This window comes from Salmo trutta, chromosome 5, assembly GCF_901001165.1.
Source record: "Salmo trutta chromosome 5, fSalTru1.1, whole genome shotgun sequence".
NCBI classification, from domain to species: Eukaryota; Metazoa; Chordata; class Actinopteri; order Salmoniformes; family Salmonidae; genus Salmo; species Salmo trutta.
Window position 1 is genome coordinate 22,067,682 of NC_042961.1, and position 101,548 is coordinate 22,169,229.

The following is a 101,548-nucleotide window of genomic DNA, read 5'->3' on the forward strand; positions in this document are numbered from 1 at the left end:
GGAATTACCTTATTTTCTGTTGTCCTTTCAGAAAGAAAGAAAGCAAATCCTATAAGAAAATAAATTGTAGAAATGGGTGGGGTTTAGCCATAATTTGGACTTTGTGGCTGTGTTAACTAGTGATGACCGTAGTGACCAGCTGACATCACATGGGTTGTCAGAGGTTTGTTAAAGGTCATGACCTCTGTCATTATTCTAACTGTGAAAGCAGAATGGCCTGAGTTGACCCCAAATGGGCATCTCTCCAATTTGAACTGAACTGACTTTGATTGTGCATGCCATGAAGGCTTTTATTTATGTAATTTATTTAAATTGGGCTCCCGAGTGGCGCAGCGGTCTAAGGCACTGTATCTCAGAGCTAGAGGCGTCACTACAGTCCCTGGTTTGAATCCAGGCTGTATCACATCCGGCCGTGATTGGGAGGCCCATAGGGCGGCGCACAATTGGCCCAGCGTCGCCTGGGTTTGGCCGGGGTAGGCCGTCATTGTAAATAAGAATTTGTTCTTAAAGGACTTGCCTATTTAAATAAAGGTTAAATAAAAATCTAGGGCAGGGCTCATTCCATGACTGCATCCATCTCAATATTCATTGGCTTCCTTTTCTTGTCTCCTTTCCCTGCACTGAAGGTGAAAGAACTGGGACAGGTGAAATCAGATTCACAGTGAGGAACACCATTTTGTATTCAACACCTATCCTGTGTGGGTCTTCAGGTCAGCTCACGAGAAGGAAAGGAGACGAGGTGAGGAAGCCATTTTAGTCTATTGAGAGACACCCCAGAGACCTGGTTTCTAGGCTGCTCTCTTCATGGGGGTGAAAGCTGAACTCTTAGGGTCATACAAGTGCAGTCTTATCTGTTTTAGGTGGGGGATATGGTTTGATATGAAAATGTATGCCCAATGTATATCTGTGCTTCATTTTATATTATAACGACATAGTAATATCATAATAAAGTTGGATTTAACCAATTGAACCCTCATTGACACATAAAAAATGTATAAAAGGAAGTGATGATGATGGTTGGACCAGACAATGAATAAAGAAAACTGATTAAGTAGAGGAATAGCAGGGAAGACAAATGCCAGGGTCGTCTGTAGGAACACACTGAGACTCCATTGCCGACTAGTGATTTTGGCCCAACTGTGTGTTACATATTGTTACTGGAGCGACGAAGGAGATGAGAAGCAGGTACACGGAGTGAAGGTTTATTAGCTGACGGACATGAAATGGAACAGGAACAGTGTCTGGACAGGAACACATAACAAACACAATACGGAATAATGCGGACACAGGGAACACAACCAAGGAACAGACAGATATACAGGAGGTAATCAACAACGTGAAGGAGTCCAGGTGAGTCCAATGAGCGCAGCTGCGGATAATGTTGGTAACAGGTGTGTATGATGACGGGTAGCCTGGCGCCCCCGAGCGCAAGGGAGGAGGAGCGGGAGCAGGCGTGAAACTGTGCTCAGTGAATAAACTCCATCCAAGAGTTATTTATTCCCTCTAAATGTGACAGCCAGGCTCCTATTGCGAAATAGCAAAGGCTTCAATTACAAAACAGGAATATATAAGAGCATGTGATAAATCTAGGTCACCGCCTCGTTCACAACAAGCTTATACCAATTTTGCAAAGAAACATCAACACTGATCATCTCGCATTATCTAACTTGGCACACACTCACTTATGAACCACCTTTTCTTCTCTTCAGCAGGTTAAGTCCATTGCACATATGTCACGGTTGTCGTCGGGAAAGGAGGACCAAAACGCAGCAGGGATGTGGATGCTCATCTTGATATTTATTTATAAAATAAAGTGAACACCAAAATAATAAACACGGAAAAACGCACGAACAACCAAACAGTCTTGTAAGGCTCACACACGCAAAACAAGAGACAATCTCCCACAAACACTAAACCAAACACATACCCATATATAGGACTCTCAATCAGAGGCAACGAGAAAGCACCTGCCTCCAATTGAGAGTCCAACCCCCCATTAACCTAAACATAGAAATAAAACTAACTAGACTAAACATAGAAATACATAAACAAGGAACAGTGCCCAAAAACCCCGTAATACATAAATCAAATACCCTTCTACCAAGAACACCACCCCGAACCACATAAAACAAATACCCTCTGCCACGTCGTGACCAAACTACAATAACAAATAACCCTTATACTGGTCAGGACGTGACAACATATTTGTTGAGGCCACTGAAGTATATCGTTAAAGTTGAGGCCCCTGGGCTATTCTTCGGGGAAGTGGGTGTCTTACAAGTTTTGGGGAGTGATCAACATGTTCTTTCATAATCTGTATTTAGTATGAATAGTTTCTCTGCAAGCGTTTCTCTCAGAGTGGATGCATCTGGAGTGAGCTGGTATAAAAGACACACGTTCAGCATAATGTAAGTAGAAATGATAGGCTCTCATTGCTTTGATAAGGTTTGTTTGATTTGTGATGTGTTAAGTTTTTAAAATGAGATTTTTATAGAAATAGACATGTGTAATAACATCGTTTACAAACTGTCTTTTAAAGTATTACAATTTATTGCAAGAGTGATGTGTGCTTTAGGTTTTTAATGTGATGGCGCTAACTATTTGTGTGTCTTGCTGGGTTGGTTGGCTTGCTGCTCAACTTGACTGCAGAAGCTAGAGTTGGTTAAGGAAGGTACACTTCTGCTATTTCCTCTCACATCATAACCACACAACTCAGAAATCATACGCTGTTTATATATTGAGTGAATGCCCGGCCGTGCGAAATCAAATGCTGTTGTTCCTTATTGATTTGTTTCCCACTGATCCCTGTATAGGAACTCCTCTGAGTCTAGCTTTTGTTTCCGAGACAAAGGAATGTCTGCTCTATGATCTGGTTCGCAAGAATGATGATTATGAGGTGAGTCGATTGTAAAGCACCAAATTAACCGAACATAGCAGCTAAAACTAAGTCAGGAGTTTGTTTCCCCGCCTTTTTTTTACACGTTTAGTTTTAGGTCAGTGTTGCAGATACAATACAATGGCAGGAGCTTCCCCCTACCCAGCTACCAAGCTTCCATCCACCCGACAACCCCAGCCCCAGAAACCAGGATTCCCACCCCTTCCCACCCACCGAGTCTAGGAACCAAAGTTGCTTGTACACCCCCCCCACCCCACCCTCACCCACTTGGCAGCTCCTGAACCCACACACCCTCCACCCATTGACTACCCCTTCCCTCACACCCACAATGTCAATTGTTTCACCACACTGGGGTATCGTATTGAGTTGTAGATCAGTTATGCAGGGTTGTTTCACTTTTGCACAGTCCCAACCCAAACCTACATCATCTGTAATGCACTCTACAGCACAGGATTCTGGGTGAATGTTTGTGTCTGTGGCTGTGTTGCAGGTGCGCCACTATGACTCAGTGAAATGGGTGTCGACAGACGAGGAAGCCCACTTCATGGATAAGGCCATAGTCACCTCATTCATGAGACTCTTCAAATACATCACCGGATCCAACAAGGCTGGTGTGTGTGTGTGTGTATTTTTTTGTGTGTACATCTATTTGTGTGCGTGTGCGTGCATATGCATGAGTCTGTTTCCATGCTTGTGTGTCTACCTGGCAAGATGTGTTTACCCATACATTTTTTCTATAGGCATCAACATTGACATGTGTCACGTCCTGACCAGTAAGGGGTCATTTTGTTATGAACGTTTGTCAGGGCGTGGCAGGGGGTGTTTGTTTTGTGTGTTTTGGGATTTTTGGGTTGATTTATGTTATTTTATTTCTATGTTTAAATATCTAGTTTTTCTGTTTGTATGTTGCAATTGTTTGGGGTTGGTCTCTAATTGGAGGCAGCTGGATCTCATTGCCTCTGATTAGAGACCATATTTATGTAGGGGTTTTCTCATTGCATTTTGTGGGTGGTTAATTTCTGTTTTGTATTCCATACCTGACAGAACTGTTTGGCTGTCGTTATTGGTTTTCGGATCACAATAAATACATGATGAGCACTAACCACGCTGCGCCTTGGTCTACTCCTTCAGACGGCCGTTACAACATGACAGTCCCAGTGATTGTCGTGGAGACTAAGAGGATTTCACAGTCATTTGTCTACACCCTCAGCTTCGTCCTGCCATCTGCTCATCACATGACTCCTGCCCAACCCATTGATGACAAGGTAAGGCCCAATAGACCCCTACACCCTATGCACTTGTTAAGATCTGAGAGGATTTGATTGGTTTAAGCAACATGGTGAACTTCCACTTAGTCTATCAGAGGGTAAGGTGGAGCTATTACCATATTGCTGACTGTCAAAAATGTGTCAACCTGACAAGTGCATAGGGTGTAGGGTCAAGGGGTCCATTTGGGATTGGCCTAACACTCTATATAACTGATTTTAACCTGGATGCCTCAGATCTGTACATTCTGTATAGCCAACTCTTACATGGTCATTGTCATTGCATGTTTACTCTGTGTCATCAAATACAGTCTTTCCGCGCATGTATAGAATATGATTGTCTATCAGACCTGGGTTCATGAAGTCTATCTTTAAAATACTTTGATTCAGATTTTCTAGAGTGCCAGCTGGGCGGGGTTTGCACTTTTAGGACTATTCAATTGTTGCCATTGTGCAAGACAAGCTCATTCGAGCGCAGCTTAAGTATTTTAAATAACACAAAGACTTTTTCAACTAGGGACGCACAATATATCGGTAAGCATATCGGATTTGGTCGATATTAGCTAAAAATGCCAACAACGGCATCGGTCCGATGTCTAATTTAACGCCGATGTGCAAAACCAATGTCAAAGCTGACGTGCATACATTTCATTTTACATTTCAGTCATTTAGCAGACGCTCTTAACCAGAGCGACTTACAGTAGTGAATGCATACATTTCATACATCATTTTCTTCCCCCCCATACTGGCCCCCCGTGGGAATCAAACCCACAACCCTAGTGGTGCAAACACCATGCTCTACCAACTGAGCCACAGGGAAGACACAAATCTTATTACAGAGACATTAGTATACATCCAACATGACAAATTAGTGTCTCAGGTCTTCTAGTCAGATTGTTGTAGATGGAGACTACGTCAAACTGTGCCAAAGTCCTGGGTTATTCTCCCAAGGAAAAGAGATCACCAACGAGGAAGTAGCCTCTGCCATGATTATGAGTACAGCTTGGGCATACCTATATAACGTAGGTAGATGACGTAATGACGCCACAAAAAATGTTGCGCTACACTTGTAACACAGCATTCCTAACCTAGCCCACAATGTCTGCTGTGTAGATCGAGCAGTCAACAAGTCGAGCAGTCATTTGAAAGAGTAAGAACATTTCAGCGAAACAGCTCAAAAGTGAAATCTATTAACGCCAAGATAATGGAATTCATTACCCTTGACAATCAACCGTTCTCTGTCGTGGAGGATGTTGGCTTTTGCCGACTGGTTGTGCATTGGTACACACTACCGAGTAGGCACTATTTTTCAGATGTTGCCGTACCGGAGTTACACAGTATTGCTATTACCGTAACTGCTATTAGCTTCACGACTGACATTTGGACCAGCGATGTCAGCCCCATAAGCATGCGGAGTCTGACAGCACAGTGGGTTGTCGAGGATTTAGTACTGAGGAAAGTCGTTTTGCGTGCTCAAGAATGTGCTAGTTCTCATACCGCTGCTGCCATTAACAAGGCGCTTGAGAACGTGTTTGAAACTTGGAAACATGAACAACTGACCCGAGAAATAAGCTCATCAACTGCGCCTGCAGCAGAAATTATACCCTCTGTCATGGCATTGAAACGCCTGCTCAACAAAACTGCTGACACAGGCTGTGAACAAGCGATTCAGTGGCATTCTCTCTGAGCCTCTTTACGGTCTCGCCACCATGCTCGATGCTAGGTACAAGGACCGCTACTTCGATGCAGACAAGAAACAGGGTTTACGTGAAATGTAAACGGACACAGTGACAGTGCGCACCGAGGAAGCGGACCCACGACAGAAGAGGTGTAACGGCTGTCTTCAGAAATGAACCAAGGCGCAGCAGGTATGTGAATACTCATATTTAATTACCCAAAAAAGGAGTAAAGCATCCACAGGAAACAATAAACAAGACAGCAGCAACAGTTTGCAGGCTAACAAACGCAGTGCAAAACAACCACCCACAACCCCAAAGAAAAACACACACACCTATATAGGACTTCCAATCAAAGGCAACTCAACACACCTGCCTTCAATTGGAAGTCCCAATCAACAATACAAACATTCCCATACACACAACTGCCACGTCCTGACCCCAAAACTAAAACAATAGCTCCATCTGCTGGTCAGGACGTGACAGTACCCCCCCCCCCCCCCCCTTCAAGGTGCAGACTCCGGAATGCACCTACCAACAGAAAACACCAACAAAAAAACCATAAACAATAACCCCTAAACAATAAGGGAGGGAAGGGAGGGTGGCTGCCGTCACCGACGGCACTGTGCTACACCCTCCCTCCCCAACCCACCTATCCTGGAGGTGGCTCAGGTGCAGGACGTGGACCTCGCTCCACCTTCGGCGTCGCCCACTTTGGTGGCGCCGATAGCTGCGCCGGGCAGACGGGCCACTCGGGCTGACCCTGGCAGACGGACCACTCGGGCTGGGTCGGAAGACATGCGGGCCACTCGGGCTGGGCCGGAGGGCAGGAGGGCCACTCGGGCTGGGCCGGAGGGCAGGAGGGCCACTCGGGCTGGGCCGGAGGGCAGGAGGGCCACTCGGGCTGGGCCGGAGGGCAGGAGGGCCACTCGGGCTGGACCGGAGGACAGGAGGACCACTCTGGCAGATCCTGACAGGCAGGGCACCCTGGCAGATCAGGGCAGGCGGGCACCTCTGGCAGAACCGGGCAGTCGGCCACTCTGGCAGAACTGGGCAGTCTGGCCACTCTGGCAGAACCGGGCAGTCTGGCCACCCTGGCAGAACCGGGCAGTCTGGCCACCCTGGCAGAACCGGGCAGTCTGGCCACTCTGGCAGAACAGGGCAGTCTGGCCACCCTGGCAGAACCGGGCAGTCTGGACACCCTGGCAGAACCGGGCAGTCTGGCCACCCTGGCAGAACCGGACAGACTGGCCACCCTGGCAGAACCGGGAAGTCTGGCCACCCTGGCAGAACCGGGCAGTCGGGCCACCCTGGCAGAACCGGGCAGTCGGGCCACCCTGGCAGAACCGGGCAGTCGGGCCACTCTGGCAGAACCGGGAAGTCGGGCCACTCTGGCGGCTTCTGACTAGCGGGCGGCTCTGGCGGCTCCTGACTGGCGGGCGACTCTGGCGACTCCTGACTGGCGGGCGGCTCTGGCGACTCCTGACTGGCGGGCGGCTCTGGCGACTCCTGACTGGCGGGCGGCTCTGGCGACTCCTGACTGGCGGGCGGCTCTGGCGACTGTTGACTGGCGGGCAGCTCTGGTGACTGTTGACTGGCGGGCAGCTCTGGTGACTGTTGACTGGCGGGCAGCTCTGGTGACTGTTGACTGGCGAGGCTGGGTTTACGCACTTGAAGCCTGGTGCGGGGTGCTGGTACTGGGCATACCAGATTGGGAACACGCACCTCCAGGCTAGTGCGGGGAGCGGGAACAGGACGAGTCGGACTGGGCTGACGCACTTCCGGGTCTGCACGAGAGACAGGAGCTGGAAACCCAGGGCTATGGAGGCGCACAGGCGGTCTTGATCTTACCTCCTGTACAACCCGTCCTGGCTGGATGGAACTAGTAGCCCTGCACGAGCGGGGTGCTTGTACAGGGCGGACTGGGTTGTGCAGGGGCCTGATGGTAGCCATGCGTAGAGCGGGAGTTGGGTAGCTTGGTCCTCGGAGGCGTACCGGCGACCAGATGCGCTGCGCAGGCATCCTCCTACCAGGCTGGATGCCCGCTCTAGCACGACACCTGCGAGGGGCTGGAATAACGCGCACCGGCCTGTGCGTTCATATGGGTGAGATAGTGCGCTCCTCAGCGAAACATGGCGCTCTCCACCTCATACGCTCCTCCATATAACCACGGGTAGCTGGCTTCCGGCACTTCCTAGGCCTAGCCAAACTACCTGTGTGCCCCCCCAAAAAAAATTCTTGGGGGTGCCTCTCGTGCTTCAACGCCAGTCGTGTCCCTCGGAAACGTTCCCGGTCCATACCAGCCTTACTCCATGGGCCTTCTCCGGCCATAACCTGCTCCCATGTCCATCTCTCCCCATAGTCCGTATCCTGAGCGTGCTGCTCCTCTCTCCGCTGCTTGGTCTTGGTTTGGTGGGAGATTCTGTCACGCTTGTCGTTAGAAATGGAGGACCAAAACGCAGCAGGGACATGTATACTCATCTTCTTTATTTACGGGAAAAGAAGGAAAAAAACAAACAAACACGTACACAAAAATAACAAAACGATGAACGACAAAATAACAGTCTTGAAGGCAACACAGCAATCCAAGAACAATCTCCCACAAATACACAGAAAAATTGTTTGGAAAACAAATGGCTATTGCTGTAAAGAGATGACAATGAAAATACTCTAATTTGTCTTTTAGTTGTTAAAAATCTTAACTTAATTGAGCTAACAGTAGCCTGCCTTAATGGCACCAGCGGAGAACATCGGCCTTATCCCCAGAGTAGTCTACCTGTCATTTTTTTGGTGTATTATTAAAAAAAATGCGCGCGGGCACTTGCGTGTCCAGCAGTGGTAAGAAATTAAATCTACTTTCAGCCCAGGTTACGTGATGCATCCAGCGTCACAGGTACTGTAAAAGATTGAAGGTAGCCTTTTCTCATTGAACTTAGCATTGTTTTTGAAACTGAAGATGTTCTAATAAATATAACATTGCCTCTTGTCACAGGTAGGCTGCAGTAGATACTTCCCATTCTCAAAATGCAATGACGCACGTAATGTATGTCTGCAGGCAATAATTGTGTATGCAAAGATGCAGTAACAGTGATATGGCAGGATTGATAGAATCCTGATTGAACAGGACTCAATGGGTCTTATTTTAGCTGTATAAAAGCTTTGTGAATGTACAGTGCATTCGGAAAGTATTCAGACCCCTTGACTTTTTCCAGATTTTGTTACATTACAGCTTTGTTACGTTACAGCAAATTTTAGATTTTTGGTCCCAACCGCCATGTCTTTGTGAGACGCAGAGCAGGTGAAAGGATGATCTCCGCATGTGTGGTTCCCACCATAAAGCATGGAGGAGGAGGTGTGGGGGTGCTTTGCCAGTGAATGTGATTTATTTAGAATTCAAGGCACACTTAACCAGCATAGCTACCACAGCATTCTGCAGAGATACTCCATCCCATCTGGTTTGCGCTTAGTGAGACTATCATTTGTTTTTCAACAGGACAATGACCCAACACACCTCCAAGCTGTGTAAGGGCTATTTGACCAAGAAGGAGAAGGCTAGAGTGATGTATCAGATGACCTGGCATATGTGGGAACTCCTTCAAGACTGTTGGAAAAGCATTAAAGGTGAAGCTTGTTGAGAGAATGCCAAGAGTGTGCAAGGCTGTCGTCAAGGCAGCATAGGTTTGATGTCTTCACTATTATTGTACAATGCAGAAAATAGTAAAAATAAAGAAAATATCTTGAATGAGTAGGTGTGTCCAAACTTTTGACTGGTACTGTATATGCAGTGCATTCAGAAAGATTTTTGTCCCCTTGACTTTTTCCACATTTTGTTACATTTCAGCCTTATTTTATAATTTATTTAAAAAAAAATTCCCCTCATCAATCTACACACAACACCCCATAATGACAAAGCGAAAACAGGTTTTTAGAGATATTTGCAAATGTGTAAAAAATGTAAAAACAGAAATACCTTATTTACATAAGTATTCAGACCCTTTGTTATGAGACTCGAAATTAAGCTTACAGTGCCTTGCAAAAGTTTTCATCACCCTTAGCGTTTTTACTATTTTGTTGCATTAAAACCTGTAATTTAAATGGATTTTTATTTGGATATCATGTAATGGACATACACAAAACAGTCCAAATTGGTGAAATGAAAATAATAACTTGTTTCATAAAATTCTAAAAAGTAAAAAACGGAAAAGTGGTGCGTGCATATGTATTCACCCCCTTTGCTATGAAGCTCCTAAATAAGATCTGGTGTAACCAATTACCTTCAGAAATCACATCATTAGTTAAATAAAGTCCACCTGTGTGCAATCTAAGTGTCACATGATCTGTACCATGATCTCAGCATATATACACCTGTTCTGAAAGGCCCCAGAGTCTGCAACACCACTAAGCAAGGGGCACCACCAACAAGCGACACCATGAAGACCAAGGATCTCACCAAACAGGTCAGGGACAAAGTTGTGGAGAAGTACAGATCAGGGTTGGGTTATAAAAAAATATCCGAAACTTTGAACATCCCACGGAGCACCATTAAATCCATTATTAAAAAATTGAAAGAATATGGCACCACAACAAACCTGCTAAGTATTTAATAATACGCCGCCCACCAAATCTCACAGACCAGGCAAGGAGGGCATTAATCAGAGAGGCAACAAAGAGACCAAAGATAACCCTGAAGGAGCTGCAAAGCTCCACAGCGGAGATTGGAGTATCTGTCCATAGGACCAACTTAAGCCATACACTCCACAGAGCTGGGCTTTTGGGAAGAGTGGCCAGAAAACAGCCATTGCTAAAAGAAAACATTAAACAAACACGTTTGGTGTAAGCCAAATGGCATGTGGGAGACTCCCCAATCATATGGAAGAAGGTACTCTGGTCAGATGAGACTAAAATGTTGCTTTTTGGGCATCAAGGATAATGTTATGTCTGGTGCAAACCCAACACCTCAAATCACCCCGAGAACAACATCCCCACAGTGAAGCATGGTGGTGGCAGCATCATGCTGTGGGGATGTTTTTCGTCAGCAGGGATTGGGAAACTGGTCAGAATTGAAGGAATGATGGAAGGCGCTAAATACAGGGAAATCCTTGAGGGAAAGCTGTTTCAGTCTTCCAGAGGTTTGAGACTGGGACGGAGGTTCACCTTCCAGCAGGACTATGACCCTAAGGGATACTGCTAAAGCACCACTTGAGTGGTTTAAGGGGAAACATTTAAATGTCTTGGAATGGCCTAGTCAAAGCCCAGACCTCAATCCAATTGAGAATCTGTGGTATGACTTAAAGATCGCTGTACACCAGCGGCACCCATCCAACTTGAAGGAGCTGGAGCAGTTTTTCCTTCAAGAATGGGCAAAAATCCCAGTGGCTAGATGTGCCAAGCTTATAGACACATACCCCAAGAGACTTGCAGCTGTAATTGCTGCAAAAGGTGGCTCTACAAAGAATTGACTTTGGGGGGGAGGTGATTAGTAATGCACGCTCATGTTTTCCGGGGTTTTTTTGTCTTATTTCTTTGTTTCTTTGTTTGTTTCACAATAAAAAATATTTTGCATCTTCAAATTGGTAGGCATGTTGTGTAAATCAAATGATACAACCCCCCAAAAAATCAATTTTAATTCCAGGTTGTAAGGCAAAAAAATAGGAAAAATGCCAAGGAGTGAATGCTTTCGCAAGCCACTGTAGGTCCATCCTGTTTACATTGATCATCCTTGAGATGTTTCTACAAATTGATTGGAGTCCACCTGTGGTAAATTCAATTGATTTAGAAAGGCACACACCTGTTTATATAAGGTCCCACAGTTGACAATGCATGTCAGAGCAAAAACTAAGCCATGAGGTCGAAGGATTGTGTCGAAGCACAGAACTGGGGAAGGGTAAACTGAGCAATCGGGGGAGAAGGACCTTGGTCAGGGAGGTGACCAAGAACCCGATGGTCAGTCTAATAGAGCTCCAGAGTTCCTCTGTGGAGATGGAAGAACCTTCCAGTAGGACAACCATCTCTGCAGCACTCCATCAATCAGGCCTTTATGGCTAAACGGAAGCCACTCCTAAGTAAAAGGCACATGACAGCCCACTTGGAGTTTGCCAAAAGGCACCTAAAGACTCTCAGACTATGAGAAACAAGATTCTCTGGTCTGATGAAACTAAGACTGAACTCTTTGGCCTGAATGCCAAGCGTCACGTCTTGAGGAAACCTTGCACCATTCCTACGGTGAAGAATGGTGGTGGCAGCATCATGCTGTGGGGATGTTTTTCAGCGGAAGGGACTGGGAGACTAGCCAGAATCGAGGGAAAGATGAAAGGAGCAAAGTACAGAGAGATCCTTGATGAAAACCTGCTCCAGAGCGCTCAGGACCTCAGTGGGGCGAAGTTTCACCTTCCAACAAGACAACGACCCTAAGCACACAGCCAAGACAATGCAGAAGAGGCTTTGGGACAAGTGTCTGAATGTCCTTGAGTGGCCCAGCCAGAGCCCGTCTCTGGAGAGACCTGAAAATAGCTATGCAGCGACGCTCCCCATCCAACCTGACAGAGCGTGAGAGGATCTGCAGAGATGAATGGGAGAAGCTCTCCAAATACTTGAGGCTGTAATCACTGCTACAGGTGCTTCAACAAAGTACTGTGTAAAGGGTCTGAATACTTACGGAAATGTGATATTTCAGTTGTTCATTTTTAATACATTTGCAAAAAAAATAAGAATTGCTTTGTCCTTATAGGGTATTGTGTGTAGATTGATGAGGGATTTAAAAAAAAAAATACTGTTACATAACAGAAATGTGGAAAAAGTCAAAGGGTCTGAATACTTTCTGAATGCACTGTTGCTCCATTCTCCTGTTTTTTATTTTATTCCTCTTGTTTTATGTGTATTATTATTTTTAATTGCTGCATCGTTGGGAAGGCCTCATAAGCAAGCATTTCACGGTAACACCAATTGTATTTGGCTCCTGTGACAAATCAAATGTGATTTGATTTGATTCATGTAGAACTATGAGTCTGTACTTTATGGCTAAAAATGATACATGACCCTGAAGAACTCCTTTAGGGTCAGCTGGATGATAGAGAGGGTTGGGTTCCCCAGGCAGAACTGCAATCTTCTTAAGAGAAGTTCTCCACAGCTGATCAGCCACTGTCTAAGTTGAGGCAAGGTGATAGTTGATGCAAGGTCATAGTTGAGGCAAGGTGATAGTTGAGGCAAAGTGATAGATGAGGCAGGGTGTTAGATGAAAAAAAGAGAAACACACTCAAGGTCCATAATTTTTATTTTCATTGTATTTTTCTGTAAATAGCCCTATAAATACAGGTAAAAGGAAAAAATGTATATCGCCCATTGGCTTTTAAAAATGTGGAAAAATCAGGTTACTCTAGGGATACAGAATGTTCCCCTCTTCCAGTGAGGATTATGGGCCAATAGAGATGTGGACCAACAGTTCTGGGTCTGGTGGGTCAGGACACAGTCAGCACCCCAGGTGGTGTTTGCGTCAGGTGCCAGTCATGCTGAAGTCCTGAGTCCATTGGGGTGGAGGGGCTCCCATTGAGAGGGAGGATCAGTACCACCTGATAATGCTGTTATTATATCATGATGATGATGCTGTAATTAGTGCATGATGTGCAGCACTTATTCTTTGATGTGGCATGACATGGGCTGACAATAGTCGTGGCTACACATTACAGAATACCCCATTACACCATATCATTAAATATATAATGGTAAGCACATCCTGTCTGTGACCACAACAACCAATAGCGTTGAAGCGTGAGGATCAACTTCTCCACTGTTTTGGTGCCCTGGCTACCACACTGTGAACAGCGTGAAGCGAACCCGTGCACACGCGCCGATACTGTGTGTGACTGCGTGAGAGCAAAGTCTTGCATCTCGCTCATCTCAATATCTGCGGTGCTGTTGGTGGCAACGTCATTTAGCTGAGTCCACCTTTTTAAAACATGTCTTAAGACCTCTCTAGACGTGATGGCTGGGTATGTTATACTTTTTCTTCTTCTTCACTGTTTCTGTTTACTCGCCAACTCTTTATGAAATTGTTATGTCAAACTGTAGTGAATTCCCACTCCCAGTGGTGCTGTCCCTCTGATATTACATCTCAGACCTCACGCTACCCGTCCCCGACAGTGCCAGAGTGAAAACAAAATAAAAAAATCCCAGTGACCTCTGTGACCAGGCCACTGATAGGTTGCTAAGGGGGCGGACACCTGACAGCACTTCTGCCTGCTCAGATCCGAGACTCCTCAGTCTCTCTCCAGGTGGACATGTGTGATGGTGTGCGTGGACAGAAGTGGGTGTGACTATTGTAGCTTGTTGTGTACTTAAACTTGTTATTGGTTGTAGTTATTACGGCTAGTTGTCATGATGGTTTTGTTGTAAACATGCTCAGGAAGCATTCTCATATTCATACAGTCCTTGGATATAAGAGCAACGTCAACTTACCAACATTACGACCAGGAATACGACTTTCCCGAAGCGGATCCTCTGTTTGGACCACCCCCCAGGACAATGGATCGGATCCCAGTAGGCATCCCAAAACAACGGCGCCGCAGAAGGTGCAGACGGAGCGGTCTTCTGGTCAGGCTCCGTAGACGGGCACATCGCTCACCGCTGGAAATAAAGATCATTCTTGTGTGTAACTTCGGTGTAATTCCTCTGATCAGTAAAGGTCGCACCGGATTTGTGACCACTATTGGCACCACTATGGCAGCCTAAATAGAGTTCATAGTGGACTTGCCATCCAGACCCTTGGATTACGTCCCCTTTTCCTCACCAGCATACGGAGTAAATGCAGCTTCCGGTTGTGAGGAGTTAGACACACGGCTTCTCCAGAAATGTATGAAGTCCTGCTGCCTGTTTAGGCAGCAACGCCGTAGACTCAAAGCCTCATGCCGTCGGGATGGATTGACAATGATGGAGCAATGGAGTTGGAAAGAGCATAAGCGGATTTGGGACCAGGCTACAGAATACTGGAATTTGGGGGGGAATATTTACACAGTGCTTGTGCATCTTTCAACTAGAAACTGACAGACCTCAGATTTAGTCCGCAGATTGTCTAACACTGTGTGTGTGTGTGTGTGTGTGTGTGCGTAACAAATCTACAATAAATAATTTTTCATATTTCCAACCATATAGTCCTTTTCTGTAAGATAGATGCCTTTCAATAATACAAATACACATAAACAAATTAAACACCTGTATTTAAGTTAAACACTATTATACTACAGAACAACAAAATAGATTACAACTTAGCATTTGATAAGACTGAATAACATTTCTTTTGAAAACATTCGGCAAATGAATCCATTTTAGCAACACTTTCTCCTCTGAGAGCGGAGGGGAATAAAGTTATCTTTCATTGTTAGGAATCTTTTTAAATAAACCTTTCAATCCCAGTCCATCTAGAATGATGCTGAATTGACCAATTGGCTAGGTACTGCTCTGTTTCAGCTGTCGTAGGCAGCCAAGCTGTTTAGAGAAGGAGGTGCTTTCTGCACCCTTGAGTGCCATGCATTCAGGGACCTTTGGAATGTTTGGGTCCTTTTTTTGTACATTTGATTGGTGGATTCAAATAAAGTATTTAAAATGTGTGTGAGAGAGAGAGACTGTGTATGACTGTGTGTGTCTTCAGTGCACTCTGCACCTTTCTGTCTAGATCTGACACACTTTGTGTTTTTTGGAGCAGTGGACCAGGGGTAAGGACTCGGCCTGTAGAATTATGAATCTGGCTTTTCCACCACAATGGCTGTGAGATGCATTAAACTGATGGAGTTGCTTATTTCTATCAAGTGGTTTGCCTCCCTGCTCCACTCTGCTGACCCTATTCTAGATAATTCTAGAATAGAATGTGGTACAGCTGTCTCATCTGGGCCGCTGGCCATTTTTCTCATACTTAATTACATTACAGGGCTGCATATTTTAAGACACGGCTTGTCAGCTGAAGCTTAAAATTAGGCAAGTGACTTCCCTATCATTATACTGTATTATAAGATATATTTGTTTGTTTGTCATGGATTCAACAGGTATGTGTGCGATAACATAGACACAATCCTGTGTGTGAACAACACATGGGATGGGAAAAATGTGTTGCGCTAGCTGTTGCAGTGTAAAAGGTAACAGTTGTTGACATGGGATGTGTGTGTGTGTGAGTGTCTCTGGCCAGGTTCCTGGGCTGCAGCTATCAAGGAGGACAAACTTTCTCCCCAGGCAGGAGAAGAACTCACACTCAGTCCCTCTTCCTTCCTTCTCTCTTCTTTTGAGGGTTTTCCCTGCACTCCGTGGGTCTGTTCATTCTACAGAATTATTCATGCTGTAACCCTTGTCATCAACAAAGGGAGACTGCAAAAATGAAGAATGCAGGTGTGAATACTCTCCGTACTCTCCCATGTGTATTAACTCTCCCATTTGGTCTGGGACCCAAGGAACACCAAGCACACAACGCTTTGACCTAAGGGTCAAAGCGTTGTTATAATAAAATCACTTGGAAGCATGAGCAGCAGTGTGCAGCGTTTTCCTTTTTGTTTTCCATGAATTCACCTACAAAAAGTACCTGGATGTGCATATGTTTTTCAGCTTTTATACAGAAATAAAAGATCCCCGAAAATGTCCATACGCACAAAAAGCTGATTTCTCTCCATTTTAGTGCCCACAATTGTTGACATCCCTGTTATTGAGCATTTCTCCTTTGTCAAGATAACCCATCCACCTGACAGGTGTGGCATATTAAGAAGCTGATTAAACAGCATGATCATTGCACAGGTGCACCTTGTGCTGGTGACAATAAAAGGCCACTCTAAAATGTGCAGTTTTGTCACACAACACATTGCCACAGATGTCTCATGCTTTAAGGGAGTGTGCTATTGGCATGCTGACTGCAGGAATATCCACCAGAGCTGTTACCAGAAAATGTTGTGTTCATTTCTCTACAACAAGCCACCTCCATCGTCGTTTCAGAGAATTGGACAGTACATCCAACAGGCCTCACAACCCAGACCATGTGTAACCACACCACCCCAGGACCTCCACATCTGGCTTCTTCACCTGCAGGATTGTCTGAGACCATCCACCCAGACAGCTGATGAAACTGTGAGTTTGTTTGCATAACCAAAGAAGTTCTGCAGAAACTGTCAGAACCTGTCTCAGGGATGCTCATCTTCGTGTTCATCGTCCTCACCAGAGTATTGACCTGACCGCAGTTCGGCGTCGTAACTGACTTCGGTGGGCAAATGCTCACCTTCGATGGCCACTGGCATGTTGGAGAAGTGTGCTCTTCATGGATGAATGCCGGTTTCAACTATACTGGGCAGACAGCGTGTTTGGGATCATGTGGACAAGCGGTTTGCTGATGTCAACATTGTGAACAGAGTGCCCCATGATGGCGGTGGGGTTATGGTATGGGCAGGCATAAGATACGGACAACGAACACAATTGCATTTTATCGATGGCAATTTTCATGCACAGAGATGTTTTTTTGGGGGGGGGGGGGGGGGATTTAACCTTTATTTAAACTAGGCAAGTCAGTTAAGAACAAATTCTTATTTACAATACCCTGACGAGATCTGGAGGCCCATGTGCCATTCATCCTCCGCCATCACCTCACGTTTTAGCATGATAATGCACAGCCCCATGTCGCAAGGATCTGTACACAATTCCTGAAAGCTAAAAATGTCCCAGTTCTTCCATAGCCTGCATACTCACCAGATATGTCACCCATTGAGCCTGTATGGGATACTATGTATGACATGTACGACAGCGTATTCCAGTTCCCGCCAATATCCAGCAACTTCGCGCAACCATTGAAGAGGAGTGGGACAACATTCCACAGGCCACAATCATCAGCCTGATCAACTCTGTGTGAAGATGTGTCACGCTGCATGAGGCAAATTGTGGTCACACCAGATACTGACTGTTTTTTTGATCCACGCTCCTACCTTTTTTTAAGGTATGTGTGACCAAGGGATGCATATCTGTATTCCCAGTCATGTGAAATCCATATATTAGGGCCTAATGAATGTATCTCAAATGGCCAATTTCCTTATATGAATTGTAACTCAGTACAATCTATGAAATTATTACATATTTCCTTAAATTTTTGTCCAGTTTAAATTGGTCATCCCTAGTTACCACAGCCACAGTTATAAACAGATAAAATCTGATTTTAAACCTAACCTCAACCCTAACCACACTGCTAACCTTATGCCCAACCCTAACCTTCAATTAAGACCAAAAAACTAATTTTGCTGTTCAGGAATTTGTATGATATAACCAATTTGGACTTTGTGACTATGGTAACTAGTGACACAACCGTATTACATGTTGATATATTTGACTGTGAGTGAGACAATTACTGGACAAATGCAATGGATATTTTTGGCACAAATGTGATAATGAAAGTGCCTTTTCAGTCATTTTGAAACTGACCCTCTGAGTACTGTGGAAAGCGTGATTCCAGAGCTGAACCCTGGCCCCCTGGTGGGGAGTGACAACTTGGAGCAAGGACATGGAGAAAATAGCGATATATAAATATGTAAAAAAAATAAATAAATGCTGTTGTGTTGCGCGCAAGAGCGTATGAAACGCCATCCTCTCTTGCGGTTGTCAAACTGTGATTTATGCCGCTGTGCCTCACCGACTACACATATCAAGACCCATAACCTACGTAGACTGTAGTCAATTAACATTCATATCGAGAATCGATAACATTCCCGAACAGATTCCCACTGTGGAGCCAACAAGAGAAGTTATCATCACTTGGCCATATTGAAGTTTCATATTTGCCTCTAGCCGGACAGCTGTCGGATTTGTGTCAGGACTTCCAGCTTATTTCTCTTTCCCACCGTCCACTTACAATCCATCTTGGGTGGCCCGTCAGTCTTGGGGGCGAAAGTGGAGCGATGAGCGGCGCCATGCGCTCTGTTCCGAAGGGCATCTCGTGTCCATTCCAGGACATGAACTGCATCGTGGAGACGCTCTCCTCCTGGAACGACACGGGGGTCAATGAGTACCGGATGGTGGACCTGCCATCTGTTACCACCTCTGTAAGTGTTTCACTTGTTTACTATTCTATCCCAGGTTGAAGTAGCCTGATAATTCATGCAGGACATGCGTTTGGTTTGATTGTGATTGCTCTTCCTCATGGCCAAATATTTATTTCAATGACTGATGCAGCTATACTTTCTGAATGACATCGCCTTGTCTTGTTCAGAAATAATACATCATTCAGATTGACATCCACAACAAAAATAATAATGTGATAGGCAGATTGCAGAGAATCTGCTCAGCTAAAAAGCTCTCTCTTGACAGCTGTCCTGAAATGCATGAATAACCTTATCGTCTTGGGGCACATCTGAATGATCAGAATTATCAGTGTTCTGTTCTACAGTGCAGATCTGACTTTAGAGAATGGAAAGTAAGAAAGGTGTGCATTACATTTATAGTCGTATAGTATGTGCATCAAACATCCACTGTACATCACAGCCACGATTCAGATGGACTCCCTTACTTCAGCCTCACTCTACCTAAGGCTACCATGGTGCTCTATTGATTTGGCACCTACTTGCAAACCCTTTATTGATGGCCCATTTCAATGCTCCTGGCTTTTGCATTTACTCACTGTTTGTGGGTTAAAATGTATTTCTTAAAGAATTAGGAGCTAAGAGGTACCTTTAAAGGGTAAACAAATTGGTTAACGCTCCATTCCGATTGGGCTGTTCAACTGAAGCCACTTTAAGATGCTGGTTATTGGTTATTTGTGACGAGTGACTACCTTCATCTCTGTCTCTCTCTCTCTCTCTCTCTCAATTAAATTAAATTCAATTCAATTCAATTCAAGGGCTTAATTGGCATGGGAAACATATGTTAACATTGCCAAAGCAAGTGAAGTAGATAATAAACAAAAGTGAAATAAAAAATAAAAATGAACAGTAACCATTACACTCACAGAAGTTCCAAAAGAATAAAAACATTTCAAATGTCATATTATGTATATATACAGTGTTGTAACGATGTGCAAATAGTTAAAGTACAAAAGAAAAAATAAATACACGTAAATATGGGTTGTATTTACAATGGTGTTTGTTCTTTATTGTTTGCCCTTTTCTTGTGGCAACAGGTCACAAATCTTGCTGCTGTGATGGAACACTGTGGTATTTCAACCAGTAGATATGGGAGTTTAACAAAATTGGGTTTGTTTTTGAATTCCTTGTGGATCTGTGTAATCTGAGGGAAAAATGTGTCTCTAATATGGTCATACATTTGGCAGGAGGTTAGGAAGTGCAGCTCAGTTTCCACGTCATTTTGTGGGCAGTGTGCACATAGCCTGTCTTCTCTTGAGAGCCAGGTCTGCCTACGGCGGCCTTTCTCAATAGCAAGGCTATGCTCACTGAATCTGTACATAGTCAAAGCTTTCCTTAAGTCTGGGTCAGTCACAGTGGTCAGGTATTCTGCCACTGTGTACTCTCTCTTTAGGGCCAAATAGCATTCTAGTTTGCTCTGTTTTTTTGTTAATTCTTTCCAATGTGTCAAGTAAATATATTTTAGTTTTCTCTTGATTTGGTTGGGTTTAATTGTGTTGCTGTCCTGGGGCTCTGTGGGGTCTGTTTGTGTTTGTGAACAGAGCCCCAGGACCAGCTTGCTTAGGGGACTCTGCTCCATGCTCATCTCTCTGTAGGTGATGGCTTTGTTATGGAAGGTTTGGGAATCGCTTCCTTTTAGGTGGTTGTAGAATTTAATGGCTCTTTTCTGGATTTTGATCATTAGCGGGTATCGGCCTAATTCTGCTCTGCATGCATTATTTGGTGTTTTACGGTGTAAACGGAGGATTTTTTTGCAGAATTCTGCATGCAGAGCCTCAATTTGGTGTTTGTCCCATTTTGTGAATTCTTGGTTGGTGAGCGGACCCTCTCTCTCTGTCTCTCTCTGTGTGCCTGTCCCTCTCTCTGTGTCTGTCTCACTCTGCATGTGGGTGTTTATGTCTGTCATACTTATTTTAGTGGTATTTAGTGTAAATGTCTAGCTTACATTCTCATCTGTCTTACTAAATGGTCTTACAGAATGTTACCCACAGTGTAAATACTAATGCTGTTGTTTTTTTACCAAAGGGACAATGAGGTGCAGAGCCCTTTCAGTGGGTAAATATCACCTGCCACCTTTGATGAAATATCAAGTACATTCTTATGGCATTTCCATGTTGTTAGTCTGTCCCAGTCCCTGAGATGACACAGCTGTGAATGATTGCAATCAGAAAAAGGTTGCTTGAGCATCACAATTAGACAGCACAACTTCAGTCACAACCGTCCTGTCAGATGGCAGACTCATTTTAGCCGCCCCCTCCAGATTTCCCTCCGACACGCAATATTTCATCTGGGTTATTGTTATCTTAGCTCAACATACATAACTCCATCAAATCCACTCTCAATATTATAAAAATGCAGACTCCTGCATTTCCAGATTTTGTTTGTTTGTCTGTTCATTCTGGGGTTTATGGTTTTGATTTTGGGCACACACTCAAACCGCCGCCGTCCCCTTTCCAGAGATAACTCTCCTTGGCATGCACAGGCAGGTGCTGAGTTGCTCGGCCATTACTATACATGATTGAGTTTTGCATAGAAAGTGCACTTCATTGATGTTGTGGAACAATAGCAGGACTCCCTCATCGAAAAACAGGCTTCTGGTAAACAGTTGTGGCAAATCTTTGGCAAATTTGCCGCAAGTTCATATTTTCACATGCAAATTTGTTTTGTGGCAAACTGTTGCAGCAAATTTGCTGCGACTTGTGAACTTCTGGGAAACTTGTGGCGAACATTGTACTGTCTGCTGCAAACTATATCTGCTTTTTGGTTACTTTGTGTATTAACAACATTGAAATGCCTTATCTATTTAAACCAAATCACATATAACTTTAAATGAACTTGCTTCTCACAAAGAAAAGTAAACTAAACATATTAAAAGTACTAAATATACTAAACAACGTGTATTAAATGTCTTACAAGTAAGTAAAAATAAATACAAATAAATCCAATTCAACTTCAAATCATCAGCATGCAAATGACGAAAAGAGCAAAGACTGAATATTTCCCAAATAAATAGTTTATTTCATATTTTTATGTAGCTTCAACATTTAACATCAAATCAAAATGTATTGGTCGCGTACAAATATTTGCAGATGTTATTGCAGGTTCAGCAATATGCTTATGTTTCTAGCTCCAACAGTGCAGTCATATCTAGAAACAATACAATAACCAATTTATTTAAATGTTTATCTTAAAGAAATACCAGAACGAGCAATATCAGAACCAGCAATGTCAGACTCCGGAATATATATATGGTGCCAGCGATGCACATTTGTGTGGGAACCTGAAAGCCTATCACATCTTAGCCTTAGAACGTAGTCTGTGGTAGTCATTCAGGAGGGGATACACCGAGTGTACAAAACATTCTGAAACATTATTACTCTTTCCATGACATAGACTAACCAGGTGAAAGCTATGATCCCCTTATTGATGTAACTTGTTAAATCCACTTCAATCGGTGTAGATTAAGGGGATGAGACAGGTTAAATAAGGATGTTTAAGCCTTAAGACAATTGAGACATGGATTGTGTATGTGTGCCATTCAAGAATGGTCCACCACCCAATACACATCCGGCCAACTTGACACAACTGTGGGAAACATTGGAGTCAACACGGGCCAGCATCCCAGTGGAATGTGTTGGAACCAAAAATCTCAAATTTGGACTCATCAGACCAACTGCTCTAATGTCCATTGCTTGTGTTTCTTGGCCCAAGCAAGTCTCTTTTTCTTATTAGTGTCCTTTAGTAGTGGTTTCTTTGCAGCAATTCGACCATGAAGGCCTGATTCATGCAGTCTCCTCTAAACAGTTCATGTTGAGATGTGTCTGTTACTTGAACTCTGTGACGCATTTATTTGGGCTGCAATTTATGAGGCTGGTACCTCTAATGAACTTATCCTCTGCAGCAGATGTAACTCTGGGTCTTCCTTTCCTGTGGCGGTCCACATGAGAGCCAGTTTCATCATATTGCTTGATGGTTTTTGCGACTGCACTTGAAGAAACTTTAAAAGGTCTTGAAATGTTCCACATTGACTGACCTTCATGTCTTAAGGTAATGATGGACTGTCATTTCTCTTTGATTATTTGAGCTGTTCTTGCCATAATATAGACTTGATATTTACCAAATAGGGCTATCTTTTGTATACCACGACTACCTTGTCACAACACAACTGATTGGCTCAAACGCATTAAGAAGGAAAGAAATTCCACAAATTAACTTTTAAGAAGGCACACCTGTTAATTGAAATGCATTCCAGGTGACGACCTCATGAAGCTGATTGAGAGAATGCCAAGAGTGTGCAAAGCTGTCAAGGCAAAGGGTGGCTACTTTGAAGAATCTCAAATATTTAATATATTTTGATTTGTATAACACTTCTTTGGTTACTACATGATTCCATATCAAATGAAATCAAATTGTATTTGTCACATGCGTCGAATACAAGATGTGTAGACCTTACAGTGAAATGCTTACTTACAACCCCTTAACCAACAATGCAGTTTTAAGAAAAATAAGTGTTAAGGAAGTATTTACTAAAATAAACTGAAGTGAAAAATAAGAAAATAGAAAAATAATAAATAATTAAAGAGCAACAATAAAAATCAGTAGCGAGGCTATATACAGGGGGTACCGGTACTGAGTCCATGTGTGGGGGCACAGGTTAGTCGAGGTAATTGAGGTAATATGTACATGTAGGTAGAGGTAAAGTGACTATACAAAGATAATAAACAGAGAGTAGCAGCAGCGTAAAAATGGGGGTGGGGGTCAATGCAAATTGTACTGGTAGCTATTTGATTAGCTGTTCAGGAGTTTCATGGTTTTGGGGTAGAAGCTGTTAAGAAGCCTTTTGGATCTAGACTTGGCGCTCCGGTACCGCTTGCTTGCTATGCGGTAGCTGAGAGAACAGTCTATGACTAGGGTGGCTGGACTCTTTGGGAATTTGTATGGCCTTCCTCTGATACCATCTGGTATAGAGGTCCTGGATGGCAGGAAGCTTGGCCCCAGTGATGTACTGGGCCGTACGCACTACCCTCTGTAGTGCCTTGCGGTCGGAGGCCGAGCAGTTGCCATACCAGGCGGTGATGCAACCAGTCAGGATGGTGCAGCTGGATAACCTTTTCAGTATCTGAGGACCCATGCCAAATCTGTTCAGTCTCCTGAGGGGGAATAGGTTTTGCCGTGCCCTCTTCACGACTATCTTGATTTGTCTGGACCATGCTAGTTCGTTGGTGATGTGGACACCAAGGAACTAGAAGCTCTCAACCTGCTCCACTACAGCCCCGTCGATGAGAATGGGGACGTGTTCGGCCCTCCTTTTCCTGTAGTCCAGAATCATCTCCTTTGTCTTGATCACGTTGAGGGAGAGGTTGTTATCCTGGCACCACACTGCCAGGTCTCTGACCTCGTCCCTATAGGCTGTCTCGACGTTGTCTGTGATCAGGCCTAACACTGTTGTGTTGTCGACAAACTTAATGATGGTGTTGGAGTCATGCCTGGCCATGCAGTCATAGGTGAAGAAGGAGTACAGGAGGGGACTGAGCACACACCCATGAGGGGCCTACGTGTTGAGGATCAGCGTGGCAGATGTGTTGTTACCTACACTCACCACCTGGGGGCGGTCCATCACGAAGTCCAGGATCCAGTTGAAGAGGGATGTGTTTTGTCCAAAGGTCCTTAGCTTAGTGCTGATCTTTGAGGGCACTATGGTGTTGAACACTAAGCTGTAGTCAATGAATAGCATTCTCACGTAGGTGTTCCTTTTGTCCAGGTGGGAAAGTTCAGTGTGGAGTGCAATAGAGATTGCGTCATCTGTGGATCTGTTGGGGCGGTATGCAAATTGGAGTGGATCTAAGGTTTCTGGGATAATGGTGTTGATATGAGCCTTTCAAAGCACTTCATGGCTGTAGACATGAGTGCTACGGGTAAGTAGTCATTTAGGCAGGTTACCTTGGTGTTCTTGGGCACAGGGACTATGGTTGTCTGCTTGAAACATGTTGGTATTACAGACTCGGTCAGGGCCAGTTGGTCAGCGTATGCTTGGAGTACACGTCCTGGTAATCCGTCTGGGCCTGCGACCTCGTGAATGTTGACCTGTTTAAAGGTCTTACTCACATCGGCTACAGAGAGAGTGATCACACAGTCGTCCATAGTCCCTGGTGCTCTCATCCATGCTTCAGTGTTGCTTGCCTCGAAGCGCATAGAAGTAATTTAGCTCGTCTGGTAGGCTTGTGTCACTGGGCAGCTCGTGGCTGTGCTTCCCTTTGTAGTCCGTAATAGTTTGCAAGCCCTGCCACATCCGACGAGCATCAGAGCCCATGTAGTACGATTCAATCTTAGTCCTGTATTGATGCTTTGCTTGTTTGATGGTTCGTCGGAGGGCATAGCGGGATTTCAAATCAAATCAAATTTTATTGGTCACATACACATGGTTAGCAGATGTTGATGCGAGTGTAGCGAAATGCTTGTGCTTCTAGTTCTGACCGTGCAGTAATATCTAACAAGTAATCTAACAATTTCACAACAACTACCTTAAACACACAAGTTTAAAGTAATGAATAAGAATATGTACATATAAATATATCGATGAGCAATGGCCGAACAGCATAGGCAAGATGCAGTAGATGGTATAGAGTACAGTATATACGTATGAGATGAGTAATGTAGGGTACGTAAATGTGTTCAATCTTGAATGTGTTCAATCTTGGTTTCATCAGACCAGAGAATCTTCTTTCTCATGATCAGAGTCCTTTAGGTGCCTTTTGGCAAACTCCAAGCCGACTGTCATGTGCCTTTTACTGAGGAGTGGCTTCCGTCTGGACACTCTACCATAAAGGCCTGATTGGTGGATTGCTGCAAAGATTGTTGTTCTTCTGGAAGCTTCTCCCATCTCCACAGAGGAACTCTGGAGCAGAGGAACTCTCTCTGTTCTCAGCCTGTCTGCTCCTCCCCCCTCTTCTCTTAGCAGAGCAGGCAAGTCTGTTGCCCTACAGACTCCAGACTCCACACAGACACAGCATGTACACAGGCTGCTTTGGCGCCATTACTGTTCTTCCTTCAGACAAGTGGGGCCTATGATTTCTTTATCCAGCCCTGGTTCCAGAGTAAAGCTTGGAAGATCCTCTGGTTTTAGTGTCCAAGTGGGTAATTCTGTCAGCTACCTTGGATGGGAATTGGATAGGTGTCACGTCCTGACCAGCAGAGGGCGTAATTGTGTTAGTCTTGGTCAGGATGTGGCAGGTGGTTTGTGTTTGTTAAATGTTGTGTTGGTGATTGGGACTTCCAATTGAAGGCAGGTGTGTTTAGTTGCCTTTGATTGGAAGTCCTATATAGGTGTGTGTGTTTTTCTTTGGGGTTGTGGGTGGTTGTCCTTGCACTGCATTGTATGTGCCTGCAAGACTGTTGCTGTTGTAAGTACTGTTTATTGTTTTTTTCAAGTGGATGCTTTACGTGTTTTATTTAATAAACATGAGTGTCCACAATCCCGCTGCGCCTTGGTCCTCTTCTCTCCATGACAACTTCTGTGACAGAACCACCCACCACCAAAGGACCAAGCAGCGGAAGAGGAGGAAGCCACAGGAGGAAAGTTGGAAGCAGCGCGCTCGGGAGGTGATGGATTCCTGGTCGCTGGAAATACTGGAGGAGAGGATTGACTGGACATGGGAGCAATTGCGGGTGCACTGCGACAACCTGCCTGGGAGGCAGGTAGAGCCCGAGAGGCAGCCCCAATACATTTTTTTTGGGGGGGCACAAGGGCTGTTTGGCGGGGCGAGATGGGAGACCCAGGCCAGCTCCCCGTACCCTTTTTGGAAGAAAACACACTGGACAGGTCCCGTGGTTTGGGGTAGGTGCTGTGGTGAGGCCAGGCATTTTCAGGCCGGTAAGCGCAGTACCAGCGCCCCGCATGTGCCAGGGGAGTGTGAGCATCGAGCCTGAAGGGGTGATGCCAACCCTGCGCTCAAGACCGCCAGTGCGCCTCTACGGTCCGGTTTCCCGCTAAACGCACTAGCATTGAGGTGCCTGTCTCCAGGCTGGCACGTCCAGTACCAGCCCCACGCATCAGGAGTCTAGTGCGTCAGCCCAGCCTCGCCAGTCAACAGTCACCAGAGCTGCCCGCCAGTCAAGAGTCACCAGAGCTGCCCGCGAGTCAAGAGTCGCCAGAGCTGCCCGCCAGTCGTAAGTTGCCAGAGCTGCCTGCCAGTCGTAAGTCGCCAGAGCTGCCCGCCAGTCAGGAGCCGCCAGAGTCGCCCGCTAGTCAGGAGCCGCCGAGTGACCCGTCTGCCCGGAGATGCCAGAGTGGCCCGACTGCCCGGATCTGCCCGACTGCCCGGATGTGCCAGAATGGCGCGACTGCCCGGAACTGCCAGAGTGGCCCGACTGCCCGGAACTGCCAGAGTGGCCCGACTGCCCGGAACTGCCAGAGTGGCCCGACTGCCCGGAACTGCCAGAGTGGCCCGACTGCCCGGAACTGCCAGAGTAGCCCGACTGCCCGGAACTGCCAGAGTGGCCCGACTGCCCGGAACGGCCAGAGTGGCCCGATTACCCGGAACGGCCAGAGTGGCTTGCCTGTTCGGGGCTGCCAGAGTGCCCTGCCTGTCCAGATCTACCAGAGTGGCCCGACAGTCCAGATCTGCCAGAGTGGCCCGCCTGTTCGAGGCTGCCAGAGTGCCCTGCCTGTTCGGAGAGCTGCCAGAGTGGCCCGTCAGTCAGGATCAGCCCGAGTGGCCCTCCTGCCCTCCGGCCCAGCCCGAGTGGCCCTCCTGCCCTCCGGCCCAGCCCGAGTGGCCCTCCTGCCCTCCGGTCCAGCCCGAGTGGCCCTCCTGCCCTCCGGTCCAGCCCGAGTGGCCCTCCTGCACTCCGGTCCAGCCCGAGTGGCCCTCCTGCCCTCCGGCCCAGCCCGAGTGGCCCTCCTGTCCTCCGGCCCAGCCCGAGTGGCCCTCCTGTCCTCCGGCCCAGCCCGAGTGGCCCTCCTGTCCTCCGACCCAGCCCGAGTGGTCCGTCTGCCAGGGTCAGCCCAAGTGGCCCGTCTGCCCGGCGCAGCTAGCAGCACCACCGAAGTGGGCGACGCCGAAGGTGGAGCAAGGTCCACGTCCTGCACCTGAGCCACCTCCAGGATAGGTGGGTTGGGGAGGGAGGGTGTAGCACAGTGCCGTCGGTGACGGCAGCCACTCTCCCTTCCCTCCCTTATTATTTAGGGGTTATTGTTAGTTGGTTTTGTTGGGGTATTGGGGATTTTCTTGTGTTTTTCTTTTTTTAGGTTCATCCCGGGGTCTGCACCTTGAGGGGGGGGTACTGTCACGTCCTGACCAGCAGAGGGCGTAATTGTGTTAGTCTTGGTCAGGATGTGGCAGGTGGTTTGTGTTTGTTAAATGTTGTGTTGGTGATTGGGACTTCCAATTGAAGGCAGGTGTGTTGAGTTGCCTTTGATTAGAAGTCCTATATAGGTGTGTGTGTTTTTCTTTGGGGTTGTGGGTGGTTGTCCTTGCACTGCATTGTATGTGCCTGCAAGACTGTTGCTGTTGTAAGTACTGTTTATTGTTTTTTTCAAGTGGATGTTTTACGTGTTTTATTTAATAAACATGAGTGTCCACAATCCCGCTGCGCCTTGGTCCTCTTCTCTCCATGACAACTTCTGTGACAATATGTACTTGACTGGTTAGACTATGGTCCTGAAAGTTTTAACAAAGAAAACCAAAAAATGTGATTTCTACAGTAGCTTGCACCTCTAAATATCTTGATAGTAACACCTAAAGACTCTGGCAGGTGCGCTAGTTCAATGTCACTTTGATTATTGCTGCACACCATAGTTCACCAGCAGGCCCAAACATCAAAAGAATAAGCTACATGCCAGCCAAAACAAGCTGGTGAGAATTGTACTTAAACTCCCCCCTCTTACTCATTTTAAGCAGCTAGGCTGGCTCTCTGTAAAGAAAAATGTAATATTAATTAACAGTGTCTGGTCCACAGAATTTTTACCGACTCATCCCCCAGGTACATTTCAAATAATTTCACTAATATTAGAGATGTCCACCAATGCAACACCATGGCCAGAGGCTCGGATATTGCCGGTTTTAAATTTAAGAGTCTATCTGGTCAGAACACCTTTTTATACTAGCGCTGTGGATTGGAACAAACTACCACAGCAACTCAAGGCTATGTGGCCCTCCTGCCCTCCGGCCCAGCCCGAGTGGCCCTCCTGCCCTCCGGCCCATAACTTAATTTTAAAATAATGTCAAAAGCTGGCAATATAAATGTCTCTGACTTTTTTGTGATATCCCTGTCACGTCTTAAAAATGTATGTACTGTGAGTATGTTTTGTTTTTTTAACTGGCAAATAAAATCGATCCATCAAAACTTGTTTTCTTGTTTTCCATTTTCCAACAGATTTTTCTTCTCCCCTGACTGGTCTTCAACGGTTACTGGTCTTGGAACTCATATGACATATAAACTGTTTGCCACTACTGGCAATAAATATTGTTGCCACAGTTTCAAATAATAGAATTTTGAGAGAATTGTTTGCCACAAAAAAACCTATGGCGAACTGTTTGCCACTAGTGGCAATACATATTATTGTACCTAAGGTTTGTTGCAGATTTACCACTAGTGGAAAAACCTTTGCAAACTTCGGGCAACATTTTTGTAGGACACTATTTAGTTTGCAGCAAATTTGCCACAAATTTAGGGAAGTTTGCCGCAACAAATTCTTTTTTTGTAAGGGAACTGTCAGTTTGTGATAAGATGTGCTCATGGGAAATGTACCCATCCCTCTTTATTTCTGAAGGAAATCAGGCACTGAATGCAGGAGGTTGATGATTTGTGCAATAAAAAGACATGACATGTATATTAATAGACTGAAATACTATCCTTATACCCCATAGGCACTTGACAGGTCAGATTTTTTGTGGTACTTCTGCATCTGTAGTCAGACATAAGGATATCACCGGAGGCTGGTGAAAAATGGGTTAGTGGCACTCGAGAATCACCGTGTCTATCGTGTCTCATTCATATAAACATGAATAAAAAAAATATGAATCCACTAACACTTATTCCAGAGGGACTAGGGTTGTTGATTCATAAAACAGGCCTTCCAGAGATTAAAACTAGAATCCTTGGTTGCTACATACATTTTTTTACTTATTAATTAATGACAGTGGCGACCCACATTTTTAGCAAAAAATGTTGCAGGGCTTCCTGTTTTCATGTTATTTTGGCATTGATACGTTTCACATATCAGTTTGCGAACAATGTAAAAAAAATAGATGTACCATTGAGTTAATTAAGCCACATACAAACATGGTCTCTTTTTTGTTTTCTTGACGAAGGCAGCTCCAAAATGCAGGTGTTTCAGCCTAGCTCAGTGCTTTCTGTGCGCCATGATTGGCTCAGTGTTCTGTAACTCATGGGGACACTATGTCACCGCCAAGTCTAAGGGTAGAGCTAAAAAATTCCAGCCCCCGGGCGGCTCTGGCGGCTCCGAACTGGCGGGCGGCTCCGGACTGGCGGGCGGCTCTGGTGGCACCCGGACTGGCGGGCGGCTCTAGACTGGTGGGCAGCTCTGGCGGCTCCAGACTGGCGGGTGGCTCTGGCGGCTCTGGCGGCTCCGGACTGGCGGGCGGCTCTGGCGGCTCCGGACTGGCTGGCGGCTCTGGCGGGCGGACTGGCGGGCGGCTCTGGCGGCTCTGGACTGGCGGGCGGCTCCGAACTGGCGGGTGGCTCTGGACTGGCGGGCGGCTCCGGACTGGCAGGCGGCTCTGGCGGCTCTGGACAGGCGGGCGGCTCTGGCGGCTCCGGACAGGCGGGCGGCTCTGGCGGCTCCCGACTGGCGGGCGGCTCTGGCGGCTCCGGACAGGCGGGCGGCTCTGGCGGCTCCCGACTGGCGGGCGGCTCTGGCGGCTCCGGACTGGCGGGCGGCTCTGGCGGCTCCCGACTGGCGGGCGGCTCTGGCGGCTACGGACTGGCGGGCGGCTCTGGCGGCTACGGACTGGCGGGCGGCTCTGGCGGCTCCGGACTGGCGGGCGGCTCTGGCGGCTGCGGACTGGCGGGCGGCTCTGGCGGCTACGGACTGGCTGGCGGCTCTGGCGGGCGGACTGGCGGGCGGCTCTGGCGGCTCTGGACTGGCGGGCGGCTCCGAACTGGCGGGTGGCTCTGGACTGGCGGGCGGCTCCGGACTGGCAGGCGGCTCTGGCGGCTCTGGACAGGCGGGCGGCTCTGGCGGCTCCGGACAGGCGGGCGGCTCTGGCGGCTCCCGACTGGCGGGCGGCTCTGGCGGCTCCGGACAGGCGGGCGGCTCTGGCGGCTCCCGACTGGCGGGCGGCTCTGGCGGCTCCGGACTGGCGGGCGGCTCTGGCGGCTCCCGACTGGCGGGCGGCTCTGGCGGCTACGGACTGGCGGGCGGCTCTGGCGGCTACGGACTGGCGGGCGGCTCTGGCGGCTCCGGACTGGCGGGCGGCTCTGGCGGCTGCGGACTGGCGGGCGGCTCTGGCGGCTACGGACTGGCGGGCGGCTCTGGCGGCTACGGACTGGCGGGTGGCTCTGGCGGCTCCTGACTGGCGGGCGGCTCTGGCGGCTCCGGACAGGCGGGCAGCTCTGGCGGCTCCGGACTGGCGGGCGGCTCTGGCGGCTCCGGACTGGCGGGCGGCTCTGGCGGCTCCGGACAGGCGGGCAGCTCTGGCGGCTCCGGACTGGCGGGCGGCTTTGGCGGCTCCTGACTGGCGGGCGGCTCTGGCGGCTCCGGACTGGCGGGCGGCTCTGGCGGCTCCGGACTGGCGGGCAGCTCTGGCGGCTCTGGACTGGCGAGACCCACTGGAGGCCTAGTCCAAGGAGGCGGCACAGGAGAGACCAGGATGGGGAGACCCACTGGAGGCCTGGTCCGTGGAAGCGGCACAGGAGAGACCAGGATGGGGAGACCCACTGGAGACCTGGTCCGAGGAGGCGGCACAGGATAGACTAGGATGGGGAGACCCACTGGAGGCCTGGTCCTGGGAGGAGGCACAGGATAGACCAGGCTGGGAGACCCACTGGAGGCCTGGTCCTGGGAGGAGGCACGGGATAGACCAGGCTGGAGAGACCCACTGGAGGCCTGGTCCGAGGAGGAGGCACAGGACTCACCAGGCTGGGGAGACATGCAGGAGGCCTGGCTCTGGGCGCAGGCACAGGACTCACCAGGCTGGGAAGACATGCAGGAGGCCTGGTTCTGGGCGCAGGCACAGGATTCACCAGGCTGGGGAGACATGCAGGAGGCCTGGCTCTGGGCGCAGGCACAGGACTCACCAGGCTGGGAAGACATGCAGGAGGTCTGGTTCTGGGCGCAGGCACAGGCACAGGACAGGCAGGGCTGGAGAGGTGCACAGGAGGCCTAGTGCGTTGGGCTGGCACAGTCTTCACCAGATGGCTAGCACGCACCTCAGGACTAGTATGGAGAGCTGACTCAGGTGACATCAACTCGAGGACACGCTCCGTAGGGCGAATGTTGTGCCTCATGCACCAACACAGCAGCTCTCTCATATCTCTCTCCTCCAATCTCCCCATCAACTCCTTCACTGTCTCTGCTTCGCTCCCTTCGCTCACCTCCAACTTCACCCCGACTGGCTCTGGTTCCGTCCTCGCATAGCACTTGCGGGGCGCTGGGATGTAGCGCACCGGGCTATGAGCGCACACTGGAGACACCATGCATAACACGGCGCCTGGCCAGTACCACGCCGCTTCCGGTAAGCACGGGGAGTTGGCTCAGGTCTAACGCCTGACTCCGCCAATCTCCCCGTGTGCCCCCCCCCAAAATAATTTTTGGGGCTGCCTCTTCACCTCCACCTGCTTCCCCGGCAGGTTGCTTCAATGGTCAAATAGCTGTTCCCAAGTCCAGTCTATTCTTGCCTCCAATACTTCCAGCGACCAGGATGCCATCTCCTCCCGAGCGCGCTGCTTCCTATAGTCCTCCTTGACTTCCATCTGCCCTCTTCTCCGCTGCTTGGTCTTCTTGTGGTGGGTAATTCTGTAACGGCTGTCGTGAAAGAGAGTAGACCAAGGTGCAGCAGAGTTAGTGTTCATCATTGAATATATACAAACAAAACAAGAAAACCGACAGCCAAACAGTCCTGTCAGGTGCAAAACACTAACAGAAACAATTACCCACAAAACCCAATGGAAAAACATGCTCCTTATGTGTGACTCCCAATCAGCAACAACGAACAGCTGTGCCTGATTGGGAGCCACACACAGCCCAAAACAAAGAAACACAAAAACATAGAAAAAGGAACATAGAACGCCCACCCAATGTAACACCCTGGCCTAACCAAAATAAAGAACAAAAACCCCTCTCTATGACCAGTTCCTTTTCACTCGCCTCACGGAAATTGAAGCGTTGTGAAAAAATGCACCGCAGAACGACAACAATATGCTGAAAATATCAAGCACAGGCTCTTGCAAAAGGGGTAGGAATGTTTCAGATTGGCATGTTGGATGACTAGCGTATTGTTAGCATGACAGACCAACACGGCGTTATCTCTTAACAGAGAGTCACAGTCCCAATCTCACAGGCCAGGGAGAGGGCCAGGAAAAAGTGTCCACAGATAACTGAAATAGTGAAGCTCCAGCAGTAGTCGTCCTCCTGTATGTATCTGATTGTCTTGATTTAATTATTGTTTTATGTGCCTCTTATATTAAGTTGATAAAAATCCTACTAATGCTGTGTGGATTGCATCTCAGTGGGACTGCACCACGGTGGCTGTGTAATAATGATGTGATAACTGTGTATTAACTGTGGGTTAGACTGTCTAAGGCGGATAGGGCCACTGTTTGTCAGGCAAACGTCAAAGGGAAAACAATTGCTGCCTTGGTAGATGGATAGAGTAGTGTTTGCAACAGACGATTTATTGTTCTGGAAATAGACAAGACAAACATCTTTTTAACCATCTGTAGCCTACACACAACACTGGGTAAATACGTCATACAGAAGAAATACACCATAGTTGATCTACAGTGTTGACATTAGAAACTTCTTGACATTCTCTTGGTCATTGCAAATCTCTCACTTTACTTGCATTGATAATAATTAAGCCTGCAGAAAAACAAGAAGAGAAATGGAATAGAGAATTGTTGCCATACCTCCCACATGATTTTTAGCTGACTACTGTAGCATGACCACTGTAGCATGACTACTGTAGCATGACCACTGTAGCATGACCACTGTAGCATGACTACTGTAGCATGTCCTCAAACAAATAAGGATATTGCTCCTTTTGGATGTCAGCTTCATACAAGAATTCAAATGAGCTCATATTTGTCAAATAAAATAAAATTGTATTGGTCACATTTACGTGTTTAGCAGATGTTATTGCAGGTGTAGCGAAATGCTTGTGTTTCTAGCTCCAACAGTGCAGTAATATCTAACAATTTAACAACAATTTAATTTATTTACCTTTATTTAACAATACACACCATACACACAAATCTAAAGTAATGGAATGAAGAATATATAAATATATGGATGAGCAATGTCAGAGTGGCATAGACTAAGATACAGTAGAATAGTATAGAATACAGTATATACATATGAGATGAGTAATGCAAAATATTTAAACATTATTAAAGTGACTAGTGTTCCATTATTAAAGTGGCCAAGGATTTTAAGTCTATGTATATAGTGCAGCAGCCTCTAATGTGTTAGTGATGGCTATTTAACAGGCTGATGGCCTTGAGATAGAAGCTGTTTTTCAGTCTTTCAGTCCCGGCTTTGATGCGCCTGTACTGACCTCACCTTCTGGATGATAGCGGGGTGAACAGGCAGTGACTCGGGTGGTTGTTGTCCTTGATGATCTTTTTGGCCTTCCTCTGACATCAGGTCTGGAGTTTATTTAAATTCCTTCCGTCTTCAGAAGAACATTGGAATTCACGGTTGGAGGAAGAGGAGTTGAGGGAAGATTGAACAGTTATTCAACACTCTGTTTCCTGTCTGGTGGCCTTGAAAACACGGTCTCCCACTGACTCTCAAATGCCTCTTTCACTTATTACCACGCACCACGCCACTGATCGCTGGCTCTGATAGCGACACCTTGTAGTTACTGTTCTAAAGACTTGAACTATCCCTGCTCCTAATTAATGCCGAATTAAATTAATTAAGCTAATGTGCCAAGATGGCAGGACTTCAGTAGCTTTAAAGCTATCAATTAATGCAAATGGTATTCAGATATTGTTGGCATTAGCAAGTTTTGGAATGTAGCATTAGAGTCAGAACTGGTTTGGTTCAATTAGATATGAGTATTTATTTATTTATTTTTATTTTATTTCACCTTTATTTAACCAGGTAGGCAAGTTGAGAACAAGTTCTCATTTGCAATTGTGACCTGGCCAAGATAAAGCAAAGCAGTTCGACACATACAACAACACAGAGTTACACATGGAGTAAAACAAACATACAGTCAATAATACAGAAAAAAAATAAGTCTATATACAATGTGAGCAAATGAGGTGAGATAAGGGAGGTAAAGGCAATAAATAGGCCATGGTGGCAAAGTAAATACAATATAGCAAGTAAAACACTGGAATGGTAGATTTGTAGTGGAAGAAAGTGCAAAGTAGAAATATAAATAATGGGGTGCAAAGGAGCAAAATAAATAAATACAGTAGGGGAAGAGGTAGTTGTTTGGGCTAAATTATAGATGGGCTATGTACAGGTGCAGTGATCTGTGAGCTGCTCTGACAGCTGGTGCTTAAAGCTAGTGAGGGAGATAAGTGTTAAGAGATAAAATAAGAGATAAGAGTATCATTAATCCCCTCAGGGATTATTATTATGGTGAGAGATCATAAGAGCACAATTATATCCTCCACAAGCAGACAGAAAGAGACATAACGCTACCTTAGATCTGACAATTAGACTGTAAAGGCGCGATAAAGGATGAAGCAGGAATGATTAAGTCCATGATGTAATTGATGTTGCGTTAGAATTGATTAAACTGTGGATAGACAATGACCCAAGTACTGTATACCCCGATGTATTTAGTATATCTCGAGGTGCAGTATGATGGTGCAATCTGTCGCTCCCAAAGAGAGGGTTGACTGCCTTTAGCACGCACGCACACACACGCACGCATGCACAAACACAAATACACACACAAACACTCGCAGGCACACACACGCACAGCCACACACACCACAAAAAGCAAGTGAGGCAGCAGTGTAGTCTGCTCTCATGTGGGAAGCTATCACAGCTGCCTCCTCACTAATGAAAAGAGAACAAGCACTGCATCTGCCATCAGACAGAGACGACTCTCAGAGTGAGAGGGCAGGGAAAAGAGGATCTCTATGGCATTATCATTTGCTTTTTAATAAGCAAACCTATTCAGAAATTATACAACTCAACAACATGGTGTCAGGAAGGAACTCTCAGTAGTCAGTCATCCAGATCTCAGTTGGTCTTTAGTGTCTCTATGTCAGAAGTCCCTTTCCTGGGCTATAGAGTGAGCTCCAAAAGTATTGGGACAATGACACATTTTTTTGTTGTTTTCGCTGTGGATGCTACAATGATTAACAATAGTCCTGAATTAATTGTGAATAATGATGAGTGACAAAGTTAGAGATGCACAAATATCATACCAGAAGAGGACTGGCCACCCCTCAGAGTCTGGTTCCTCTCTAGGTTTTTTCCTAGGTTTCTGCCTTTCTGTGGAGTTTTTCCTAGCCACCATGCTTCTACATCTGCATTGCTTGCTGTTTGGGGTTTTAGGCTGTGTTTCTATATAGCACTTTGTGACATCTGCTGATGTAAAAATGGCTTTATAAATACATTTGATTGAATTTGATTGATACCCCAAAGACATGCTAACATCTCACCATTACAATAACAGGGGAGGTTAGCAATTTATTTATTAATTTTTTTTTTGGGGGGGGGGATATGTACAGTATGCCTCTGTAACTTTCTTCACGATTAGTTCAGGATTATTCGTAGTTATGGTAGCATCCACATTAATGAAGACGTGTTAAGAAACATATTCTATTTTGATTTTCAATAAAAGAGACTCCAACAAGTCAGAATACATTATTTACCATTCATTTCTATTGGGCACAAAAGTATCTGAAATACAACCAAAACAAACAAATTTGTAGAGTCACAAGCTTGATATAGTCATTGCCTGCTTTAAAAATGGGACCAAATACTTAACATTTTACTACTTTAATATACATAAGTGAATTTGTCCCAATACTTTTTGTCACCTAAAGTGTTTCTAAACGGTTCACCCAATATGGACGAAAATACCCTGAAATTAAAGCTGACAGTTGCACTTTAACCTCAGTCATTGTATCATTTCAAATCTAAAGTGCTGGAGTATAGTCACTGTCCCAATACTTTAGAAACTCATGGATGTACTGTAGTAAGCAAGCCACATGTCATATCTGAAGCATGTTCATTAGTCAGAATGTAAAAAAATATTTTGCGATTTTCACTGTGATCTTTTGAACACTTCCCAATCGATATGCTCATTTGAATGCTGTACACTTTCTGTTCGGAAATGCCAGCCCTGTTTTGGGGATAATGACCAGTGCTCTGATCTCTTTGCAACCCATTAGCACCAGATTGTACTGTGCTGTGTATTGGTACCTAATTGTCTAATAGCTGACCTGCATGCATACCAAAATATGGGCAGAGAGATTTAAAAAAAATATATAGCTCAGAAAGCAAAGCTAGAAACAGTTGCCTTTTCAAAAACCAAGTTGGGTATTATCTTCAATGTTTTTTTCAAGCTTGATGTATCACTGCTTATTTGTTAATTGAAAGGGCAAAGCTTTTAAGATAATGACCTTTTTGGTCATCCACTCTTGTGATCCAGCGCCTTTGATAATATTCGGACTACTACCCACATTGATTTAACCTCATGGCTGGCCCAAACACATTTTTGTTGAATCAGGGTGTCTTCTATAGAAAAATATTTCAAACAAATGTGCAGCCAGAGACAAAGTTTATATCATAAGAGTCATCTATCACATAGAATAATATGAATGATGGAAACTGTCCCAACTAAATGAAATAAAAGGAAATAGAGAAATAAAGTGGTTGCCAGATGTGTATTGTTCCAAATATTTCCCTTTTATATTGAGGTACCGCAGGTGATATGTCTGAAGTTGTGCAATTGGATTGTTATTAAGTATCTTATTGGCTGCCCACGTCTCATCCAATACCATGGTCATAATGGGGGGAAAAAGTCTTAATACCCCATAGTAATCACTCCAGGTAAAATCATTCCAGTGGACTTCTCCAAGGTATCGATGGATCAAATAGATGGTGTGATAGTGACAGAATAAGATTGACTGCCATAAAAGTTGAGATCTTCAGCTTAACATTGGCCCAGAGAGTTGGATGTGGAACCCATTGTTTTCTTTGAAAGTTGTCAGGTCCCTGGAGAAGCCAAAACTATCCCAGACATACGGTGCCTTTGGAAAGTATTCAGACCCTTGGACTTTTTCCACATTTTGTTACGTTACAGCCTTATTTTATAATTCATTTTTTAAATAATTCCCCTCATCAATCTGCACGCAAATCCCCATAATGATAAAGCAAAAACAGTTTTTTTAGACATTTTTCTTAATTCATAAAAAATCTCAACTGAAATATCACATTTACATGGTAAATCTGTATCTTGGGTGTTTCTCCCCTTCTTCCTGCAGATCCCCTCGAGCTCTGTCAGGTTGGATGGGGAGTGTTGCGGCACAGCTATTTTCAGGTCTCTCCAGTGATGTTTGATCGGGTTCAGATCCGGGCTCTGGCTGGGCCACTCAAGGACATTCAGAGACTTGTCCCAAAGCCACTCCTATGTTGTCTTGGCTGTGTGCTTAGGGTCATTGTCCTGTTGGAAGGTGTACCTTTGCCCCAGTCTGAGGTGCTGAACGCTCTGGAGAAGGTTTTCATTAAGGATCTTTCTGTACTTTGCTCTGTTCATCTTTGCCTCAATTCTTACTAGCCACCCAGTCCCTGCCGCTGAAAATCATCCCCACAGCATGATGCTGCCACCACCATGTTTCACCATAGGGATGGTGCCAGGTTTCCTCCAGACATGACGCTAGGCATCCAGGCCAAAGAGTTCAATCTTGGTTTCATCAGACCAGAGAGTCTTGTTTCTTATGGTCTGAGAGTCTTTAGGTGCCTTTTGGCAAACTCCAAGTGGGCTGTCATGTGTCTTTTACTGAGGAGTGGCTTCCGTCTGGCCACTCTACCATGAAGGCCTGATTCAGGAAGTGCTACAGAGATGGTTGTCCTTCTGGAAGGTTCTCGTATCTCCACAGAGGAACTCTAGAGCTCTGTCAGAGTGACCATGGGGTTCTTGGTCAACTCCCTGACCAAGGCCCTTCCTCCTCGATTGCTCAGTTTGGCCGGGCAGCCAGCTCTAGGAAGAATCTTGGTGGTTCCAAACTTTTTCCGTTTGAGAATGATGGAGGCCACTGTGTTCTTGGGGACCTTCAATGCTGCAGAAATGTTTTGGTACCCTTCCCGAGATCTGTGCCATGGCACAATCCTGTCTCGGAGCTCTACGGAAAAATGGCTTGGTTATTGATCTGACATGCAGTGTGAACTGTGGGACCTTATATAGACTGGTGTGTGCCGTTCCAAATCATATCCAATCAATTGAATTTACCACAGGTGGACTCAAATTGTAGAAATGTCTCAAGGATGATCAATGGAAACAGGATGCGCCTGAACTAAATTTCGAGTTTCATAGCAATGGGTCTGAATACTTATGTAAATAAGCTATTTCTGTTTTTTGTTTTTAATACATTTGCAAACATTTCTAAAAACCTTTATTCGCTTTGTCATTATTGGGTATTGTGTGTAGGTTTTTGAGGATGTTGTTTAATTTAATCCACTTTAGAATAAGGCTGTAACGTAACAAAATGTGGAAAAAGTCATGGAGTCTGAATACTTTCCAAAGGCACTGTATATAGACTAGAACAGTCCTCACCAACATTTTCCTAGTCGAGATCACTTTCAGAGTCAAAATGCAAGCCGAACGAAGGTAACTGAGGTAACTGAACTAAATGACTATTACCCCGTAGCACTCACTTCTGTCATCATAAAGTGGTTTGAGAGGCTATTTAAGGATCATGTCACCTCCATCTTAAACAACACCCACTACAATTTGCATACCACCCCAGCAGATCCACGGATGATGCAATCGCCTTCGCACTGCACTCTGCCCTATCCCATCTGGACAACAGGAATACTGACACAACATGACCAAAAGTACATGGACACCTGCTTGTCGAACATCTCATTCCAAAATCTTGGCATTAATATGGAGTTGGTCCCCGTTTGCTGCTAAACTGTAACAGCCTCCACTTTTCTGGGAAGGCTTTCCACTAGATGTTGGAACATTGCTGCGGTGACTTGCTTCCATAAGAGCATTAGTGAGGTCGGGCACTGATGTTGGGCGATTAGGCCTGGCTCGCAGTCAGCATTCCAATTCATCCCAAAGGTGTTCGATGGGGTTGAGGTTAGGGCTCTGTGCAGGCCAGTCAAGTTCTTCCACACCGATCTCGAGAAACCATTTCTATATGGACCTTTCTTTGTGCACAGGGAATTGTCATGCTGAAGCAGGAAGGGCCTTCCCCAAACTGTTGCCACAAAGTTGGAAGCACACAATTGTCTAGAATGTCATTGTATGCTGTAGAATTAAGATTTCCCTTCACTGGAACTCAGGGGCCTAGCCCGAACTATAAAAAACAGCCTCAGACCATTATTCCTCCTCCACCAAACTTTACAGTTGGCACTATGCATTGGGGCAGCTAGCATTCCATTGGCATCCGCCGAACCCAGATTCGTCCATTGGACTGCCAGATGGTGATGCGTGATTCATCACTCCAGAGAACGTGTTTCCACTGCTCCAGACGCTTGGCATTGCACATGGTGATCTTAGGCTTGTGTGCAGCTGCTTCACCATGGAAACCCATTTCATGAAGTTCCCAACGAACAGTTCTTGTGCTGATGTTGCTTCCAGAGGCAGTTTGGAACTCGGTAGTGAGTGTTACAACTGAGGACAGTTTGCTGTTCTTCGTCAGAATGCACTCCCAGGGCTTCTACTTCAACAACAAATGTTGTTTTGGTTCCAAATCATCCATAGTTATATTCAAATACCTCTGTTTTGTTCGTGCGTTCAGGTCAGTATCCGATGGGTGACGCGCGAGCGCATTTCGTGACAAAAAATGTCAAAATATTCCATTACCGTACTTCGAAGCATGTCAAACGCTGTTTAAAATCAATTTTTATGCTATTTCTCTCGTAAAATAGCGATAATATTCCAACCAGGCGATGTTGTATTCATTCAAAGGCTGAAAGAAAAAAATAGAGAATTTACATGAATACTCATCTCCAGTGTCACTGTTCTCAGCCTGACCACTCACAAAATCTCCTGCTGTTTTTCACCCAGAGACTGGAGAGACGTCATTCCACTTTCTGGCGCCTTCTGAGAGCCAATGGAAGCCTTAGAAAATGTCACGTTACAGCAGAGATGCTGTATTTTTGATAGAGATGCCACAGAAGGAGAACAAATTGTCATACAGGGCACTTCCTGTATGGAATCTTCTCAGGTTTTGGCCTGCCATATGAGTTCTGTTATACTCACAGACACCATTCAAACAGTTTTAGAAACTTTAGAGTGTTTTTTATCCAAATCTACTAATTATATGCATATTCTCGTTTCTGGGCAAGAGTAGTAACCAGTTTAAATCGGGTACGTTTTTTATCCGGCCGTGCAAATACTGCCCCCTAGCCCCAACAGGTTAATTGAAATGCATTCCAGGTGACTACATCATGAAGCTGGTTGAGAGAATGACAAGAGTGTGCAGAGCTGCCATCAAGGCAACGGGTGGCTACTTTAAAGAATCTCAAATATAAAATATATTTTGATTTGTTTAACACTTTTTTGGTTACTACATGATTCCATATGTGTTATTTCATAGTTTTGATGTGTTCATTATATTCTACAATGTAGAATATAATGAAAACCCTAGAATGAGTAGGTGTGTCCAAACTTTTGACTGGTACTGTATATATATTAGTGATTTGCAGTCCCCGCGGTTATATCCACCCGGCAGACGGGTCTAGGGTCATGAAATATTGTGTGGCTGAGGGGCGGGTGAGTGGCGTGCTTAATAGAAACAATAACTTAAAAAAATCCATAAATGTATAATTCTTGTGGAAATTATATAGGCTACAATTAGGTTTTTCTTTCATTATATTAGGCTATCTGGTATTTGTGCATGAGCCTAAGCTTCAGGATTTAACTGTATGGGTGCCAAATAGCCTACACAGTCAATCGACAAATAATGATTTTGGGAATGGGCAGAAAAAGTTAATGTCAATACATGGAGGGAAAAAGGGCATTGTCAAAGTGTATTCCCATAAACAAAAGCTGTGAAAGGAGAATTGAAAATAAAAATGTTGTTAATAATAATGTTAAAAGAATGTTATGTTTGATGATAATTCGACAATCACAAAACGGGAATTCAAATATACCTATGGCATGTCAAGGGAACTGTAGCCTACTTTTTAGACGGGTTAAATGGAAACTGAAATCTGGACACTGACTGTAGGTCTATAACCTCTCACATAGCCTTAATAATAACTCCTGCAGAATAAGGCATTTCTTGTAGTAAAATGATACACCAAATGTAGGCATTTGGACTCCACAGGAGTGAAGAAATATGATTGATTTATTTCTGCATCTTGAGAGAATGCGATGCTCAGTTAGATACCATCTGTAGAGGTGCTGTCTTCATCATGAAAGCTGATAGTATTTTAACCACATAACATATGCGTCGAAGCCGAACTGAAATCTTATCAGAAACACTTTTGGATAATTTTCACAGCTTTGTTTTTCCTTACAACAATTGTATTTTCTCCCCAGTCCCTAAACGTCTTTGCTCGGTGAAAGATGACAGAGTAAACTTTACCGATGTCAACTAGATTGAAGCATTCATTCTATCGACCTTTTACATTATTCTGTTGAGAAAGGGTTTATTTGTACTCTTCTAGGGCAACATATAATGACAAAAGAGAAACTTCATGTATCTAATTATAGACAAGTTGAGTAACAAATAGTCTACCAAAATGTCAAACATTATAAGCAGAAACATATCTTAATCAGACAAAAAATATCCTCCAACCCCTGTCAAAAAAAATCATTCTGCAGTCTTTGACTGTGCATATCCTATGGCGCATTTTCTATGTTTTTGGATTAGGGTTGGGTGCAGGCGGATGGGTTATTAGCAATTGCGGGCTGGAACGGGTGAACAAACAGCTGACCCGCACACCACTAAAATACTGTACATATAAATTTATATTCTTGACTCTGACATTGCTCATTCTTTTAATTTTTTGGGATTTGTGTGTATTGTTTTGTATTGTTAGGTATTATGCACTGCTGGAGCGAGAGATCAAGTGCGCCGACAATGTATCAAATCAAATCAAATTGTATTTGTCACATACGCCGATATACAACAGCTGTAGACCTTACAGTGAAATGCTACTTACAAGCGCTAACCAACAATGCAGTAAAAAATTGTTAAAATACCTTAAATAAAATAAGAATAAGAAATAAAAGCAACAAATAATTAAAGTGCAGCAGTAAAATAACAATAGTGAGTCTATATACAGGGTGTACAGGTACAGAGTCAAGGTAATTGAGGTAATATGTAGGCCTACATGAGTTATTAAAGTGTTATTAAAGTGACTATGAATAGATAATAACAGAGTAACAGCAGTGTAAAAGGGGGGGGGGGCAATGCAAATAGTCTGGGTAGCCATTTGATTAGGTGTTCAGGAGTCTTATGGCTTGGGGGTAGAAGCTGTTTAGAAGCCTCTTGGACCTAGACTAGGCGCTCCAGTACCGCTTGCCATGCGGTAGCAGAGAGAACAGTCTATGACTAGGGTGGCTGGAATCTATGACAATTTTTAAGGCCTTCCTCTGACACCACCTGGTATAGAGGTCCTGGATGGCAGGAAGCTTGGCCCCAGTGATGTACTGGGCTGTACGCACTACCCTCTGTAGTGCCTTGCCGTCGGAGGCCGAGCAGTTGCCATACCAGGCAGTGATGCAACCAGTCAGGATGCTCTCGATGGTGCAGCTGTAGAACCTTTTGAGGATCTGAGGACCCATGACAAATCTTTTCAGTCTCCTGAGGAGGAATAGGTTTTGTCGTGCCCTCTTCACGACTGTCTTGGTGTGCTTGGATCATGTTAGTTTGTTGGGGATGTGGACACCAAGGAACTTGACGCTCTCAACCGGCTCCCTTACAGCCCCGTCGATGAGAATGGGGGCGTGCTCGGTCCTCCTTTTTCTGTAGTCCACAATCATCGGGGGCCCCTTAGTGGCTGGGGCCGCTTATGTCGCTTATGCCTGGGGCCAGCCCTGGTTAGCATGCTCTACAGTCAGTAACAACTTTGCTGTGGGCTCGTGGAAGCTGCTGTAGACACAGTGATCTAAGCTATCCGATTGGCCAGTGGTATGCACCTATCTGATTGGCCAGCAATATGCCTACAGGTGAACCTGACTTAGCTCTCTGGGCCTGCCGGTAGGAGGAGTTTGTATCTTTAGACAAATAAAATGGGAACACTTCACCTACCCGGCATGCAGGGCAGCTGAATCAAGTGCACCTATCGTATTATTGGCGAATAGGCTACTAAATATAAATATTTCAAAAAATAAACAGCCTGATTGGCTGAGACAATATTCAAATTCAGGTGCCCTGCCAGGTCCTGCCATGGCTTCACCCCTGCCAATGTCTGTGTTTGAAACACAAGAAATTGTCAGACATAAGTTGCAAGTCTGTATCTCAAAATTCAATATTGTTGCTTTGCCCTCCCAAGTCCAATACATTCACAACAGTGCCAACAGACAGAAAACATTTCCCATCATTGAATAGAATAGAATGCCATTCAATGTTCTGTGAATAATGTGAAGCACTGGATTGTACACCTCTGTACACTTCAGGATTGTACATTTCTTGTCCAGTAGCGATGTTATATACACTGAATGTACAAAACAGGAACACTTTCCTAATATTGAGTTGCACCCCCTTTTGCCCGAAAAATTAGTCGGGGCAAGAACTCTACAAGGTGTCGAAATGTTGAATCCAATGCTTCCCACAGTTGTGTCAAGTTGGCTGGATGTCCTTTGGGTGGTGGAACATTCTTGATACTCATGTGTCAAAGGAATTTTCTATCCTAATGAATAATTAACAATCAATAAGCCTTGACTAATCCCCAGGGTTTGTAAGACACTGGGTTAATAATTAGGCAAGGACTCAGCTTTCTGCAAAAGGTCTATAGAGTTTATTCAGAGAACGTTCCGCCCAACATACACAAAGATGTTCATTTTATCCTCTCTCCGCTTACGCACACACATCCACACCCAAAAGTAGATAACCTATGCACACACATACGCACAGACAGTAGGTGAACAGTATCTCTTCCTTGACCTCCTACCACTGTTCCAGCACTGCCTGTTCCTTTCCCCATAGATTAGGAGAACCTTGAAGGCTACTCCCGGTATCTCACACACCCATGTCTACCCTTGATGGGACTAACGTTCAGTACATTAATTATTAATTATCCATGCTACATAACTACTAATTAATGATGGATTATTGATTCATTTACCTTCATTAGATAATTCTCTTATCAACATGGGAAACTGTTGAGTGTGAAAACCCAGCAGCGTTGCACTTCTTGACACAAACCGGTGCGTCTTGGCACCTACTACATTACCCCATTCAAAGGCACTTAAATATTTTGTCTTGCCCATTCACCCTCTAAATGGCACACATACACAATCAATGTCTCTATTGTCTCAAGGCCTAAAAATCCTTCTTTAACCTGTCTTCATTCAACTCTATGTAAACTGGAAACCACATATCCCGAGGCTGCATTTATTGTAGCTGGGGATTTAACAAGGCTAATCTGAAAACAAGGCTCCCTAAATTCTATCAGCATATTGATTGCGCAACCTGGGCTTGCAAAACCCTGGATCATTGTTATTCTAACTTCCACGTCGCATATAAGGCCCTCCCCCGCTCTCCTTTTGAAAAAGCTGACCACGACTTCATTTTGATGCTCCCAGCCTATAGACAGAAACTAAAACAGGAAGCACCCGCGCTCAGGTCTGTTCAACGCTGGCCCGACCAATCGGATTCCACGCTTCAAGATTGCTTCGATCACGTGAACTGGGATATGTTCCGCATAGCGTCGAACAACAACATTGATGAATGCGCTGATTTGGTGAGCGTGTTTATTAGCAAGTGCGGTGGTGATGTTGTACCCACAGCGTCTATTAAAACATTCCCCAACCAGAAACCATGGATTGATGGCAGGATTTGCACAAAACTGAAAGCACGAACCACGGCTTTTAATCAGGGCAAGGTGACCGGAAACATGACTGAATATAAACAGTGTAGCTATTCCCTCCACAAGGCAATAACACAAGCTAAGCGTCAGTATAGAGACAAAGTAGAGTCGCAATTCAACAGCTCAGATGCAAGAGGTATGTGGCAGGGTCTACAGTCAATCATGGACTACAAAAAGAAAACCAGCCCCGTCGCGGACACCAATGTCTTGCTCCCAGACAAACTAAGCAACTTCTTTGCTCGCTTTGAGGACAATGCAGTGCCACTGACACGGCCCGCTACCAAAACTTGTGGGCTCTCCTTCACCACAGCCAACGTGAGTAAAACATTTAAACGTGTTAACCCTCGCAAGGCTGCCGGCCCAGATGACATCCCTAGCCGCGTCCTCAAAGCATGCGCAGACCAGCTGGCTGTTATGTTTACGGACATATTCAATCAATCCTTATCCCAGTCTATCCACATGCTTCAAGAGGGCCACCATTGTTCCTGTTCCCAAGAAATTTAAGGTAACTGAGCTAAACTACTATCGCCCCGTAGCACTCACTTCCGTCATCATGAAGTGCTTTGAGAGACTAGTCAAGGATCATATCACCTCCACCCTACCTGACACCCTAGACCCACTCCAATTTGCTTACCCGCCCCAATAGGTCCACAGACGACGCAATCGCAATCACACTGCACACTGCCCTAACCCATCTGGACAAGAGGAATACCTATGTAAGAATGCTGTTCATCGACTACAGCTCAGCATTTAACACCATAGTACCCTCCAAAGTCGTCATTAAGCTCGAAACCCTGGGTCTCGACCCCGACCTGTGCATCTGGGTCCTGGACTTCCTGACGGGCCGCCCCCAGGTGGTGAGGGTGGGTAACAACATCTCCACCTCGCTGATCCTCAACACTGGGGCCCCACAAGCGTGCGTTCTCAGCCCTCTCCTGTACTCCCTGTTCACCCATGACTGCGTGGCCATGCACACCTCCACCAAAAACCCTCACAAACTTTTACAGATGCACAATCGAGAGCATCCTGTCGGGCTGTATCACCGCCTGGTACGGCAACTGCTCCGCCCATAACCGTAAGGCTCTCCAGAGGGTAGTGATGTCTGCACAACGCATCACCGGGCGCAAACTACCTGCCCTCCAGGACACCTACACCACCCGATGTCACAGGAAGGCCAAAAAGATCATCAAGGACAACAACCACCCGAGCCACTGCCTTTTCACCCCGCTATCATCCAGAAGGCGAGGTCAGCACAGGTGCATCAAAGCGGGGACCGAGAGACTGAAAAACAGCTTCTATCTCAAGGCCATCAGACTGTTAAACAGCCGTCACTAAAATTGAGTGGCTGCTGCCATCATACTGACGCAACTCTAGCCACTTTTAATAATGGAAAAATGTATGTGATAAATGTATCACTAGCCACTTTAAACAATGCCACTTTATATAATGTTTACATACCCTACATTACTCATCTCATATATACTGTACTCTATACCATCTACTGCATCTTGCCTATGCCATTTGGCCATCACTCATTCATATATTTTTATGTACATATTCTTATTCATTTCTTTACACTTGTGTGTATAAGGTAGTTGTTGTGAAATTGTTAGGTTAGATTACTTGTTAGATATTACTGCATGGTCGGCACTAGAAGCACAAGCATTTCGCTACACTCGCATTAACATCTGCTAACCATGTGTATGTTACAAATACATTTGGATTTGATTTGATTTGTCCCCCCCTTCATCTACACTGATTGAAGTGGGCATCAATATGGGAGCATAGCTTTCACCTGGATTCACCTGGTCAGTATATGTCATGATGTGTACACTCAGTGTATACAGCGTGGTCATCTAGGTGAGAGTCATTCACGGCAGGCCTTTTTAGATCACTGGGAAAGAAGATAACCTATTTTCAGATGTCTGTTCCTATTGACTCTTGTTAGCTCCCAGAGATACTGCTGTACGTGATCTTGAGGTGCACAGACAACCCAGGTTCAATGTCTGTGTTCGGTAACTATTGTGTAGGGTCTCCTACAGCTCAGTAAGTCCTCTATGTGAAAAGTCCCGACTTTGAGAATCCCTAAGTCACGCCTTACAACCTTTTGTCAGGTAAACTGTAGAAAAGATGTCCACGGGACCCATAATGGCCCCAGAATGATATCTGACAGACAAGGTGAGGTGAAACAATTTAAACAGATCTCCTCAGATAATAGCTTCTTGACAAGGGCTTTTGGGTGATCTTAGAAGTTTGAACATGTATTTTCTCTCTGCTCTTATTGAGGAAGTTGGGATTTTACCCTATGAGAAAAAAATATATATAGAAAAATGTATATCATTAACTCATTCCACAACAATCCAAAGATGAAAAGGGGATGCTGAGATCTGGCGCCAAAAGCCCATAGGACACAGACATACGCCGCTGTTACCAACTTGATCAATTTACTGGGAGCAAAGGTACAACTGTGAAACAGATGAAACTGACATTTCTCTTCCCACCATGTTTCATTTTCATGCACATTCAAATTATATATATAACATTCAGGAGATGATTCCATTTCATTACAATTCACAGGATGGATGCATTCATATTCACATCATAATACAAGAGGGAGAGTTTCTTAGTTTTTTATCTATACGAAGGTCCTAGTGCAAGCTAGGTTTCCGCTCTTGCCATTTTAAATTAGTGGTTAACTTAGTTTTGGGCAGTCAGTGACATTAATTCATCAACTAGGCTTCAGGGGAAAATAAAAACGAGCAGGACTGTGACTGTAGAGAACTGGATTTAGACCACATGACGCAGTTTTCAACCTTTTCCTTTTCTCTAACAGGCTGGAAACAGATAGAAAGAGGAAGTGATTATCCAACCTTAAAGCACGAAGCACACTAACTCTGCTAATAACCATCTGGAGTTGCACATCTAAATGAACTTCTCTGAGCTTCAATATCAATGAAGACCCATTTGCATCCAAAGGCTTGAAGCCAGTTTCCCCATTAACTCACACCAGTTAAAATCAACACGCAAACATCACACTTTGTTTTTGAATCCCTCTCCATCTGTCATATTGTTCTGGAGTCTCTCCGGAATGTCTTTAATGAAGAGAGCATTTGTTTGAGTCAGTAACTCAGGGCACGCAGGGACAATTTCCTGCTCGACTGCTCTGAAGCCGCCGCAGGAGGACACAAATCAACAGGGATGAGCGTCCCCACCAACAAAGACGTGATGGAATAAATAAGACCAGGCGAAATCTCTCTCTGTCATTTAAAATCTCAGTAATTTCAGACTGAGTGGAATGTACATAGGGTTGTCTCACACTACCTCACTCTAACATAGTCTAACAGAGATAGCTAAAGCATGTTTAGTGAAGGTAAGAACACTGTGAAATACAATGATGGGGAGGAAGAGGAGGAGAAGGCGGAGAAGAAGGAGAAGGAGCAGATGGAGGACAATTATGAGGAGGAAATGGAGGAGGTGAAAGAGGTGGAAGAAAAAGAAGAGGACAATTATGAGGACAATGATGGTGATAATGGCTCCCACTCTCACTGAACCCACACAAATACACCCAGACAAATAGTCCAAGGCCAATATCTCTGTAGACAAAGACCTTGAATTCCTCTGATAACTTCAGAAAAAAAACAGACCTGTCTGTGATGCATCCCCTAGATGGAAGTGTTTGACAGCACTAGGAGTATGGTGTGAATGGGTTTAGACTAAAGCCCACACTACAGAACAAACAGGAAGAAGAGTCAAAGGTGCTCCATCATACAAACAGGGTGAATAATGGAAAAGATATGTCCTGGACAGAATACCAGCATATCATATGTCAGGGGTGATAAGGGAGATACAGTGCCTTCGGAAAGTATTCAGACCCCTTGACTTTTTACACATTTTGTTACGTTACAGCCTTATTCTAAAATTGATTAAATAAAAAAATAGAAAGAGACCCGAGTTCCCAATTTACAATTCCGAGTTGGATGATCATTCAAAACGTATTTTCCCAGTCGGAGCTCGTTCCCAGTTGTCTTGAACTCACTGAAGTCAAATTTCGCAGTTCAGAGTTAACAGTTGTTTTGAGCTCGGCACAAATCATGTTTCATTGACATCATGGCCAATGTTGAATGTTTATCATTTTAAGCTTGGAAAAGAGACCCTTAATCCCAGATTTAGGACTACATAGCCACTCCACTGAATAGCAGGCTAGTGATTGCTTTGCAATACTTGCAGCTAGACATCAGTTCCTTCCAAACCATTAATTGTTGAATTTGCGATTTCCAACTTGTTGTGTAATGTTTATGTCCCGATGAGCACCGATAGTTTTTTTCTATAATTTCTCTTCGTTATTTCTCTTCATATGACAAGGATTAAAAAGGATTTGCCAGTAGATTGTCGACTTGATTCATGATGATGACTGCTAGCTAAGATTTTGAAAGTATGATGTTGACATGATTAGTCCAATCAAAGCTACTGTCGATATAACGTGACGTAATTTTATCTGTGGCCAATGACCCTTGAGCCTTCTTGGATGGGCACTTCTAATGTAATTCTATGGCAGCACCCAAGGGGCTTGAATTTCCAAGCTCTACTCTTAGACATGGCGGTGACGTAGTGTCCCCATGAGTTACAAAACACTGAGCCAATCACGGCGCAACTAGAGAACAGTGCCAACCCCTATGCTCTGTATTTTCCTCTGGCTGCCCCACCACCACAGAGGTCACTGAGCTATGCTGAAACACCTGCTTTTTGGAGCTGCCTTACTCAAGAAAGCAGCTTTATTAACTAAATTATATATATATTTTTACATTATTTGCAAACTGATATGTGAAGTGTATTAATGCCAAATAACATGCAATTTAAAAAACAATGTTGGGCTCAAAACAGGTGGGGCTCTTCCCCACCTGCCCTGAATGACGGATCGTCGCTGTGCTGTGGGGATGTTTTTCAGCGGCAGGGACTGGAAGCCTAGTCAGGATCGAGGCAAAGATGAACGGAGCAAAGTACAGAGAGATCCTTGATAAAATCTGCTCCAGAGTGCTCAGCATCTCAGACTGGGGCAGAGGTTCACCTTCCAACAGGACAACGAATGTCCTTGAGTGGCCCAGCCAGAGCCCAGACTTGAACCCAATCAAACATCTCTGGAGAGACCTGACAATAGCTGTGCAGTGACGCTCCCCATCCAACCTGACAGAGCTTGAGAGGATCTGTAGAGAAGAATGGGAGAAACTCCCCAAATACAGGTGTGCCAAGCTCGTAGCGTCATACCCAAGATGACTCGAAGCTGTAACTGCTGCCAAAGGTGCTTCAACAAAGGATTGAGTAAAGGGTCTGAATACTTATGTAAATAGGATATTTCAGTTTTTATTTGTAAGAAATTACACAATTTTTTTAAAACCAGTTTTTCCTTTGTCATTATGGGGTATTGTGTGTAGATTGATGATGGATTTGTTTTTAATCAATTTTTTAATAACGCTGTAACCTAACTACATTTGGAAAGAGTCAAGGGGTCTGAATACTTCCCGAAGGCACTGTAGGCTACAATATGCCCTATTGTTATGTGTATTAGCATATTTTTGTAATTTATGTTTCCAATGTCATGGTGTATAACCCTTTTCTGACTTTCATTTATCTGCATGTCCAGCACTTGTTTTTCCCCATGTTCTTTTTAGGACAACCATTTCTACAAGTTAAACATCAAGGTATTTGACATAAACAGTTGCATTCATGAGTTTTATTGACAAATGTCAATAAAAATTAAGGTCAGCGAAAGTAAAAACATTATATGATTGCTGTAAGTACAGAAATTGTTTGCTCAGTGGGAAATTCATATCCAACTAGTCAGTGACAACAGTGTGGAGTTTGGCGTCTGTGACAGCAACTATGTGAGTTTATTTCAGTATGATAGACACTTGTTGTGTGCAATCGATTACACTAGGGTATAGGGTAGGCTTTTACGATAGTTTAATGATGATTTGAGTCCCACCAAAATTTTTGCCGGCCCTGCCATCAACGGATTTTTGCCTACGCCACTGGTCATTGTGTCATGCCCTGACCATAGAGAGCCCTTAGTAGGTCAGGGCGTGACTAGGGGGTGTCTAGTATGTCTATTTCTATGTTGGTGCTAATATGGTTCCCAATTAGAGGCAGCTGTTTATCGTTGCCTCTGATTGGGGATCATATTTAGGTAGCTAATTTCCCCATCTATGTTTTGTGGGATATTGATTGATTGTTAGTGTGTTTGGGCGCTACGTCCTCACGGTCTTTGTAAGTTTTTGTTATTTTGTTTTGTTAGTTTCACTTAAATAAATATGTGGAACTATACTCACGCTGCGCCTTGGTCCGATAATTTTCAAGAACGTGACACATTGGTCCCTGTGCTTTCTCAGAGACTGTCACCAGCGGACTATTGATTGCTTATATTGAGCCCCCCGTTTATTATGGTGTGTTGAATACCCATGCTTGTATCATAACAAACCAATTTGTACATTATGTTCATTGTAATAATAATTATAGAGAAAAGATACAAGTTTAGTTAGTTTAGTTTAACAGAACAGTTGATCACTTTATGTCCAATCAACCAGCTCATGAACTTGATCATTGAATCAGCGGAACATGAACTTAATGAATTGATCCTATGAAAAAGATTGGCTTGATTCATAACTTGATATCGAATCCCCGAGCTGACAAGGTAAAAATCTGTCGTTCTGCCCGTGAACAAGGCAGTTAACCCACTGTTCCCCGGTAGGCCCGTCATTGTAAATAAGAATTTGTTCTTAACTGACGTGCCTAGTTAAATAAAAGTTAAATAAAATGAATAACATATCCTCCATGTGGCTTCTGATGGTCTTTGGGTAAAATGAACTTATAAGTAGACTCATGCAAATCTCAAATGAGGATTCTGGTCTCAGTCCAGTCATGTGTTGAATGTGTACAGCTTCCCCCCAGTTGTTTGGCCCCCTGGGATCACATTTCCTGGGTACATCCTATCCTAATGACTATCAAATAGGCTCATGCAAGTGTGCAGGCCAGCATTTTACAATTGCTCTGTCTTGCATAAGGATTCCGGGGGCAGGTTTCAAGAACAGAAATAAGAAACTAAATCCTTGTTTTAAAAGAATACAAAGCAGAGGGGAAACAAGTTTACTGGTTAGTTTATTTTTTAAAAGCCAACATGAATCAAAGGATTAGGAATTAGAATGAGACAGGATGCATTGCTTGATCCTTCACAAGGGACTTGATTTAGAACTCAATTATTTGTGAAAGATACTTTTGCAACATGTGGAAGTCAGTTTTGAAGAGAGATTTGTAACATATTGCACAAATTGGATTCTTAACATATCACACGAATTGCGAAATTCATATATCATACAAATTGCTAAATTCGTAACATATCACAGGAAATGGATGACTAAAAGAGGGACCGTTTTGGCTCGTGAGCACCACTTTCAAAACTACTGGCTGAAATTATACAAAAAGTTTGAGAGTGCGTCTTTGTGCTGATAAGAGTTTGTGGATTGGAATGATGACCGAATTTGTTCTGTAATTATTCAGGTCTAAAGAGTTGCCACGTTTATGAGTAGGTTTCCCTCCTGCACATTTCCATATAGACAGCATTTCCCCAATGGACAGTAATAACTGTATTGCAGTACTGTACAGTAATTTGCAAACATTGCTGAGAAATAGATGTCTGCGTATTACTTACAACCTACCAGAATGTTTGGGTATGCTATGAATTTCTCTTCCTACATTAACAAGTGGATACGGTTAATTTATCACAATTTAGTAATAACAACTGAGGCTGTTGCACAGGTTCCTGTTTAAATGCAGTTATTTTGGTTTACCTGTAGGTGGCCACGGTGCACGAGGCCCCTCGTCACCCCTTCCCCACTGTGGATGTACCTGACCACGCCCATAACACTATAGGGGCTGTCATCCTGGCTATCGGCATCACCGGCATGGTGGGCAACTTCCTGGTTATCTATGCCTTCAGCAGGTAAGGGACAGTTGCTCCCTATGTTAGTGTTAATCTCTCTCTCTCCACCTTAGAAGAGCAGATCATCTGATCAATTCAAATTTCATTGGAGTTTCTTGCAGCAAGAATATGAAAAGTTAACGCTGAGGTTTATCTCGTCTCACTATCCGTCCATCTGTCATATGTGGCTCTGTAGTCTCAGTTGTTTATCAGTGTGTCTCAGTTGATCAGCATCGTGAGTGGAGAGATCGGGGTATTCATCCTCCCTCCTGAGCCCAAACATGATGTACTGTAACTAGCGTCCATGCTGTGCTTCACTTTCAATGCTTTGTGAGGTGCCATTTCTCTCCCACTATGATATATGATATAAGTGGTACGTGTTGGACAAATTGATGGCACAAGCTCTATCCAAAGCTAAATAGTTGTCAACAATAATAAATCCTTCACCATAAAAAGAGGGGAACTACTGTACCTAATTACAGAACAATAACCATTTGATTACACTGAGCTACCATTTGGGGGAATGTTACAGAATTATGGTGGTGTTTAAGTGTGTGTATCAAATTGAATCAGAATACATCATCTTGTGTTTTCCTGTGCTGTATGTGTTGTGTTCTACAGGAGCAGGTCACTGAGGACTCCAGCCAACATGTTCATCATTAACCTGGCCATCACTGACTTCATGATGAGCCTCACACAGGCACCCATCTTCTTCACCACCTCCATGCACAGGAGATGGATCTTCGGAGAGAAAGGTACTCAACACCCATCTCCGAACACGTCTGAGGCCAATATTTTCCACTCAGACCCCCCCCCCCCCAAAAAAAAAAAAAAAAAAACAATCAATGACTTCAAACGAAAAAACATATAAAATAGCATAGAATTGTGTGGACAAATCTTTGAATTGCGTCTGTTTCCTATAATTGACTGGAAGGAGGTGGAATGAAGGAATTGACTCAGACTGAGCTCTGAGCAGAGCTTGTGTCTTGCAAGGTTAATACGTTGAACAGAAAAGGCGGGGGATGGAAAGAGGGAGAAGTCTATGAATATAATGTGTTTATTTATTACCATAGTCATGGAATTAAAGAACATATGAATGGAAAACTCTCAATGAGATGTTGCCTAGAGATACAGAGAAAGGCTACTTATTTCTGCAAACATCTCACACAACATTACATTTACATTTACGTCATTTAGCAGACGCTCTTATCCAGAGCGACTTACAACATCACTACACTCTTAGAAAAAAGGGTTCCAAAAGGGCTTTTCAGCTGTCCCCATCGGAGAATCCTTTTTGGTTCCATGTTGAACCCTTTTTGGTTTCATGTAGGAACTTGCAACCCAAAAGGGTTCTACCTGGTACCGAAAAGGGTTCTTCAAAGGGTTCTCCTATGGGGACAGCCGAAGAACCTTTCTACGTTCTAGATAGCACCTTTTTTTCTGTGAGTGTACAATAGCTGTGGGAGAAAGAAGAAGCCTTAACTGGCACAGCTGCTTTATTCTCATTCTGTATTATAATCAGCAAGTGCTAGAATATCTCACTTTTTTTTTTGTTTATGAGCATGGAAGATAGTTTTTGTCTCATTGAATTACAGACCTTTTGACATCATGAGGAATTATATTGAACCTAACCCATTTTTATAAGTCATAGCGACCTTCAGATCATATATCCCTAAAAACCCCAACCCCCACCTACCCTCCTACCTTATTGTTGTCGTCCAAATTAACTGGGGAAAAAAATCAACTGGAAATTGTATTTCCTGTGTCCTGGTGGGCAGCACTCATATACAACTCAATACCTGAAATTTAGGTGATTACAGATGGCTCAAGCTTGATATTGGAAATCATTGTGCCAAATCTGCTTCTTCATTGATATATTCAAGAGTATTAATATCTTTATCTATTTTTGCTCAGTTGAAATAGCCAGAACCAGAGCTGTACTCTGTATTCCCAGTTCTGCCATTGGTAAACTCAATTTACTCCAGTAAGTTAAGGCGTCAAATCTTCCCTGGCATCACCCACCATTGAGGGTGTGTAACAGCCTTAGGCTACTGCCATACCACTCTAACACAAGGTATTACCCCAGGGAAGACATCACCCATGGAGTGTATGATTTGTATTAACACAGCTATGGAGTGGTCTATCATGACATATATACAAACAGTACGTTGCACAATATCTATATTTTGTGAGACATTGAGGTTTTGATTGAGGTACAGTCCCAGTCAAAAGTTTGGACACACCTACTCATTCAAGGGTTTTCCTTTATTTTTTACTATTTTCTACATTGTAGAATAATAGTGAACACATCAAAAACGATGAAATAAAACATGGAATCATGTAGTAACCAAAAAAGTGTTAACAAATCAAAATATATTTTAGATTTTACATTCTTCAAAGTAGCCACCCTTTGCCTTGATGACAGCTTTGCACACTCTTGGCATTCTCTCAACCAGCTTCATGAGGAATGCTTTTCCAACAGTCTTAAAGGAGTTTGCACATATGCTGAGCACTTGTTGCCTGCTTTTCCTTCACTCTGCGGTCCAACTCATCCCAAACCATCTCAATTGGGTTTAGGTCGGGTGATTTTGGAGGCCAGGTCATCTGATGGAGCACTCCATCACTCTCCTTCTTGGTCAAATAGCCCTTACACAGCCTGGAGGTGTGTTGGGTCATTGTCCTGTTGAAAAACAAATGATAGTCCCACTAAGCGCAAACCAGATGGGACGGCGTATCTCTGCAGAATGCAGTGGTAGCCATGCTGGTTAAGTGTGCCTTTAATTCTAAATAAATCAGACAGAGCCACTAGCAAAGCTCCCCTACACCATCACACCTCCTCCTCCATGCTTCACAGTGGGAACCACACATGCAGAGATCAGCCATTTACCTACTCTGCGTCTCACAAAGACACCAAAAAACCTAAAACGTTGGTCTCATCAGACCAAAGGACAGATTTCCACCGGTCTAATGTCCATTGCTCATGTTTCTTGGCCCAAGCAAGTCTCTTCTTCTTAGTGTCCTTTAGTAAGGGTTGCATTGCAACAATTTGACCACGAAGGCCCGATTCACACAGTCTCATCTGAACAGTTTACATTGAGATGTGTCTGTTGAACTCTGTGAAGCATTTATTTGGTCTGCAATTTCTGAGGCTGGTTACTTTAAGGAACTTATCCTCTGCAGCAGAGGTAACTCTGGGTCTTCCTTTCCTGTGGTGGTCCTCATGAGAGCCAGTTTCATCATAGCGCTTGATGGTTTTTGCGACTGCACTTGAAGAAACTTCTTGAAATATTCCGAATTGATTGACCAAGGCAAAGGGTGGCTACTTTGAAGAATCTCAAATATAACATACATTTTGATTTGTTTAACACTTTTTTTGGTTACTACTGTAGTACTGTAGGTGTGTCCAAACTTTGGACTGGTACGGTATATGTTCCGGTCCCTGCAGAGTGGAGTGGAGGTGGATGGGTGTCACATCAGGGTGAGTGTTGGGTGCGAATCTGAGATGGGGTCAGTCAGTATTACCCCCTGCTAGGCCCACTCTCTCTGCAGGCTGGCCCTCTGTTTGACCTGGTTCTCTGCTGATCATTATCCAGGCTATGGAGTGACTATCACCCACAGGGGGCATTACAACACACCAATCGACGTATCTTTTTCTCTCTCTCTCTTTCACCCTCTCTTTCTTTCTCACCCTTTCTGTTTCCTTCTGGGGTTTTTTAATACTTTTCTCTCAGTAGTTAACAGTACTCTGACTCTCTATCGTTCTATGTTTCTTTCCTATCCCCCTTTTATCTCGGTAGTTAACTGTACTCTCTCCGTCTCTGTGTCTTCTAGGCTGTGAGCTCTATGCATTCTGCGGGGCTCTATTTGGGATCTGCTCTATGATCACTCTGATGGTGATAGCGGTGGACCGCTACTTTGTGATCACACGTCCGTTGGCCTCCATCGGGGTGCTCTCCAAGAAACGAGCCCTGCTCGTCCTCATGGCTGCCTGGGCCTACTCCCTGGGATGGAGCCTGCCCCCTTTCTTCGGCTGGAGTAAGTCCACACATACATGATCATCACACACGCGCGCATGCGCACATACACACATATTGGGATGAGATTTAGTATGCCAGGGCTGTATACACTGTACGGAAGAGTCGCGGTTGTGTCAGTATATGCATGTGTTAGAAAGAGCTCAAAAGACAGCAAGATAGAAAGACAGCGAGACGAGTGCTCCCCCTGGCTCTGTGTTCTCTCTTTGAACTCCAGTTAGCAGTAGCTTAGTTTAGGAATGAGGATTTAGGCATTGGATCAGGTGTTCTGAGATCTTTCAGTGATAAGGAATGAAATTAAACTAGTGTGCGAACTGGCTGGAATGGTCGTGGAGGGTGGAGGGGGTTTGGGGAGAGGGATAGGAGATCATGGACTGGCTACCCCCTGCAGCAGTCTGGGGCTGGGCTCTGCATGCAGGCGGGCCACCCCCAGACATGGTTCCGCAACACACATGTCCTATCTGACAACACGAAGGGCGTCTGTCTCCTTAAACCCATCTGACAGCCCCATCTTTGCCCCGTCTCCGCAGATTACCACATCATTTCACACCCTCTGGAGAAAAAACATGAATAACATGAAAGCAAAACAAAACTGCGCCGTTATACACTTTGAGGCTTTGATCGTCCAGAGCATTTAGTTCATCAGGAGTGCTCCCTTGATCCAAGCTTTGGTTTTCTTGTGTCTTCCTATTGATGCGAATGTCCTTAGCTTTCCCTGACTGATTGTTTTACCATAGCAGGGCTTCAATGGATGATGCATGATGAACAACTTGTAGATGACTTTGAAGTGCTGTTGAAGAAAGAGCATTGTCTCTCTCCTTATATTTTGCCCTTTTCCCCCTCTCTATTCCCTTTCTCTATCCCCCTCTCCTTCCTTTCCTCCTTTCTCTATCCCCTTGTCTGTCCTTCCCTTTTCCTCTCCCCTCTCCCTTACCCCTCTCCCTCCCTCCTTTCCTCCTTTCTCTACCCCCTTGTCTCTCCTTTCCCTTTCCTCTCCCCTCTCCCTTACCCCCTACTCCTCTCCCTCCCTCCTTTCCTCCTTTCTCTATCCCCTTGTCTCTCCTTTCCCTTTCCTCTCCCCTCTCCCTTACTCCCCCCCAAGGTGCCTATGTTCCAGAGGGTCTGTTGACCTCCTGTACATGGGACTATGTGACCTTTACCCCATCAGTGCGTGCCTACACCATGCTGCTCTTCACCTTTGTCTTCTTCATCCCCCTGATCGTCATCATGTACTGCTACTTCTTCATCTTCAGAGCCATACGTACAACTAACAAGTGAGTGGATTTGAAACCAGAGAGCTGGTCTGGAGATGTCACTGGAAGCGTCAAATTAAGTTACTGCATTGGATTCTCTGAAGCATTTCTAATTTCTCACATTGAAAAAAAAAATGTGTGTGTATGTGTCATAGGGCTGTAACCAAGATCAACGGCACTGAGAGTACCAGAGACACCATTAAGAGTTTCCATCGGCTGAAGAATGAGTGGAAGATGGCTAAGATCGCTCTTATTGTCATCCTCCTCTACGTCATCTCTTGGTCCCCCTACTCCGCTGTTGCCCTGACCGCATTTGCAGGGTGAGTGGTTTTGATATACTACACTACCCTATATAGACACAATACACACCCACTTCTAAAAGCATTGCCGCAGCCACAACATTCATACCTTGACCATTCAGGTACAATATATATTGTATAATTCTACCTTCAAGCCTAACAGCCTTCTCTCTCTGCCCTCTTCATGTGCCCTGTAGGTATACAGATTTTCTGACCCCCTACATGAACTCAGTGCCTGCTGTGATCGCCAAGGCTTCAGCCATTCACAACCCCATCATCTATGCCATCACCCACCCCAAGTACAGGTACTGCAGTCTTGCTGCCACCCCAAGTACAGGTACTGTAGTTTTGCTGCCACCCCAAGTACAGGTACTGCAGTCTTGCTGCCACCCCAAGTACAGGTACTGTAGTCTTGCTGCCACCCCAAGTGCAGGTACTGTAGTTTTGCTGCCACCCCAAGTACAAGTACTGTAGTCTTGCTGCCACCCCAAGTACAGGTACTGTAGTCTTGCTGCCACCCCAAGTACAGGTACTGTAGTCTTGCTGCCACCCCAAGTACAGGTACTGTAGTCTTGCTGCCACCCCAAGTACAGGTACTGTAGTTTTGCTGCCACCCCAAGTACAGGTACTGCAGTCTTGCTGCCACCCCAAGTGCAGGTACTGTAGTTTTGCTGCCACCCCAAGTACAGGTACTGTAGTCTTGCTGCCACCCCAAGTACAAGTACTGTAGTCTTGCTGCCACCCCAAGTACAGGTACTGTAGTTTTGCTGCCACCCCAAGTACAAGTACTGTAGTCTTGCTGCCACCCCAAGTACAGGTACTGTAGTCTTGCTGCCACCCCAAGTACAAGTACTGTAGTCTTGCTGCCACCCCAAGTACAAGTACTGTAGTCTTGCTGCCACCCCAAGTACAGGTACTGTAGTCTTGCTGCCACCCCAAGTACAGGTACTGTAGTCTTGCTGCCACACCAAGTACAGGTACTGTAGTCTTGCTGCCACACCAAGTACAGGGGTTGGCCACAAAATAAAATATAATGCTTTCTATTGTTTCTATTGTTGCATTATGGGTCAAATCTGCTTACGCAACCCAACCCCATTTAGAAATTCCGCTAAGCAACGAAGTCAAAGGGCTATTCTGTTGTTGTTTTTAATTTCACTAATCTGATACTAGCCAAGTGAACCATTCCATTCCATAAGAATCGATCAAATCGGAGAGACAGGAAGGGTATAGCCCCTGTCAGCTAGCGATCAGACTACTGTTGTCACAATACCAGAATGTTTACTTTGATACCGATACTACGTTTAGTATCACGATACTCGATACTAAAACAATACCACAGCAAAAAAAGAAAGAGAGGACATTTTTTTATCTGTTCTTAGTTCCAAACAATTCTTACATCAGGAGATCACTTTTGAGGTCTGGGAAAAATCTAAGAAATGTTGATATTTGGGTGTAGTTACCCTTTAATTCAAAGTGCTCATGCACCTAGTTAGCACTGTTGTTTGGTTAGCAGTGATTCTGTTGCGTACGTGTTGGAGTTTGCAGAAGAAATGCACACTGGATTGCAACAAATAATCATAATTCTGCCCGGTAGGCATACTGTACAGTAGGTTACTTTGTACTTTGTACTTGGCTAGAATCTGCAGTTGAAACAATAACAAAGCGTACACCCGCCTTCCCACTGGACACAGACGTCATTTAAACATCTAGTTTTGATTTACATTTGGTTGAGATGTCAACTCACGTGACATCAATGTGAAAAACTGTCACCGTGTCATTGGATTTACTGTAGGTTAAAAGTTAGTTTGAAGAAAATGGTCACTTCCCTTACTTTAATGACTTTTTGCAAATCCAATCAGTTTTCCACGTTGATTCAACGGCATCACATATGTTTTGGTTGAAATGACGTGGAAACAACGTTGATTCAACCAGATTTTGTTTTGGTAAAAAGCTGTGGGATGGGCCTGGAGAAATGTAACTCTGAAATTCACAGACATAGCTATGGATGCAAGGACTGAACATCCATGATATCAAAATTATAGTTGTAATCATGTTTTGAGGCTAAACAGTGTTTGCTTACATTTTGGGTATATAACATTAATTTATTAGTCCAAAAATGGATGTAGCAACCAAGGATTCTAGCTTTAACGTTTAATTGAGAATATCAGGAATCAAGGTAAGACCCAGGTGCAGACTGTGTGAAGTAACAATGTTTATTGTAACCACAGGGGCAGGCAAACGACAGGTAAAGGCAGGCAGGGGTCGATAAGCCAGAGCAAAGGCCAAGGTACAGGACGGCAGGCAAGCTCAGGGTCAGAGACAGGCAGTGGTCAGGCGGGCGGGTACAGGGTCAGGATAGGCAAAGGTCAAAAACAGGTCCTGAGACAAAAAGCTGGTAGGCTTGAACTAACAAGACTGACTGGCAACAGACAGACAAAAACACAGCTATAAATACACAGGGGATAATGGGGAAGATGGGTGACACCTGGAGGGGGGTGGAGACGAGCACAAGGACAGGTGAAACAGATCAGGGTGTGACAGAGAAGGTTTTTGAGAAAACCTTTCCATCTACCTGAAGACTTACCTGAAGGTTATCATTAGCATCGCTAACAGCTACACGGAACGGTAGAAATATGCGCACTGCACACATACAGACTTCAGAAAGTTGCAAGGGAATACGAATCACTGATGCATTCTGGTCATGTCTTATGACCCAACTTGGTCCCGATTTAAATGACGTGCAGCTTTTTAAAGCTTTCATAAAGCCTGCATAAACACTACATAAATGTGTTACAAATCATCTATAACCATATGTCATACATTTATAAAGGGTTCATAAATATGGCATAACTGTGTGGCAACCACCAATGTCAAATGTGACATAAGCCACTATGACAAATATGACATAAACCTGTGCTTTATAAAGGGTGGCATAAGCACCACTTTAAAAAAAGCCTTATAAATGATGTTAAATTGAGGCTTCACAAAGCATTTATAACCCTGTCATTGCAATGCCGGGATAGTGGGTTTGATTCCCGGGACCACCCCATATGTACACATTTATTCACGAATCGCTGTAAGTCACTTTGGATAAAAGCGTCTGCTAAATTGTATATATTACATTACTCTAAACATTTATAGGATGGCCAAACTTCTTTCCCTCTTAGGTGCATAGTCAATATTGGACCTAATCTCAACTTTCCCCAGAATGCTATGCTGCAGGATGACTCACACTCTAAAGTGCAGTCATGCACAGCAAAAAACCTTAGTGAGGCCTTTTAAAATACATTTACATTTTTTGCTTACTCCAAATTCCATTTTCTCAGTTTTGTTTTCCAGGTTTCGATTTCCCCCATTTTTTCAAGTTTTCCCAATTATTTTCAAAGGTTGAGGTCGGGTGATTGTGGTGGCCAGGTCATCTGATGGAGCACTCCATCACTCTCCTTCTTGGTCAAATAGCCCTTACACAGCCTGGAGGTGTGTTTTGGATCCTTGTCCTGTTGAAAAACAAATGATAGTCCCACTAAGCGCAAACCAGATGGGATGGCGTATCCCTGCAGAATCCTGTGGTAGCCATGCTGGTTAAGTGTGCCTTGAATTCTAAATAAATCACTCACAGTGTCACCAGCAAAGTGCCCCCACACCATCATACCTCCTCCTCCATGCTTCACGTGGGAACCACACATGCAGAGATCTTCTGTTTATCTACTCTGCGTCTCTCAAAGACACGGTGGTTGGAACCATAAATCTCAAATTTGGACTCATCAGACCAAAGGACAGATTTCCACTGGTCTAATGTCCATTGCTTGTGTTTCTTGGCCCAAGCAAGTCTCTTCTTCTTAGTGGTGTCCTTTAGTAGTGGTTTCTTTGCAGCAATTCGACCATGAAGGCCTGATTCATGCAGTCTCTTCTGAACAGTTGATGTTGAGATGTGTCTGTTACTTGAACTCTGTGAAGCATGTATTTGGGCTGCAATCTGAGGTGCAGTTAACGCTAATTAACTTATCCTCTGCAGCAGAGGTAACTCTGTGCAGTTTTTGGCGACTGCACTTGAAGAAACTTTCAAAGTTCTTGAAATGTTCCAGATTGACTGACCTTCATATCTTAAAGTAATGATGGACTGTCATTTCGCTTTGCTTATTTGCGCTGTCCTTGCCATAATATGGACTTGGTCTTTTACCAAATAGGGCTATCTTCTGTATACCAACCCTACCTTGTCACAACACAACTGATTGGCTCAAACGCATTAAGAATAAATACATTCCATAAATTAACTTTTAACAAGGCACACCTGTTAATTGAAATGCCTTCCAGGTGACTACCTTATGAAACCGGTTGAGAGAATGAAGGAAAAGCAGCCAACAAGTGCTCAGCATGTGTGGGAACTCCTTCAAGACTGTTGGAAAAGGATTCCAGGTGAAGCTGACTGAGAGAATGCAAAGAGTGTGCAAAGCTGTCATCAAGGCAACGGGTGGCTACTGTACTTTGAAGAATCTAAAATCTAAACTATATTTTGATTTGTTCAATATTTTTCTGCCAACTCAGGGACAAGCTACACTATTCACATTCCTGTGTAATCAAGTAAAAATTGCCCCGAATGCAACAGGTATTCCTTACCGTGAAATGCTTACTTACAAGCCCTTAAACAATGGTGCAGTTCAAAAAATAAAGTTAAGAAGGGGCTTGATTACAACCTGTTACAATGGTGCCAACGTTGTTAGTCACTAGTTAACACAGTAAAAAAAGTCCTAATTGTGGCAAAATTGTGACTTTAAAGCTAAACCTAACTAATGAAGGCCAAGTTTGATGCATTGGTCCACCAGACCTTCAGCACATTTGGGCGGAAGTGTCTTGGAACGAGATTAGGTGTAATGTGACTACCATGACTTCACTTTAGAGCATATTCTAATCCTTCCACCCAACATGTCACCCTTTATAAAGCACGTTTAGATCATATTCGAGATAGTGGGTGTCGTGGACATTCTAACACAGGGACACTCGAAGTCAATCTTAAATTAATCATCCTTTATTTGTCGGCACACTGGAAAGGTTCCAACCAACTCAATGCACCAATATACACATGTCAATCAGGAGCTCTGCCAAGGCAGACCCAGCAGTTGTCTTATATACGGCTATACACAGACAAGTTGTATTTGCATGATTTACCATAATTAATTATTCATTACCGTTTTAATCATTACCGACCAATACTGGTTCATAACATGTAACACACCGATACCTCACGAGGCTTCTCCTCTCTAACCTGAGACCTTGAAACTGAGATATCTTTCGTTCTCGTTCTCAAAACAAGGTCCGGGTGTACTGCCAAATTGCAGCTACTGATAGTGAGGATTCACTCAGTCAGCCACTTGCATGAACACAGAAATTGGTTTATAGAACAGCACATGAATAGAACACAGAAATGAGTTATCAGAAAAGCACAAACATTAAAATTCCATTACATGGTTACATTTGTGACCATTTGTGACCACATTTATGTCACATTTGACATTGGTGGTTATGTCACACAGCTATGCCACATTTATGAACCCTTTATAAAGCATGACATATGGTTATAGATACTTTAACACATTTATGTAGTGCTTATGAAGGCTTTATGAGGCCTTTATAAGCTGAACGTAAGCTATAAGCTGAAAGCAGGACCATAAACTTAATACATTTTCGAATAAATTCAAAACATTAAGTTGATTTCGAAATCTGAGACACATTTGATAGAAGATCCGAAAGTAACAAATTATAATACTGGACCGTTTTCATGTTCTAGTATTTAAAAACGACCATTGTTTTCATACACCGTGCAACTCTAGATCAGACTCAACTTTCCTCTCTACAATCACTCATTAACCTGGATGTTAATAATACAACTGGACATGATTTTATTCTCACCACACAGGAAGGATGCCAAGGGTTATTAAACTGTATAGGGCACCTAGATTGTTGCCTCTGACATGATACATCAGGCCAAGTCCCTGCCATGCTGTCCCATCAGACTGCCTATGGTGCAGCCTTGTACTGTATGGTACTTTGCCTTTCTGTCTTATGTTAGAGGAAATATATCAGTTAGCCTCTGGACCTACTTCTCCTAAATTTGCCCCCTGCACTCTCGGTCTTCAGGATGGCCATAGCCAAGTACATCCCATGCCTGGGGTTTTTGCTGTGTGTACGTAGACGCGACCTGCGATCTACCAACAGCAGCTTCATGTCCACCCGACGATCCACTGTCACCAGCCAGACCTCCGACATCGGCGACCGCTTACACTGCACCAGCGCTGTCAAGTCCCGCCTTTCTTCCGCCTCCGACAGCGAATCGGTATGGATAAATATGACCTGATATAAAATCATGAGATGGGTGTGTGTGTGTGCCTGCGTGCATGTGCATGTACCTGTGTGTGCGTGTGTGTTTGTGTGTCTGACGTTTATGTAATGGTTCCTTCCCCCCAGGGCTGGACAGATACTGAGGCTGACCTCTCCAGTATGGGCTCCTGGACGGCTAGCCGCCAGGTGTCCTGTGATATCAGTAAGGACACAGCCGAGCTCCCACACTTCAAGCCCTCCAGCTCCAAGTCCAAGATGAAGAGCCACGACTCTAGCATCTTTGAGAAGGTAACTAACACATCAAGGCAAGGTCAGGTCAAGCCTGCTCCCTGTCCTCTTTCACATGTGTGACAATGTACTGAATGTTTGGATTATATTTTTGGGCTCTAGAGGCAGAACAGTGTGAATGCGTGTCTAACACAGTAAAGGTCAGCAAGTAAGTCAATTTGGGGTTTAAAAAATAATAATAATCGCACTTATGTGCTCATCTCCCAACATCAATACACATTAATGTCACCAATGGTACCTAACATTCAGTGCCTCTACCTAAGAAGCACCTAATCAAACAGTAACACACTTTCTGTACTGTAATGCAACAAGATTCGTAGAATTAGGCAAGAACTAAGTAAAACATTTCCATCATAAAGGATTCTTCTGTGTAATCCGCCACGAATCTATTAAACCAACTTTTAGCCTAGAAAGCACAATCGCATGGCTCCTAAACTAATCTGGCACCTTGTTACAGACAGGATGGTAAGATGAATCCACGGCAGAGAGGGGTCACTCCAGGGAGGACGCGTTAGGAGTGCTTTGCAGTACCATAGACGTCTAATCCAATTTTGACATTTTTTAAACGTGTTCATCTTTACGGCGTCTTTCAGTGTTACTTTTTAAAATGTGATGTCACCTGCTGAGGCAGTGTTTTATTAACTGTGGTATAGGGTGCCCCCATGAGAACACAAGCTAGCTCTATGGAGCACAGTACTTGTAGAGGCAATCTGTATCGGAGGATAAGAATCTCTTTCGAAAATGTATGAGCAATCGTATAGGGGTCAGCAGACATATTTCTGTAAAGCGGATATATAGAGATAGCTGATGGGTGTTATCAGGGTTCATTACAAATAAAAATTGTATTTTAAATGTGTCTTAAATCTCTTTATAACATATTGTGATACAATTATAATCTTTATTGATAGAGGTTAGATTTCACTGTTAATTAAATGTCCCCCTTTGCACTCTAAAAAGAAAAGGTTCCTAAGTTATCCTTTAGGGGTTCTTTAAATTGAAACTGTGGGGGAACCCGTATTAGTTCTTCAAAGAACCCTTGAAAAAAGGTTATTTGAAGAACCTGGTGGGGGAACCCCTATCAGTTCTTCAAAGAACCCTTGAAAAAAGGTTATTTGAGGAACCTTGTGGGGGAACCCCTATTGGCCATGTTCTGTTATAATCTCCACCCGGCACAGCCAGAAGAGGACTGGCCACCCCTTATAGCCTGGTTCCTCTCTAGGTTTCTTCCTAGGTTCTGGCCTTTCTAGGGAGTTTTTCCTAGCCACCGTGCTTCTACACCTGCATTGCTTGCTGTTTGGGGTTTTAGGCTGGGTTTCTGTACAGCACTTTGAGATATCAGCTGATGTAAGAAGGGCTTTATAAAAAAATGTGATATTAGTTCTTCAAAGAACCCTTGAAAAAAGGTTATTTGAGGAACCTTGTGGGGGAACCCCTATAAGTTCGTCGAAAAACCTTTCTCAAAGGTTTTAATGGTTCCTCTAAGAACCTTTTGGTGTTCATTTTTTTTACTCCCTGTCCACCCTCTATTATATGAAAATATTTTAATAATAATAATGACAATATTGATTTAAATAATTCATTGTTTATTTAGTGGCACCACAAATGTGAATGAACAATTACACAACAATTTACCAAACAAAACACATAACAAACATTGCAACATTTCTGCAGACATGTCAGAACATAATACACTGCTCAAAAAAATAAAGGGAACACTTAAACAACACGTCCTAGATCTGAATGAAATAAATAATCTTATTAAATACTTTTTTCTTTACATAGTTCAATGTGCTGACAACAAAATCACACAAAAATAATCAATGGAAATCCAATTTATCAACCCATGGAGGTCTGGATTTGGAGTCACACTCAAAATTAAAGTGGAAAACCACACTACAGGCTGATCTAACTTTGATGTAATGTCCTTAAAACAAGTCAAAATGAGGCTCAGTAGTGTGTGTGGTCTCCACGTGCCTGTATGACCTCCCTACAACGCCTGGGCATGCTCCTGATGAGGTGGCGGATGGTCTCCTGAGGGATCTCCTCCCAGACCTGGACTAAAGCATCCGCCAACTCCTGGACAGTCTGTGGTGCAACGTGGCGTTGGTGGATGGAGCGAGACATGATGTCCAGATGTGCTCAATTGGATTCAGGTCTGGGGAACGGGCGGGCCAGTCCATAGCATCAATGCCTTCCTCTTGCAGGAACTGCTGACACACTCCAGCCACATGAGGTCTAGCATTGTCTTGCATTAGGAGGAACCCAGGGCCAACCGCACCAGCATATGGTCTCACAAGGGGTCTGAGGATCTCATCTCGGTACCTAATGGCAGTCAGGCTACCTCTGGCGAGCACATGGAGGGCTGTGCGGCCCCCCAAAGAAATGCCACTCCACACCATGACTGACCCACCGCCAAACCGGTCATGCTGGAGGATGTTGCAGGCAGCAGAACGTTCTCCACGGCGTCTCCAGACTCTGTCACGTCTGTCACGTGCGCAGTGTGAACCTGCTTTCATCTGTGAAGAGCACAGTGCGCCAGTGGTGAATTTGCCAATCTTCGTGTTCTCTGGCAAATGCCAAACGTCCTGCACGGTGTTGGGCTGTAAGCACAACCCCCACCTGTGGACGTCGGGCCCTCATACCACCCTCATGGAGTCTGTTTCTGACCGTTTGAGCAGACACATGCACATTTGTGGCCTGCTGGAGGTCATTTTGCAGGGCTCTGGCAGTGCTCCTCCTGCTCCTCCTTGCACAAAGGCGGAGGTAGCGGTCCTGCTGCTCGGTTGTTGCTCTCCTAAGGCCTCCTCCATGTCTCCTGATGTACTGGCCTGTCTCCTGGTAGCGCCTCCATGCTCTGGACACTACGCTGACAGACACAGCAAACCTTCTTGCCACAGCTCGCATTGATGTGCCATCCTGGATGAGCTGCACTACCTGAGCCACTAGTGTGGGTTGTAGACTCCGTCTTATGCTACCACTAGAGTGAAAGCACCGCCAGCATTCAAAAGTGACCAAAACATCAGCCAGGAAGCATAGGAACTGAGAAGTGGTCTGTGGTCACCACCTGCAGAACCACTCCTTTATTGGGGGTGTCTTGCTTATTGCCTATAATTTCCACCTGTTGTCTATTCCATTTGCACAACAGCATGTGAAATGTATTGACAATCAGTGTTGCTTCCTAAGTGGACAGTTTGATTTCACAGAAGTGTGATTGACTTGGAGTTACATTGGGTTATTTTTTTGAGCAGTATATATATATAATACATTTACTTTGTATAGTGCTTGTCACTCTCGTGGTGAAAATATGAAATACAAATGTTCTCCCCATTAAAAGTCAGGGTGATTTCACTCTCATGGTGAAATGGATTAATACACATACAATTAACAAAGAACATTACAAATGTTCAGCTGTAGTTATATATAAGCATGCACACTTATGTTTATGAACAGATTATTTTGTTTATAAAACAGATTATTTGTGCACAGGCACACCTTGTCACGGACATAAAGGCCACTCGGGTCCTCATTGAAGCGTTAGGGCAAGAGCAGGATCGCCGCTGGGGTCTCGAGTCCTGGGGAAAAGTAAAGTAAAGCAATGATCTTACTACATTTGCAACAAAAAAAAGTGTGCTACAATTCTATAAAAAAATACACATTTTTCATGTACTATGTACAGTATAGGGTACATTAGAGAAAGGGAAGGAATAAGAGCAAATACCCGTGTGCCTCTTCTGTATTGTCCTTCAGGGCCTGTCGAAATAGCAGGATGATGTCCTCACCCATGCCTAGCCTCTCTACCTCTGCTATTATTTTGCCACTAGCCTTGCGGAGTCCTTGAATTATCTTTTTCTCTATATCCATTCCATGGACTTGATTCATTTCTGAGAAGATCTGAAAATATAATTTGCACATATTGTATTTCTGGAGGTTTAGCTTGATTCACATAGACTTAAAAAAAATAGCAAATGTGTAACCTAACTAAAAAAAAGTGAGAGTTTGTTTTCATGATCCAATGAGCATATTTTGACAATTTTATGACTGTTACTTACTTGGTTCAAAAGTGGTGTAGCAAACAGGCCCCCAAGTAGCTCTACATCATGCTCCATTAGTCCCCTATGACACAAACACACATATGCACAGGTAAAGCTCTTGATTTTTAAATGATGTTCCCACTTCATTGGATAGTCGCATATACTGTATGGTCCATATATACTCAAACTATACTCACAAACTATTAACTGCAACTTTGTTGACAAGCAAACACTTGCTGGAACTAAGGTTAGGTTTAGGGGTAGGGGTAAGGGTAAGGTTAGCCATAAACCTTGGCTGCCTTTGATGCTGGGCCTGCATTCCCATTAGAACTCTGTGTTAACTCTGATGATTGCAACCTCTTATTTGCAGACAAGAGATCGCCTTTTATTTTTTTCTTATAACTTTTTTTAAAAATCATCCCATGCCATGATTCCTTAGTAAAGGAGAATTGAGATTGAGTTATTAGTAACAGGTACACTTCCCATGCATCACAGCTGGCTATTTGCCACTCAATCATTAGCATTTCTCAGATGCACTCCCAACCAGATGCCCATTCTTCCTCAGGACGTGCTCAGATAGTGGTGTTTGTCTGGATGATCTGTTGTAGTTGCCATTCGGGAAGTCATCAATCTCGTCATTTAGCGGAGCCACAGTGATTTGTTTCGTCTTCACAAGCTCGTGTAACACCATCCTCAGTAGAGCAGGTATGATACCCTCAAGGACTCTGGCATTTTCTGGGTTTTCTTGGACTGCCTGCAGGTGGTAGCTGTAATTTGTTGAGTTGTGCATGGTGAACTCTCGTCCTTGGTTGCTGTGCAAAAGCCGCAGGGCCAGACAGAGTACCAGGTCGTGTATTCCGAGCATGCGCTGACCAACTGGCAAGTGTCTTCACTGACATTTTCAACCTTTCCCTGTCTGAGTCTGTAATACCAACATGTTTCAAGCAGACCGCCATAGTCCCTGTGCCCATGAACACTAAGGCAACCTGCCTAAATGACTACCGACCCGTAGCACTCACGTCTGTAGCCATGAAGTGCATTGAAAGGCTGGTCATGGCTCACATCAACACCATTATCCCAGAAAGCCTAGACCCACTCCAATTTGCATACCGCCCCAACAGATCCACAGATGATGCAATCTATATTGCACTCCACACTGCCCTTTCACACCTGGACAAAAAAAAACACCTATATGAGAATGCTGTTCATTGACTACAGCTCAGCGTTCAACACCCTAGTGCCCTCAAAGCTCATCAATAAGCTAAGGACCCTGGGACTAAACACCTCCCTCTGCAACTGGATCCTGGACTTCGACGGGCCGCCCCCAGGTGGTAAAGGTAGGTAACAACGAGTGGCGCAGCGGTCTAAGGCACTGCATCTCAGTGCAAGAGGCGTCACTACAGTCCCTGGTTCCTATCCAGGCTGTATCACATCCAGCCGTGATTGGAAGTCCCATAGGGCGGCGCACAATTGGCCCAGCGTCGTCCGGGTTAGGGGAGGGTTAGGCCGATGTAGGCCGTCATTGTAAATAAGAATTTTTTCTTAACTGACTTTCCTAGTTAAACAAAAATTACGATCCTCCACTATACTGCTCTACACAGTCACAGGAACACAATACCTCTCTCTGATCTTCAACATAAACAGGCAGAGGTTTCTCATAAGGCCTCTAACTAGGTCTTCAGTTTTGAAGTCCATGGACTCAATAACATTAGTTGCAGGCGCCCACGCGAGATCAGTCATCATCATTCACATTTTCCTTAATGTAGTCAGGCACAGGGATTACAGAACCATTAGGCCTATCTGTCAGCAAATGATTGTGTTTTTTTTGTTTATGTGTCCTATATGAAGCATAGCATTTGCATGAAAACATGTAACCTCCAAGTCCACAACAGGAACCCTTGATACAGACCAATGTGGCGAATCCGTTTTATGATTCCCCAAAAAATGCTTGTTGCATATTGGGCAGTTAGCAGGCATTTTGACTGGTGTTGACTGATATGTAGCCTAGCATTTAAAGCATTCAAATTGTCCAGCCGACAAGGTGAAAAAAATCTGTAATTTGGTCCTTGAACATAGCAGTTATAACACCCCCACAACAAGAGCTACCTGGTAGTTGGGTTAAAAGCGGAAGTCAAGTTTTGGTTGGACCTAGCATGCAATTGATGATTTTTTTACATTTAAATGTAAAACCTTGGAAAGGAGAGGTGTAGTACTCCAACTGATTTTGCTGAAGCCACTGGCAGACATCCTCCACTGACCATCCAAAAAATTCAGAATTTCTGAAAATAAACAACAGAATCAGGTTTCATTGCGGAGTCCAGTTAGGCTATGCAAAGGCACCCGGAATACTTGTCCCTGGATTACCCATGAAATTAACGAAAACCAACTCACCAAAAGACACTGTTGTTTCATTTGAATACCATTGGTATGCTAATAGATTTCAGTTTGTATTGACTGCTATGTAGGTTAAATTCACACTTCAAATGCAGCTGTCCTACAACATATCCGTACCTTCTTCTTGATCCCAATTGCATTGTGTCCATGTTCTGTATTACAATTTCAAAGGAAGGGTAAATGTGTCAAAGAATAGTCTTACATGCATTTAAATAAAACATATATTAATATTGAAAGAAAAATGGCATCGACATACAATTGAACGCAAAATAGAATAACATACTGGAGAAAGCACTAGCCAATACAGTACTGCCATACAGTAAAAGTACTGCCATACAGGTCTAATATCAAATTTCATTGTGTCCATTGTGTTGTGTTATGGACAAAATGGGGGGTCATGTTTGCCGTAACAGCTTAAAGTTACAGTGAAACCAATGAAAAAGGCAGTAACTGCCATCACTAACCTCAGTTACTGCTTTTTACCTTGGTTTCACTGAGCTTTGGGCTGCTGGGTCAAAGGTTGACCTTGGTATTATGTATTGTTCTTCGCTGATACAAGTATAAAACTATATAACACTGACAGCCACATACAAATATTCATATTAACACACGTTTTTGTATATATAAAAAAAAATCGTAATGGAAACGTATTCCAGTGGGTGCACCAAGCAAGAATGCAGTAACTGCCGTCTAGGGTCAGGTCAGAGGTCAGGGTCAATATGAATAAAAAAGAGCCTCATAGTAAGACAACAGAACCACATATCCAATGATCTGCCTACAATTCATTTGGCCGGACAATAATACAAAAAAACGTATTTATCTCAGTTTCACTCAATGAGTTGTTACTGCTATTTTGCTTGGTAGGGCAGAATATTGTGTTTTGGATTCTGAAGGGCATGCATATATAAAGAGGTAGTTTAGTCACTATATTAATAACATTATGCATTTGAATCTCATCTATAGCTACCATCTAAGCTATTAATTTCCCTCCACAAGGGGGAATACATGTAATGTTTCCAAAATGAGATAGTATTGTACATGTAATGTTATTTCATGCTGTAGCAGGCAATATAAAGAGGAAGTCCTCCATTGCCAGATTCAGTTCGTCGTAATAGCTCACCATTAGTTAGCTAGTTAACGTCAACGATGCTAGCTAGTTCATTCTCACAAAAGTGAGAACTGGTCTAGATTGGAAACTTACGTTAACGAGTGTAAAGCCATGTTGGCTTTATGGAAACTATATACAATATATGGGGCTGAATATTGATAAGTAAATAATACAAACCTAGTTCTGCCTAGTTAGGACATAACATTAACTAACGTTAGCTAGCTAACTACTGTAGCTCATACAACGATCAAACCCGGCTTTCTAACGTGTACGTTAATTATTCTTAACTAAAGTAGCTAGCTAACGTTATGGAAGCTATTCACAGAAGACCACAATTAATATTATATACGAAGACAATTATTTTGATACGTATTCAGAGCCAAACAACCCGACTTATCTGTTTAACTGTTGTCCCATTTAGACTTGGCACGAGCTTTTTCAGTTGTAATTGCCAAGTTCCCCGGAAGAACTCCAGCAAATCTGGGATTCCTCAATGAACCCCACCTCCTAAGAAGTTCTTTGAATAACCTTTTGGGGCTGTTTTTCATTGCCAAGAACCCTAAGGTTCTTCGAGGATCTTTGAGGTATTCCAGTTGAACCTCAAATTTTTAGAGTGTGGTGTATTTGCATTTGTTCACTCTGAAAAGCGAATAAACTAGCTGGCTTTCATCTGGGTTGGAGCCATAGTATAACATTATTCAGTGGTTTCACCCCGCAAAGCATTAGATAAATGAGAACAGTGGACCTCCTATTGATTCTAGATCAATATTTGGGTCAGATAGGATAGCATGCCTGATAGTCTCTTGACAAATCTACGGTACTATGGACACCAAGTACTAATGAGCAGCAGTAGTTCTGGTTCTTGGGTTATTTGTAACTGGTTATTTGGATCAAAAATATACAGTGCATTCTGAAGGTATTCAGACCCGTTGACTTTTTCCACATTTTGTTACGTTACAGCCTTATTCAAAAATGGATTACATTGTTGTTATTCCTCAATCAACACACAATAACCCATAATGACAAAGCAAAAACAGATTTTTTGACATTTTTGCAAATGTATTAAAAATTAAATATCACAATTACATAAGTATTCAGACCCTCTACTCAGTACTTGCAATTACAGCCTCAAGTCTTCTTGGGTATGACGCTACAAGCTTGGCACACCTGTACTTGAGGAGTTTCTCCCCATGTCTCTCCAGAGATGTTAGATCGGGTTCAAGTCAAGGCTCTGGCTGGATCAGTCAAGGACGTTCAGAGACTTGTCCCAAAACCACTTCTGCGTTGTCTTGGCTGTGTGCTTAGGGTCGTTGTCCTGTTGGAAGGTGAACCTTTGCCCCAGTCTGAGGTCCTGAGTGCTCTGGAGCAGGTTTTCATCAAGGATCTCTGTACTTTGCTCCGTTCATCTCTCCCTCGATCCTGACTAGTCTCCCAGTCCCTGCCGCTGAAAAACACCCCAACAGCATGATGCTGCCACCACCATGCTTTACCGTAGAAATGGTGCCAGGTTTCCTCCAGATGTGAGTCTAGACATTCAGGCCAAAGAGTTCAATCTTGGTTTCATCAGACCAGAGAATATTGAGTCCTTTAGGTGCCTTTTGGCAAACTCCAAGCGGCCTGTCATGTGCCTTTTGGCAAACTCCAAGAGACCGTGTCTGTGCCTCGATCTAGGTTGGGCAAAATTAAAAATGGCGGTGTTCGCTTCAGTAATCTTACTAGTATAAAGACCTCCTCCATTCCTGCCATTATTGAAAGAGATTGTGATACTTCACATCTCAAAATTGGGTTACTTAATGTTAGATCCCTCACTTCCAAGGCAGTTATAGTCAATGAACTAATCACTGATCATAATCTTGATGTGATTGGCCTGACTGAAACATGGCTTAAGCCTGATGAATTTACTGTGTTAAATGAGGCCTCACCCCCTGGTTACACTAGTGACCATACCCCCCGTGCATCCGGCAAAGGCGGAGGTGTTGCTAACATTTACGATAGCAAATTTCAATTTACAAAAAAAAAAACAATGACGTTTTCGTCTTTTGAGCTTCTAGTCATGAAATCTATGCAGCCTACTCAATCACTTTTTATAGCTACTGTTTACAGGCCTCCTGGGCCATATGCAGTGTTCCTTACTGAGTTCCCTGAATTCCTATCGGATCTTGTAGTCATAGCAGATAATATTCTAATTTTTGGTGACTTTAACATTCACATGGAAAAGTCCACAGACCCACTCCAAAAGGCTTTCGGAGCCATCATCGACTCAGTGGGTTTTGTCCAACATGTCTCTGGACCTACTCACTGCCACAGTCATACTCTGGACCTAGTTTTGTCCCATGGAATAAATGTTGTGGATCTTAATGTTTTTCCTCATAATCCTGGATTATCGGACCACCATTTTATTGCGTTTACAATTGCAACAAATAATCTGCTCAGACCCCAACCAAGGAAGATTAAAAGTCGTGCTATAAATTCTCAGACAACCCAAAGATTCCTTGATGCCCTTCCAGACTCCCTCTGCCTACCCAAGGACGTCAGAGGACAAGAATCAGTTAACCACCTAACCGAGGAACTCAATTTAACCTTGCGCAATACCCTAGATGCAGTTGCACCCCTAAAAACATCTGTCATAAGAAACTAGCTCCCTGGTATACAGAAAATACACGAGCTCTGAAGCAAGCTTCCAGAAAATTGGAACGGAAATGGCGCCACACTAAACTGGAAGTCTTCCGACTAGCTTGGAAAGACAGTACCGTGCAGTATCGAAGAGCCCTCACTGCTGCACGATCATCCTATTTTTCCAACTTAATTGAGGAAAATAAGAACAATCCGAAATTTCTTTTTGACACTGTCGCAAAGTTAACTAAAAAGCAGCATTCGCAAATGGAGGATGGCTTTCACTTCAGCAGTAATAAATTTATGAACTTCTTTGAGGAAAAGATCATGATCATTAGAAAGCAAATTACGGACTCCTCTTTAAATCTGGGTATTCCTCCAGGGCTCCATTGTCCTGAGTCTGCACAACTCTGCCAGGACCTAGGATCAAGGGAGATACTAAAGTGTTTTAGTACTATATCTCTTGACATAATGATGAAAATAATCATGGCCTCCAAACCCTCAAGCTGCATACTGGACCCTATTCCAACTAAACTACTGAAAGAGCTGCTTCCTGTGCTTGGCCCTCCTATGTTGAACATAATAAACGGCTCTCTATCCACCGGATGTGTACCAAGCTCACTAAAAGTGGCAGTAATAAAGCCTCTCTTGAAAAAGCCGAATCTTGACCCAGAAATTATAAAAAACTATCGGCCTATATCGAATCTTCCATTCCTCTCAAAAATTTTAGAAAAAGTTGTTGCGCAGCAACTCACTGCCTTCCTGAAGACAAACAATGTATACGAAACGCTTCAGTCTGGTTTTAGACCCCATCATAGCACTGAGACTGCACTTGTGAAGGTGGTAAATGACCTTTTAATGACGTCAGACCGAGGCTCTGCATCTGTCCTCATGCTCCTAGATCTTAGTGCCGCTTTTGATACCATCGATCACCACATTCTTTTGGAGAGATTGGAAACCCAAATTGGTCTACATGGACAAGTTCTGGCCTGGTTTAGATCTTATCTGTCGGAAAGATATCAGTTTGTCTCTGTGAATGGTTCGTCCTCTGACAAATCAATTGTAAATTTCGGTGTTCCTCAAGGTTCCGTTCTAGGACCACTATTGTTTTCACTATATATTTTACCTCTTGGGGATGTCATTCGAAAACATAATGTTAAATTTCACTGCTATGCGGACGACACACAGCTGTACATTTCAATGAAACATGGTGAAGCCCCAAAATTGCCCTCGCTAGAAGCCTGTGTTTCAGACATAAGGAAGTGGATGGCTGCAAATTTTCTACTTTTAAACTCGGACAAAACAGAGATGCTTGTCCTAGGTCCCAAGAAACAAAGAGATCTTCTGTTGAATCTGACAATTAATCTGGATGGTTGTACAGTCGTCTCAAATAAAACTGTGAAGGACCTCGGCGTTACTCTGGACCCTGATCTCTCTTTTGAAGAACATATCAAGACTGCTTCAAGGACAGCTTTTTTCCATCTACGTAACATTGCAAAAATCAGAAACTTTCTGTCCAAAAATGACGCAGAAAAATTAATCCATGCTTTTGTTACTTCTAGGCTCGACTACTGCAATGCTCTACTTTCCGGCTACCCGGATAAAGCACTAAACAAACTTCAGTTAGTGCTAAATACGGCTGCTAGAATCCTGACTAGAACCAAAAAATGTGATCATATTACTCCAGTGCTAGCCTCCCTACACTGGCTTCCTGTTAAGGCAAGGGCTGATTTCAAGGTTTTACTGCTAACCTACAAAGCATTACATGGGCTTGCTCCTACATATCTTTCCGATTTGGTCCTGCCGTACATACCTACACGTACGCTACGGTCACAAGACGCAGGCCTCCTAATTGTCCCTAGAATTTCTAAGCAAACGGCTGGAGGTAGGGCTTTCTCGTATAGAGCTCCATTTTTATGGAATGGTCTGCCTACCCATGTGAGAGACGCAGACTCAGTCTCAACCGTTAAGTCTTTACTGAAGACTTATCTCTTCAGTAGGTCCTATGATTAAGTATAGCCTGGCCCAGGAGTGTGAAGGTGAACGGAAAGGCTGGAGCAACGAACCGCCCTTGCTGTCTCTGCCTTGTCGGTTCCCCTCTTCCCGCTGGGATTGTCTGCCTCTAACCCTTTTACAGGGGCTGAGTCACTGACTTACTGGTGTTCTTCCATGCCGTCCATGGGAGGGGTGCGTCACTTGAGTAGGTTGAGCCACTGACGTGGTCTTCCTGTCTGGGTTGGCGCCCCCCCCCTTGGGTTGTGCCGTGGCGGAGATCTTTGTGGGCTATACTCGGCCTTGTCTTCGGACGGTAAGTTGGTGGTTGTAGATATCCCTCTAGTGGTGTGGGGGCTGTGCTTTGGCAAAGTGGGTGGGGTTATATCCTGCCTGTTTGGCCCTGTCCGGGGGTATCATCGGATGGGGCCACAGTGTCTTCTGATCCCTCCTGTCTCAGCCTCCGTATTTATGCTGCAGTAGTTTATGTGTCGGGGGGCTAGGGTCAGTCTGTTACATCTGGAGTATTCTCTTGTCTTATCCGGTGTCCTGTGTGAATGTAAATATGCTCTCTCTAATTCTCTCTTTCTTTCTCTCTTTCTTTCTTTCTCTCGGAGGACCTGAGCCCTAGGACCATGCCTCAGGACTACCTGGCATGATGACTCCTTGCTGTCCCCAGTCCACCTGGCCATGCTGCTGCTCCAGTTTCAACTGTTCTGCCTGCGGCTACGGAACCCTGACCTGTTCACCGGACGTGCTTGTTGCACCCTCGACAACTACTATGATTATTATTATTTGACCATGCTGGTCATTTACGAACATTTTAACATCTTGACCATGTTCTGTTATAATATCCACCCGGCACAGCCAGAAGAGGACTGGCCACCCCTCATAGCCTGGTTCCTCTCTAGGTTTCTTCCTAGGTTTTTGGCCTTTCTCAGGAGTTTTTCCTAGGGAGTTTTTCCCAGCCACCGTGCTTCTTTCACATGCATTGCTTGCTGTTTGGGGTTTTAGGCTGGGTTTCTGTACAGCACTTTGAGATTTCAGCTGATGTACGAAGGGCTATATAAATAAATTTTATTTTATTTTATTTGATGTGCCTTTTATTGAGGAGTGGCTTCCGTCTGGCCACTCTACCATAAAGGCCTGATTGGTGGAGTGCTGCACAGATGGTTGTCCTTCTGGAAGGTTCTCCAATCTCCACAGAGGAACTCTGTCAGAGTGACCATCGTGTTCTTGGTCACCTCCCTGACAAGGTCCTTCCCCCCCGATTGCTCAGTTTGGCCGGGCGGCCAGCTCTAGGAAGAGTCTTGGTGGTTCCAAACTTCTTACATTTAAGAATGGAGGCCACTGTGTTCTTGGGGACTTTCAATGCTGCAGAAATGTTTTGGTACCTTTCCCCAGAACTGTGCCTTGACCCAATCCTTTCTCTGAGCTCTACGGACAATTCCTTTGACCTCATGGCTTGGTTTTTGCTCTGACATGCACTGTCAACTGTGGGACCTTATATAGACAGGTGTGTGCCTTTCCAAATCATGTCCAATCAATTGAATTTCCACAGGTGGATTCCAATCCAGTTGTAGAAACATCTTAAGGATGATCAATGGAAACTGTTTTTGCTTTGTCGTTATGGGGTATTGTGTGTAGATTGATGAAGACATTTTTTTATTTAATAAATTCTAGTATAAGGCTGTAACGTAAACAAAATGTGGAAAAAGTCAACAGGTCTGAATGCTTTCTTAATACACTGTAGAATTGCTTGAAAATCAGAGACAGCCGTCTATCAAAGATTCCAAACCAAATTTACTGAGCTTGAGCAATTTTGACAAAACAATGGATACAGTACATGTTGCTGTAAAAGTTGTGACAAGTTTGTAGAATCTTATTCAAAATGATTCACAGCTGTAATGGCTGCCAAAAATGCTTCCACCAAGTATTAACTCTGGGTTGTGAAGACTTCTTCATTTTTTATAATTTGGAAAATTGTCTATAATTAAAATGTTGTTTGGTTTGAAAATGTGGAGTAGGTTGTATAGGTCTGTAGGGAAAAACATCTAATTGAATCAATTTAATTTAGATTACATTTTAAGCCAGCAAAATATGAAGACTGCAAGGGGTGTGTAACCTCACTATGGACTGTAACACTGACTTTTCAAGCCTGATTGTTGATGTCAATATTCGCCCATTCAAGATCAAATATTTTATGAAGGCTTAAAAGGTTCTTCGGGATCGGTGTCCCTTCCATGGGACGGTTGAGCTAATGTAGGCTAATACGATTAGCATGAGGTTGTAAGTAACAAGAAAATTTCCCAGTACATAGACAGCTTAAATTCTTGTTAATCTAACTGCACTGTCCAATTTACAGTAGCTATTACAGTGAAAGAATACTATGCTTTAGTTTGAGGAGAGTGCACCATTTTTAACATAAAAAGTTATTAATAAACAAATTAGGCATATTTGGGCAGTCTTGATACAAAATCTTGAACAGAAGTGCAGTCTAAATTGGATCAGTCTAAATCTTTGCACAGGCACTGCTGCCATCTAGTGGTCAAATGTATATTGCACCTGGGCTGGAATAATACATTATGGCCTTTCTCTTGCATTTCAAAGATGATGGTACAAAAAGAATACAAAAGAACGGTTGTTTTTTTTCTTTGTATTATCTTTTACCAGATCTATTGTGTTATATTCTCCTACATTCCTTTCACATTTCCACAAACTTCCAAGTGTTTCCTTTCAAATGGTACCAATAATATGCATATCCTTGCTTCAGGTCCTGAGCTACAGGCAGTTAGATTTGAGTATGTGATTTAAAGCGAAAATTGAAAAAAAAGGGCGGATCCTTAATATAAGGAGTGACCAATCCCTTCAATTTTTAGAACGTCTTTACTTACACATGACCCAACAAATGTGTTTTGTGTGACTGGAATTTAATTGAGTTTCACATTGAAATGACTCAGTCACTTATTATAATAGCAGGAACCGACCTCTACGTCATGTATTTTGTGTCTTCCAGAGCTCTTATGACGTGGACAACATCACCATGACACGTGTGAGCCACAGTGACCATGGCTTCCCTCCAAGTGTAAGTACCCATAATTAGTGTCAGTTAATTCCTCTTGTTGCTGTATCGTCTAGTGCAGCTTGCCATTACCTACCTCCAATAAAAAACAAAGCAGCACTGGTGCCCTACTTAACCTTCGCTCAGTCTGAAATATAACACAACATGTTTTCCCCTGTTTTCTACCCTCTTGATCCCATCTATGTAATATGGATCACAGTTTCCCATGTGGAGAAGGCTCTATAGCAGGGATCATCAACTAGATTCAGCCACGGGCAGATTTTTTCTTGAGTGGATGGTCAGGGGCCCGGAACATAATTACAAATCATTTGTAGACTGCAAGAAGCCCAGATATATATTATTTGACTAAAACGTAATAATGTCAAACCTTGCTTACAATTGTAAACGATCACACACACACACACACACACACACACACACACACACACACACACACACACACACACACACACACACACACACATACACATACACATATATATATATATATATATTTTTTTTTCATTTTGGAAATGTATTCCAAAGTATTTCCATGCATAAACGAGATTATAGGCAATTAGCAAGACACCCCCAATAAAGGAGTGGTTCTGCGGTGGTGACCACAGACCACTTCTCAGTTCCTATGCTTCCTGGCTGATGTTTTGGTCACTTTTGAATGCTGGCGGTGCTTTCACTCTAGTGGTAGCATGAGACGGAGTCTACAACCCACACAAGTGGCTCAGGTAGTGCAGCTCATCCAGGATGGCACATCAATGCGAGCTGTGGCAAGAAGGTTTGCTGTGTCTGTCAGCGTAGTGTCCAGAGCATGGAGGCGCTTCCAGGAGACAGGCCAGTACATCAGGAGACGTGGAGGAGGCCGTAGGAGGGCAACAACCCAGCAGCAGGACCGCTACCTCCGCATTTGTGCAAGGAGGATCAGGAGGAGCACTGCCAGAGCCCTGCAAAATGACCTCCAGCAGGCCACAAATGTGCATGTGTCTGCTCAAACGGTCAGAAACAGACTCCATGAGGGTGGTATGAGGGCCCAACGTCCACAGGTGGGGGTTGTGCTTACAGCCCAACACCGTGCAGGAAGTTTGGCATTTGCCAAAGAACACCAAGATTGGCAAATTCGCCACTGGGGCCCTGTGCTCTTCACAGATGAAAGCAGGTTCACACTGAGCACGTGACAGACGTGACAGAGTCTGGAGACGCCGTGGAGAACGTTCTGCTGCCTGCAACATCTTCCAGCATGACCGGTTTGGCGGTGGGTCAGTCATGGTGTGGGGTGGCATTTCTTTGGGGGGGGTCGCACAGCCCTCTATGTGCTCGCCAGAGGTAGCCTGACTGCCATTAGGTACCGAGATGAGATCCTCAGACCCCTTGTGAGACCATATGCTGGTGCGGTTGGCCCTGGGTTCCTCCTAATGCAAGACAATGCTAGACCTCATGTGGCTGGAGTGTGTCAGCAGTTCCTGCAAGAGGAAGGCATTGATGCTATGGACTGGCCCGCCCGTTCCCCGGACCTGAATCCAATTGAGCACATCTGGGACATCATGTCTCGCTCCATCCACCAACACCACGTTGCACCACAGACTGTCCAGGAGTTGGCGGATGCTTTAGTCCAGGTCTGGGAGGTGATTCCTCAGGAGACCATCCGCCACCTCATCAGGAGCATGCCCAGGCGTTGTAGGGAGGTCATACAGGCACATGGAGGCCACACACACTACTGAGCCTCATTTTGACTTGTTTTAAGGACATTACATCAAAGTTGGATCAGCCTGTAGTGTGGCTTTCCACTTTAATTTTGAGTGTGACTCCAAATCCAGACCGCCAGGAGTTGAGAAATTGGATTTCCATTGATTATTTTTGTGTGATTTTGTTGTCAGCACATTCAACTATGTAAAGAAAAAAGTATTTAATAAGATTATTTCATTCATTCAGATCTAGGATGTGTTATTTTAGTGTTCCCTTTATTTTTTTGAGCAGTGTATATATATATATATATATATATCTCGTTTATGCATGGAAATACTTTGGAATAGATTTCCAAAATGAAAATCATTTGAAGCTGAGTTGCTGGTGTTTTTACAGTCTTTCATGTCCAACAATAATAAAAATAATGATAATATTAAAAATCACCCGCGGGCCAAATTCGGGGAACCGTTCTCTATAGTCTCTGCCTTAGCCAAATATGACTGATGTGAATGCGTTCCTGTGCAGTCTGGCAGGGATTGGCCATGAGCAGGCAGCAGGCATGCAGATGGCACAGAACATGTGGCCTTGATAAATCACTGCAGTTTAATCTTAATAAATGTCGCAGCGGACTAACCAGGTTTATGAATGAGAGACAATTAACTGTCCTGCGACATGCCTGGTGGCAGGCTAGGCCAACGGGGGAGAAATATTGCCACTTGCTCTTTAATTTGTAGTCAGCGCTGATAATGTCAGGGTAGGAACGGCAGTGGCTGATTATATTGACACTGATCTGTAGAGACAAAGGAAAATAAATCTAATCGTCTAGTTCAGGGATGGGCAACCTCCTTTTGTACGCCCACAGATCAATTTCCAAAGAAAAAAATAAATACAAATAATTTTTGGGGGTTACTCAGTCTGGTCTCAACTTACTGTATATTAAAATACACAAGGTTTGGTTGTGCATCAGCAGTTTTTATCTTGTTATGTCAGTCACTCAATTAACCATGTCAGCTAAAATGTTTTAGATTGGTAAATTCGTCTAGCGGCCTGCCAGCGGTTGAAACCAAAATAATTTTCCAATCGTTTAGTTCTGAACAGAACCATACATTTTTTTTGTTCAACTGTTCTCACCAGCAAAATAAAATTCTGAACCGGTTCGAACTCCAAAAAAGTACCGGTTTATATCATTCCTTTTTAAACCTCTGAAATCTATAGAGGAACTTTGAATGTCTTTGAATTTACGAGAGTTGGCTTAGAGTTGGACCATAGCTTACATTAGCTAGCTAACAAGTTTGTGTGTGCAGAGTGGCACCACAATTAAAACGCATCTTACCTTTTTGTAGTTAATAAATCCAAACCAAATTTGTTCTGACTACATGTGGATATGGGTATGCAGACCCACGAGACACCACGGCCCCTGATTTTTTTGTGGTCCCCACCCCCATTAAAGTTGACCATCCCTGGTCTAGATAGTCTTGTATCCTTCAAAGCCTGTCTTTTAGTGAAAATAATGTAAAACCATAAATCCAATCTTTGTCTTAAATTACAATGTTGCATAGCTAGATAATTGGGTGCGAAAATCAATAATTTTGCATTTTATGTTTGCTGTTTCTCATCTCACCTTCTGTTTGACATCGACAGGCAGGTGATTCGTCAGAAGGCACCATAACTAGAGGAATGATTGGCTGGATCCCCAGCATCGTCATCACCTCTGAGACCAGCCCCTTCTTACCAGTCCTTAAGGCCAGTTCCCATGGTACCAGTACTAGGTCAGCCAATGGCAGTGTAGATGTAGGGTCTGTAACGAAGGGGCCACGGGAGAGTGTCCAGCAGGGGTTAACACTTCCCTCTAACTCCTCTAACAGTGATGGCTCTACACCACTCATCTGATCACAACCACCCCAGTTTTTATGTACAGTACATGATGATTTATAGTAAATGCCAGGGTCTGTACTCAACATGCAACTTTTATAAAAGTAAAGTTAACCCCCATATGAATGCTGTATGTTCTTTATTAAAACGTTTTTGTTTTGTTGCCTTGTTAATGTGCTACCAGACAAAGTACAGAATTGCAGTTTGGTATCTACAGCCGTGGCCAAAAGTTTTGAGAATGACGCAAATATAAATTTTCAAAGTCTGCTGCCTCAGTTTGTGTGATGGCAATTTGCATATACTCCAGAATGTTATGAAGAGTGATCAGATGAATTGCAAAGTCCCTCTTTGCCATGCAAATTAACTCAATCCCCCAAAAACATTTCCGCTGCATTTCAGCCCTGCCACAAAAGGACCAGCTGACATGTCAGTGATTCTCTCGTTAACACAGGTGTGAGTGTTGACGAGGACAAGGCTGGAGATCACTTTGTCATGCTGACTGAGTTCAATAACAGACAGGAAGCTTCAAAAGTAGGGTGGTGCTTGTGTAACCGATGTGAAATGGCTAGTAGTTAGCGGTGGTGCGCGCTAATAGCGTTTCAATCAGCGACGTCACTCGCTCTGAGACCTGAAGTAGGGTTTCCCCTTGCGTCGCAAGGGCCGTGGCTTTTGTGGCGCGATGGGTAACGATGCTTCGTGGGTGTCAGTTGTTGATGTGTGCAGAGGGTCCCTGGTTCGAGCCCAGGTTGGGGCGAGGAGAGGGACGGAAGCTATACTGTTACATTGGTGCCGTCACCCGGATCATTGGTTGCTGCGGAAAAAGGAGGAGGTCAAAAGGGGAGTGAGTGTAACCGATGTGAAATGGCTAGTTAGTTAGCGGTGGTGCGCGCTAATAGCGTTTCAATCAGTGACGTCACTCGCTCTGAGACTTGAAGTAGGGTTTCCCCTTGCGTTGCAAGGGCCGCGGCTTTTGTGGCGCGATGGGTAACGATGCTTCGTGGGTGTCAGTTGTTGATGTGTGCAAGGGTCCCTGGTTCGAGCCCGGGTTGGGGCGAAGAGAGGGACGGAACCTACACTGTTACATTGATGCTGTTGACCCGGATCATTGGTTGCTGCGGAAAAGGAGGAGGTCAAAGGGGGGGTGAGTGTAACCGATGTGAAATGGCTAGTAGTTAGCGGTGGTGCGCGCTAATAGCGTTTCAGTCGGTGACGTCACTCGCTCTGAGACCTGAAGCAGCCTTGCGTTGCAAGGGGCGCGGCTTTTGTGGCGCGATGGGTAACGATGCTTCGTGGGGTGTCTGTTGCTGATGTGTGCAAGGGTCCCTGGTTCGAGCCCAGGTTGGGGCGAAGAGAGGGACGGAACCTACACTGTTACACTTGGAATCATTGTTCTTCCTCTGTCAAACATTGGTTACCTGCAAGGAAACACGTGTCGTCATCATTGCTTTGCACAATGATGACGTAAGATTGCACCTAAATCAACCATTTATCGGATCATCAAGAACTTCAAGGAGAGCAGTTCAATTGTTGTGAAGAAGGCTTCAGGGCGCCCAAGAAAGTCCAGCAAGCGCCAGGACCGTCTCCTAAAGTTGATTCAGCTGCGGGATCGGGGCACCACCAGTACAGAGCTTGCTCAGGAATGGCAGCAGGCAGGTGTGTGTGCATCTGCACGCACAGTGAGGCGAAGACTTTTGGAGGATGGCCTGGTGTCAAGAAGGGCAGCAAAGAAGCCACTTCTCTCCAGGAAAAACATCAGGGACAGACTGATATTCTGCAAGAGGTACATGGATTGGACTGCTGAGGACTGGGGTAAAGTCATTTTCTCGGATGAATCCCCTTTCCGATTGTTTGGGGCAACCGGAAAAAAGCTTGTCCGGAGAAGACAAGGTGAGCGCTACCATCAGTCCTGTGTCATGCCAACAGTAAAGCATCCTGAGACCATTCATGTGTGGGGTTGCTTCCCAGCCAAAGGAGTGGGCTCACTCACAATTCTGCCTAAGAACACAGCCATGAATAAAGAATGGTACCAACACATCCTCCAAGAGCAACTTCTCCCAACCATCCAGGAACAGTTTGGTGACGAACAATGCCTTTTCCAGCATGATGGAGCACCTTGCCATAAGGCAAAAGTGATAACTAAGTGGCTCAGGGAACAAAGCATTGATATTTTGGGTCCATGGCCAGGAAACTCCCCAGACCTTAATCCCATTGAGAACTTGTGGTCAATCCTCAAGAGGCGGGTGGACAAACAAAACCCCACAAATTCTGACAAACTCCAAGCATTGATTATGCAAGAATGGGCTGCCATTAGTCAGGATGTGGCCCAGAAGATAATTGACAGCAAGCCAGGGCGGATTGTAGAGGTCATGAAAAACAAGGGTTAACACTGCAAATATTGACTCTTTGCATCAACTTCATGTAATTGTCAATAAAAGCCTTTGACACTTATGAAATGCTTGTAGTTATACTTCAGTATTCCACAGTAACATGACAAAAATATCTAAAGACACTGAAGCATCAAACTTTGTGAAAATTAATATTTATGTCATTCTCAAAACTTCTGGCCATGACTATACTGTAAGCAAATGGGATAGGTTGTGTTGTCTGCTAAACTTTCACCAGGTCATCTGAGTGAGCTACAATCACACAAGAAGCCCAACCATTTCAAACCCCTTTCAAACATTTCCCCTAGCCCAGGTCCCCTCTTAGATCTGCAAGAGGAAGATGGCTGAAACAGATGATATAGAACTGTTGTGTGTAGTAATGCATTTGTGACTGAAACAGGCAGCACTGAGCAGAGTTGGAGATTGCTATCTGAGTGGTCTACACTATATATACACAAACTTATGTGGACACCCCTTCAAATTAGTGGATATGGCTATTTCAGCCACACCCGTTGCTGACAGCTGTATAAAATCAAGGACACAGCCATGCAATTCCATAGGCAAACATTAGCAGTAGAATGGCCTTACAAACTGCCTCTGGAAACAACGTCAGAACAAGAACTGTCAGGAGCTTCATGAAATGGGTTTCCATGGCCGAGCAGCCACACACAAGCCTAAGAGCACCATGCGCAATGCCAAGCATTGGCTGGAGTGGTGTAAAGCTCGCCGCCATTGGACTCTGGAGCCGTGGAAACGTGTTCTTTGGAGTGATGAATCACGCTTCACCATCTGGCAGTCCGACGGACGAATCTGGGTTTGGCGAATGCCAGGAGAACACTTCCTACCCCAATGCCTAGGGCCAACTGTAATGTATAGTGGAGGAGGAATAATGTTCTGGGGCTGTTTTTCATGGTTCGGGCTAGGTACCTTAGTTCCAGTGAAGGGAAATCTTAACGCTACAACAAAGAATGATATTCTAGACAATTCTGTGCTTCCAATTTTGTGGCAACAGTTTGGGGCAAGCCCTTTCCTGTTTCAGCATGACAATGCCCCCGTGCACAAAGCGAGGTCCATACAGAAATGGTTTGTCAAGATTTGTGTGGAAGAACACAGACCTCAATCCCATCAACCACTTTTGGGATGAATTGGACCGCCGACTGCGAGCCAGGCCTAATCGCCCAACATCAGTGCCCGACCTCACTAATGCTTGTGGATGAATGGAAGCAAGTACCAGCAGCAATGTTCCAACATCTAGTGGAAAGCCTTCCCAGAAGAGTGGAGGCTGTTATAGCAGCAAAGGGGGACCAACTCCATATTAATGCCCATGATTTTGGAATGAGATGTTCAACGAGCAGGGGTCCACATACTTTTGGTCATGTAGTGCATCTTTGCTGGGAGAAATATCAGGCTGTTTAGGGAATTGACTCAAGTCCTTATTGTGGATCTAGGCTGTAGTCAATTCAGATTCCGTCACACAGCCATGGGCCTTGAGAAAGAGAGACTTAAATGTAATTGGCCATTAGAATGTGTAAGACGCTGAATTTGATAGAACCTGCATTGTAATACAGTATTCTGTTGCTGTATTTATCCAGTATAGATTCAATCCATATTGCAGAAGATTCACGTTATGGCGCGATTGAAATTTTAAGGCAATGTTCCCGCGTTTGGCTCAATCGGAAATGACCTTTACATTTTAACCTGGATCTGGATCGAATCCAGCCCTCTTTCTTTCTTTTTTTAAAATCACAGAACGGTTTTAGCTATTCTAGATGCATCCAGTTTACAGAATAATAAGTGGTTGGTCCATAGGCAGTAGCTTAGTTGGTAAACAAAGACACTGTGTAAACATTGTCTATGACAGATTTGAATTCCAGCATCAAATCAAATTTGATTGGTCACATACACATGGTTAGCAGATGTTATTGCGAGTGTAGCGAAATGCTTATGCTTCTAGACTCGACAGTGCAGCAGTATCTAACAGGTAATATCTAACAATTCCATAACAAAACCTAATACACACAATCTAGTAAAGGAATGGGATGAGAATATATAAATATAAAAAATATATATATGGATGAGCAGTGACAGAGCGGTGAGATGAGTAATGCGAGATAAGTAAACATTCTTAAAGTGGCGTTATTAAAGTGACTAGTGTTCCATTTATTAAAGTGGCCAATGATATGGCTGTTTAACAATCTGATGGCCTTGAAATAGAAGCTGTTCTTCAATCTCTCTCTTCCAGCTTTGATGCACATGTACTGACCTCGCCTTCTGGATGGAAGCAGGGTGAACAGGCAGTGGCTCGGGTGGTTATTGTCCTTGATGATCTTTTTTGCCTTGCTATGACATCGGGTGTTGTAGGTGTCCTGGAGGGCAGGTAGTTTGCCCCCGGTGATGCGTTGTGCAGACTGCACCACCCTCTGGAGAGCCCTGCGGTTGTGGGCCGTGCAGTTGCCGTACCAGGCGGTGATACAGCCTGACAGGATTCTCTCAATTGTGCACCTGTAAAAGTTAGTAAGGGTTTTCGGTGACAAGCCACATTTCTTCAGCCTCCTGAGGTCAGTTTCATCAGTTTCCAGTGGCATGTATTCATGGAATAGAAAATTTGTTTAATAGAAAATGATTCAAGTAAAAGTGAAAGTCACCGGGTAAAGAAAGTCTAAAAGTATTTGGTTTGAAATATATTTAAGTATCAAAATTAAATGTAATTGATCAAATGTACTTAAGTATCAAAAGTAAAAGTATAAATCATTTCAAATTCCTTATATTAAGCAAACCAGAAGGCACGATTTTCTAATTTACAGATAGCCAGTGGCACACTCCAACACTCAGACATAATTTACAAACAAAGCATTTGCGTTTAGTGAATCCGCCAGATCAGGTAGTAGGGATGACCAGGGATGTTCTCTTGATAAGTGTGTTGTACCATTTTCCTTGTCCTGCTAAACATTCAAAATGTAACTTTTGGGTGTCAGGGAAAATGTATGGAGTAAAAAGTACATTATTTTCTTTAGGAATGTAGTGAAGTAAAAGTTGTCAAAAAAAAAAGATTGTAAAGTACAGATAACAAAATAAAACTACTTAAGTAGTGCTTTAAAGTATTTTTACTAAAGTACTTTACACCACTGCTTAATATACTGAAAATATTTCCACACCAAGATATTTATTTTTATTTCCCATGGGGGTCTTTCTGATTGTAATTCACGAGAGAATCCGTATCAGACGATTCATTGTGGAGCTAAATGCTCTAATGACATCAGGGTTAATGATAACTCCACTCTTGTGAAATCACACTTCTAAATCATCCAATAATGTTATGATCTGCAGAAGCAACTTTTTTTTTTTTTAAATACATACTGTATATTTAAGTATTTTTTTTAACAGTTCTTATTTGCTTCTGTATATTTGTGTCGTACTGCTTTTATTTCGTGATTCAAGCTTTTGGAAGAAACTGTAAAGTGCATTGTACAGTACAGTTCTATGAGGAGTGTTGTAGAATGTGAATTCAATGTTCCCTGTGTTTGTATGGGTGGCAAAAAGGAACATTATTGTTGATTGTACCTCAGCTGTTAAATAGCCTTCCCTAAATTGGGTCTATAGTGAATTTCAATATAGAGCATCACTATAATATGTGACTATAATGATATTATAGGGTATGAAAGACTGCATCATACTCCATAATAGGTCTGAAGATCAGAAACATAAAATAGAGTAAAGTGCAACAAGTTGTTTTGTTGTCTAATTTGGAAAGTTAGAATGCCAACATAAAATAACCTCATCCCAGTGTTTGCAATTTATCTGCCTGTATGAGTAGACCAACTACACTTTTACAAAGCTGTCTCATTGCAGTACAGGATGTGTCTCACGGAGCCTTGTCCCTAGGAAGTGGAAAACACACTTCCTGTTGACCGATACGTCAGAGTAAATTGACCATAAATTGCCCCTTGGCAATTGCATTGGCACTCAATCATGAAGACTGCCTGTTTGTCAGATCATGCTTGGTTATTATATCTTACTGGCAACTCAGTGGGTAGTGTCATCCATATACTGTTTTGGGAAAGGGAAACTGTGGGCCAATCCAAAATGGTCCCCTAAAACCTAAGCCCTGTGCACTTGTGGCGATCTGAGAGGATTTGGTATGGTGAAACGTCCACCTAGCCTATCAGAGGGCAAGGTGGTCCAATTACCAGATTGATTACCATGTGTCAAATCCTCTCGACCTACACAAGCACATAGGGCGCAGGGGACGATTGTGCCCGCGTCACCATGCCCGTGATTATATATGATTGAGCCACACAGTGACATGTAAATAGTGTTCCCAATGTCTCATGGCGAGAGAGATTTGAGAGCTCCGCGTCATTTCAGATGGACTGAGGTTGAAAGGTTGATTTAAAAAGATTCCTAACAATGAAAGATGACTTTATTCCCCTCCGCTCTCAGAGGAGAAAGTGTTCCTAAAATGGATTCATTTGCCAAATGTTTTCAAAATAAATGTTATTCAGTCTTATCAAATGCTAAGTTGTAATCTATTTTGTTGTTCTGTAGTATAATAGTGTTTAACTTAAATACAGGTCATTAATTCATTTGTTTATGTGTATTTGTATAATTGAGAGACATCTATCTTACAGAAAAGGACTATATGTTTGGAAATATGAAAAAGGATTAACTGTAGATTTGTTACTTAAAGTATGTCCAATCAGTGTTGTTATTTATTTTTGTAAATAAATATATATTACTCAATGTATCCTCTACCTTGTGATGCTTCAGTATTTTTACAGAATTGTCCAAACAAGAGGCAAATAAAAGACAATAAAAGAACCAAAATGTGAGACAGCTTAGGTCCACGTCGACATCATAATTACTATGATTGCAACTGTAAAATAGTTATCTATTCTACACTTAGTCTACTAACACAGTACAGTATGTGGTTGTTGTAATGTATTCACCATTAGAGGTTTCTGTCCATTCTCCTGGCGCTCCGACAGCAGACATGCTCCCTGTCAGCCGTCATTACCTCATTGATTTCTCTCCCTGGGGGTCCGGCATGGAACGCTGTTCTCTATAGGCTGCTGTTTTAACAAACGCACGCAAACACTCGCATACTGACGCGTACGCACACACACACACACCTTCCCTTAAAACCTCTGATCTCCTGAGCCAGGTAAGGGGCAATCGCTGGTGGGTGGACCTTACGAAACAGCAGATTTATGGCCGCAGTAGTCAGAAAGTGAATTTAGGAATGAAGAATTATGGATGCTTTGTTATCCACTTTGTTCTCATTAGATACCCCCTGAGCCCAAAGTATATGGCCATTGGCCACTAGCAGAATTGATCCAACCTCTGCAAAACACCAATAGGATCAATACTTAGAGTCATAATGTACTTGTAGGCCATTTTAGTAGGCTTCAAAGAGAGAGCTATGCAGGTTATTTTTACAGTATTCCTTCCTGAGATTTCCTGTCACTTTTCTTTGATGACGAAAGCAGTGGGTCTGTATACCCTTAAGTGGGAGAACTGATAAACAGGTTTTTTTTCAACTTCTATGTGTTTGAAAAAAATGTATGACCTTATGGGCTCCATACATGCGTATGATACAATTAGTTTCCATTGTACTTGACTTTGGCATCCTAAACCTTCTCATGTTTCTAATTGCACAATGACCATGTGAGTAAGAAAGAACGTGTTGACGTCAGACACTATCTCCTGACAAATAATGGAAGCTGTTTTACCAACAGCAGTTTTCACCGACATCATTCAAAAATATATAAGCGTAGCTTGATCCAACTATGAAGACGTTACGCAAACATGAGACATGCAGTCATGAGTTCTCATCCCTACTGACTTGAGACTATCTGGGCAGATCGGTTTATACAAACCACTCATTTCATCAGACCTGCATTGGCCAGTCTGTAACATGCTATTCTGTACATTTAACTCCACTGAATATGCAAAAAGAATGTATTTCAACATGTCTGCTCCACTGGGGATTTGGTATTGCTTGCCTACTGCATCCCTAGTCATGTCCCAGATAATGGATTCACACATTACAGAGCATGGGATGGGAACATGCTGCCGAGTGGCGCAGCAGTCTAAGGAACTGCATCTCAGTGCAAGAGGCGTCACTACAGACCCTGGTTCGATTCCAGGCTGTATCACAACCGGCCATGATTGGAAGTCCCATAGGGCGGCGCACAATTGGCCCAGCGATGGCCGAGGCAGGCCGTCATTGTAAATAAGAATTTGTTCTTAACTGACTTGCCTAGTTAAATAAAGGTGAAATGTAAAACATAAATATTTTTTAAATATAGAGATTGCGTAAGGTCTGAACCTGGCAATACTTTTATTTTGTATTTATTTCACCTTTATTTAACCAGGTAGGCTAGTTGAGAACAAGTTCTCATTTACAATTGCGACCTGGCCAAGATAAAGCACAGCAGTTCGACACGTACAACAACACAGAGTTACACATGGAGTAAAACAAACATACAATCAATAATACAGTAGAAAAAGTCTATACACAGCATGTGCAAATGAGGTAGGATAAGAGAGGTAAGGCAATAAATAGGCCATAGTGGCAAAGTAATCAACTGTCCATTTATATGCAAGAATGGGATGGCCCATAATTGAACACACCATTTAACAAATAATATATGTAAATCCGGCTGCAATGGGATGTTCTTTTATACAAAAGTAATAATTTCCACATTCATGTGGCATGCTCAGTAAATAAGTGGTTATACCCATAGGCCTAGAAGAACAAGAAAACAACAGCTACTCCAGGATAGCTCCAACGACAACACATGAAGAATGATCGACAAGAACATTATACAGTGTCCAAAGGTCTTGAAGTCCATGCCTCAACTGACAAACTACGCATTCTCTGTACACTACCTTTGTGTTTCATCGTAATGGTTTTGCAATTTCAGGTGAAATCTCCGTGCACTATCTTTGATGACAGGAAATAAACAACTCATATATAGAGGCTGTTATTCACCGAACAGAGATTGTTCTGAGAAACAAATTGTTGTTTTCCTTTCTGTGAGGACTTTTTTGCTATTTCATACACTATTTACGCTTTTTTAGGTGTTTTGAAAAATCAGACCGTATGTCCTCCAGACAGCCTAAATTATATTTATCTGTGCCACACCAAAGTCACTTGTGGTCTGTTATTTACAGTTTCATGATAGCAATGGAATCAGAAAGATGGATAAATATAGTGTGTGAAATGACTCTTTCTGCCCCCGTAAATTGCCGCTGTTGTTGGAAGCCATCTAGTCCCATTTCTCATCCAAGGGCACTTATACAATTGTGACTATCACATTACCACACTGACTTGAGGTTTTAAAAACTTCAGGGTCTATTTGGGAATTTTACAGAGCTCTAGGGCTGTTCATGCAACCCCAAAACAAGGTCCATATGAAATTTAACAGGGACAGAGGCTAAAATACCAGGTAAATATGCATCATGTGATGGAGATTATATTATTATACTAGCACTTGGGATATTTTTGCACTGGTGTACCGCTACTGTGATTATACAGTATCAGTCAAGTTTGGACACACCTACTCATTCAAGGAATATTCTTTATTTTTACTATTTTCTACCATTGTAGAATAGCAGTGAAGACATCACAACTATGAAATAACACATATGGTAGTAACCAAAGAAAGTGTTAAACAATTCAAAATATATTTTAGATTTTAGATTCTTCAAAGTAGCCACCCTTTGCCTTAATGACAGCTTTATACACACTAGGCATTATGTCAACCAACTTCATGAGGAATGCTTTTCCAACACTCTTGGAGTTCCCACATATGCTGAACACTTGTTGGCTGCTTTTTCTTCACTCTGTGGTCCAACTCATCTCAAACCATCTCAATTGGGTTGGGGTCAAATGATTGTGGAGGCCAGGTCATCTGACACAGCACTCCATCACCCTCCTTCTTGGTCAAATAGCCCTTACACAGCCTGGAGGTGTGTTTTGGGTCATTGTCTTGAGAACAAATGATAGTCCCACTAAACGCAAAACAGATGAGATGGCGTATCGCTGCAGAATGCTGTGGTAGCCATGCTGTTTAAGTGTGCATAAATAAATCTCAGACAGTGTCACCAGCAAAGCACCCCCACACCATCATACCTCCTCCTCCATGCTTCATGGTGGGAACCACACATGCGGAGATCATTCGTTCACCTACTCTGTGTCTTACAAAGACACGGCGGTTGGAACCAAAACTCTCAAATTTGGACTCATCAGACCAAAGGACAGATTTGCACCGGTCTAATGTCCATTGCTCGTGTTTCTTGGCTCAAGCAAGTCTCTTCTTATTATTGGTGTCCTTTAGTAGTGGTTTCTTTGCAGCAATTCGGCCATGAAGGCCTGATTCACGCAGTCTCCTCTGAACAGTTGATGTTGAGATGTGTCTGTTACTTGAACTCTGTGAAGCATTTATTTGGGCTGCAATCTGAGATGCAGTTAACTCTAATGACCTTATCCTCTGCAGCAGAGGTAACTCTAGGTCTTCCTTTCCTGTGGTGGTCCTCATGAGAGCCAGTTTCATCATAGCGCTTGATGGTTTTTGTGACAGCACTTGAAGAAACTTTCAAAGTTCTTAATTTGTAGGATTGAGTGACCTTCATGTTTTAAAGTAATGATGGCCTGTCGTTTCTCTTTGCTTATTTGAGCTGTTCTTGCATGTGGACTTGGTCTTTTACCAAATAGGGCTATCTTCTGTAAACCATCCCGACCTTGTCACAACACAACTGATTGGCTCAAACGCATTAAGGAAAGTAATTCCACAAATTAACAAGGCACACCTGTTAATTGAAATGCATTCCAGGTGACTACCTCATGAAGCTGGTTGAGATAATGCCAAGAGTGTGCAAAGCTGTCATCAAGGCAAAGGGTGTGTACTTTGAAGAATCTCAAATATATTTTGATTTGTTTAACGCTTTTTTGGTTACTACATGATTCCATATGTGTTATTTCATAGTTTGATGTCTTCACAATTGTTTTACAATGTAGAAAAGAGTACAAATAATGGAAAACCCCTTGAATGAGTAGGTGTGTCCAAACTTTTGACTGGTACTGTAGATGTAGCATACCACTGCATTTACACCCTCACTCTCCATAAGGTAGGGAAAATAAATGTCTAATGATTTTCCTTACCTATGAAATTCACAACTTTGAAGAACCATGGCGTTCCTTTTCCTTCTCCATTTGGATTCCCCCCCACAGAGGGTGTGTGTGCTCAGAGCTCAGGGCCTGGGAGGCAGGTGAGGAGATGACATGAAGGAGAGCAGTCCCCTGGACACATCCTTCCCTCACTGATCCCAGGCCTGCTGTGACTGACACCTATGGGCTATGCTGGTATTTCTGAGTCCATGAACTACACACCAGCTAAGAATCAATGCAGGAAAACATTCTGCCATTATCTTCTCTCATTGTCTCACCTGGAACAAAATATGCAATTTCCAGCATATTTGTGACATATAATCTTCATCAAACTGACAGTCATCTCTCTTGCAATGAGGTGAATAAATGCTATTTCATCTACCTGCCTAGCCTACTGTGCATTTGACAACAATGACACCAAAACATGCATACAGCGAATCTGCAGTGTTATTATGATTGGCAGTTTAGGCCTAGTCAGCTGACAGATGTGAAATTATTATATATATTTATATATCGTTTTGGTGCCTCAACATGTAACTCTGAGATGTCCTGTAGATAGATAAAGGACGACTGTCGCTTTAATAATTCCACTTGAATGAAAATCCACCGTTAACAACAGCCACGGGTCCCGGGGATCAGATTATGCTGTCCCGAGTAACACAGCGGCAACACAAGACTGGACGGAAAGGAGAACTGCAAAAACAACGGCAGGTAGTAACGTTAAAGCCGTCAGCTTGTTTAGAGCGCTTACCGTGAGCCCTGAACTGAATGCAATTTAAAGCAATTGTAGTTCTTTACAATAATCCTTGTTGGTCGCCATTGGATGCAACAGGCTCACTGTACGGTCGGGACCTCATGTTTGTTTGTCACAGCTATAAAGCTGCACTTGCACCGGTTTTGCATGCAAGACCTTGAACGCAACACCCCCATTCAATCAAAAAATGCCATTCATGTATGCCTGTTATGCTGGATCTCATCAAGGAATTCGTTTGCATAATGACACTGTCAGTTGTGGGATGGTGCTAGTGTTGCCTCTAACAATTGGAGCTTTCAAGACAACTGGGAACTCGGAAACGAACGAGGTCAAATCACGATGTCAGTGATCTTTAGGTCGGAAATTCAGACGTTTAAATAAAAATCCCCGAGTTTCCGACATAAAAATCTTAGTTGTATGACCATTGAAAACAGTTTTCCCCAGTAGGAGCTCGTTTTTTCCCCTCATGTCCCAGTTGTCTTGAACACACTGAAGTCGGAGATTTCCGAGTTCCAAGTTATTTTGAATACGCCATTTCAGTGTAGGACAAATTGTATGTGTGTCTGGTGTGGTCAGTTAGTGGGCGGGGTTGACTTAATGTCGCATGCTTCCCAGTCGAAACAGTTTGTGCTTATTATTACGTTTTTGTGTTCGGCAAGGTTTCCTTTTCCGGCTGTTTGCGCCCCTTCGCCAGTGATTGGTCAACAGTAGTCTACTACTCTTAGTAGGAATGGGAACTAGGCACGGAATTCTTCAATGAAGTGTTTGTTGGCATTCAGTAAGAGATTAGTTTTCATGAAGATTTTGTTTACTTATTTATTTTTTAAGTTCTCTACAAAATGTGTTTTGTGCCAACAAAAAGCCTGTGCTTGTTCACACTCAAATTCCTATGTAGCCTAGAGGTCATTATAGCCTTACTTGTTCTGAATTTTCAGCATGTTTGAATGGGCTCATTAGTAGGCCATTTCCATTTGCAACATTTTGTGAATATGCCTTTTGATATGTTTAACTCACTTTTTCTTCCATAATATTTATAGTCAATGTAGGCATTATATTGTCACATTATTGGCAGTTACCTTTGTTAATCAAATGATATTCTTCATTGATAATCTACGAGATGTTTCCAACTATAGACAGAAAGTCTGTCTTTGCAGACAGAAATGGAACATAACTATAGTAGTAACTTGTGATTCTGCGGGGCCTGGATTGTGCACATTATTCTTGAATTTCAGTCCAAGGAGGCATGTAGGTAGATAGATCACAGCCTTTGCCAGTGTTTTCCAATGCCCATTTTCAAAGCATTCCGCTCCAGGCTCTCTCCCAGAGAGAGTGAGCACAACTCCTGAATGTCCTTTGAGTGGTGAACCATTCTTGATACACAAGGGAAACTGTTGAGTGTGAAAAACCCAGCAGCATTGCAGTTCTTGACACACTCAAACCGGTGCACCTACTACCATACCCCATTCAAAGGCACTCAAACCTTTTGTCTTGCCCATTCACCCTCTGAATGGCACACATACACAATCCATGTCTCAAAAGTCTCAGTGCTTATAAATCCTTCTTTAACCTGCTTCCTCCCCTTCATCTACACTGATTTGAGCAGGTGATATCATTAAGGGACCATAGCATTCACCTGGTCAGTCTGTCATAGAAAGAGCAGGTGTTCCTAATGTTTTCTATCATATCCTGAGCATAAAGTCCAGGTAAGAGAGATTTTCTAGCCTAGCTAACAAGATACTTATTATGCTGAGAGGTCTCTATTATTAGCTAAGTACAATAGCCCAGGTTGTATTTTTTTTTGTTTTAAGTAACAGATGTAGTACTCATGTGATGGATGCTTCACAAAAAGGCTTTGCAGTTTGCTCTGAAAATACTAATAGCAAGTTTCAGGTTTTTATGGTGTGTTTTAGTGTCTGTCAAAGACAAAAGTACCTTTGCCTAAACATCAGGTGCTCTAACTTTCAGAGACCCGCAGCTGATGAGACTATAGCTCTGAGCTTGTTTGACTTGGCAGGAATTGGACCACTGGTACTAGGTCTGCACTGGCCCTCTCAGGAGAGTGAGTTCCAGGGAGGGCACCCAACACACTAGGATTAAACCTCCTCCCTTTTGTGTTTGTCCTGGATGGTGGGTCAGCCTGGCTGTATGTATGTGTGTGTGTGTGGTTTGGGATCCTGGGGAGATGCGGTGAGAGTGGGTTTAATAACACAATAGCATGTGCAGACTGTCGGATCCGTCCTTTTGATCCTACATTAAGTCATGGCTATTCAAAGGACTTATAGACATGCCCCATCACAATATACTGTAACCCCACCACACCATGGTTGACTCTACTGCTGAGGACAACGGTGAGCTACAAATAAACACACAAGCACACACACAGAGAGAGAGAGAGAGAAACAATGTCTCTTAGGGATAACTCTCCCGAAAGGTCACTCTAAATTAGATGTGTTAGATCACTGATGGGCATCTTTTGATGGGGTTGGGGGCAACTTTTGATGGGGTTGGGGGCCACAAAAAATATGAACCCCATCATGAGGGGCTGCAGTAGCTCACAGGTCTGCGTGCCCACATCCATACCCACATATGCAGCTTTTTGGGAAAAACATTGACAGCGGAGAGAAATGTATGTTTTAGAGTTCATTCCTTCAATTCTACACATTTTGTCATGGGACGGAGAGAAATGTTTGCAGTTTTTAATATGATATCTGAGTGAGACTAACTGATTTAAAGAAGCAATAAAACTGGCCTCCTTTAGACGTTGAGTATCTGGAGCGTCAGCATTTGTTACAGGCTCAAAATGGCCAGAAACAAACCACAAATGCTGATGCTCCAGATACTCAACTAGTCTAAAGGCCAGTTTTATTTCTTCTTTAATGAGCACAACAGTTTTTATCTGTGCTAACATAATTGCAAAAGGGTTTTCTAATGATCAATTAGCCTTTTAAAATGATAAACTTGGATGAGCTAACACAATGTGCCATTGGAACACATGAGTGATGGTTGCTGCTAATGGGCCTCTGTACGCCTATGTAGATATTCCATTAAACATCAGCCGTTTCCAGCTACAATAGTCATTTACAACATTAACAATGTCTACACTGTATTTCTGATCAATTTGATGTTATTTTAATGGAGAAAAAAATAACTGCTTTTCTTTCAAAAACAAGGACATTTCTAAGTGACCCCAAACTTTTGAATGGTAGTGAATATATATTATTTTTGGGGTAACTCAGTCGGGGTCTCAACTTGTTGAGTTAGAATAGTAGGATACAAGGTGCAAAGTGACCCCAAACTTTTGCCCGGTTGTGTGTGTGTGTGTGTGTGTGTATATATATATATATATATATATATCACTCAAAAGTATGAGGACTCCCCTTCAAATTAGTGGATTTGTCTATTTCAGCCACACCCGTTGCTGACAGGTGTTTGAAATCGAGCCCACGGGGCAGGCCACCAGTTGCCCATCCCTGTATTAGATGATGACGCGCTGTAGTTCACATCATATCAAAGGTTGGACTCTCACTTATCCCAGCCAGACTCCCAGGAGAGTCATTCAATGGAGTGAATGACTGCCAAACACAACCAAAGGCTTCTTTCACCGTCTTCACTCTTTCCAACATATTCCTCCATTGACAATGAGAGCTAAACTTAGTGCATGTGACGTCTCTTTAGGAGGGTGTCAACCAAATTAGGCTGGGTTTCAGAGCAGGGAGCGAGCCTTAATTATTATCTCTTGTCCTGCGATGTGTCACTACACAGCCCCTGTGACACACTACACTGCCTGCCTGCCTGTATCAGAACACTGCTCTTATCGTGGCAGGGTATGATCTGGCTTGTTCTTTTCTCAGAACTACACTACCTAGATCTTCTTTGGGTTCTGAATATACAGCACCAGTCAACAGTTCGGACACCCCTACTCATTCAAGGGCCTCTTTGTTTTGACTGTTTTCTACATTGTAGAATAATAGTGAAGACATCAAAACTATGAAATAGCA

At 43.9% G+C, this 101,548-nt stretch overlaps 2 protein-coding genes across 2 annotated transcripts; both read left to right on the plus strand.

Annotated features, from left to right (window-relative positions):
- Positions 1–2,609: 2,609 nt before the first annotated feature.
- LOC115193469 (heme-binding protein 2-like) lies at positions 2,610–13,984 on the plus strand (the record flags this gene model as incomplete). The annotated part of the gene is made up of 6 exons (XM_029752153.1): positions 2,610–2,661; positions 2,814–2,896; positions 3,387–3,507; positions 3,637–3,669; positions 4,055–4,161; positions 13,949–13,984. Coding segments are annotated over 6 exons (432 nt in total), but the record flags the coding sequence as incomplete, so codon positions are not given.
- Positions 13,985–18,739: 4,755 nt separating this feature from the next.
- On the plus strand, positions 18,740–85,437 carry LOC115193871 (melanopsin-A-like). Its single transcript, XM_029752983.1, has 11 exons — positions 18,740–18,883; positions 54,137–54,282; positions 54,883–55,016; positions 58,093–58,296; positions 59,398–59,569; positions 59,704–59,868; positions 60,045–60,152; positions 65,983–66,178; positions 66,310–66,471; positions 81,626–81,694; positions 85,010–85,437. The coding sequence occupies exons 1-11, from the start codon at positions 18,740–18,742 to the stop codon at positions 85,256–85,258; spliced, it is 1,749 nt and encodes a 582-aa protein (XP_029608843.1). The 3' UTR covers positions 85,259–85,437.
- Positions 85,438–101,548: the final 16,111 nt, after the last annotated feature.

Coding starts and splice junctions, on each gene's coding strand:
- LOC115193871 (XM_029752983.1), top strand. CDS start 18,740: ATGAGCGGCGCCATGCGCTCTGTTCCGAAGGGCATCTCGTGTCCATTC. Junction 54,283..54,882: donor GTTATCTATGCCTTCAGCAG/GTAAGGGACAGT, acceptor TGTGTTCTACAG/GAGCAGGTCACTGAGGACTC. Junction 59,570..59,703: donor GCCATACGTACAACTAACAA/GTGAGTGGATTT, acceptor TATGTGTCATAG/GGCTGTAACCAAGATCAACG.